Source organism: Perognathus longimembris, chromosome 11 (genome assembly GCF_023159225.1).
Source record: "Perognathus longimembris pacificus isolate PPM17 chromosome 11, ASM2315922v1, whole genome shotgun sequence".
NCBI lineage: Eukaryota > Metazoa > Chordata > Mammalia > Rodentia > Heteromyidae > Perognathus > Perognathus longimembris.
This window is the reverse complement of record NC_063171.1, coordinates 36,710,682-36,839,646: the sequence shown is the minus strand read 5'-3', so window position 1 is coordinate 36,839,646 and position 128,965 is coordinate 36,710,682. Positions and strand designations below refer to the sequence as shown.

The 128,965-nt window shown below is 43.9% G+C and overlaps 4 protein-coding genes across 7 annotated transcripts; 3 read left to right on the top strand and 1 right to left on the bottom strand.

Annotated features, from left to right (window-relative positions):
- The first annotated feature begins 9,057 nt into the window (after positions 1-9,057).
- On the top strand, positions 9,058-46,877 carry Atp1a4 (ATPase Na+/K+ transporting subunit alpha 4). The gene is made up of 22 exons (XM_048358193.1): positions 9,058-9,177; positions 9,345-9,404; positions 12,196-12,399; positions 12,922-13,035; positions 14,666-14,800; positions 15,104-15,221; positions 21,051-21,319; positions 25,913-26,111; positions 26,340-26,449; positions 26,633-26,767; positions 29,908-30,097; positions 30,493-30,665; positions 34,836-34,972; positions 35,325-35,475; positions 36,067-36,235; positions 37,473-37,627; positions 37,772-37,895; positions 39,255-39,400; positions 42,653-42,783; positions 42,953-43,054; positions 46,234-46,325; positions 46,603-46,877. Exons 1-22 carry the CDS (start codon positions 9,058-9,060, stop codon positions 46,629-46,631), a joined length of 3,063 nt encoding a protein of 1,020 aa, XP_048214150.1. The 3' UTR covers positions 46,632-46,877.
- A 3,522-nt stretch (positions 46,878-50,399) lies between these two features.
- Casq1 (calsequestrin 1) lies at positions 50,400-60,363 on the top strand. Its single transcript, XM_048356623.1, has 11 exons — positions 50,400-50,866; positions 52,655-52,739; positions 53,509-53,609; positions 54,446-54,557; positions 54,927-55,000; positions 55,371-55,501; positions 56,721-56,766; positions 57,451-57,505; positions 57,725-57,825; positions 58,500-58,574; positions 59,724-60,363. Exons 1-11 carry the CDS (start codon positions 50,588-50,590, stop codon positions 59,880-59,882), a joined length of 1,218 nt encoding a protein of 405 aa, XP_048212580.1. The 5' UTR covers positions 50,400-50,587; the 3' UTR covers positions 59,883-60,363.
- A 4,218-nt stretch (positions 60,364-64,581) lies between these two features.
- Pea15 (proliferation and apoptosis adaptor protein 15) lies at positions 64,582-74,681 on the top strand. The gene is made up of 4 exons (XM_048356627.1): positions 64,582-64,716; positions 70,245-70,418; positions 72,253-72,408; positions 72,629-74,681. Exons 2-4 carry the CDS (start codon positions 70,247-70,249, stop codon positions 72,691-72,693), a joined length of 393 nt encoding a protein of 130 aa, XP_048212584.1. The 5' UTR covers positions 64,582-64,716; positions 70,245-70,246; the 3' UTR covers positions 72,694-74,681.
- Positions 74,682-75,275: 594 nt separating this feature from the next.
- Dcaf8 (DDB1 and CUL4 associated factor 8) lies at positions 75,276-127,638 on the bottom strand. Of its 4 annotated transcripts, none has more exons than XM_048356621.1 (14): positions 127,492-127,638; positions 126,318-126,391; positions 106,015-106,094; positions 103,857-104,530; positions 102,577-102,717; positions 100,393-100,487; positions 92,097-92,207; positions 86,900-86,972; positions 86,203-86,260; positions 85,585-85,692; positions 83,430-83,560; positions 78,901-79,020; positions 78,281-78,397; positions 75,276-77,421 (listed from the first exon to the last, which is right to left on the bottom strand). In XM_048356621.1, exons 3-14 carry the CDS (start codon positions 106,061-106,063, stop codon positions 77,305-77,307), a joined length of 1,794 nt encoding a protein of 597 aa, XP_048212578.1. In that variant the 5' UTR covers positions 106,064-106,094; positions 126,318-126,391; positions 127,492-127,638; the 3' UTR covers positions 75,276-77,304. The 4 variants fall into 4 exon arrangements, with proteins under 4 accessions (XP_048212578.1, XP_048212576.1, XP_048212579.1 ...); XM_048356619.1 differs by lacking the exon at positions 127,492-127,638 and adding an exon at positions 127,323-127,485; XM_048356622.1 differs by lacking the exons at positions 126,318-126,391; positions 127,492-127,638 and adding an exon at positions 127,323-127,485.
- Positions 127,639-128,965: the final 1,327 nt, after the last annotated feature.

Genomic DNA, 128,965 nt, shown 5'->3' with positions numbered 1-128,965 from the left:
TGCTTTCAGACTAATCCCAGACAAAGCATAAAAGCCAACCTGAAAAATAACTAAAGTAAGAAAGGGCTGGAAGCCAGGCGCTGATGGCTCACACCTATAATCCTAGCTACTCGGAGGCTGAAATCTGAGGATCTCAGTTCAAAGCCAAGTCAGGCAGGAAAGTCCAATAAACTACTCAGAAAAAGCTGGAAGTGGTGCTGTGGTTCAAGTGGTAGAGCAGTAGCTTTGAGCACCAAGAGGCTCAGAGACAGCACCCAGGCTCTAAATTCAAGCCCTAGGACCAGCCAAAAAAGGAGGGGTGGCTGAAAGTATGGGCTCAAGTAGTTGAGTATCTGCCTAGAAAGTAAAAGGCCCTGAACTCAAGCACTAGTACCAGCTAAAATTTAAAAAATATGTAAATGTAAACACATATGTCTAATGAGGCACACATTAGATTTGTTGGATGACTAAAAGAATCCTCAGAACAATCTGGAATTATAGAGACTATTACTACCTCCAACTAAAAAGTGAGAATATGGAGGGTCAGGAAGTTTAAATTGTGTGTCCAGAGTCTCTAAGGTAGTCAAAGCTAGGCCAGTGTAGCTCCAGGGCCAGCCCTTTGCACCATGGTAACCCACAGGTACAGAAACTGCAGGCTTCACACAACTCATGAGCCCATAGCTTAGCAAAATGTGGGGTCCATGCAAGGAGCCAGGAATTGTGGTCAGTGATCATTCAAGCAGTAGGGTCTGGGAAGACCCATAGAATCAGAACCAGAGAAATATGTCAGTTAAGGAAAAATACACAAAAAGACTCAACTCTTTGCTAGAGAGTCTTCATAAAGAGATGAGATGTGATTGATATTAGAAAGGCGGGCCACCTCTAACCCAAGAAGTGCTCTCCTTGACATTTCCCATGGTTTTATCTACAGAACAGGAAGTGTGATATCTCAGAGACAAACGATAAGCTAATTACTCCAAATGTTAAGAATGCAGTAAAAAATAGGAAGTCATTAGATCAATATCAGAGGAATTCATAACAAGTCTTTCAAAAACATTCTTGGCTCCATATAATTCAATGAGGATGTTTCCCAAATCCCTCAGACAATATAGCTGGGTGTGGTGGCTCATGCCTGTATTCCTGGCTACTTGGGAGGCAGAGATGGCAGCCGGGAGGTGTCATGGTCTGAACCCAGTCCAGGCACAAAAGAGGTTCAGAGACATGGGGAGACTTGCCTTGAGACTTCCTAGTTCCAGGAGAAGAAAAATAGCTAGGCACAGTGGTGCATGCCTGTCATCCCCAGTGACATGGAGGAGGATCTTAGGCTGTGCCAGCCAGGGGAATAAGGTGACCCTTTATCTTGAAAACAGCCAAGGTAACTAGAAAACTTGAGGGGTTGGGGAGGGTTGGGAGAGCTGAGTGTGGGGGCAGGGGAGGAAGAATGATGGATAGGATCAAGAGACATTGCGCTCATGAATTGACATGTGGAATCAAAACCCCTTTGTACAACTATTTAAAGATAATAAAATAAACTTAAAATAAAAATATATAAACATAAAAAGACAGGGAAAAAGGGAAGGAAGGAAGGAAGGAAGGAAGGAAGGAAGGAAGGAAGGAAGGAAGGAAGGAAGGAAGGGCAAAAAAAAAGGCCATAGTGTATATGATTCAAGTAGTGGAACAGCTACCTAGCTCAAGGCCTTGATTTCAATTTTCAATACTATCAAAAAAGAATATCCTTATATTATTTAGACCATACTAAAAATAGAAAATAAATTTTCATTGCCCAGTCTGTTTTATGAGACAGATATCATTTTGATAAAATTTTATAGTGCATATTTAACTTTGACTACTATCCCTGTGGAATCCAATTGTATCACTAGAAAGTGTTACTAATAACTTTTATCAACTAGACAAATGATAAAATAATCATTTCAAATGGTATCAAGAAAGTGATCAGTAATTCTGTATTCCCAATTCTGATATTGGAGGAAAGAATCTACTAGAACACAGACCTATATTTAGAGAAGAGAGAAAAGGATGAAGTTTAGAAAATAGTAGCAGTAATTACAACAGAAAGGATGGAACATGGATATTTATACCTGTACCCCAAACTCTCAGAAGCCTCAGACAGGATTACAAATTCCTCTCAAAAGGAAAAAGAAATTAGGGTAGCCTAACTGCTTGAAAGGTGAAGATCTTTTGATTAAAAAAAAATTGCACTCTGTCAAAATGGTATTCATCTCATAAAATAAATGGGCAAGGAAAACTTCTTTTCTATATTCTAGTATAATTTAAATATTAGAAGGATATGTTTTCTTGTGAGGGAAACTAAATGCTTGAAGTCAGGGTCTTGAGCTTGCTAAGCATCTATTTATCGTTTGAGGCCAGACCCAGCCACAGTATTTAGCAAGGCCTTATCTCAAAGAACACAGCAAATGTGGTGGGGCATGTTGAAATCCCAGTTTTACAGGAAGCATAGGCAAGAGATTGCAGATCTGAGGCCAATTCAGGAAAAACATGTAAGACTCTGTCTGAAAAGTAAGCAAAAAGTACTAGAGGTATGTCTCAAGTAGTAGAGTGCTTGAATTCAAATCATAGTACACCATTCTCTTCCCTCTAAAAAAATTATAATAATAATGAGGCAAAATAAAGAGACAAACAAGAGTAAATAAAAACATTTTTTGTTAGCCATATCTGTAATCCTAGCTACTCATATCTGGCTCATATCTGTAATCCTAGCTACTCAAGAGGCTGAGATCTGAGGATTGTGGTTCGAAGCCAGCTCAGGCAGGAAAGTCTTTGAGATTCTTATCTCCAATAAACTACCAAAAAAAAAAAAAATGAAGCCAGAAGTGGAGCTGTGGCTCAAGTGGAGGAGCATTAGCCATGAGCAAAAGGAAGTTCAAAGAGAGCACCCAGGTCATAAGTTCAAGTCTCAGAATCAGCAATAATAAGCAAATATTGGGTGGGATTTTTTTGTTTTCTTTTATAAGGAATGTAACTAAAAACAAAATCCAAAGGCGACAACCAAAACAAACAACAGTAACCATGACCAAAAAAGCCTAGAGGCAGTAAGTTACAAGTTACTGGGAACAAGTATACAGATATGAAATCATCAGAGGTTCCTCTTAAGAGTTGAAAAAGGGAAAAATGAGGCAGGAGGTAACAAGTTGAACAAGAAATGCCTTACATGTGAAACTGTAACCCCTCTATACTTCACTTTGACAATAAAGGGGTAAAAAAATAAAAATATAAAGAGTAGAAAAAGTAGAGCACTAAGCTTCTGTTTACATCCAAACCAAAACACAAGTCTACGGCCATACCACCCTGAACACGCCCGATCTCGTCCAAAACACAAGATCTAGCATAGGCAGCGACTATATTAAGAAAAAGTAAAAACGAGAATGAGACTAATACAGGCATGAGTGATTGGAGAGCTAAGCCCCACTGCTATCTGGGCAGACCAATCTGATAAAAAATAAAATAAAATAAAATATTACTATAAAAGTTAATCCATTATTAATCAAAATCTTCATCGAATTTTTATAAAACATATTGACCATTGGCCAACCCCCTGGCCAAGCTCACACCTGTAATTTTAGCTACACAAGCCAACCTGGAGAGGAAAGTCTAGGAAGACTCTTATCTCCAGTTAACCACCAAAAAGCCAGAAGTAGAGCTATGGCTCAAGTGATAACACACCAGCCTTGAGAGAGAGCTAAGGGACAATGCCCAGGCCCTGAGTACAAACCTTGGTATTGGGGGCTGGGAATATGGCCTAGTGGGAAAGTGCTCGCCTCGTATACATGAAGCCCTGGGTTCAATTCCTCAGCACCACATACACAGAAAAAGGCGAGAAGTGGCGCTGTGGCTCAAATGGTAGAGTGCTAGCCTTGAGCAAAAAGAAGCCAGGGACAGTGCTCAGGCCCTGAGTCTACTCCCCAGGACTGGCAACAAAAAGAAAACAAATTTTAAAAACCTTGGTATTGGCACTGTGTGTGTGTGTGTGTGTGTGTGTGTGTGTGTGTGTGTGTGTGGTATGTATTTATCACGAGTAATCAGGCAGAAATCTGTTTTTTATAGTAGTAATACTGAAGTAAATAACGGTAATACTAATTAATCTACTTACTCTCAACAGATTTTGAAATCCTATAGACCAAAGTGACTTTGTTATCAAAATCTTATAACATTAAGATGAAATCTAAAACTCATTCACTCAACATTGATTGAGAAGCTATTTGTGGAGCAGCTCTCTGCAGCAGGCACTGTTGCCAGGGCCAGGTCTCTTGCCATGAAGAAGTCAGGAGAGGTTGCGGAGCATGAGACAATCAGCAAGAACACAGACAAATCAGCAGGATCCATTCAGAGGGTTAAAAATGCCCTGAAGTGGGCTGGGGATATAGCCTAGTGGCAAGAGTGCCTGCCTCAAATACACGAGGCCCTAGGTTCGATTCCCCAGCACCACATATACAGAAAACAGCCAGAAGCGGCGCTGTGGCTCAGGTGGCAGAGTGCTAGCCTTGAGCGGGAAGAAGCCAGGGACAGTGCTCAGGCCCTGAGTCCAAGGCCCAGGACTGGTCCAAAAAAAAAAAAAAATGCCCCGAAGTGGTGCACATGGGAGTAGGCAGCTGGCCATACTTGGATTTGGGTATGGAGCAGGTGTTTCTGAGAAGATACACCTTTAAGCTAAGAATCAGAATAGGGCTTCCAAAAATAATTGCAATCGATTGTATCTCCACAAATTTGCTTCTGGGATCCCCCACGTCTCACACAGTGTCTAAGAGGTGATGCATAGATGAATTTAATCATTTTTGTTGTTGATGGTCCTAGGGTTGTTACTCAGGGCCTGGGTGTTGTCCCTGAGCTCCTTTGTTCAAGGCTAGCCCTCTATTACTTTGAGCCATAGCACTACTTCCAGTTTTCTAGTGGTTAATTGGACATAAGAATTGCATGGATTTTCCTGCCCAGGCTGGCTTCAAACTATGATCCTCAGATCTCAGCTTCCTGAGTAGCTAGGATTACACCACCAGCACCCAGCCAGTAATTTTGACTCTAACCTTCTCATTGCTCTTATGACTTTTCAGTGGACAAAGAGGAAAAGGTTGGTATAGGACACAGTGTTCCTACAAATCAATTAAAAAAGGAAATCAGTGGAAAATTGGGCAAAGGACAAGAATGACAACTCACAAAAAAAGGAAACAAATCTTGAAAGTCAATAAGTAGAAGAGAAAATGCTCACATAGACAATCAAAGAAATGCACACTAAAACTACAAAATACCAAACATTGCAGTTAGAAAGGTCATTCAGTGTAGAGAATGGATGTCCTTGCTTATTGTTGCTCAGACCTGGGCAGGTAAAACCCTTTTAGGCAGTAATTGGTAACATATTTTGAGCCTTTAAATGAGTATAACCCATGAGTCAGCAACCAAAATCAATGCTACAGAAATAGAAGCTAGAGCTACCTGTAACAAGGTTGTCACTGTGATGATGCTTGTTTTTCCTTTTTTTGTGCTGCTAGTAGGGTTTGAACTCAGGACCTGAATGCTGTCCCCAAGCTTTTTAGCTCAAGGGTACCACTTGAGCCACAGCTCTCTTTCTGGCATTTTTTTGCTGGCTAACTGGAGTTAAGAATCTCAAGGACTTTCCTGCCCAGGCTGTCTTCAAATCACAATCCTCAGTTCAGCCTCCTCAGTAGCTAGGATTACAGGCATGAGCCACCAGCAACTAACAGTAGTGGTGCTTTTTGTGGTTAAATTTAAAAAATGGAAAAATACTTTATAAATCCATCAATACTGCAAATGATAAACAAGTGCATGGTCAATATGGAATATGAAATAACTTGCAGCTGCTGAAAAGATAAGCTTTTATTTGCCTGACATGTTGATAAATTAAAGAATAATTGAACAGTTATGTAAAAATTAAAATGTATCACATTTTAGGTCTCTGTACAAGCATAGAGAGAAGACTGCAAGGACAGGTCAAGCATTAACAGCAGTCCCTTCAAAGTTAGAGTTGCTCTGAGGAGGGAGGGGAGTTTTCTTTGATCCCTTTCTTTTGGAGACAGTGTCTTGCCCTGTAGCCAAGGCTGATCCTCTTGCCTTGACCTCCCAAGAGCTGAGACTGCTTTATTTTACAAATTTTTTTTTTTTGGCCAGTCCTGGGGCTTGGACTCAGGGCCTGAGCACTGTCCCTGGCTTCTTCTTGCTCAAGGCTAGCACTCTGCCACTTGAGCCACAGCGCCACTTCTGGCCATTTTCTGTATATGTGGTGCTGGGGAATCGAACCCAAGGCCTCATGTATACGAGGCAAGCACTCTTGCCACTAGGCCATATCCCCAGCCCCTTTACAAATTTTTAATAAAGAAGACAAACTCCATCTAATAAAAAAAAACACAAATCGACTAACCTTTATGCCTGCCAGGAAAGGGCCATTTTCACTGGTAGGTTTGGAAGGAGGACTATATCAATACCAAGATGGATGTGTTTGGGATCTAGGTTGATGAAGCTTGGTGGTAAAGCATTTTCCCAGCAAGCACAACATTCTGGGTTTAATCCCCAGTACAAAGAAGGAGATGAGGAAGAGGAAGAAGAGGAGGAGGAGGAGGAGGAACAGGTGGTAGAGGAGGAGAATGTTTCCAGATATAGCTACATTTTTAAAAAGCATACCCAACCAAAATGCAATTAAGTAATTATCAAACAACAGAAAGGGGAAATCATGGGGCACCTATGGCTCAGGTCTGTAACCCTAGCTATACAGGAAGCTGAGACCTGGAGAATCTCCATTCAATGTGGCCAGTCCAGGCAGAAAATCCTTGAAATTCCATCTCCAAATTAACCAGCAAAAGAAGCAAGGCTGAATATTTTGAATTCTGCCAACAACAAATGTTGGCAGGGATGTGGGGAAAAAGGAACCCTACTGCATTGCTGGTGGGAATGTAAACTAGTACCACCACTCTGGAAAGCAGTCTGGAGGTTCATAAAAAACTAAACATAGACCTTCCTTACACCCCAGACATACCACTTCTGGCATCTACCTTGAGCATCATGAATCAGGATGCGACAAGGACACCTACACCTCCATCTTCACTGCCACACTTTTCACAACAACCAAGATAGGGAAACAACCCAGATGTCCCACAATAGATGAGTGGATCCCAGAAATGCGGTACCTATATACAATGGAATTTTACACAGCCATTAGACAGATAAGGTAATGTCATTCACAGGGAAATGGATAGAACTAGAACATGTCATATTTAGTGAGGTAAGCCAAGATCAGACAAACAGCACCTATTCTTCCTGATATGCAGAAGTTAGATTTAAAATGCAAGGGGACATGGCACATTACACAGGATTCTAGACACCCATACACAGCAAGACCAAAGAGGATAGTATTAGGAGAAAATCACCAAGTTGTCATATCCAAGCACCTCTTCATATGTATATAAAATAATGTGCATGCTGAAACAAACTCCAAAGATAAGGAACCCAAGGACCTTTTATTAATTTGTCTTTTTGTTTTCTGACTCTGTCTTCTTTACCCCATATGCGGTGTGTACACAAGCACATCTGAGGGAAGGTGGGAGGAGGGTGCAGAATCAGTGGAAAGTGGGTGAAAATGTGCAGCAGCAGCGTCCACAAGCTGCACTGGACATTGAGGAAAGTGAACCAACCACGCAACTCATGGGTAGAGATGGCACGGAGGGACTGGGAGAGGATGAATGAGCAGATGATACTATGCAACAGGAAGAAAATATACTTATCATCTGACATGTGTAAAGGTAGTCCCACTGTACATCACCTCTAAAATGACAATAATTTTTTTAAAAAAAAGCAGGCAAGAGGCATGGCTGAAAGGATTAGAATACCAGATGAGCCAGCAAGCCAGAGTGTGAGACACTGAATACAAACATCAGAATGGAGGGAGTTTATGTAATATACATTACTGAACTAGGTAGGTAGGTAGGTAGATAGATAGATACATAGATGACTGATATTATATAAATATATAGCCATATTAGGAAGCAGGAAGGAGGTAAAAAGAATTTGCATATACTGTAAAGCATTTAAAGTCAAAGCACTTACTGAGATGTCTGCAAAGGTGAACAGAAAAGATATTCCACCATTTATTTACATATGGTGGAATGGTATTGTTTTACTCTCACTGAGAAGAGCTGCACATTAAACACTGGATCTGAGGATTTGGATTTGTAGCCAGCCCGGGAAGGGGGTGGGGGGGGGGGGAGTCTGAGAGACTCTTATCTCCATTTACCCAGTGAAATGTAGGAAGTGGCTGAGGTGGTAGAGCTCTAGCCCTGAGTGAAAACGCTGGGCATGCGCACATGTGTGCCAGCGCTCATCTGCTACGGTTTTTGAGTCTGCCGTTTGAGATAGCTGTAAGCCTCCAAAAGTCACAGCAGGACACAAGCCCTTTGTTCTAGTTTGGCCCTCACATCCAAATTCTCCCTGTGGCGGGATCCGCTCCAATCCTCCTTAAACCCAGTGGACATTCCAAGCAAGAACATATGGGTTCCTGGTTGGAACTTCCATGGGCCTTTGTGATGACTCACCTGGGCTGTTGCCACAGCACCCACAGGGCCTAGGGCTGGGGTGGTGGCTCCCAGCCTGCCCTGAAGCTCACTCTCGCCTCCGAGCTCTCGCTGCACTTCCTACCTGTTGAGCAGCTGTGCATCTTCATCTCTTCAGGTACCTGGTTTTCCTCCACCTCACTCGTTTTTATTCCCACCACCATTCTGCACACTTTACCTCCTACCTCTCTCCAAGCTCAGTGGGCTCCTCTCAGCCTGACCCTCGCCCTCCATCTTGTTGGCTCAGACCTGTTCCTCACTTCCCTTTCCCTTTCTGACCTCACTCCTCTACACCACCCCTGTTCTTCTTCTGGTTTCTAACTCTTCCTACCACACTGCCCTCCCCTTCTCCTCCCTCACCCCTCAGCCACTCCTTTCCCTCCATTGTCTCTCATTCCTTACCCCCTCATTCTCTGCTTTCTTTCCACCCGTGGGGTTGGGTCAGTTCAATCCAGGGATCATTACAGGGCTTGGAGGAAACAAATGAACAATGGCTCCTCAAAGATGGAATTCAAGCTCAAGATCTTCATGGGGGCCGCAAGGTAGTAAGAACTCGATAAACAAAAAGAGAGAAAGAGACATGGAGGAACTAAAGAAGGAAGTGGCCCTGGTGAGAACACCTAAAGCAAATGGCCCCTGAAAATGCTCCCCTCAACCTCCAGAGCCTTTTAGCAACTTAACCTTGAGAACAGTCTTCTTCCCTCTTGTATTCCCCACTCTCCCTGCAAATGACCTGTGGTCACCATTTCCTCATCAATGACTCTACTGTCCCCTCAGGATGACCACAAATTAACCTTGGAAGAGCTGAGCGCCAAGTATTCTGTGGACCTGACCCAGGTGAGTGGGGAAAGAAGGTAGAAGGTCTCCAGCTCTGACTTGGGCTGCCATGACAAGGAGAGTTAGAAATCAAGTCCTCTAACTTCAAATCCAGTGTTCATTGGATTGGAACCTTGGCCTATCCAAGGTCCACAGGACATGATAATGGTAACTATGCTGAGGAGAGTTTAGTACTAGATAACGCAGTAAGAAAGTTTTAGAGCTGTTTCTCTCCAATGTTTTATCCCCCAAACCCCTTATACTCATCATTTATCCAAAGACCCTGACAGTTTTTTCCTTCTGTGTTATAGTTTATCTACAGTTACCATGTTAAAAATTACAATTCAGAAATTTAAAGTGTTTCCTAACCCATTTAAAAATAGCAAGAGGGCTGGGGCATGGTTCAAGAGATATAATGCTTGTGTAGCATGAGCAAAGCCCTGGGTTTAATTCTCAGCACCATAGTAAACAAACAATTAACAATCGTACACACTTGTCATACATGCTCAGATCTGACTCGGGCCTTAATCATATTCTACCACTGAGCTTCATCCCCAGTGCCTACTCTTAAAAACATCTGCAAGGCCCTCTGTCGAACCCCTGGGGTTGCAAAATGAATAAGTGAATTTAAAAACAAGTAGTAAGTTCCTTACAAATTAGTTATCACAGGGGCTGGGGATATGGCCTAGTGGCAAGAGAGCTTGCCTCGTATACATGAGGCCCTGGGTTCGATTCCCCAGCACCACATATACAGAAAACGGCCAGAAGTGGCGCTGTGGCTCAAGTGGCAGAGTGCTAGCCTTGAGCAAAAGGAAGCCAGGGACAGTGCTCAGGCCCTGAGTCCAAGGCCCAGGACTGGCCAAAAAAAAAAAAAAACAAATTAGTTATCACTAGTATTTGGGACAGGAGGCTGGGAGTGGTAATGCATGCCTGTAATCCTAGTTTCTCAGAAGGTAGAAATAGGAGGATCTTCATTCTAACACTGCCTAGGCAACATATGAGACTCTATCTGAAACACAAATTAAAAGTTAAAGAACTAAGGACATGGCTCAAGCAGTAAAGTACACGTGAGACCCAGAATTCAATCCCCAGCACTGATAATAAACAGTCTAAATGAATAATCATTTTTGTAAAATAACAAAAAGTGTCATCTTACTTTTTGCAAAGCTCTTTAATGTCTAGTTTTTTTTAAATAGAAGACATTTAGAGTCTCATATTTTTTCTCTATTATATATTGATATAGTGTGTATCATGAGACCTTTAGAAAATTTTACGTGTTAGCGTTAGGTCACTGTAACAAAATACCTGTGGTAATAGTATCAAAAGAGGAAGGATTTCTTTGGGTTCACAGTATCAGAGATTTCGGTCCATGGTCACTTGGCTCTTTTTTCTGGGCCTGTGGCTAGGCAGAGCATCATGACAGGGAACATGTGGTAGAACAGAGCAGGTCACTTCCTGGCAGACAAGAGGCAGAAAGAGAGAACAAGGAACCAAGATCCCAATATATGTTGCAAGACCGCCCCTTCCCAGTGACCTACTCCTTAACAAGGCCCTAATGCTGCCCCCTGCTGCCTCCCAACAGGGCCATCAGCTGGGGACCAAGCCTTTTAGTACATGGCCTTTGGGGGACATTTAAGAGGCAAATCATAGTATCTCCCATACACTCGGGCTTTTCTGTTTGGTTGCATTGATTTTGTTGTTGTTTTATGTAGCCGCAGCTGAGGCTCTACAGCCCAGATTCTTCTGGAATTTGAGATCCTCTTGTTTCAGCCTTCTGAATATGGGGATTATATGTCGGTATATACCACCACACCCAATGAACTGTATACTCTTGAGAATGAGAGGGGGGAAAAAACAATGATTTGTGAATATGAATAGCTCTTGACCTATGGGCATCCCCCCACCCAGAGTCTTTTGCATCCCTTGGGAATTCTCCATCCCCACCCCACCGAGGGGTAGGTTGGGAAGTGGCTGATGGAAATTGGTCAATTCTATGATCATGCCCACTTAGAAGGGGAAAACATATAAACTTATACACAAGACTAGGATGCATATTTATGCATTCCTGCCTTTAGGCATTTGTTTACTTGGTTTTTCCTTTTTCAAGTTGGAGATACAAAGTGTAGATGACACTTTAATAGGTAATATTACATATTACAGCTCATCACTACATTGATCTTGCACATTTTAATCATCTCTATATTTGTCTCACTCCCCACACTCCCCCCACCCCCACATTAAACTCCTTAAGGATAGATAGTACTCTTCCTTCATGTTGGTATTCTCAGCAGCTAGCACCATCTTGGGCACTTCAAGTTCATATAGTTATCCATAAACAGCAACAATATATGGATCCAATAAATGGATCATATATTGATCCATAAACTCTTCTTCCTTTTTATGATTTTTTTTGACAAGCTGGGGCTTGAACTCAGGGCCTAAGCACTGTCCCTGGCTTCTTCTTGCTCAAGGCTAGCTACTCTGCCACTTGAGCCACAGCACCACTTCCAGCTTTTTCTATATATGTGGTGCTGAGGAATCGAACCCAGGGTTTCATGTATACAAGGCGAGCACTTTACCACTAGGCCATATCCCCAGCCCCAATAAGCTCTTCTTAACAGACTGCTAAGTGAGATCCCTTCTATAATGAAAATATTGAAGACCTATCTTATCTAGGAAGAACTTCCGGGTTAATGTTCAAAGGGCTACTTTAATGGGCACTATCCTGAGGCTCTAAATGGCAGGTGGCTCTTTGCTATGATTACCTTTTTCCCCTCACAGCTCTCCATCCATCCCTATTTCTTCTCTACAGGGCCATAGCCCAGAAAGGGCAAGAGAAATCCTCCTGCAAGAAGGGCCCAATACACTGACCCCGCCCCCCAGCACTCCAGAGTGGATCAAATTCTTAAGACTACTGTTTGGTGGCTTCTCCCTCCTGCTGTGGACTGGTGCCATTCTCTGCTTCTTGGCCTATGGAGTCCAGCACCATATTAAGGAAGAACCAACCAGAGATAATGTGAGTCTATTTAGCGAATATTGGCCAGTCTCTGCTCAGACCCTGAAACTCTTCCCTTAGTTTAGCACTTGCTAAAAAAGCCCTTAGTCCATCTTGGTACCTTTAGTCTTCTATCTAGAAATCTCTGAGAGGGCACGATTATCTTCAGAGATGACCTCTCCCTTGATCATCTTCCAAGTGATCAGCAAAGCCCATTCGCTTCTCCAGAACTCCCCTCTTCATCGCCCCTCCTCTTGCCTCTCTACCTATCTGCTTCCAATTCATGAATAAGCTATTCTAAAGAGGGGGGTGGGAGTCAGGCCTTTATGGACAAGGAATTTTTCTGCACTTATAGTTCAGAGTTCATTCACAAGGTAGCCAAGTGTGCCAGCCCTACTTCAGATTTTTCTCTGTCCTCCAACTTGGTCCCATGGTTTCTTCTACCTTACTTACTGTTGCCTTTGCAAGGTGATTTTTCTAAGAGTGGGGGCGGGGGCGGGGGGGGAAATGCCTTCTTGATGACCCTCCTTTTCCCATCCTTAGCTATACCTGGGCATCGTACTAACTGCTGTGGTCATCATCACCGGTTGCTTCTCCTATTATCAGGAAGCCAAAAGCTCCAAGATTATGGAGTCATTTAAGGATATGTTGCCACAGGTAGGACTGAGACGGGAGGATCTCGTGAGTGGAAGCATAGAATATGACCAGTGACGTAGGTATTAGGGGTCTTGAAGGGGTCTGCAATGAGTGAGCTGTGTGAGGCTGTTGATGAGAGGAAGAGGCACTATGTTTGACCTTAGAAGTACCAGGAAAAGCTTTAAAATCCTGAGAAAGACATGTGACCAGAAAGTAGCTAGTCTAGAAGGCACAATCAGAATTTAATGAGGAAATACCACATGCAACCCAAATGACAATATTCCAATCCAAGGCTGGGTTCTTCCAATGGCATTAAATGAAGAGCACCTGTGAGAAAATTTTATTTTTAAAGAATGCTAAAGAAATCGTGCTTAGCCCGAGACATGATTCTGTGCTGAAGGAGAAGATATGCATCCAAAGCTATTTTGGGGTCAATTTACAAAACTAGAATATAGAAGGTAAATTTAAGTATTGTATCCATAGGAAACTTACTAAAATTGATCTGTGTGTTGTGGTTACAGAAAAGAATGTCCTAGTTCTCAGGAGATGCATGTCAAAACACTTAAGGTCAATGATTGTAATGTATGTAACTTGCCTTTAAATAGATCAGGAAAAATAAAAATATAAACATATCTCCTCCTATATACACACAAAGTGAATGACAAAACAAACAGGTAAAATTTTTATAAGAGATTAGAGACAAAGGTTATGTAGGTGTTTCTGATACTATGTCCATTATTACAACTTTTCTGAAATTTGACATTATTTTCAAGTAAGAAAACCTTAAAGGTACATAGAAAAAATGTGCTAGTAGATAGAGCTCTGTACATCACCTTGAAAATAAAATTTAAATTTAAAAATGTTTTCCTTGGGTTAGAGTTTTGGGAAGGTAGTGTCTTGGTAATTTTGAACTAGAAGCTTGGAGATTTCTAGCAGCATTTGGTTAACAGGCAATTCCAAATTTATTTATTTGCTTATTTCTTTGTATTTTTGCACCTCAATGTCCATATATGCATACAATGGGCCTTGATCAGACTCACCCCCTTCATCACTCTACTAATCCCCACTCCCCTTTCCCAAACCATCTCAACATTTAGTGACTTGGAACAACATGTTCTTTGTCACAACTCTGTGACTGAGCTATTGCTCTGGTCAGCTTGGACCAGAGCATGCTTGATGAGCTAAGGTGACCTCATGCTCTTGTCTAGGGTCTTAGTGGAGACGACTGAGACAGTGGGGTCCTTTCTCCTCATGGTCTCTCTTCTTCCAGGAGATTAGCTCAGCCTCGCACATAGGAGTGCCAAGGGGTTCTTAGCAACCACAGGACAAGCCCTGACATGAAAGTGTGTTTTAAGTCTACATTACATTCACTAATGTCCTAGGAGTCAAAGCAAGTCACAGGGCCAAGTCTAGGCTTCGGGGTAGGTACTGACCCCACTCCTTGCTTGGGAGACCACCAGTCACATTGCAAAGCACATGGAAGATGATAGAAGTAGGAATGCATAGTCCACCAGAGACCCCTTCAAGAATATTCAAGTGGGCAACATAGACTAGAAAGGAGTCTCAAGGAAGAAGTCACAAATAGGAAGTTGTCAGACAAGAGCAGAATGGGAGAAAGCTTTAGAAACAACTCTGCACCATTTTCCTACAGCAAGCTCTGGTAATTCGAGGAGGAGAACCGATCCAAATCAATGTAAAAGATGTGGTATTGGGAGACCTAGTGGAAGTGAAGGGTGGAGACCGAATCCCTGCTGACCTCCGGCTTATCTTTGCACAAGGGTGTAAGGTAAGGAGCTGAGAAAAACCCATCGATGGGCCCAAGTATGGTCTTAAGGTATGGTATTAGAAATGGACCTACCTAGAGAAAATAGGACCTTATTATTCAAACCCTTAAGAAGTGATGAGTATGAATTTGAAGTTAGAGTGAAGATGCTTGTGTGTACATTGTTTCTGTATCTAGATGATGATGATGATATGATATGATAGGATATGATATGATATGATGATAGTAACTTATATGTTTTCTTTATAAATGAACCTGCCTTTTTCTGCATGGACTCCTTACAATGCATCCTCCTTCCTATCCCAGGTGGACAATTCATCCTTGACTGGGGAGTCTGAGCCCCAAAGTCGCTCTGCTGACCTCACTCATGAGAACCCTCTGGAGACCCGAAATATCTGCTTCTTCTCCACCAACTGTGTAGAAGGTGAATATTCTATCATAAGTAGCATAGATTCAAAAGCAAATGTGGAAGCAACAGATGTTTCACGACCCTCTGTCATCTAAAGTTACTGGGGTAGGAAGAACTGGAACTCTAGCTTGCAGTCACTCATGAGCACTATGCCCTTTGGTGAAAGATACAGGCCACATCTATATTTGTACAAAGATGACATTATTACCCATAGATTTTGGTGTGGATTAAGCAAGATGAGTGTGTAAGATACTTAGCGCAAGACCTAATACATTGCAAGTACTCTATAACTGTCAGCTATTATTTCAGCTAGTAGATGGACTATGAGTTAGCTATATGCGGAAAAGTGACACACAAAAGAAGAAAATAATTTATCCCTGATAGGTCATTTTTCTCTATGGTAAGTCTTAACTTCTGTTTCTCTAAGAGAGGATATTGGCTTTAGAAATCTGAGTTATCAAGAGTCCACCCAGACTTTGACTATCCAACTTTGGCTTTGCTTTTCAAATATACAGTACTCTTGAACCAGGAGGCAGCTTTGACCCGAGGTAAGAAAGGACTCAAAAATCATCATAGCATTCTCTCCTTTGCCCTTTCCCTTTGAGGAGACACCAAGACTTAAGGAATATACTTAAAAACCATTATTTGTGTTTAATAATAAATGTTTTCATATCTACAAATAGCTGCTTTATGTAGAATACATAAAGACATCTTCCTGGATGCACTCTGTCAAATGCTAGAAATGTTTTCTGATATTCACAATGCTGCACAGCAGGTAACTATTATCTTTATTTTTACACATGAAAGACTAAAGTTCAAGGAAATTGCATGCTCCCTATATCCAAGAACACAACTCAAAGAAAGGAGGCGGAAAAGAGATTCTCATGCATGCCTGTCTCCAAGGTCCACAGTCTTCCCAAGACCCTAGAAATTTGCTAAGTGCTGGGAATGTGGCTTAGCAGTAGAGGGAGGGCTGGCCTAGCATCCATGAAACCCTGGGTTCCATTCCTCAGCATCACATACACAGTAAAAGCCAGAAGAGGCGTTGTGGCTAAGTGGTAGAGTGCTAGCCTTGAGAAAAAGAAGCCCAGGCCCTGAGTTTAAGCCCCAAACTGGCAAAAAAAATTGATAATAATCTCCCTTGTAACTAAGTTATTCAGTTTGAAAATACCTTCAAGGATGGGCTGGGGATATGGCCTAGTGGCAAGGATGTTTGCCTCGTATACATGAAGCCCTGGGTTTGATTCCCCAGCACCACATATACAGAAAATGGCCAGAAGTGGCGCTGTGGCTCAAGTGGCAGAGTGCTAGCCTTGAGCAAAAAGAAGCCAGGGACAGTGCTCAGGCCCTGAGTCCAAGCCCCAGGACTGCCAAAAAAAAAAAAAAAAAGAAAATACCTTCAAGGGCTTGGAAAATGGCTTAGTGGTAGAATGCTTGCCTCACATACATGAAGCCCTGGGTTCAATTCCTCAGTACCACATAAATAGAAAAAGCCAGAAGTGGCACTGTGACTCAAAGGATAGCATGCTAGCGTTGAGCACAGAGAAGGCTCAGTGACAGAGCCCAGGCCCAGAGTTCAAGCCCCAGGACTGGTGAAGAAGGAGGAAGAGGAGGAGGGGGAGGAGGAAGAGGAGGAGGGGGAGGAGGAGGAAGAGGAGAAGGAGGAGAAAATTGTTCAGATGTGTTGTGTTCTTCTTTTTTTTTTTTTTTTTTGCTAGTCCTGGGCCTTGAACTCAGGGCCTGGGCACTGTCCCTGGCTTCTTTTTGCTCAAGGCTAGCACTCTGCCACTTGAGCCACAACGCCACTTCTGGCCATTTTCTATATATGTGGTGCTTAGGACTTGAACCTAGGGCTTCATGTATATGAGGCAAGCACTCTTGCCACTAGGCCATATTCCCAGCCTTTCAGAATGTGTTCTTCTGAAGCAGGCTTTTTATTAGCTAAACTAACATGCTGTGGATAAAAGGGCTGGGATGAGTAGGTAGTGGGAATCAAAAGTCTGTCTGGGATTCAAAAATTCTGGGTAGAGTAGGATTTAATAGAAGGCTAGAGGAACTCAAAATGAAGTCAAGAAGATGGAACTAGATCGAGGAGCTCTTGACTGCTTTTAGTTGTTGATTTTTGTAGCCTTGGGGATTGAACTCAAGATGTCATGCTTGCAAGGCAGGTGGTCTGCCACTTTCAGCTGTGCCTCCAGCCTCTTACTTATGCTAGTAAATTTGCCTCAGACTAGTTTACAAACAAGTAGACAACTTTCACCTTTGGGTCCCTTCTCTTCTAGGGAACCTAAGTTATTTCTCTGAAAATATATAAACAGTATGTGGAAAAACCAGTCTGGCTTGAGATACAGGATGCTTGGTCTTCCCAATCTCCCCCATCTCTATGCATACTGCCATTCATTATTGAATCTCCTTTGTCCAAACATGGGGAAAACATAACAGAAGGAATAAAAAGGAAAAACTAAGCTAAATGTGATACAAAATGCACACAGGTGACACAATAGCTAATACATCCACTCCATTAAAAAAAAAAAAGTGAAGCAGTTCTCAATTACTTGAGTATCTTCCTGAGATGCAAAAACCAAATGTTTCTATCAACAGTCTGAAGGTCATCTGCAGAGTTAGGAAGCTTTCCAGAACATGCCCTCCACATAAACAAATACAAAATAAATAGAACTTCATTTTCAAATGCAGAGTGCTAAAGGTGACCTTGGAACTAGAGATCCATCCCCCACCCCCCACACCCCGCCAATGCTCTGTTCTGTGTTGTTTCTGGGAGCTGCTAGACTTGTGTTTGCCCCACTAAGTCACATGTATGAGTTTTCATTTGTCCTGGAGACCCCTCAGTTCATCTGAATGAAGGAACGAATGGACCTTTAGTGCCTCCTATGTAGCTAACCCAGTTACCTCTTCTAAAATGAGAACATTCACCCTTGTTGTTAAGAGCATTGTTGGTGCTCTCATTCCACTTTAAATATGAGGAAGCCATATTTAAAATCAATGTAATTAATCTGCCCCAGGAAAGAAGAGCTAGCCATCTGGAAAGTTGAATTTCCAGCCCTGAGTCATTCTGCTTCTCAGTACATATTACTTCCATATGTTCCTTTCCTGAATGACTCTTATCAACAGCTGTAATGGTAGGGATTTCCACCATTACGATAAGGCAGAAGAAGAATTTTAGACAAAAGGCCTTGTCCACTCATTTCAAGCATCAGAGCAGTGGCCTGCACCATGCTTGGGTCAAGGCAAAATCATGTCCAAGTAAGTTGTCCTTCTGACTCTAGGAGAGAGGGGCTCTGGAAAGGGCAGGAGCCTAGCTGTCATGGCCTTCGCTACCCAGCAGAGGTCAGACTGGCTCTAGCCAGCAAAGCAGGGAGGGGGCTCAGACTAGGCAGCATTTCTCAACTCCTGACTGACCTTTGGGTCTAGAAAAATTTCTGCTGTAGGAGGAGAAGAGGAGGGCTGACCTGTGTTGTGAAGGATGTTTAGCAGCATTTCTGTTTCTTCCTGTTAGATGCCAGTAGCAGACCCCTCCTACCCTGATTGGGGCAACCACAATGTCCCCAGATAGGGTGGACTTGCTCCCAGTTGAGAACCACTGCATTGGAAGATAACAAGGTGTAGAATCGAAGGGCTTCCCTATAAGAAGCACTACTGTTCCTATGGCTCTGGAAACTATTCTGATCCTAAAAACCATCCCTATTCTGTTTAACAAAATAAGAAATACACAGGTGGCTAAACATATTCTGGTTAAGGGTCTTTTTGACAGTGAAGGAAACTAGGCAATAAAATTGAGTATTTCTGAAGAACTATGAGATGTCTTCAGAGATTTTCCAACTTGGAGACCCTTATTTATTAACTAAATATGAGAATGGAATGGAATGCCTTCTCAGAGTGCCTTGTAGTAAGTTCTACTTTGTTTTGTTTTTTGACCATGGACAGCTCTCTCTCTTTCTCTCCCTCCTTCTCTCTCTCTCTCTCTCTCTCTCTCTCTCTCTCTCTCTCTCTCTCTCTCTCTCTCTCTCTCAGAATCAAGTAGGCCTTCCTAGTTCCGACTTGCAAAATCTTGGTTCACTATCTCTTACAGAAAAAGAAAAGAATAATTCTATCTACCTTTCATACTGAACACATAACCCATTTGTGTGCAATGTGTGAGGATTTCTTCTACTAACAACCAATTCTCCAGCAGCCATCACACGGGGTCCTGTAATTCGATTACCTATCCTGATCGGGTCTACTGGAAGATGCCACCCATCAGCTAAGGGAGCAGCCCCAGAGGCCTGCACCCACCTCAGACTCCAACCCAAGTAGCAGGCCATCATCTATACTTCTCACATACCATCTAGGAATCTGGGCCTGTGGGTCCTAGAACCTCTCCCTTAGGCTCAGATCATTTGCTAGAACAGCTCACAGCACTCATGGAAACATCTGATCTGCATTTCCCCACTTATCATAGAGGATATTGCAAAGGGCACTTAAATGACCAGATGGAAGACATGAATAGGGTATGTGGTAGTGAGCAGGGGTTTGGAGCTCCCATGGCCCTTCCAGTCCCTTCTGCAAGATCACTAACTTGGAAGCCCTCCAAATCTAGTCTTTGGGGCTTTTTTTATTTAACAGAGACTCAATGGATTACATCATTGGCCCCTGGGCCTTGTGTCAGTCACTTTTCTGTCCCTGAGAAAAGATACTGGAGATAAATAATTTATCATGAGGATTTATTTTGGTTAGCAATTGCAAAGGTTTCAATCTATGGTCACCTTGTCCCATTGCTTTGAGCCTGTGACGAGGCACAGCGTCATGGTGAAGAGTGTCATGATAGAGCAAAGCTGCTCCCTTCATAGTGGCTAGAGGAGAGGGGAGAGGAAGGGGCAGGAGAGAAAAGGGAAGGAGAGGGGAGGAGGGAGTCCTTCTAGGGCACACTCCGAATGACCTACTTTCTCTACTTCTTAAAGTTTTTTACCATCTTCCAATAGCACTAACAGCTGGGGACCAAGACTTCAAAACATCCATCTTTGGGAGACCTTCCAGCTAGATTATAATAGCGTCTCTCCCTTTCTCAGAGGTCAGGCCGTGGAGCTGAAAGCTCAAACCTCTAATCACATGGGTGGTTTCCCCTGGCAACAGCTCTCATGTGTGTCTATCCAAGAGCACACCAAGAATTGCTTCATCAAAACAAAAGATTCCAACAAATTGTACAAGAAATGTACCCACTGCCTTACATATGAAACTGTAACCCCTCTGTACATCACTTTGACAAGAAATAAGTAATTATTCAGAAAAACAAAGCAAAACAAAAGATTCCACTAGTAACTGGTGGCTTAGGTAGAGATGTATGTCTATAACCCTGGCTTCTGGGTGGGAAGGGAGGTTATAGGCATACATCTACATCTGAGGATCGTAGTTCAAAGCCAGCCTAGGCAAAAAAGTCTGTGAGAGTTTTATCAACAATTAACATCAAGAGGCATAACTGTTCAAGTGGTAGAGCCTCAACCTTAAGAAAAAAAAGCCATGTGAGAATGAGGTTCTGAGTTCCAGCCACCCCAGTATTGACACCAAATGTGTGTGTGTGTGTGTGTGTGTGTGTGTGTGTGTGTGTGTATAGTGTATGTCTTCTCACCCATGGGATTCTAAGGGATTTAGGAGCTCTGTGTCAGATACTCTTACCACTCAGGAAATTACAAAGGTTTTAGGAATGAGGGTTAAAGACCTACCATTAGAACAAAAGGTTCCCCTAGCAACCCTATCTATATGGGTTTCAGTAGTTTTGTGAGGAACAGGAGACAAAGATGGTATTTCCATGTGTTTCCCTCTTCCAGTATCACAGTATACTTTCATCCCCAGGAACAGCCCGGGGCATTGTGATTGCTACGGGAGATGCCACTGTGATGGGCCGAATCGCTTCCCTGACGTCAAGTCTGAAGAGTGGAAAGACTCCCATTGCTCTGGAGATTGAACACTTCATCCAGCTGATCACAGGATTCGCCACCTTCCTTGGAGTCACTTTTTTCATCCTCTCACTTTGTTTGGGCTATAACTGGCTGGAATCAGTCGTTTTTCTGATTGGCATCATCGTGGCTAATGTGCCCGAGGGGCTTCTGGCCACTGTCACTGTAAGTACACAAGGGTGGCCTTGGGGCAAGAAAGAAGCAAGCCAGGGAAATGAAATCCCTAGAATCTTCTTTGTGTTGTTGAGCCTTGCAGTTCAGAGTATGCCTGACACTTCGGTGTCAGAAATGATTTAGCTCTCAGTATTCCACAGACAAAGTCCTCACTTGTTTTTGGGTGTCTGCTCTTTTTCTCCAGTGAGAGAGGAAGTAAGCACCAATGGAAATAGAAAAAGAGTTCTACTCCTGCCTATACTGGCTATGAGTTTGGCCAAATCTCTTAATATCTCTGGGCCGCTATTATTTATCTACTTGTAAAGTGATATTGGAATTATAGAGTCCTACTGGAAAGAATGTCAAAGGCTACATAAATTCAATATTTGAGCCAGGACTGAATATCCTCTATGAAAATCCATGGGAGATGATTTCTTTTCTGGTAATGGGAAGCACATTCAGGGCCATTTCCTTGTTGTGTTTACTCCAGGTGACTTTAATTGTATCAAACAGCAAAGTTTCTCTATTTCATCTAGTTTTACCAACTGAAGAACCAATTTAAGTTGGTTCTCTCTTTCCTACAGTCTAGTCCTTTCAATTTATTTTAAATTAGCATACATTAATTGTACTAGAGTTTCCTTATAGTATTTCCAGAGATGTGTACAAGGTGCTTTGATGAAATCTAGCCCCTCCATTATACTCTTTTTTTTTTTTTTTTTTTTTTTTTTGCTAGTCCTAGGGCTTGGACTCAGGGCCTGAGCACTGTACCTGAGCTTCTTTTTGCTCAAGGCTAGCACTCTACCACTTGAGCCACAGAGCCACTTCTGGCATTTTCTGTTTATTTTGTACTGAAGAATTGAACCCAGGGCTTCATGAATGCTAGGCAAGCACTCTACCGCTAAGCCACATTCCCAGCCCTGTACTCTTAACTCTCACCTTTCCACCCTTTTCCAAACAACATTTAGTAGGTTTCATTATAGTATCTTCATATGTGTCTATATAATGTACATTAATCATGTTCACTGTTCCCACACACACACTGTTCTGTCCTCTTCCCCACTCTCACAGATTCTCACCCCTAGACAGTCTCTCTTTTATTTCCATGATCCATTATTATTGTCATTGTTATCACTCTAGGTCTAATAAATTCTGCACATGGGTCACATCACAGCATGCTATAATTGGCTTTTCGAGCTTTGCTTATCTCAACATGATGATCTCCAGTTTTATCCATTTTCCTGCAAACAACATCATTCATTCTTTTTTTGGATGAATAAATACTCCATTCATTGGTTGTTGGCCACCAACATTGCTTCTACAGAGTGGATCTTATGAGTAGTGTTGCAGTAAGCATGGGTGTTATAAATATCTCTCTTGTACATTGACTAACACTCTGCCGGGTATATGCCCAAGGGTGGTACAGCAGGGCTATATTATAGGTTTACTTTTAGCTTTTGGATAAATGACCATACTGATTGTCATAGTGGTTGCACTCGTTTACATTGCCACCAACCAGCATAAAGGTTCCTATTTCCCTTCACCCTCACCAGCATTTGTTGTTTGTTTTCTTAATGTTTATTCTCACTGGGGTGAAATGAAATCTCAGCACTATTTTGATTTGAATTTCCTTGATGTCTAAGGTTGCTGAACATTCCTTCATGCATTTGTTAGCCATTTGTACTTCTTTGTTCTGAGAACTGTCTGTTCAGTTCATTTGCCTATTTATTGATTGGGTTGTTCTTTGAATGTTCAGGATTTTTTGAGTTCTTGTGTATTCTGGATATGTATTCTTTTTTTCTTTTTTCTTTTTTTGCTAGTCCTAGGGCTTGAATTCAGGGCCCAGGCACTGTCCCTGAGCTTCTTTTCACTCATGGCTAGCACTCTACCACTTGAGCCACAGCTGTGTTTTGGTGGTTAGTTAGGTAAGTATCACAGACTTTCCTGTCTGGCCTGGTTTCAAACCATAATTCTCAGATCTCAGCCTCCTGAGTATTTTGGGATTATTGGAATGAGCGACCAGCACCTAGCTCCAGGATTACACTTTTAGGATTGATTACTGTGTTTCTGTGAAGAATAGCCTTGGAATCTTGATGAAAATTGCACTGAGTCTGTAGAGTGATTTCAGTAGTAGCCATTTTCACACTATTAATTCTGCCAACCATGGGAGAGCTTGGCATCTTCCAGTGTCTTTTTTCAATTTTTTTAGGGCTTTATTGTTTTCGTGTGGAGATCTTTTGCCTCCTTAGTTAAGTTTACTCTTAGGTATTAAAATTTTAAATTATGAATTGAGAAATTCATTGTGAATAGGACTGTTTTCCTGATTTCTTTCTCAGCCTGTTATTGATGCATATGAAAGCTACTGACTTATTTTATTATTATACATTAGTTGTACGAGACAGGGTTGAGTAGTTCCTTGTGACATTTCCATACAAGCAAACTCACCCCCTCTAACACTCTCTCTTACCTTTCTTCCCACTGCTAAAACAATTTCAGAAGGCTTCATTGTTCTGTTTTAATAGATGCAAATATACTAGTCCAACCACATTCATCCAATTTCACCCACCCCCTTCACTCTCTCCATTCTCCCTCCCTCTTCCAGCTAGTGTCTATATCCACCTCCAACAGAGCCAACATTACTTTCCTGTTTTTTTGGGTTTTTTGGTGTCTATTAATTGTACCAAAGGGTTTCACTGTGTTATTCAGATGTGCATATATTATATTTTAATAAGGATATTCCTGGGGCTGGGAATGTGGCTTAGCAGTAGAGTACTTGCCTAGCACGCATGAAGCCCTGGGTTCAATTCCTCAGCACCATATAAACAGAAAAAGGCAGAAGTGGTGCTGTAGCTCAAGTGGTAGAGTGCTAGCCATGAGCAAAAGGAATCTAGGGACAGTGTTCAGGCCCTGAGTTCAAGCCCCAGGACTGGCCAAAAAAAAAAAAGAATAGTGCTACTGTTTTACCTTTCCTCACCCCAAGTCCCCTATGATCAAGAGCCTTTGTTGAGATTCCTTTATGCCATCTTTATACATAAGATAGTGACTTCTATATGTTGACTTTGTGTTTTGCTCCTTTGCTGAAATAGTTGATCAGATCTAGATCTGATTTTTGGTGGACTATTTGGGGTCTTTTAAGTATAGGGTCATCTTGGTTCAAATTATTCTGCTTTGAACTGAGCGTCTCACGCTTGATAGGCAGATGCTCTATCACTTGAGCTATACTCCCAGCTTCCTTTTTTTTTTTGCTTTTTTCCCCCATATCCACATTTACTTATCCACCCATCTAATGGCATTATTATTTCCCATAGTTTCCTGATATTTGTTTTCCTTTTATGGGTGTTTCTTTAAATATTTTCTTCAATGCTGATTTCAGTGGTCATAATTTCTTTGGTTCTTGTTTATTATTAATGGTTTTTATTTCTCCTTCAGTTATGGAGAATAGCTTTGCTAGATACAGTAATCTAGATCAACAGTTATTTTCATTCAGAGTTTCTTTTAGAGTTTATGTTGACAAATCTGTTGTTTTGATGGGCTTTATATGTGACTTGCCACTTTTCTCTTGTGGCTTTCATATTATTTCTTTTGTATATTTGTTGTTTTAATATAATGAGTTTTATAAAGTTTCTTTTCTTTATGTCTGCTTGGTGTTTTGATTGCTTTTTGTGTATAGATAGCCCTTTCTTCCTCAAGCCTAGGGAAATTTTCTGCTATATTTTATTGACTAGGTTATCTATGCATTTTAGATTATACCTCTTCTCCTTCTTCTGTACTCATGATTCATAGATTTGGTTTATTCTTTGATATACTTTCTTAGTATTTTTCATTGTCTTTATCTGAACATTTTAATTCTTCTACTTTATCTCAATCTCTAATATTCGATTTCCATTCTATGAGCTAAGATTTCAACTGTGTTTTGTATTTGGATTATTGAGCTTTGGATTTCCAGAATTTCGATTTGAATTTTCTCAAGCTTTCCATTGTTATTTACTTCCTGACATAATTTCTCCTAGTTCATTCCGCTGTTTACTTATATTCACTTTGAATTCACTCAGAGACTTCTATATTTATATAACCCACATCCTACTTGTTAGTTTTTAAAATAACCTTGCTACATATCTAACTTATGTTGAATTTATGATTTTTTTAAAAAAAATCTTGTTTAAATTATTTCTCAAGTGCTATGATACTCTTTGCCAATGTCAACCTTGTTCTTGTCCATTCATTATTTAAACTCTTGGTACAATGCTCCGCCACACATAGCATCTTATACCACAGTTAAAGACTAGCCATATATGTGATCCCTGGAAAGATAGAACCTAGAAAGAAAGAGGGGTAAAATGTGAAAAGAGGATGTTAAGTAGAAAAGCAGGAAGGATCCAAGGGGAAGAGACTCACTCCTTAAGATACGCTGATGAAGGAACAAACTGAAACTCTTGTCATAAAGCCCACACTAAAATTACTTCCCCAATATTCTGGAGCATGGTCATAGGTGGAATTTCTAAAGAATAAATGGCAACAAAAATGGAAACAAAAGCGATTAATCCAAAACACAAAGTGATGGGAACAATCTCCCTCTCTGTTCATTTTCTCCCTTCTTGCTGGCTTTAGGTATCCTTGACCCTGACAGCCAAGCGTATGGCACGGAAGAACTGTCTGGTAAAGAATCTGGAGGCTGTAGAAACCCTGGGCTCCACATCTACCATCTGCTCAGACAAGACAGGCACCCTCACCCAGAACCGCATGACGGTGGCCCACCTGTGGTTTGATAAGAAAGTGTATGAAGCTGACACCAGCGAAGATCAGATTGGTGACTAGTGGTATTGGTAGTGGAAGGACTGGGGGGAATGTGATGACTGAGCTAAGAGAATGGCAAGTCCCAACAAAGAGAAGAGAGCTAGAGAGATGAGAGTAAAGAAGAAAGATGTAGAGGAAAATGAACATATCCTCAGTGTAATATTTGGGTACAAACAGGATGTGACTAATGCTCTGCTTTAAACTCTCCTGTTCTCACAGTTATTTCCTTCTTTCTCCCTAGGAAAAGATTTTGCCAGAGGCTCTGATTCCTGGTTTATCTTGGCCCAAATCGCTGGCCTCTGCAACCGGGCTGACTTTAAACCTCGTCAGGAGAGCCTGCCCATAGCTAAGGTGTCAGTCCTAAGGGGAAAGAGTGACCTGCCTTTTCTCAAAATATCTCTTTCCTAGCACTCAGTGACTTTCCCCCATGCATCCTCTTTCCTCCCTATCCCTCCCCTCTCCTTGAGGTCACAGGTAAGCCCTGTGCCCAGGTGAGATACCCCTGGGACTTACCATACAAACTCATCTTGGCAGAAAGCAACAACAGGGGATGCTTCCGAGTCAGCCCTCCTCAAGTTCATCGAACAGTCTTATGGCTCTGTGAAGGATATGAGAGAGAAAAACCCCAAGGTGGCAGAGATTCCTTTTAATTCTGCCAACAAGTACCAGGTACAGAACTGGCAAAGGTAGTGGAATAGTGGGGGATGGGCAAGAGCTCATCAGTGGGGAACAGGACTTTTGCTTGTGCCTTCAACTGCACCGCTGAGAACAGCAAGAGAGCCAGTCACCCAAATTAAAAAGAAGTCTCACCTCAGTGAAAACTAGCAGGTGAAGAGAGGAAAAACAGATGAATAACAGAAGGAAGCATTTAGTCCCAAGCAGAACTTTGATCTGTGCCACCTATGGAGAAAGAAAATTATAAAATGCTCTCTGAACAGTCCATAGGTAGCAGAGGCTGACTGGGGAGTCCCGTTAGAGCTACTTGCAGCTGTTAGGTGCACCAGAATAAGATGCCATTACTGAATAAGGTTGTGTCTGCAAGGTACTCTCTTCATTTGCCATCAAGCATTTCCTTTCCCTCTATGCCGAAATCCTGGTGGCTCCCATCGGGTAGGTGATACATTTTCCATTTCCCAGGAACATTTGGGTCCATTACCTGGGATAGAATGGACAAGAGCAAAGGAAATACTGAGTGAAGTAGCAGACAAGCAATACAATACATAGAAGCCAGGCATAGCAGCACATGCTTATCAGTGTGGCACTTGGGAAAGGGGAATGGAGGGGATCGCCAGTGGGAAGCCACTTGGGGTTACATAGTTAGTTTGCGGTTAGGCTGGTCTCAAAGTCCATAGAGGAATAGGAGAGACAATATTTCTTTCCCGAGGTAGAATCCTGACCAACTTTGAGAAGAGGTTTCCAGTAGAAAGCAGAGAACAATGGCCTTACGGTACCTGAAGGCCAGCCAGGTCACCTGGGGGAAGTGGCTGCAACTCCCTTCACTACCACACAGACCAGGCGTGCAAAACAGGAGACAGACTTAAGTGGGACTTGCCTTTCTGTCCTACAAGACACATAATAGAATAATGCTGTCTACATAGACCTTTTAAAAACATGTTTCCCTGTATTTTCACCTTGAACACTGAACAAGTAATAGTTAAATAGATCACTGCCCGTCTTAATTAGTTTTGCTCTGTGTAATAAAATAGGTTACCTAAGCCCAAACTGCGAACTTCAATTTCATCTCCCCCCCCCACAACATTTGTTTGGCTTCCATAACCAGACAGGGATTTTTGTGGTTTGGCGAGGCCTGAGTTAAAGCCTTTGGAAGGAATTAGGTACTTCTCCTTCTATGTGATTTGAAATGAAATCAAAACATATTCACAACTTTGTTGGGGGCATCCAACAAATAATGACTCTTCCCCAAATGACTGTTGGTGGTTCTGAGCTATGAAATGTCACTGAAATGGCAGGGCTGGCTTCTGCGGTGTACCATGTATCATAAGCCAGCCCACGGGCCACCCAGCTCCGGCAGCAGCTAGTTCCAGGGAGCTCTGAGCAAGCTGCAATCATTAGATTCTTCTAAGGGCAGAGACTTGTCTTTGCAAGGGATATCTTAGCCTGCTGAATGTTTGCAAAACTTAGACTCTTTCCCTCTTGAGATGGAAGTGAAATAAAAGATGATTCTCTATCTAGGCATTTCCTTTTATCCCCCCCCCCATCTTTTTTATCTGTAATCTGTCAAGATGTGGTTTTCCCATGACCAAGACACTAGCTTAAGTACCTCTTGCTGTCACCTCCGAATGAGCTTTATACTCATTCCACAAATATTTACTGAGCACTCAGAAAAATGGAGCTTTGTTAACATTTTACAGCTTTTTGCTTAAACAAGTTAAAGTTCTTCCTGGTAACTGCTTAGGCCTATTTTAAGCATGACTGAGCAGTCTCTAACACAGCAGTTATGTCCACATTCTGTGCAATGGTTTCTGGCCCAGCTTGTCCTTTGGGCAGCACAGTCTGGCTTCCTCTGAGCTCCCAGAGTTCCTTTCAATGAACTGATTTTGTTCCCAACAGGTGACTTAACAGGCATTTTCTACCAGCCACAAGCTGAACGCCATAAAGTTCCTTTTCCTAGGTCAGAAATAAGAGAACATGCAAAACCCCAAGCGATCTGACTTCTGTCTCCTGTTTGTTGTAGTCTCCTCAGGTTCACTTCATGAACTTGTCTCCTCTTTCCATACCACACCCACCCTCAGTGGATACCAACCACTTGTGAGCCCCTGTCAGGGACCACTCTTGCCTTTAGGAGCGAGATGAAGGTGATACTTCACCATCTTCAAAACTGTTGCTCATAAAAACCCACTGAAGGCAGGAGCTGGTGGCTCACACCTGTAATCCTAGCTACTCAGGAGACTGAGATTACAGTTTGAAGCCAGTCCAGGCAGGAAAGTCCATAAGACTTACCTTCAATAAACTACTCAAAAAATTGGAAGTGGGGCTGTGGTTTGAGTGGTAGAGTGCTAGCCTTGAGCACAAAGAGGTTCAGGGACGGTGCCTGTCCCTGAGATCAAGCCTGAGGATGGGGGGGGGGGCAAGGAAACCCACTGAAAAAAGCAAGGCTGAACCTTTTTGTGAAAGGCTTTCAGGGGTAAGGAGGTTAACCTGAAGCCATAAGGCAAATGAAGCATTCGTGCTGGCAGGCCTTTGGTCCCTAAGTTTTCTTTCCTGCCTACTGCCTAGTGAAAAAGACACTTTCTTCACTAACCCCCATTATTTCTGCTCTGGAACCATCACATCAATAGGAAGCTGAGAAGATGAGAGTGTCACTTCTTCTTTTTTTTTTTTTGAGGTTTATTTATGGGCTGGGGCTATGAGTGGCAAGAGTGCTTGCCTTGAGGTTTATTTATTTATTTTTTCAAATTTTTATTATCAAACTGATGTACAGAGAGGTTACAGTTTCATACATTAGGCATTGGATACATTTCTTGTACTGTTTGTTACCTCGTCCCTCATGCCCCCTCCCCCCACCCCAAGAGTGCCACTTCTGCCATCAGGGAGCGTCCAGTCTGGCTGGGAAGACAAGAGAGTTTTGCATGCAAATAATACCAGGCTGGAATTGCCTGGAAGTGGAGGGGCTGGGTACAGCTCGGAGTCTCATTTGATCCAGAAAGTGGGGAAGGAGTAGGGAGGAAGGGGGGGGGGGTAGGAAACAGGTTGCCAGTCTTTTTTATTTTTTAAAATTGGCCCTTGGTTTTGATCGCTGTTCCTGCTCTGCTCTTCCTTTCCATCCCCTTGCTGCTCCCTCTCTGTAGCTGTCCATCCACCTCCAAAAGGGCCAACCAGAGCCCTACGTGCTGATGATGAAGGGCGCTCCTGAGAGGATCTTTGATTTCTGCTCTACTTTCCTGCTGAACGGCCATGAGTACCCAATTGACGATGAAACGAAGAGCGCCTTCGAAAACGCCTACTTAGAACTGGGAGGTCTGGGGGAGCGTGTGCTAGGTGAGGAGCTATGGGGGACACCTTTGTAATTTTTTTGTCGGTTATAGGGCTTGAACTCAAGGCCTGGGTACTGTCCCTGAGCCTCTCTGTACTCAAGGCTAGCACTTTACCACTGGAGCCACAGCAGTACTTTCAGGAATTGAGTGGGTAACTGGAGATGAGTCTCACAGACTTTCCTGTCTGGGCTGGCTTTGAACCTTGGTCCTCAGATCTCAGCCTCCTGGGTAGCTAGGAATACAGGCATGAACCATCAGTGCCTGGCTGAGGGAAAGGGCATCTTTTGAAAGAACGGCACCAAGATGCTCACATGAGGGGTGAACAGTCTTGTATGCTGGGGTGACATGGGTAGGGGACATGGAGAAATGAATGGTTGCTGCTCTCTTCTCTTTTCTCAGGGTTCTGCTTCTTAAATCTGCCTAGCAGCTTCTCGGAGGGATTCCAATTTGATACCGTTGAAATTAACTTTCCCATGAAAAACCTGTGTTTTGTGGGCCTCATATCCATGATTGATCCTCCTCGCACTGCGGTGCCTGAGGCTGTGGACAAGTGTCGCTGTGCAGGGATTAAGGTAACTACCTGTCCACCCAGAAGTCCCTCACTTGTCAGAGGTTGGAGGAGAGCAGTAGAAAGCCTGGCACAGGGTAGGTGCTTAAGTGTCTTGGCTTAGTTGATTTCTGCCACATTGAACTGATGGCTTTCAGTGTTCAGAGCTATCTGGCAGCAAGTCTCTTCTGTAGCTTGCACTGAATGTTAAAAATAACAAGAAAGATGGAAAGAAATTAAGGTCTGCACAGGGAAAGAGACATGGGCTCTGTTGTTGAAGTGGGTACATGCAGGAGGGGAATGTTGGGCTAACATGAAGGGTGACTGAAAATGAATATAGTCAAAGGAGATGGTTTGCATGTATGAACAAAGAACAATGAAACCTGCTGGAACTTCTAGGAAGGGGAAAAGGGAGAGGGATAGGGAGGGTGAGACTGATGAATACATTGTGTATACAAGTGGAAATGTCACAATGAAATCCTCCTCCTATAGAGAAGTTTAAGAAAATTGAAGTCCAAGACATACCCCAGACCCATGATTTTAAAACTCCCAGAATACATTCCAAACTGTATTGCCAAAACATCCCCCAAAACTCTAGTGAGAGTTCATGCTAGTATCTAGCATGAAGCACCTCAAACTTTTGTGAATGTGAATCCTTCGAAGATTCTTTTTTTGTTTGGTTTTGTTGTTTTTGTGGGGGTTTTTTTGCCAGTCCTGGGGCTTGAACTCAGGGCCTGAGCACTGTCCCTGGCTTCTTTTTGCTCAGAGCTAGCACTCTACCACTTGAGCCACAGTGCCACTTCCATCTTTTTCTGTATATGTGGTGCTGAGGAATCGAACCCAGGACTTCATGTATACGAGACGAGCACTTTACCACTAGGCCATAGTCCTAGCCCTCGGAGATTCTTTTTTCAAGACACATTCTGATTTCATAGTTCTGGAGGCCCTGGAGGTTGCACATTTTAAACAAACTCTTAGGTGATGATGATGATACTGGTCCACAGACCACATGAGGAATAACTGCTGGAATAACTGGAAATAGGGATAAGTCTAAGGAGCCTGGGGGTACAGAAAAGGATAATATACTGAAAGCTGGGGATCCCTCAATGGAATTGATGTGGAACGAGCAGCTACTCTAACTGCTACAAACCCTGATCCTGTAGCCAAAGATAGAAAATAGAGGGAATTTGTCCAAGAGAAGAGAACAAACCCAGAGGTGGAAAATCCCAAGATCAGAGTGGGCGGCAGTGGAATTCCTCTAAGATGTCGTATGTCCCATGTTTGCAGGCCAAAGATTCACATCCTGACAAATTAGATATTGACACCTTCCCTTTGTTTGTATTTTGGGTTCCCTGAGTATTTTTGCTCCCAGGCTTGGGAGGACACTGAGTAGAGGGTATTGAGGCATTTAAGGAAGAGCAGGCACTCTCTGTTGAAGTTGACTTCATTGTAGATATAACCTATGACTGTTGGAATTTGTCTATGGGTCAGCTTGGACCACCCTTCATTCAAGGACTAGCCACTAGAATTGAGACCCAGGAATGAGCCCGAGAAGGATGAAGGAAATGATTGTGAGTACATTGTCTAATAGCTAGCTACCATACAAAACTTCAGTGATAGCATTATCATGGCACATCTTCATAGAATAGCTAAGTCATCTTGATATCTCCACTGCTCCATAAACTACCGTATCATCATATTGTAGAAGAAGGTATTTGTTGATTTTTTTTGTTTTGAGGCTAATAATTAAGGTAAAATTTGTGATTTTAGTCAGGATGCCTGCCAGATTAGGAGGTTCTCGCAGCCAGACAAGAAGCCAGCTAGCTCAGCTCATCACAGTCTGGGAGGACTCTAAGGACTGGCTGTTAGCTGGCAGCCAATGTGGAAGGCCATGGGGCTTTCTGGGCAGTCCTTGTTCTGGGCCTCAGTTTAGGGCTGTCACTACAATTCCTTACCTTCTTCTGCACTCTAAATTGAGAGTAAGTTGGTAGACTCAGTGGAAAATTGTGGCTCATTCTCTCTCCCCTATGGGGAAATATAAAACATACAAATAGTGCCAAAATGTAGTGGACACATAGAAGCTTGTTGTGTAGACTAGACCCTTCCATGGATCAACTCTGCAACGTTGTTGCTGCAAAGCTGATGAACATTACAGAATGCTGATTAAAAGAGGTGGAAGATGGACTGAAGGCATGGCTTAAGTGGTAGAGTATCAGCCGTGAGCAAGAAAGCCAAGAGGCCCCAAATTTAAGCCCTGTGACCCAGAACTCACACCAAAAGAAGGTTGTATCATGGTCTCATGACAGTAACATTTTTACAAGGAAATGAGGGAAAACTAAAGTTTCCCAGGTAGCCATGTGCTCATAACGTGGGAATAAATGTGATTTTTTAACCTAAAAATATTCCCGTTATACTTCCACTGACTCAGGGTCTTGGTAGTATGAAGAAACTTTGACACTCTCTAAAAGCTGTAGCCAGCGTTTGGATGGTGTACTGAGAGCCTGCTGCTTATCAGTGCTAAAGTATCTCTCAAAGGACTCTGATGTCAAAGAAGGGGAAATAGCAAAAGGGAAGACTGCATTGGGAACTTTAGAGGTAGAATCAACACCAAGAAATTGGAAATACTCCAGTTCTTTGAGAAACTGTGAGACATCCTTTACCTCAGAGGAGCCATTCTTTGTAGAACTACGTATCTGTTGTACAAATAGAGCTATCTCAGTGCTTCATAGAATTGGATTTCAGGTCCTAGGAACTCACTCTTAGAGTGGTTATCTTTGTATGTTTATTTGTCTGGTATGGTATAGAGAGGTTCCATTTGATGGTCAAGTTGGGCAAAGTACTAGGAAAGTATGAATGACAACAGGCCTTGTCTAACAGGCTGCAGGTCACTCTGGGAAGCTTTCAGGCCACGTTGTAAGCATGAATGGCATCACTAAGGGCTTAATCTCAGTCACATCTGGAAGATGGTCTTCTTATAGTTCCCTCTCTGATCAGATCCTTGCCTGTTATTAGCTGCCCCACAGGCCAAGCTCATGAGGATCCAGTGCCTCATAGCTCAGACAAGATACTCAACACCAGATGTTGTAAGGAACAGCTCAGTGCAATTTTACTGAGTCTGTGATGATCACAGCCTAGTTAGCACTTTGCTGTCTCCTTCTAATCAGACAGGGGAGCCAGTGTGAAAAGATGAGAGCTCATGAAACCCCAGAGTAGGTGCTTCTGGGGAAACTTCAGTGCTTATTTCCATACTTAGAAAGCAAACCGACTAGCCTCTGAAAGATCACCATTCTGAGAAGCAGTGGACTGTTTTGTCACTGTCAAATGGTTTCCTCCTCCCTCCCATCAGAACTTAAAAAGTTGTTTGCCTACAGGGCACTTCAAAACCTTGAGTAGAACTTCCCAGGTAGCCACTATTCCTTCCTTCCCTCATCTGATGGTTATTTGTTGATAGATTCCTCTATGCTGAGCATTGTGTAGGCCAAGCTAGTTAACAAGCACCTCACATCACACCTTGCAGAGCTCTCAGTCCAGTGGAGGGAGAGAAAACTAAGTGATCATCACACAGAGAAATGAGAAGTGTTGACATAAAGAAAGAACAGAATTTCATGAGAGCACAGAGCATGAAAACCCTATCTTTGGGGAGGAACGTGATGGGACTAGGCACCAGGAAGCCAAAAATAAGTTGAGATAGAGGGCCATGGTAAGGCAATGGGATAAAGAGAGCTAGAGTAAGGATCTGAATTCACTGGGCTCTGATGAAATGTTTCTGGGCAGATGGAGTATTCTAGTCATCCTTCATTGCCACTTGTTCTATGTGTAGGAGTTTCTGTGTTAGTGCTCAAGGTTGCAGCATAGCTACTGAAATAATTAAGTAAAGTTCTAAATATTTTAACAGATGTAAGTCTCGGAATTGTTCCTGGGCAATCTAGAATCTAATCATCTCGCATTGTAGGTCTGAGAGACCATCCCCCCACCCCACCCCCAACACACACCCTCTACCCCCACCCCTGCCCCAAGTGTTGAAGCCACAACAGCAAAGCTTTTGATCTTTTGGTCTGTATCACCAGTTCTTGTAAATGAGCTATTAAAACCCTTGTTGAGTGAAAGTAGTGAGTTATTCATAGGGGAAAAAGACAAAGGATTCAGAACTGATCTGGAGAAATTCTAATCCTCTTCCTTCTCTTCCCCAACCCAGGTGATCATGGTAACAGGAGATCATCCCATTACAGCCAAAGCCATTGCCAAGAATGTGGGTATCATCTCAGAAGACAACGAAACAGCAGAGGACATTGCTGCCCGGCTTTACATTCCTGTCAACCAGGTAGATACTAGGTGAGCTCTTTAAAACCCTGATCTACCATTTTCTTCTCCATCCTCAGATGCCCCCACCCAGACATCACTTACCAAAAGTCTTGGAGTCCCCTTCAATCGGTAGGATTGTGGGGGATTGTACATTACAGAGTAAAACATAACAGGGAAATAGTCAAGTAAATACGTCAATGGATTTTTAGAAAACAAAAGTAGAGGAAGAGAAGAGTGATTGGCAAAAGGGACGAGGGGATGTAATGGGTCAATTTGAGGACTATATGCAGAGGAGACAGGGTTGAAAAGAAAGAACTATATAGTAGGCTAATGTGAGTTCTCCACATTCAGATGTCATCTTTCAATGTTCTTTTTCCCTCAGGGATATTAAAGCCATCGTGGTGCATGGCTCAGATCTGAAGAATATGAACTCAGAGCAGCTGGACTACATCCTCAAAAATTATAAAGAGATTGTGTTTGCTCGGACTTCCCCTCAGCAGAAGCTTATCATTGTGGAGGGGTGTCAGAGGCAGGTAAGGGAGAGCAAGGAGCCCCAGGAACCCTGGCAGAAATCTTGGTGGCAGAGCCCAGTATCTAACCAAGCAAGGGGGTATGTGTACTGGGAAGAGAGATTTTAGAGAGCATCACATCTCAAACTCCGTGGGGGCTTCCGTGTGGGGGCTTCCTGAAGGCTTAGATATTTTGTGGGGAGCAGGAAAAGGAAGAGTTGGGAGTTCTGAATCAAACGTCATTGCATCAAGAAGCAAGATGAAACAAAGTGGGTGCAGGTGGCTACAAAAGAACGAGGAAGTACAAAAGGACAAAAGGCTGAATAAATAAAGGCTGGGATCATTCAACCTTATGGAAAAAAGACCTACAAGCCAGTGTGCCTTCCAGTTCTCAATATTTAACCCAAGGCCAAGTTCTGTAACATAGGAAGGTGGCCAAGATGGCAAACCTGGGGTAAACTCTTGTGTTCCACATGGCATATCTATGCTACATGCTCCCTTTCTCTATCTATTCCTCTGCTAATAAACTTTTCTAGTGCCTTATAATGAGATGTTGCAATCAAACTGACCCTGATTCTAACACAGTAGTTGCTCACTCCTGTCTGACTTTACCAGGGAGCCATCGTGGCGGTGACAGGCGATGGGGTGAACGACTCCCCTGCGCTGAAGAAGGCCGACATTGGCATCGCCATGGGCATTGCTGGCTCTGATGTCTCTAAGCAGGCGGCTGACATGATTCTATTGGATGACAACTTTGCCTCCATTGTCACAGGCGTGGAAGAGGGTGAGGAAGCTAGATGCCAGGGCTGGGACTTGACCCTTAGACTAAAGCAGGACTTGGGATACATTAGCTTCACCTTTTTCTATCATCCAACCACCACAACCTGTGTGGACTGCAAAAAAATAATCATTATAAGACAAAACTTTGCAAGTGAGATCCAGCTACCGATGAGATTGGAGGGAAGAACAGATTTTCCAGGGAGACTAGGACTCTGCCATGTCATAGTATTTGCTTTGGACTCTCATTGGTATTCAAGGATGTATACAGCAAGCTCCTAGATGGAGCCGTAGTCCTGGGAAAAGTCTGTGTTGCACAGTCTTCAGCAAGACCCCCTAGGAGCCTGTACCCTGAATGACAGGGACCATTCGAGATCGGTTGAAGAGCATGAATTAATTACATAAGCCCCATTAAGCACTCTTTTTCTCCAAAAAGAATCTGAAGAGAATGTCCATTGATGAACAGAAGGAACTCAAAATGCTGAGTTCCAAACTCCCTCATTCTGCCTGGAGCTATTTTTTATGCAAACATGACAATCTACGTGTGAATCAGGTTCCCAGAATGATTCCGACACTTTGCTTGATTATTTTATATCCATTTAGTATCATTATTATTGAGTGCTGACAATGTGTAATGCTCTGTTTTAAATATATGGGACAAACCCAGACCATACCCCCCATGTAACTTAATCTCTAGGTGGAAAGAAAGACAATAAAAGCAGCAAATGTTGCAGTAGATTAAGAAGAATGGGAAAAATAAAGGCAGGAATGCAGAGAGAGATCACAGTCTTTGAAAGAGTAACCAGGGAAGGACTCAGCAGTCTTGCGGGGCAGGAGGAATGATGTTGGAAGAGCTAAGAGGTACCCAAGGTCACAAGTTGGTTAGGTCAGAAAATGAGATTCAAACCCAAGCTTGTCCCAGGCCCAGGCTGTTTTCACTTGAGCCTTAATTTTATAAAGGGTTTAATACTGACATTCTCAGACATCTCAGGATTAACTAGTCCCAACGCTGCTTAATTTTCAGAGATCAGATAACATTAGCTGTGTTGAATCTGGAACAAAGAGTACACAGTCAGAACACAGTAATAAATTAGGGCTCTAATGAATAGATACGTGATTTAGAAAGAAAACTAGACCCAACATGTTCACGGATGCTTCTTTGTAATGGCCTCTCTGTTCAGGAGGCAATCTGTGGGAGGTGGGTCCTCTCGATGCTTCTCTCAGAAGGTTGACCATCCTCCCAGGTCGTCTCATCTTTGACAACCTGAAGAAGTCCATCGCATACACCCTGACCAGCAACATCCCTGAGATCACCCCCTTCCTGCTGTTCATCATCTTCAGCATCCCCCTGCCTCTGGGGACCATTACCATCCTCTGCATTGACCTGGGCACTGACATGGTGAGTGCCAGACTAGGTCCTGCACTGGTACTGCTGTGCCAAAGATGATGAGCAAGGAAACTGAAAGAAGGAGCAGAACTAGTGCTACTTCTGAGTTCTCTTCTTCATGTTGGGTCCTTGCCATTGCCACCTTCCATGTCCCAGGTCCCTGCCATCTCCCTGGCTTATGAGTCAGCCGAAAGTGACATCATGAAGAGGCGTCCACGAAACCCGAAGGTTGATAATCTGGTAAACAACCGTCTCATTGGCATGGCATATGGACAGATTGGTGAGCCCGGAAGAGAGAAGGGTGAGGGGCAATGGGAGTAGGCACCCTGGCCGTTTGAAGCATCTCCATTTTGAAGTCACGAAGATCCTTTCTCAATGACAAACTATGCTAGACCCCAGGAATATAGGACCTAGAACTCGTGAGCTCTCATCTGCCCTTGGCATAAAGTCCAGTAGAAAAGGAACAAATGTATACAAAATGATAGCATCTTTCCAGATGCCAAGGAAGAAGTAGTGACCCTCACACAGGACAGGAAGCACAGCACACACAAGCACACCAATTATGAGGATTTTCAGACAGGTGTAACGGAGGAAAAGGAACTTCAATTTGGTGTTGAGAGGATAGAGGTTCAGCTACTCAGTTGACAATCAGCTTTTCCCTGACCAATAGATAAGGGAATGTTCACATGGCATGGTTAAAGGACAGTGAACAAACCAGCTTGTTGGTGCTCTTAGTCTTAATAAGGAAGTGGGGGAAAACAGGTCTGTAGACATAATAGCATTAATATTGAGGCCAGACTTAAAAGGTGTTTGGGAACCATGATAGGTCTTTGTTACTGAGCTGCCAGGTACATTAGAGTAAGGTACATCAGAGAAAGTAATGAGAGTAAGGTACATCAGAGAAAGTAATGAGAGATGGACAAGGGAGAAACTCGAAATCAGAGAAATCATTGGGGACTCCTCTTGGGCCCCTCCCCAAACGGAGTCTTGCTACTTTTCTTCCATGTCCTACCTTTCACTGTCAAATAAACTTACTCTGTTTACCTTAAAAAATAAAAACAGAGATCATTCAGGTAATCTAGGAGATGAACCATGCATGAATAAAAAACACAGGCTAATCCTAGCCACTCAGGAGGCTGAGATCTGAGGATTTTAGTTCAAAGCCAGCCTTGACAAGAAAGTCCATGAGACTCTTACCTTCAATTAATCACCAGAAAGAGTCAGAAGTAAAGCTGTAGCTCAAATGGTAGAGCAATAGCCTTGAGCACAAAAGCTCAGGGGCAGCACCCAGGCCCTGAGTTCAAGCCCCAGGATTTACACACATGTGTGAGCATGCACACACACACACACACACACAGAAAATATTGCATGATTTGGTGGTCCTGGGCTGGAGTTTAGAAACAAATGTCAGGACTTGGAAACAAATCTCATAGAGATGATCAAGTCAGATGCGGACGGCAAAAATCTTTAACACTGTATATGTGCGCGCGCGTACACACACACACACACACACACACACACACACACACACACACCTAGCTAGAAGCAAGTCCTAGCCCCATTCCTCCTGTCATCTGCCTTGGAGGGCCCGCCCTTTCTCTGAATCAGTTTCTCCATCCTATGATTCTGTCCTTCACAGGAATGATCCAAGCTCTGGCTGGTTTCTTCACCTACTTTGTAATCTTGGCTGAGAATGGCTTCATGCCTTTTGATCTGCCAGGCATCCGCCTGGACTGGGACAATAGATTCTTAAATGACCTGGAGGACAGCTATGGACAACAATGGGTGAGTAGAAAGAGTATAACAGTAGAGAATGACTAAGAAGAGTGAAAATGAGGATAGGCAAGCATGTTGAGCTAAATTTTTTGAAGCATAGGAAAAGGGAGATAGCTGACAGAATTGATATCTCATCTCCGCTCTTCTCTGAGTGCATTTGACCACAGCCTCCAATTACACTTGAGAACTTCTCTTTACTTACAGTGACCTCATTTCTATTCATCCCTGCTGTTTACAGGCTTACCTTCCTAGATCCTTTGGTTTCTTGAAGCAGGAGGGTCTTCTTTATCCTACTGACATTTCCAGGCTGATTTCTGTTTTTCCAGGTTTTAACCATGATTCCCCGCAAAGTCGTCGTCATCCACCCTCAACTCAAACCTTTGTAGTGACAAATATTTATTTCTTAAAAAGTGAAAAAAAGATAATTAAAAGTGATTTAGCAGGGCTGGGAATATGGCCTAGTGGCAAGAGTGCTTGCCTCGTATACATGAGGCCCTGGGTTCAATTCCCCAGCACCACATATATAGAAAAAGGCCAGAAGTGGCGCTGTGGCTCAAGTGGCAGAGTGCTAGCCTTGAGCAAAGAGAAGCCAGGGTCAGTGCTCATGCCCTGAATCCAAGGCCCAGGACTAGCCGCAAAAAAATTTTTTTAAAAAGTGATTTAGCATGACAAATTTCCTCCTGTATGCTGTTGACATCATAAAGTGCTATGCAAATGGGTTGATAAACTCCATATATTCAGAGTTCCTGGCTGTTCCACCACTGCAGTTTTCATATCATCTAGTATAGAGCTGCATGCCCAGGAAGCACACTACTTCCTGGAGCAAAGATAGCTCCTCTTTTTCTAAATGTCTTTCCCTATTTTTTTCATTAATCACCACCTATCCCATGTACTGTTCTACCCCCTGAGGATATGATAATAAACAAAAATGACCATGCTATTGTTCTTATGGAGCTTATTTCTATTTAGGGGTATAACCATACATGTATATATGTGTGTATATATATGTATATACATTAAAACAAATTTAACCATATATGCACACACATATGCATAAATACATATATTACATAAGTACACACATATATATACAGATATAGATATAGATATAGATATATATAAAGCATTGTAGAGTGCTTGCCTAGCACGCTCAAGGCTCTGGGTTCAATCCCTACTACCTCAAAACAAAGAAGCAAATACTATCAGGTCAGCAGATTGTAAGTCCAAGGGAGTCTAAGAAGTGCTAGAATGGATAATTGAGATACCAGAGTGAGTGGGATAGAAAGATATAGTCAGAAAATTGAAATTGCAGAGAAATTTAATTATAAAGTAATTGTATGCATTTGAAAGGATAGTATGTAAAGTTTAAACATAGGCACAAGCAGCCCCGTTGGGGAGTAGAGGATAATAGGGCTAGAGAAGATGGAGAGAATAAACTATAAGGGGCTGGGAATATGGCCTAGTGGCAAGAGTGTTTGCCTCGTATACATGAAGCTCTGGGTTCGATTCCTCAGCACCACGTATATAGAAAAGGCCAGAAGTGGTGCTGTGTCAAGTGGCAGAGTACTAGCCTTGAGCAAAAAGAAGCCAGGGACAGTGCTCAAGCCCTGAGTCCAAGCCCTAGAACTGGCAAAAACAAACAAAACAAGAAACTTTAAGGCAGTATTTGAAGGCTTGTCAACCTAGATATCTAAATCTAGATTAGTGACAGTCAGAAGAAATCACAAGAGGTGGCTCAGGTAGTGGTAGCTAACCATAGTGAAGGATAGCATGATCTGATGGTTGGAAAATGGTGGATGGACATAATCTACATTCCATACTTAGCTCAACAATTATCAGCTTTGTTTTTTGATCATTTAAGGCCTTATACTTCTCTCTCCAAGTATGACTTGATGTATAGTATCTCAATATTGTACAGTCATATCTTTTTGAATTTCTTATTTGTTCTGAATTACTTATAAACAAAGTGTTTGATTTTTTTTTAACATAGAGGGTTTTTTTACCTCCAGTCTTTTTCTCACTTGGCTTTTCCAGGTGAGAGCTGGTGTTCTACCACCTGAGCCATTCCGCCGCTTCTGGCTTTTTGGTGGTTAATTGCAGATATGAGTCTCATGGACTTTCCTGCGAGTCTGGCTTTGAATTGCAATCCTCAGATCTCAGCCTCCTGAATTGCTAGGATTGCAGGTGGGATCCACCAACACCCAGCTAAAAAGTAATTTTTTTTCAGAACACATTGGCAAAGTAGTTTAATAATTGTTTTCAGAACAAATCAACAATATTTATTTTTTAGGTAAATTTTTCAGCCTAATTTTGATGTACTTCTGTTTCTGCAGTCCTCTTTCATAACTTATCCTAGCATACTGGCATGGTTAGCATATTTATCTCTCCCACTAGAGTCTAAATTCCTTATGTGCAAAATGCAAATGACAAAGCCCATGGAATAAATAAGTGCTTCTCTCTCTTTCTCTCTCTCCCCCCCTCTCTCCCCCTCCCTTCACCCCAACCCTACCCCATCTCATACTGGGGTTTGAACTCCAGTCCTTTCCTCCAGTCCTTGCACTTCCTCTCTGCCACTTAGGCCACATCCCCAGCAGTTCTGATTTTAGTTCTTTTTACAGCAAGGTCTCATATTTTTCCCAGGCTCACCTGGACCTCCATCCTCCCACTTCTGCCTTCCACACGGGAGGGACCATAAACTTAGACCACCATGCCTGGCTTACTGGTTGACATGGAGGGGGCAGGTGTTACTGGCTTTTTGCCTGGACTAATCTTAGTCTGGGTTCCTCCTGATACCTCTGTGGCTGGGATTACAAGCATGAGCCTGGGTGCCTGGCCCAATCTACCACTGTTTGGGGGCCTTCCTTTTTACCTGTGGTCATCCTGCCCTCAGGCCCCACCTTCCTCTCTGACCTAAGACCTCTGATTCTGCTTCTTCTATACCACACTTCTTACTAATTTAGTGAGTATCTTTTGAGCCATGCTACATGCCACTCACTGAACTAAGCACAGTGAGAGGACACAATGATAAATAAGATCAGCTCGAGGGGGGTGGGGGCTCTTGAGGAACTCTCAGGGAAGGAAAACACACAAATCAATCATAGTACAACCCAGCAAAGGCTGAGGCACAGAGATGTGGTGTGAAATATAGAGAAAGAGGAAGGACCACACTCAGCCTCTGGTCCTGGAAAGCAGAACAGACCAGACGGCTTTGGGTGTTTCCAACCTTGACCACTGTGTCGCCTCTCTGCCCACCCTCCCCAGACCTACGAGCAGCGGAAGGTAGTGGAGTTCACGTGCCACACGGCCTTCTTTGTCAGCATTGTGGTGGTGCAATGGGCTGACCTCATCATCTGCAAGACTCGCCGCAACTCCGTCTTCCAGCAGGGCATGAAGTAAGGACCTATCCCATGGCTCCCAACAATTTCCCATTCTCCCCGACACACACACACACACACACACACACACACACACACACACACACACACACACATAGAGTCCACTCCCCCCCCCCCCTACTTTTTCCTCCTCACCTCCATCACACTGAGAAATGCTTCTTTCCAGAAACAAGATTCTGATTTTTGGGATCCTGGAGGAGACATTCCTAGCAGCTTTCCTGTCCTATACCCCAGGCATGAGTGTGGCTCTGCGCATGTACCCACTCAAGTGAGTAAGGGAAAGGACTTAGAGACCAAGCTCTCTGGGCACAGGCATGAGGAGAGCTTGTGAGAGGAAGTGGGAGGAAGCCTGAATAAATGGGGCTATACTCAATGACATTGGGGATAGAGTCATCTGTGCCCCAAGAAGTAGACCTGATTTACGGAAGTAGCAGAGATTGTGCCAAATGATCACAAGCCACTAAGCATGCAAATTTAGCAGGCTTACCAGTGCTCAATCGAGTGGAATCTTTTTTTATGATGACATGTGGTATTGCTTGAAGCGGAAATAAGCATAAAAATAGTTTAATCTATGCTTAGCTAGTTCTGTTATATCTATATGAATATGTTCTAGGGCTGGGGATATGATCTAGTGGCAAGAGCGCTTGCCTCGTATGCATGAAGCCCTCGGTTCAATTCCCCAGCACCACATATACAGAAAATGGCCAGAAGTGGCGCTGCGGCTCAAGTGGCAGAGTGCTAGCCTTGAGCAAAAAGAAGCCAGGGACAGTGCTCAGGCCCTGAGTCCAAGGCCCAGGACTGGCAAAAAAAAAAAAAAAAAAGAATCATGAATATGTTCTAATGGATATATATGTGAATGAACATGCTGAAATTCCTGCTTTCTGCTTCAATTTCCAGGATTAGGTGTGGGGTGGTGTGTGTGTACGCACATGTGCATGCATGCCAATACCAGGGCTTGGACAGAGTTATCTCTCTTGCTTAGCTTTTTTGCCCAAAACTAGTGCTCTACCACTTGAGCCATAACTCCACTTCTGGTATTTTTTGGTGGCTAGTTGGAGATAACAATCTCATGGACTTTCCTACCCAGGCTGACTTCAAATCTCCAACCCCAAATCTCAGCCTACAGAGTAGCTAGGATTACAAGCATGAGCCACAGGTGCCCAGCTATGTTGTCTCCTTTTAACATTAGTATATTTTTAAATATTTTTATTTTAAAATTGACAGAAAATAAAGCAGAAGTGTCTTTCTACACTCATGATTAAATCATTATTTGCATATCAAGGTTTATATTTGTGGTGTGCATAAAGAAAGAACCCTGGCCTAGGCCTGTACTGTCCAGTATGGTAGCACAACCCACATGTGGCCACTGACCTCTTGAAATATGGCTAGTGAGCGTAAGAAACTGAATTTATCATTTCAATTCATTTGAACTTAAAAGCTGAAGCCGTGTTAAAATTTAGTCTATTAAGTACAACTTCAGCCAGGCACAGTGGAACATGCCAGTAATCCCAGCTACTTGGGAGGCTGAAGCAGAGAATGGGGAATCCAAAGCCGGCCTAGGCAATCAAGACATACCTCTGATAGATAGAGGACAGACAGACAGACAGACAGATAGATTTTTTTTTTGGTTGGTTGTGTGGCTTGAACTCAGGGCCTGGACTCTGTACCTAAGCTTTTCTGCTCAAGGCTAGTCCTCTACCACTTTTGAGCCACAGCACCACTTCCGGTTTTCTGGTGGTTAATTGGAGATAAGCATCTCACAGACTTTCCTGCTCAGGCTGGCTTTGAACTGGGATCCTCAGATCTCAGCCTCCTGAGTAGCTAGGATTACAGGAATGAGCCACTGGCACCCAGTTTTAGATAGAACTTTATTGTCTTGTTTGGAGTGCATTTCCCTTTAACTATGGAAAATTTAGTGTCTGGGTTGAGAGGTTTCATCAGTGTAAGACACTTCATGGATTTATCAGGCATAGAATGAAAATACAAACACAAATTGTCTCCATTTTTTTGTCAGTACTGAGTTGTTGTTGTTGTTTTTGTGGGTTTTTTTGTGTTTTTTTTGCCAGTCCTGGGCCTTGGATTCAGGGCCTGAGCACTGTCCCTGGCTTCTTTTTGCTCAAGGCTAGCACTCTGCCACTTGAGCCACAGCGCCACTTCTGGCCGAACCTGTGTATGTGGTGCTGGAGAATTGAACCCAGGGCCTCAAGTATACGAGGCAAGAACTCTTACCACTAGGCCATATCCCCAGCCCCAGTACTGAGATTTTGAACTCAGAGCCTTGTACTTGCTAATCAAGTGTTTTACTTCTTGAGCCACACCTCCAGAAAAACAAAAACTACTTTATGAATAATTTTTACATTGTATCCTTGTAATGGTACTGGAAGTTGAGGCAGAAAGTACAGATTTCAAGCTAGCCTGGGCCACATAGCTAGACACCATCTCCTTAAATTAATGAATTAAGTTTATATTGATTACATACATGTTGAAATGATGTTTTAGCTGCATTGTGTTAAAATTCTTGAAATTACGGGCTGGGAATATGGCCTAGTGGCAAGAGTGCTTGCCTCATATACATGAGGCCCTGGGTTCGATTCCTCAGCACCACATATACAGAAAATGGCCAGAAGTGGCGCTGTGGCTCAAGTGGCAGAGTGCTAGCCTTGAGCAAAAAAGAAGCCAGGGACAGTGCTCAGGCCCTGAGTTCACGGCCCAGGACTGGCAAAAAAAAAAAAAAAAAATTCTTGAAATTAATTTCACCTCTTTTCAATGATTTTAATGTGGTCTTGAGAAACTTTTCGATTTTACATGTGTGGCTTGCATTGTATTTCTATATAGTAGTGCTCTTGTATTTGACCATCTCTTCTCTCTGTCACCCGAGAGAACTGAGGAACTGAGGTCCTGATTCAACCCCTCCCCAAGTCTGTCTCTAGGTCTCTAATTATAGAAGAGGCTCGGGAAAGAAAAAAGTGTTCTATTTATGTAATATGGAGGAGTGCATGTATACACATACATTGTCATACTCTATGTGTGGGGTGTGTGGGGTGTGTGTGTATGTGTGTGTGTTTGTATCCCCTCCTCATAACAGAATATCTCACACTGGATGTCTAGGGACTGAGAGAGCCTCATCCTGCTCTGTTAATCCTATTCACAGATGCAAGGCCTGGAGTATGCAGAAAGCATGGGGCCCTTGCACTCTCCAACTCTACAAAAATCAGCAATCTTTATGAACACTGCACATAACTCCAAACATTACATCACATGATCATGATTCTTTATATCTGCCTTCTGCTTCATCTCTCAGATGCTGAACCCCTTTAAAAGTAGAATCAACTGTATCTTACCTTCCTGTCTCCAATACCCAGCAGGTCTGAGGAGCGCAAAAGAAAGATTTAATTGCTAGGCACTGTTTGCTGTGCAGCCACACTGACCACCTCTTGTTCTCTACAGGATAAACTGGTGGTTCTGTGCTGTGCCCTACAGCATTCTGATCTTCCTCTATGATGAAACCAGAAGACTGATCATCCGCCTACAGCCTGGTGGTAAGGCTGCCCTAGGCTTCCTCTGATGGAATGGCCACCAGCCCCCTAAAGACCCATCCCACCCGGTTCCTCCGGACTCACTGGAACTCCCTACATCACACCTTTGCTTTACTGTGCCTCTACCTAGACCTCTCCTTGACTGAGCCACCCTGTTCCTTCCAATACTCAGGGCCATGTTCCACACAGCCTCCTTCCTTCTCCTTACCTGCCCTTTGCGAAGTTCTCCTTGAAGGCTCTCTTGCAGCCTTCCCAGTTCACACTGGTCTCTTCTCCGCAGGCTGGCTGGAGAGGGAGACATACTACTAAACTCAGCAGAGGACACGCTCCACATGACACTAGGGGTCATGAAAGCCAGAACCATGACAGCAACATCTGAGCTGGGGCAGAGACACTAGACCACCTTGGATGGGAGAGACAGGCAATCCTAGAGCTGGGCTGAGGGCATCATGGGTAGGAGATGGGAGGGGTTGAGGGGAAGATCAGCCTGCATCAGGCTGGAGCCCATCATGGAAGGGCATGGTCCTGAAGAATCCAGCAGCCAGCCTAGATGGTAAATGTTTGGAACAGCCTCACCTAGCTGGATGTGTCACGTCTGATCTGTGGGGAATGGTTACTGCAAAGTTCCTTCTCTGCATCTTCACAATAGCCAGGCAAATAAAATCCTTTTGAGACCTGAGAAAAGAAGAAGCTGGGAGGAGATTAGAAGCAACCATCCTTGCCCCTTACGAGTATCTCAAATCGCACCTGGAAGTCCTGGAGAGCAAATGACAAAGACTGCCCCCCCCCAAAGTCCAGCTGAGATCAATATAGTGGGGGCCGTAGCACCTACACACAGGAATGGAGGGGCTGACCCATCTAGACCACACTTTACTAACTCATTTCTGCCTGGTGAGCCCTCCACGTTGTCTGGCTGCTTAGTCCATTGAGATTATGGGCTGCAAGTTGTGTCATCGATGAAGAACCTGAGTGTCAAAGAGGTCCAATAACTTGGTAACAGTTAGTTACATGGTAGAGCCATGTCCCAATTCAGAGGCAGACTGGTGTCCCCCTGCTCTCTTCAAGGTTTCTCAGCCTCATCCCATCCCTCAGCCTGTTTTCTGGGGTTTAGCCTTGAAATGGAGTCTGCACATATGCTAGACACACACTCTAGCACTGTAAGTGTTACACCCTCAACCTTGGGCCCTGGGTCCACTGATGGTCTGGTCTTGGATGAGTGAGAAGGCCCTCTCTTGCCCACTCTCTTCTCTGAGGTCTCTCCCCCAACCCCCTCCCCAACTCACTTCCGCTTGGTGAGTCCCTCCACTCCGCATTGTGGTTCAGTTCATTCTCAGGCATCTTTAAGAGCAGAGAGTTGAGTCTGTCTAAAAGACTACTGACTGAGAGAGAAACACTAAGGAATACTACTAGGAAAGTGTTAGCTGTTACCAGAAACAAAACACTTGTATTAAGTTGACTGTACACCATGCCTGGCACTGTCTGGGCCAGGAGCTATACTCATCGCACCAATTAAGTCTCATCAATGTATGTATTCCTACCTCTCAGCCAATTTTGTAGAAGAGGAAATCAATGTCTATCTGACTGCTGAACCGGTGCCCTTAGCCACTTTACATATCAGTCTTACAGTGAGGGCTAGGCCAAGACATGTATAAAGAATCAACAGTAAAATAAAATAGGACATTAGTGGAGAACGGGCCTTGGATGGGTCTAGAGAATGAGAGGCTTGGGCTGGCAGACAAGGCCATTCCACTGTAAGGTATAGCCAGCTCTCTCCACCCCCCACCCCAGGCTCCTCAGAGGTCTTCCTCCCTCCCATTCTCCTCCCTCTTCCAACACAAGGTCTCCTAGGGACAGGACTCTCTCAGTCTGGGGTCCTCCCTGGATGCTGACATGGCTGAACCAGACCCTGGAAGATGGAGGAAGGGACCAAGAAGGTATGTGAGTGAAGTGAGGAGGGGGAGGGGGAGGGGCCAGCTGCTCAGGTTTCAGTAGAGGGAGCTATGGGTGTCTGGTGGGTTAAAAATACAGATGCCCCAACTCAGGGTCATTTGATACCAGTGGCTGAGGGAGTGTTAAGTCCAAGGGCCTGAAGGCAGGGGCCTAGAGAGAAGAGGACTGAGGAGAAAGAAGAGAGCAGAGCATCAGAGTGGGAAGGATGGGGTGGGGGGAGGGGTGGGGAGCTGGAAAGGATAAGCATGGAAGTGGAGCCAGAAAAGGCGGCCACCCCCAGAGAGACCGTGGTCACCGTAGGAGAGGATGAAGAGATGGAGGTGGCCATGGTGATCGTGGAGTCCCATCTCACACTCCCAGGGGAACAAAAGGTCTGGTTTGTGGTGGAACAAGTCTAATGCTCCAATATCTGCCCCAATGGTTCCCTTTCCCCCAGAATGGGATGAAAATAACAAATCAGAGCAAATGATGGTCTGGCCATCGGCTTCTGAGCAGGCCCTCCCATCCCTCCCAGCTGCCTTGGCTCTGGCTGTGGGCTCTGTCAGGGCAGTCACTCTGCTGGGAGAGCAAGAGGCAGGATTCTGAGGTCTCTTGGGCAACACTGTGCCATGCTTGGGCTTGCTCTGGCCTCTCCTGATACTATGACAGCTGTCCCTCTTGGACCCATTCCTACCCTGCTCTTGAGATTTTCTGTGGCTTTTCTTACTTAACTGTATGAGGTCTGCCCCCATGGGAGTATGGAAAAGTTATTCTAGCATAATTCCATGTTCCTGACTGGATGTAAAACAAACATTATCTTCCCAGACTGAGAGAGACCCTGGGGCGTTGTTAAGGTCATCTGACTTTGATCTAGTCTCTCTCTGGTCTCCCTGTACAGTTTACCTAGGAATAGTAAGGCCTTGGTGAGCAGTGGAAAAGGTCCTTTCTAGGTACCCAGACCTCATCTTATTCACTGGAATCCAGAAGTCACAGGCCTTAACCCTCACTCCCCAGCTCCAAGTAAAGTCTGTGTACAGAATTAATCCACATCCTCAGGCAGAGCACAGGGCCAGTCACACCAAATTTCCCTCTGTTATTGTCCCCTTCCCCCAGTGCTTACACCTGATCCTCTTTGTCTTGTCAAAGGCAGAGGAGTAAATAGTAGCTATTAGTCGTCTTGGGAATCATGCAGCCTGGGGGAATCCTCCCTTCCCACGGTGCCCTAGAAAAGCAAGTCCCATAGGATCAGAGTAGAGAATGGGGTATACGCAGGAGTTTGTAGGCACGTGGCATTTCCCTCCTCTTGGTGGGCCTGATGGGCGGGAGAAACCCCCACATCCACACCCCTGCAGGATGGGATCTGAGCCAGCGCTGTCCTGCGCCCGCATTCCTCAGTCAGGACTGTGGAGTGAAGTAAAGGAAACTGGCTGGAGCAGAGCCAGGTCTTGGACTCAGCTCCATCTTTTATTCAGGAATGATCTCATCCTTGGTTCTGGTTCTTTAAAGGGAACTGCAGGGGGATTCTTTCCTGTAGCCAAGACTGTACTTTTCCCCCCACCCCACCCCCACCTCTCTCTCCACAGAATCAAAGAAATAGGCTCCAACTGCGGAAGAGTCTCAGATTTTTATGGTATAGAGGCAATTCCACATTTGTCTCCCTTCTGTCTATATTATTAACTTAGCTAGGACCAGAATCCTGCCCCCACTGCACCTGCACCTCCTTCTCTCTAGTTACCCTCACTCTACCCCTAGTGATCCTTTTTAACCCCCACCTCCCCTCCCCCAGCCCAGCTTCACTTACCTCGGACTCATCTTGTCTTATTTTTAGATCCAACCTCTCTCCCTCTCTCTTTTCCTTTCTTAATATGGTGATGAGCTCTTAGGCCTGTGTGGGGGACAGGGGCTGGGGAACCTTGGATCTTGGGGGAAGGGGAGGGAAGGAGTATCTAGGAGCCTGGGGGGAGAGGGGTAAGAGGTAGGAGGCTCCCAGTGCTCGTGGAGCTGTCCTGGCCTCAGAAGGTTATCTGTCTCCCCTGCCAACCACAGAGACATATTTAGACAGGACCAGGTGGAGACTGAGGGGTGCCAATTTCAGGGGGCAGCTCCGGTTCCCTCCCCGCCCCCTGCTCCTATTCCTCCTCCTGACCCTTTTCTCTTGGCCCTGTCGGGCAGTTTCCTCAGGACCCAGCAGTGTCTTCTGTCCACTTCTCTGGGCCACTCCCCACCCCACCCCCCCACCTAGCGCCCCTAACTCAGGATTTGGTGCCTAGGGGGCCCTCCCTACCCCAGCTAGCCTCCTCTGGACCAGGAGAGCAGACCCAGATCCTCCTACCTCCATGAGCACTACAGACAGGATGGGGGCCAGAGCAATGCCCAGGCTGCGGCTGGCACTGCTGTTCCTGCTGGTGCTAGGGGCCCCCAAGTCAGGGGTCCAGGGGGAGGAAGGTCTGGACTTCCCCGAGTACGACGGCGTGGACCGAGTGATCAATGTCAATGCAAAGAACTACAAGAACGTGTTCAAGAAGTATGAGGTGCTGGCCCTCCTCTACCATGACCCCCCTGAGGATGACAAAGCCTCACAAAGACAATTTGAGATGGAAGAGCTGATCCTGGAGGTGAGTAGGTTGGGGGGGGGGAGGGCAGGCCTAGAGAGCTCACCTAAATCATACAGCCCCCTATGAATCTCTCAGAGTGAGATCTGGGGGTGAGAGCAACATGGCAGGACCTCTGTGATTTTAGCCAGATGAGAAACACAGACACAGGGACCCAAAGTCCTATCACAGGGAACTTTAGAGGGGGTGCTGTGAGGGGCAGGGAGGTCCGCACCATGTTGTAGGTGGCAATGGTATTGGGGTTTGGCAAGGAAGAGGAGGAAAGAGGGCAAGGGAGGTGCTGGGGGGGGGGGGCAAAGGGAAAACTCAGTGCGGTCTTGTGCATCACTCTCCCTCGCCCCACTGGATACTCCCCTCGCCAGACATGCCCCTTTCCACACCCCTAGGCTGCACCCCAAAGAGATCCAGGCTGAGTGTAAGTCCCGTGACTTCTTGGTGGCCATATGCTTCCAAGTCTCCTAGAAACCACCATACCTCCCACCCACCTCTCTCTCTTTTCCTTTCCCTGCCCCGGGTCCCCCTACCTGTCCCCAGTGGACCAAGCCAATGCCCTCACTGGAAAATTTTTATAAAGGAGATCTCAGAATATTCCCCATCTTCTCGTTATAGGAAGAGACTCCTCACCCTTCATCTGCCCTAAGCAGAGTTCATTATAAAAAGAGAAAAAAGGAAAGAAAAAAGCCTAGGGTTGGAAGATGCGGTCACACATCCTGTAGAAGCTGGAACGTGCTTGAGTTTCCTTGTCTGAATTTCTCCCACCCCTTCTCTGGCTTGGTGGTACAGAGGCCCCAGCCTGGTGCATCTGGGGATGAGCTATCGAGACCAAAGGCGCTCAGTTCCATGTATCCCCCCTGGATGCTGGAACATGCCATCTGATTAATGAGCCATGTATTTTTAGCCTGACTGCTCGGTAGCCTCAACCATCCACCTGCCACCCGCCTCCCTTTCCATCCCCCGAAGAATCACGGCGCCTGAGTGTTGGGTGGGGTAATGCTGCAAGCCGTGCCCACAGCACAGGGAATGGGTTGAGTGCTGCCCTGGGAGGTTTGTGGGGGCAGGGACCGCCCATGTGACAGAGCAGCCTCCGCACTTGCTGAAGTATGTGTAGAAGGGCTATGGGAAATGGACAGAGCACTGGAGAGCCAGAGCCATCTAGGTTCAGCCTCTCTCTCTCTCTCTCTCACCAAAGGTGATAATGGTGAGCTCTACTTCCCACTCTGACCTCTCCCATTTCTCAGTAGTATAACCAAACTCTTCTCTTAGCACTACCCTCCAAAACTCTTGTGTTGGGAGTCACTGGAAGGTTCCAGAGATTTTTAACATCACCCCTACCACTCATTTGAGCTTGTGATCAGGATGGAGGCAAGGCCCACCCCTCCAGGAGGGAAGGGGCCCTCAGCCCCTCTGAAGCCAGCCTCCTTAGTATCCCTCAGAAACTAGTAAGTGTTCAGCCCGGTGCCCTGAAACTGAACAGAAGCACAGTTGCAAATGAACAATGCTCATCAGCTTCAAACAAAAGCCGAGCCAAGGACTAGAGGTATGGTTCAAGGGGGGAGAGTAACCTGCCGAGTTCAAACCCCTTGTATCTAAAACAAACCAGTAAAAAGTTGAGCTAAACACAGAAAGCATAGAGTTGTGGGGAGTCGGAGGATATTCTGGATCTTAGTATGGGATCATGATCAACCCTGGGCCTTCCTGCACCTCAGCTGACCCAACATGAAAGCATGAGATGGGGAAGGGAGGTTAAGAAGAACTGCAAAGGCTCGTGTTAATCCTTAACCCTACCTCCAGTTAGCAGCCCAAGTCCTAGAAGACAAGGGTGTTGGCTTCGGCCTGGTGGACTCTGAGAAGGATGCAGCTGTGGCCAAGAAACTAGGTAAGGGAGGGGAGAAGGTTTCTGTGGGGGAAAGGAATGCAGTCTGAAGAGGCTTCTGTGGAGGCCTTGGGCTTGGGAGCTCTTCTACTGCATCTATTCTCAAAGGAAGAAATGAAAATACTGAGGTTGAGAAGGTGATGGCTGCAGATCCTAAAAAGACTCATGCACTAATCCTATTATGAGGTGAGGCTGGCCATTTAGGAGAATACAGGCAGTGAGTGCCCAAGAGCAGGTTTCCAACTTCCTCTCCCAACCCCTCCCCCTCCGCAGCCCTGGCTGGTTGGTTCCGCATCCGGCCACCAGGAGGCAGCACTGGCTCAAGGCCGGACTCCGGATGTGGGCGGGGGAGGGGATGGTTAGTAATTATGAAGTCATCTGGTCAGCAATCTCCAGTTAAAGGGCAGGACAGAGAATTCCAGCTACTGGAATCTTCAGGGAAGATAGCAGAAATATTTATCTCTAGTTACAGCTGGCAGGGAAAGAAAGCAATATTGCTAGAACTTGTGTATTCCTAGGTCCTCTCTACACCCTACCCCATCCTCCCACTGCCTCACTTCTCCCTAGGAATCTCTCCAAAGTCAGGTTAGCCTCCTGGGCTAATTGAATGCACATCCAGGGTGTAGTGGTTCAGGGGTGGTGGTGGTGGATGGGCTCGGGAAAGGGAAAGGTAGATGGGTCCAGTGGGATTACTGGGTGGGCTGGAACCCAGGATTTGGACTTCTGACTCTGGAAGTTTGGGGTTGTAGCTCACCTTCCACTCCCTGCCCAGGTCTAACCGAAGAGGACAGCGTTTATGTGTTCAAGGGAGATGAAGTCATTGAGTATGATGGCGAGTTTTCTGCGGACACCTTGGTGGAGTTTCTGCTTGATGTGAGGATTCCACTGGACCTGACAGCCCTGCCTTTCCACTCTGCTTCCCCTTTTTACTCCTCCTGACCCCAACCCTATCCTTACCTTCTCCATACACACGCATGCATATACATTACACATACCTAACATACAACACATGCATCATACATACTGGACACACACTATGCTTGCACTACACACCACACATAGCATGTAGCACATATCACACCGTGTAATACACATTTCATATAACCACACACCAGACACAACATATACAGTGCACATTCAGCAGATATAATAACCACATTTACATACAACATGGCTATAACATACAAAATGCACTTTACATGTATAGAGCCCACACATACATGACAACACCATGTTTATACCACACATATCACATATGCATGCAATACTCGAAGTATATAACACACCACATGGCACGTGCATGCATATCACATGACAGGTGGCCGCACATGCATGTTGTATATACAATATACGTATTTTATATGTACACCAAATACACCCAATATGCCTTGAACATATACATGCCACACATCACATGCCATATGCATACAACACATGAAACCACACACCTTCTACAACCCATAGCACACTTGATGTACATATCACATACATCATAATCACCATACAACATACATCATGTACATATGCTCAGCATACCGGATACAAAACACAATGCACATGTCACACAGAGAACATATAAACTACACACACACACACACACACACACACACACGTCATTATGTAGCCCCTCTTGTACTTTCCTGACTTCTCCCTAGATCCCACTCCAAGTTCCAGACTTGACCATTCTTCCTCAATGTCCCTTCTTCCAGGTCCTTGAGGACCCTGTGGAACTGATTGAGGGTGAACGAGAGCTGCAGGCATTTGAGAATATTGAGGATGAGATCAAACTTATTGGCTACTTCAAGAGCAAAGATTCAGAGCGTGGGTAACTTTTAACCTCTGCTCTTCCCTCCCCTAAAGCCCCATCTCACCTGCCTTGCCTCCTCCCTCCTCCACTGTCTCAGCACCCGTGTCCTCCCTCCTTGCCCCCTTCCTCTTGAATACTCAGCTCCAACCTGTGTTCTCACCCCCCTGCACTCTGGGAAAGGGGGTTTCCACATACAAGCACCTCCACCACTCCACCTCCCCCCAGTATAGCCCTACTGTATTTTACTTCTCTCAAAGGACTAGATGGGGTGTGGGGATCTCCCGGAAGCAACTTCACTGGCCAGAGAACTGGGGAGAAGCAAAGGAATGGACAGGCTGGCAGACCTTGATTCCGCAGAGACTGACTGTACTTTCCTCCCTCAGATTACAAAGCCTATGAGGATGCAGCTGAAGAATTTCATCCCTACATCCCCTTCTTTGCTACCTTTGACAGCAAGGTGCTCCTCCACGTGTGCCTATTGGGTCTTCCTACACCCCTAAATTGCCTCCAGCTTCCTCAGCCAGAATTGACGGGGCGGGGGGGTAGAGGGGGGGGAGGAGAGGGTTGCTCCTATCCCATATCCTGGCACTCTCCACCCCAAACCTAGCCTCTCCTGCCCCTGTAGATTCACAACATTTAATCCACTCCTCTACTTCTAAATGAAATGAAGAAAAGTCAAGATACCTATCCATTGTCACAGTGGCAGTGACAAAGACCCAGCTTCTCTGATTCCCTTTCTAACATGTGCTCCTTCACAGTACTGCTTCTCTGGGTGACAGGTGACACTGTACCTCCCACTTCCCTTCTTCTTATCCCCTCCCTCAAAGGTGGCCAAGAAATTGACCTTGAAGCTGAATGAGATTGATTTCTATGAGGCCTTCATGGATGAGCCTGTGACTATCCCAGACAAACCCAACAGCGAAGAGGAGATTGTCAACTTTGTGGAAGAGCACAGGAGGTGGGGATGGGGTTAAGTCTGTGAGATGGACTGGGAAACCTCAGCTCAGCAGGGAGCTGGTCTCCACTGGAGGTGAATGCACACCAGGCATAGTAGTTTTGCATGCATGTGCACACATGCACTCATGCACACACACATATACACTTAGCCCTATGACCCACACAGAGAAAGTCCTCTGCAATTGTAGATAATTCCTCAGATGCTGATTGTGACCTCAATAATCTCTGTCAACAAATGAACATTGAGTGTGTGTGGTCTGACCAGGAGCTGTAAGGTACCTTCTGTCTCTATTGTTGTATTTAATCCTGTTTTAACAATCGCAGTGAAAGAGCTTCCACAGAGAGTGAGCGGCCCAGAGTGAGCGGACGGAGTTTTTAACCCTGAACTGTCCCGTGCTCATTGTCATACATTACATTGGTATCTTTCCACCGAGGTGGAGGAAATGGCAGGCAGAGGAAGGGTTCTGTCCCCTCAGGGGGGATTTGGCAATGTCTTCAGACATCCTTGGTAGCTAGAGGCCAGGGATACAGCTAAATACCATATAGTGCACAGGCAGCTCTCCACAACAGAGAATTATCCAGCCCCAAATGTGAACAGTGCTGAGGTAGGAAAACCCTGCCCTACACACACACAATTCTCTTCCTTCACGTCCTCCAGAACTGGAAATTCCCACTCATCAGTATAAATACTACTTACTCTCTCCCAGGAGATTATGGTCCCCTTCATAGAGAAGAAACATGCTTTCCTTCTGCAATGTCTACTCAGCACCTAACTCATGGCTTAGCACCTACGAAGCCCTTCATTTATTTATTTCATTATTGTTATTTTTTATAGTGCTGGGGATTGAACTCAGTGTCTTGTATATGTGGGATAAGCGCTCTTATCAATGAGCTACATCCGCAGCCCAAATCCTCAATTTTATTGAACAAATGAATGGCTAAAGAAGCGAATGAGAGAATAATCTGATTACTACCAGTTCTTACCTTTCTCTAGAGGTCTCTCTCCAGCCCCCTTGCTGGCCCCTCCCTCCTGCTTTCAAACCATGTAATGATCTGGGCCTGGTGCCCAGAGCTTAGGCTTTGCCAGATGGCTTTGTTCGGGGCTACAAGCTGTCCTATGGCCTGGGCCTGACCCAGAGTCAGCCTTTGCTACAGGGACCCTCTGCTGTAGGGAGGTATCTTTCTTATTCACTGAGTTAGGGGCCCTCTGTCTCTTCTAGGTCAACCCTGAGGAAACTGAAGCCTGAGAGTATGTATGAGACCTGGGTGAGTGTTTCTGGCCAGGATCAGGCTCTTGGAGAACAGGGTGGCTAAAAACCTAAGCCCTAGGGGCTGGGAATGTGGCTTAGTGGTAGAGTGCTTGCCTAGAAATGTATGAAGCCCTGGGTTCAATTCCTCAGTGCCACATAAGCAGAAAAGGCTGGAAGTGGTACTGTGGCTCAAGTGGTAGACTGCTCAAGTAGTAGAGCACAGAGAAGCTCAGGGATAGAGCCCAGCCCTGAGTTCAAGCACCAGGACTGCCCACCCCCTCCAAAAAAAAAATCCTAAGCGCTAGACACAGTCTTTCCCACTGCCCTTCATACCTGCCTGTAAAAAGATCAGTGCAAAGTGGAGGAAAGAGCAGTGAAGAGGAAAGATTTGTTGTTGTTTTGTTCTGAAAACTGTCAGGAATCAAGAGACAGAAATAGGTAGGTAAAGAGGACAAAGACCAAGCCCCAAGCTCCGGGTAAAGGAATGAGAGAAGAGTCACAGGCTCTGAAGTTCAAAGGGAGTGTCACTTGGGAAAGGGTCACCATCAGAGGAATATACCTGGTCCCGAAGCTGGCTTTCCACACAGTTCAGGGTCAAGGAACATCTAGAGCTTGTCTGGGCTCTCCAGCCTCAGGGAGTACAGAAGTCATCACCCTGCTCTTCCTCTCACTCACCCCCACCCCATTCCCACCCCAACAGGAGGATGATCTGGACGGAATCCACATTGTGGCCTTTGCAGAGGAAGCCGATCCTGGTAAGGGAGTAATACTGGATTGGCCTGCAGGAAGGCAGGGGGTGGGGTGGGTGTTGATGGGAGCATAGGCCTCATGTGGGAAGCATTCTCCAGGCCTTCGCAAGCTGCCTGGAGCTAGACATGTGGAGCTGTAGGAGGCAGAGAACTATACCTGGACTCCTGGTTTTCCTGTGTCCCTTGCCTCTCCAACTCACACTTCTCGTTTCTCTTCCTTCCAAGATGGTTATGAGTTCTTAGAGACTCTCAAGTCTGTGGCCCAAGATAACACTGAAAACCCCGATCTGAGCATTATCTGGATTGACCCTGATGACTTCCCCCTGGTAAGAGGCCTGCGCAGGCACCATTCACCCTAACTCAGAGACTTAGACCACGGCACCTTTTGAGCAAGGGCTTTGTTTTCGTCATTCTCTCCATCTCTGAGCAGGGTCATATGCCTGTTCCATACACAAGGGCCCTATGAGCGTTGAGGGGAGAGGGAGTGCGAAGCAATTCATGTGGGACCTCACACGTTTCTCAGAGTAGAGGCTGGGCAAGTAGTCCCAGTGCCAGGTCTGGCTCCGAGAGAGAAGCAGCACTCTGCTGAGCAGGTGGGCACAATAACCCTGCACACAAATATACACACTCACTCAGATTCAAAGTAGATTCCATGTCTGTGGGATGATTTCTTTCTCGGTTGAATAAGCCAAGAAAAATGTGAGGAACATTGGTGATTACCTCATGTGAGAGATGTAGACTATGAGGTCCAAAGAGAAGTGATTGGCCCAAAGTCACAAGGTTCTACCTACTTTCCCTTAGAAAGGAGGAGCTTTTTATACATTTCCTCTGGGATTTCCATTCTTTCACCGACTAATGCTATCCAGAACTTTCTGGTCCTACTGTTCATTCATCCATTGCCAGTTCATGCTGTCTGCTCTATGAACAGGCTTACCCTCACCCTAGTAGGCTTGTGTATTCCTAAACTCCATTAAGCTGCCATCTTTGGATCTCTCTACAGTTGGTGCCATACTGGGAGAAGACATTTGACATTGACTTGTCAGCCCCACAAATAGGAGTCGTCAATGTTACTGATGTAAGTTTCCTTCCCTCATCCTAGGCTGACCATTACTCTACTTCTCTTTCTCCATCTCTCCTCCCCTCTACTAAAGAGGAATTGAATGCTGTCCAGAAAACAAAAACAAAACCAAGCAGACATGTTCCGTCTAGTGGCTAGACTAATTAGTCTGGGGGAGGAGCAATGCATAATGTGAACAAGCCTCCATCCTCATTCATTATAATCAGCTCATCTTTCAAAACTCCTCTTCCTCCATGAAGTCTTTCACTAAAATTGTCCCTTCTATGGTATTCTTGGAGTTCACCTGGCCTTGGGAATATGACTATATTCTTTATTATTCTATCTCCTCCAGTAGACTTTGAACTTTTTTTTTTTTTTGGTACTGATATTGGAATTCAGGGCCTCATGCTTGCTATGGGTGGATTATTCTTAACTCCCTCCTGACTCTGACCAATTCAAGGATGGAAGTCTTCTCATGCACATAATCGGTGTTTCAAAACTGTTGTTGAGTTGATGAACTGAGTAGTTCACAGTCTCAGGCGAGTGGGACAGGTAAGTATTCCATTCATCACAAGGCTGGATTTGATAAAACAGCATAATAAGATACAAATAAAATTCTGAAAGACACAGAAAGCAGTGCTTTCTGCTTGAGAGAATCAGAAGCATTTAAGAGAAAGTGGCATTAAAATGGAGTTTGATTTTAATGAGTGAGGCTAAGGGAAGTAATTTCCAAATTGAGGAAAAAGCAGGATGGAAAGATCAAAAGCCCCAAAATGAATATCTTGTTTGGCAACAGGCAAGTAGCTTTTTCTGTCATTTCAGAGTCTAGAAATATCTGAAGCTACTACTGGAAAACCAGTAACATTATTCTATTGGCCATGAAGAGCCACCAGTGGTTTTGCACTAAGGACATAATGGAGACCTCAGTTTTTGGAAGCTAAGTGTGGAAAGAGTATGAGAAAAAGATGGAAAGAATGCCTTTGGCCAATCCAACTTTCCACTTTCATATATTACTGTTCTAACCTACACTATCACCTAAGCACTTTCTCTGTCCACTGAAAGATGAAAGAAGGGAGACAGGATGTAAGGAAGCGTACAGTGAGTGGGAGACAGTCTGAAGACCTGCATTGAGTTTAGCTTCCATCCCTTGCCTGTGCCACCTCCTAGGCGGATAGCATATGGATGGAGATGGATGACGAAGAGGACCTGCCTTCTGCTGAGGAGCTGGAGGACTGGCTGGAGGATGTGCTGGAGGGCGAGATCAACACAGAGGATGACGACGATGATGACGACGACGATGACGACGATGACGATGACGATGACTAGTTGCTATGACAACTATTTCCCAGCCCCACCTGCTCTCTTGCTATATCCTCCTGCCTTCGCTGTGCTCCTCCAGGGACACTAGGTCATTCTCTACCATAAGGCCAACTGGGTCTGTATGTTGGGTGCTGATACTCTGGTTCCCCTCAACTGATGAGGAAAGGAGCTATTTCTCTAGATACCAGTTCAACTCTCTCACCTTACTTCTGTTTCTTATCCCCTAACTTACTTGTGTTTATTTTTTTTCTCTCATAGCTCCTCACTTTTGTTTTTCCTCTTGCCATTCATTATCTAGGGGCCCCCATCTCTCTTGTTCCTTCCATCTAGGCACACAGTCTTTCTTCATTCTCTCAAATCCTGCATCCTTCTGTCTTGTCTCTGGTCAGGAGGAAGGGAGGTACTGTGGGGCTGTATCTCAGCCATCTCTTGTTAATGTATTTGGGTCAAATGCAAGGCCTCAATAAAGAGATCTGGGACAGAATGAGCAAGTGTCTGTTGATGAATTCTCACCCTTGTGGCAGGGGGAGGTGGTCACAGGATGGGAGATTTAAGTGTGGACGCCTTGTTAGGAATGAGCTAGGGGACTGTGTGTGTGTGTGATAGGAGGGGGTGGGGGCTCCCTGCAGGCAGTTATCCCAGAAAAGCCTGGATTATTTATCAGCTTCAAGTCAACAAGCCTTTTCTGAACACATGGTGTTTGTCCAGTGCTGCTGTTGGGCTCAGGGAGAACAGAGAGTACCAGGCCTGTCCCTACTCTTGAGCTGATTAGTTAAGATAAGGACAACTAAACAATGGAAGAAAAATACAAAGCAACATGTAATTAAGTGATTATGGGCTACTGGATTGTATCCTCCCTACAGCTCTTCTTCGAACATCCAGAAGAATCTCAGTGATTCTTTCATAGTGATGCATTCCAAGACCTTGCCCCTCCTGTAGTCCTAGCCTCTAGGTAGACCTCCATGCTTGTACTCAACACATTCTGTGATAGTTCTTCACTTGTAGGTGTGCATTCCCCACTAAAAAGACCCTGGAGGGCAGGAACCCAAGTGTTCTCTTCATTTCCAAAAGGCTGGGCACACAAAAAGTTGTCATTAATGTTTGCTAAAAGAAAGAACAGATGAAAACATGGCCTGGGGGCTGGGAATATGGCCTAGCGGCAAGAGTGCTTGCCTCCTACACATGAAGCTCTCGGTTCGATTCCCCAGCACCACATATATGGAAAACGGCCAGAAGGGGCGTTGTGGCTCAGGTGGCAGAGTGCTATCCTTGAGCGGGAAGAAGCCAGGGACAGTGCTCAGGACCTGAGTCCAAGACCCAGGACTGGCAAAAAAAACAAAAACAAAAACAAAAAACAACAAGAAAACATGGCCTGGACTCAGAAGAGAAAGGTCAGAGTGGGCATGATGAGTTTGTAATGGAAGTAGGCCTTTATTAGGCCTTCAGTTAAATAAATGGGCTTGATTACAGGCAGAAGACTTGGGGAAGAGCTAGTACAGAAAAGTCTCCTGAAATGGTGGAATGTGTTTGTCCTAGTAGGGATACAGAGAGCGGAGTGATGAGGAGAAACCCAACTTGTGGTTGTGAGGTTGTAGATAAGCCTAATGGGAATGTACTGTAGAGGTGGTGGTTGTTATTATGTGTTTTTTTTCCAGTCCTGGGGCTTGAACTCAGGGCCTGAGCACTGTCCCTGGCTTCTTTTTGCTCAAGGCTAGCACTCTACCACTTGAGCAATAGCTCCACTTCCAGCCTTTTCTGTATATGTGGTACTGAGAATTGAACCCAGGGCTTCATGCATGCTAGGCAAGCACTCTACCACTAGGCCACATTCCCAGCCCCTGTAGAGGTGTTTGAAGTTAATCTGAGCTTGTAAAGAAGAAATAAAACTTCATATTGTATTGTAGAACATGATGGTTTTGAGGGAGGAAGGTGATGGTGAGGATAGAGGCGAGGAGCACAACTCAAAATCAGAGATGGTTATAATAAGTAGAGTGAACTAGAGAGAATGTGGGTCCATGGGGTAGCCATGAGAATGGAGAGAGATCAACTACACATGGGCTCATTGCAATTATTTGCAGGAAGGACCTACACACACTCCATTTCGAGACCCAAGCTTGGGTATGTGCAAATGAGTAAGGCAGGGAAGGAAACACTCTTAAACAGGCTAAAAAATATCAGCTATTATAGTGGGGTTGTTTTCTTTGGGTTTTTCTGTTTTGCCAGTCTTGGGACTTGACTTCTGGGCTTGGGTGCTATATCTGAGCTGCCTTTTGCTTAAGGTGAGCACTCTACCACTTGAGCCACAGTATCACTTCTGTTGGTTTTTTTTTCTGAGTAGTTTATTGGTGATAAGAGTCTCACAGAGTTTTCTCCCTGGGAAGGCTTTGAACCTCCATCTTCTGATCTCAGCCTCCTAAATAGCTAGGATTACAGGTGTGAATCACTGGTGCCTGGCTAGTTTCTTATTTGTTTGGAGACAGGCTCTCATCATAGCTAGCCTCTCAATATGTAGACAGCCTTCCTCCAATTTGTGATGCTCTTGAGTGCTACCATGTCTGGCCCAACATAATAGTTTTCATGATGACAGTGTAAAGGCAGTCATTGCCTGGAGACTTCAAGGATTTCTAAGTATGGATAAATGAGACCAGAGGTTAAAGAATATTTTATTCTCCACAGACAAATCCAGGAACTACTCCCAGAGAAGATGGACCAAATAGATGGAAACAAAGTATTCATCTAACATGCTCCCATTTAATTAATAGCTAATAGGTAGTATGGATACTAGGTTACTATTATGAAAATATATGAAGAGGCAGGGAAAGTGGCTTAGTGGTAGAGTGCTTGCCTGGCATGCATAAAGCCAGCCCTGGGTTCAATTCCTCAGCACCACATAAACAGAGCAGGAAGTGGAGCTGGGGCTCATGTGTTAGAGCACTAGCCTTGAGCAAAAGAAGCTAAGGGACAGTGCCCAGGCCTTGAGTTCAAGCCCCAGGACTATCCAAAAATTATGTGTGTGTGTGTGTGTGTGTGTGTGTGTGTGTGTGTAGCTTAGCAAGGCACTGGTAACTTACTCCTGTAATCCTAGCTACTCATGAGGCTGAGATCTGAGGATCATGATTCAAAGCCAGCCTTGGCAAGCAAGTCCAAGAGACTCTTATCTCCAATTAACCACCAAAACTTGAGAAGTGGAGCTGTGGCCCAAGTGGTAGAGCACTAATCTTGAACAAAAAAGCTCAGGGACAGCACCCATGACCTGATTCAAGCCCTAGGACCAATACAAAAGGAAAAAAATATGGAGCTTATTATCTAGCATAGGTTAGTGGAAGATGCTGGGCTAAAAGTTCCTATTTGAAAAAACAAAATTTGTGCCTATCCCTAGACTCCTATTTCTAATTCTCAGAAGAATCCTATAAAATAGGTGTTGCCACCCCCATCTTACTGGTGAAGACTGAGTCTTAGGGGAATACTGTGTCTAAGGGAAGGATGGAGCCAGTATGAAGCCACCTGTGGATAAACCATCCAGTTTCACTGGGCCTCAAAGATGAATCAACAAAATAGGTTTAGTTCTTACAACACGAGGCAAATGTAATACGCACGGGAAGGTGAATTATGAAGGGGTGTGAGTCTCAAGGGTGGGTCCTGCTTAAGGGAGAGAAGCAGCAGAGAAGGGCTGTGAAACCCAAAGTAGCAGAAACAGGGCTGCTTCTAGGGGCACTGTAAGCTCCCCCAAGGGAGGAGCTCTTCTAAGTCTTTTGGAGGGGTGCCCCCTAGGCTGGACCAGAGGCAAAATGGAGTGTTACTGAAGGTGTATAAACACTGAGAGTGCTCATGCCTCTTCCCAGGGCCAAGCCTTGCCAGAATTGCAGCAAGACCCCTTATTCTGGAGATGAGGCACAAACACAGATGCTTCCCCATTTCTCCCTTCCCTCTTTCAGTCTGGCTGAAAATCTGGAGGAGGAAAGTCCCCGAAGTAGAGGGGAAGTGAGAGCTATCACACTGGGCCTAGGCAGAGGGGCAGAGCGAGAGAAGACAGCTAAGTGGGACTGTGTTCCTTGTCTATATTTGCATGCTGAGCTCAGGGCTGCTTTTTCTACCCTGATAAACAAAACTGCATCCTGGTGAGGAGGGAAGTAGAAGGAGGGCCATTTAGGAAAGGTGAGAGAAAAACAAGGGAGCTGCTGGCATCACTCTGGCCAGAAGAGCAAGGCTCTGCTTGCCCCAGGACCCGCTACCTCTGCTTCCTGCGTGGACAAGGGGATCATTTGCCTACTAGGCCTCAAAAGAGTTTTGTTTTTGTTTTCCCCAGAGGCCAAAACCCTTCTAATCCCTAAACCCTAATTTCCTCTCCTTACCAGGGGTCTGGGCCACGGGGCCATCCAAAGGTCAGAAAGGGGAAGAAAGTGTCCCATTGAGAAAGAATTAAACGGGAGAAGCACTTCGCAGTTTAGGGGGAGTGGGGGGCCGGGAAGAAGCAGCGTCCCCACTCTGGCCCTCTGCCCAGTGCGGTCCCCAGCCTGAGAGCCTTCCAGAATCCCAGCCACCCCCCACCCCCTACACCGCCCCTCGGCCCCTCCTTCCGCCCCTCCCCCCTCCCGCCGCTGCCCGCCCCCCCGCCCCTCCCCGGCTCTGACATCACCGGCCAGCCGGGTGGGGTGAGGCGGCGCTGGGATCGGGCTCGGGCTCGGCGGGCGGAAGAGGCGGCGGCGGCGGCGGCGGCTGTAGCGGCAGCAGCGGCGGCGGCGGCGGCGGCGGGAGCCGAGGAGGAGGAGGCTCCAGACGCTGCTTTAGGCAACCGGGGACCCGGGAGTGCCCGCGCCCTGAGCTCTCCGCTCCGGAGGCGGTGAGAGGGGCGGAGGGGAGGCGCGTGGCGGGGAGGAGGGGGCCGGTTTGGGGGTCTGGGTTTTGGAGGGGGGGGACACGATCCCGGGAAGGGGGACACAGCCGGCGGGGAGGGGGCGCGAGGATCCGGACAGGTGGCTGCGCCAGCCCCCCCGGGCTCGCACGCTGGAAGTGCGCCCCGGGCGCGCGAGCGTGCGGGAGCCGGCGGGGCTTCCGCCGGGCTCTCCCTCCGGCGCCGAGCCGGACCCGGGCCTGGGGATTCGGACGCAGCCCGCTTCCCGCCCAGCCGGCCAGGCCGGCCGCTCCCGCCCCTCCCTCTCCGCCCTGGCCTCGGCCTCGCCTCCGCCGAGCCCTGACTCAGTTCCGCCGGGACCCTCCCCTCCAGCCCGCTGCACCTGGGGAGAGGTGGGATGCGCGAAAGCTTGCCCTGAGGTTAGTGGGGAGCCAGGGGTGAAAGGCATGGTGTGGCTAACGCAACGCCCACCCCCAAAAAAATTACATAAAATTCATGTCAAAACTGACGGAAGACACAAGCATACCTATGAGACAGCCAGCACACACAGTGACACACACCCATGTGACTTACACATTGTCTCACACACCCCAAATCACACTGCTTCCCACCGCCCACCAGCCTCTCTAGTGGAGTATCCTGGACCATGGACTCCAAGACATCAGTCTTACTGGGAGTGCTGAGCAGAGGACAGGAGGGGCCGCTGCCCCCCCCCAAGTCCGCTTTGAATTTGGGGGCAGCTCTAGGACCGGACCTTGAGGACTAAAGAGCCTGTTCTCTTTGCTAGTTGGGTGATGTCCTCTTGGTAGTTCCAGTGAGAGCTTAGGCTGCTGGGAGTGGCTAGTTTATGTGCTTGAGTGGCCAGGGGATGGAGGAGGGTTTGGAAGGGAGAGGGAGAAAAAAAGAATGAGTATGAGTCAGCCAAGGATGGAGCCAAAGTCAGGAGACAGAATGAGAGGAATGTGTGTGAGGAAACAGACATGGAGAAAGGGACAGAGGGGACAGTAAGGGAACAGAGAAGGAGAAAGTGTAAGAAATTGAGGAGGAGGAGGATCGTGAAGTGTGTTGGAGAGTGGACTAATGAGGCTCAGGAATTAGAGAGGATGAAAGTTTGGAGTTAGGAGGAACACGTTGAATGCATGTCTTGTTTCTCTAAGGTTGTGTGTCTGGCCCCCAGGCTGTCAGAGTGATTAGTGTTAATTACTCTTCCCTTTGTGGTTAAACACTCTGTTGGGGATATTGCCAAGCATGCCATAGACTGCCAGCTTCCCTAGGTGCCTACTTCACTTCGATGACACCTGTGCCCATCATGTGTGCAGATAGTCTTGCATGAAGGTCACCATCTCTCAGAGCCTCACCCACGCGGATACAAATGTTCAGTCAAGGACATCTCTACGAGCCAATAGACAGCCAGCCACTGCATCTTCAGGCCCCTCCCATCAAATTTATTCTGTCTTTTGCAGTAGGGAAGCACACCCCTTCTCTAAGTATTGCGATGGGGACACTGAGTCACAGAATCCTGGAATCCTAAAGTATCCCTGGCTACCACCAAATGGGGTGGGTGACTAGGAAGGGATGTATGCCCATTGAAAAGAACAAAAGAGACAGGAAGTCTAAGGAGAAAAGAAATGGATGAAGAGATGGGAGAGGAAGAAATATAGAAGCAGGCAGCACCATCATCAGATAAGTAGGAAGAGATGGGCTGGTATGAATCACAGCCCTCCCTGCCCTGCTTTACCCAGTGACAGCTGTCTTTGGCTGCTCCCATAGGTGCAGACCTTCCTCACATAAGGGTTTAGCCTCAGTCTTGTTTTGATTCTTGGACTGCTTTAAACATTTGAGCACCCAGATGTTTTGCCCCTCCCCTTACTACCACACTGATCCTGAAACCTCAGGTGATGGAGAGATACTCAACACTGGATAGAAGCACGGGGAAGAAGTCAGTTGATACAAAGGAAATAAATTTATACGGGACTGTTTGATTTGGGGGCGCAGATGTAATTTTTAAAATAGGGCAACCAGACCTTGCTCTTTCCCTTCACACCCCTCTCTCTCCTTGATTACTTCCTGCAACAACTTCGGACATGACTGCTAGGTTTGAATGCATGTGTTCCCTTCTGTCCATAATGCAGGGATCTCCAGGTCCTGGCAGCTGTGTAGAGTCAGCCCTCCCCTCAGCTTTAGGCAGCTGTAGCACATGTGAAGGAAGGGGTAGCAGCTCCTAATCCCCAGGTGTCCTTGTTTTCTGAGGCTGTGGAACTGAATGCCAGGGGGTGGGGAGTGAGGAATGAGATAATCTACCATCTACTACACATTTCTGTTAAAATGCACAGAAATCCTGGTACTGCCACCTCCCCCACAAGTGGATCTGATTTTGCCAGGCTTCTCTAAGTGCCCATAGGGCTTACCTTCTTCCTCCTCTACTATCTACAGAGCACCTATCTCCCAACTATCCTAAAAGGTAATGATCCTTACCTCCTCCTCCTCTCCCCTAGTATCCTCAGTTGAATGGACCTTTGTCAAGGCTCCACCTGGGACCAGCTTAGGAGTGGGAGGAAGGAAGGAAGGTGTGAGGAAGTGGTGAGTAGAGCACAAAATGAGCTGGGAGGGAAGGGGACCAACTTCCTGGCAGCCTGGGCTCCGGTTCCCAGTTCCTGCACTGGTATCCTGTCCCAAGAATGGCCTCCACCCAGGCTGCCTAGTGTTCCTGGGGCAGCCCTCTATACTGCTCCAGAAATATTCATGAGAATATTTCAGAGCCAGAGGGCAGACTTCTCCGTAGGCCTTAAGGAATTCTAAATCTCTAGTGAGGAAAATGACTCAGAATGGAGCCAATTCCTGCCAAGCCCCACCATTGCCAGACCAGCTAGGGACAATAGTTGGTCAGTGTGACTGAGAGCCATGAACAGGAGATTTTACCTCCCCACACCTCACCCCCCCCCCCAACTCCTCTGTCCTTTTCTCTGCTGCCAGTCCAAGGCATGCATAGATGAGATGGCCTCTAGAGAAGTAACCATTGTCTTTTCTTGCTCCCTCAAAGGCCATTTTTCTCTGTTCCTTCTTACCACTCCACACATCCCTTTAATCAAATGTCCTGATAACTGGTAGGGGGCACCCAGAACTGAGTTGCTATAGTAATGGCTGTACCTCTGTGTGGACTCAGTTCATCAGCCTTATCCCCTTCAAGGATTTCTCACTGGCAGCCTTACCCAACCCTGAGCTCCTCCATTCTGTGTCCCCCTTCACTCTGTTGGACAAGAGCCTGTGGTTATATACTTTCTTACACACACACTTGGCTGGTTCAAAACATACATACATCCCACGTGTTCACAAGCCAGTGCACCCACAACCACACATCCAGTGTTGGCACACAGCTCTATTACCAGAACATCCAGTTACATCCACTAACTCCTCCACTCACCTGTATCCACCCTGACAAGAATCAGCATCCATACACAGAATACTGGTACACCTGTCTTCTCCCATCCCCTTTTAAAGGCCGCCTAATACGTTTCACTATTAGAAATCTCCCACTCATGGCCCTCAGCCTTCGTGGGTGGGTGGGTGTGTTACACATATTAATCCCTTCCCGCCTACTTCCCCTGGGATCTGTTTTGTATTCAGAGCCCTAAATCTGAAAAGATTCACACCTATACCCACACATACTTTCCTCCTACAGGACCTCTCATATTTACAAACTCTCCTTCCCTGTGAAAGTAAGGCAGCATGACTAAATCTTGCCCCCTTGTCCAGTTGAGGGCTTGGCCATTGTCTCAATTGGAGCAGTAGTTCGTGCTAGCTTTTCCTGTCCTGCCCCCCACCCTCTTCATCTCTGGACCCTCTTTCCACCACCCCCTCCCACTTGCCCCCTTTTCTGCCCTTGGATTATCAGTGGAGACTGGGTTGGGCTTCAGAGCCTGCTGCTGTGACCTAGATTTCATGGCAGAGATGGTTCCTGGTGCTGACAGTCAGAGAGCATTGTTCCTGGCCCAGCCTGGAAGGACCACCGCTGGGCCCTTCTGTCTGGCTGCACCTGCATTGGGAGTGAGTGTGCCCATGAGTGACTGTTTCTTAGGAGGGTCGTGCTAGACCTGCTGTCCAGCTCATTATCTGTGTCACAGTGCCTGCCACCAAAGGCAGGCTTGTTTATTCTGGTCTTTAGTGAAGGGCTAGCAATAAGGAGGACCTCTGGTTCCACACCTTTTACTGTGCTATTGCCACACCTGTTTCACTTCTGATTACAGCACGTAAGTGAGGACAATAGGATATCAACCTGCTCCCTTTGGTTTGCCATGTTTCAGTCCAGTCTTGGGGGTGATTCATGGGCAGTCTAAGTCAGGTTCATGGCCATCTAGTTCCTTGCCCACTCTGGTCTAATTACAGTGTTGATGGTGTGTTTTACTTTTAAAGCTTTACTTTTCTGACCATGAAAGAAATACATGCTCATTCTCATTCCATGAAAACCAGAAACTTCAAAGGTGCAACCTTCTTTCTTCCTGTCTTAGCCACAGTTCCTGTTTTAGTGGATGGAGGCCTTGAATGTTCTCACCTATGGAGGGAAAATGAAATCTGGACTTGCTCAGCCCCTGATGGGCTGGATAGTGCTAGGATGCTGGTGCTGGAAGGGGTAGCAGCCCCCTTCCTGCTGGACTTTCCCAAAGCTGTATCTAAAACTCCCCTCCCCCTACCACCCCGCCAGCCTGGGAACTGGGCAGGGGGCCAGGGCCAGCCGCTTGGTATTCTTGGGCGCGGGGGCTGCAGGCACAGCACAAAGGCTAGGAGAGAAGGCTGAGAGGGGCCCAGTAACCATCAAGTGAGAAAATGGGCTCCACAAAGGTAGGGGTGGTCCATTGCTTCCCCCTATACCCTAAGCCCTAATGAACCAAGTCATTAGCATGGAGTTTAAGCATGGAGAGGCCAGAGATCCACCAGACCAAGCAACTAGGCATCCAACCAAAATGAGTCATTAGTAGGGTGGTGGGAAGATGAAGTGAGAGGGACCCCTTTGCTTCTGGGGAAGAATGGAAGCTAGACAACATAGGTTCAACCAACCCCTGAAGCTCCTTTGTAGCTTCTCACTGCTGTAGCCTCTCCCTGGTCCTTCTTTTTTGAGTGTTTTGTTTATTTTTTTCTGACAGGGGGAGGGGTTGCAAGTGGGTGGGGCGATGGGGGGGATACTTGGAGACAGCGGGTGAGAAAGTCAGGAGCAGGTTGTCATGGTAACCGCCTCCTCAGTCAGGGGAGCTGTTACCAGGGTTACTGTTGGGGGGGGATGGGGGGAAGGCATGACTTGTCACTCTAGGCTCCAGCCTGGCTCGTAGCTTCCGTGTTTCTTCCTACCTAACCCCATTGCTTCTCCTACATCTTCCTTTTATCCCTCCAGCCCTGCCTATCACTACCCCCATCATCCATGTGCACATGCTCAAGGACATAGTGGGAGATGAGTAGTGTTTATAAAGTGAACCAAACGCTGTCTGGTAAACTCAGTCTCCTCGTTTGTCACCTCTCACCCTCAGTCATGGCCGAGTATGGGACTCTCCTCCAGGACCTGACTAACAACATCACCCTTGAAGATCTGGAACAGCTCAAGTCAGCCTGCAAGGAGGATATCCCCAGTGAGAAGAGCGAAGAGATCACTACAGGCAGTGCCTGGTTTAGCTTCCTGGAGAGCCACAACAAGCTGGACAAAGGTGGGGGAGGGGGCTCTGTTCATTCAGTAAACAGAGATAAGCACAAAGCTCTCCACACATGACAAGGCAGAGTATGAGATGCTGAGAGTATAAGGAGCTCTAGGGCAGTAATCTCTGGACATTTTTCATCATGCTCCTTGTTAGTAAAAAATGTTTTCAGATGCTCCTGTATGTGTAATGAAATATAACATACATGCATGTTATATTTCTCACATGCATATATATTTGCAATACATACATATATACATACAACAGAACATTAAAAAACAATTTAAAGCGGTAAAATTTTAAATAAAAGTTCTAGCATTTTCTTATCTACTTTTAGAGACTGCTGCTTTTGAGGAGAGGAGGGAACTGGATTAGAGCAATCCAATGCAGCTGAGGGCTTTAGGGAAGAACTGGCATTTAAGATGAGCCTACAAGGCAAGTGCTGTTCCTAAGGTAGAAACCAAAGGAGGGCCTGCTAGGTAGAGCAACATACTTGCTTGCAGGGTTTCTGGTATGTTTGAAAAAGCAGATGTTTAGAAGTACTGGCAAGGTAAGTCACAAATGGTAGAGGAAGGGAGAGGATAGATGAAGGAGGAGGTGGGGAGGAAGAGGGAAGAGTGTAGTCATAATAGTCATTGCATAACCTATGGAATTAAGAAAAGTGAGGGGAGGGGTTGGGAGGAATGAGAATAATAGAAGGGAAGACATCCATCAAGAAAAATCGTACTCACGGGGCTGTGAATGTGGCTTAGTGGCAGAGTGCTTGCCTAACATACATGAAGCCCTGGGTTTGATTCCTCAGTTCCACATCAACAGGAAAAGCTGGAAGTGGTGCTATGGCTCAAGTGATAGAGTGCTAGCCTTGAGCAAAGGCTTGGAGGCAGTACACAGGCCCTGAGTTCACACAAACAGTAAATGAATTGTACTCATAAGCTGATATGTTGAATGGTAACACCTTTGTTCAATTAAATAGAAATATAATTTAGAAAAAGAAATACAGGTCTTTGAATGACAGGTATCTGAGGTAGATGACCTAAGAGTCCTGCAGATGTGTTACTCTGACTGTAATGTCAACAGCAGGGATGGAGACCCAAGAAGGGCATATTAAAGTTACAGTATTGCAACTCCCAGGGAACCATGTATAACCTCTTGGAACTGGCCACATCATGGACATCATCCTTCTGGTTGTGTCCATACCTTTTCTCATTTAAAATTTCAAAGCCAAGTGCTGGTGGCTCATGCTAACTACTCAAGAAACTGAGATCTGAGGATCACAGGTCAAAAGCTAGCCTAAACAGGAGAGTCCATGAGAGTCTTACCTCCAATTAACCACCAAAAAGCTACAAGTGAAGCTGTGGCTCAAGAGGTAGAGCACTAAACTTGAGCAAAAAAGGCTCAGAGACAGCAACCAGGCCGTGTTCAAGCCCCAGGACCAACACATGCATGCTTTTTCATTACACCCACAACCTCTTCTGAATTGTCCACAAAAAACCCCCCTTTTACACTACATATGCTGCTGGGAAATTCATCTTGATGCACAAAAAGAAAAGGGTCAGAGGCGCTGGGAATATGGCCTAGTGGCAAGAGCGCTTGCCTCGTATACATGAAGCCCTGGATTCGATTTCCCCAGCACCACATATATAGAAAATGGCCAGAAGTGGCGCTGTGGCTCAAGTGGCAGAGTGCTAGCCTTGAGCAAAAGGAAGCCAGGGACAGTGCTCAGGCCCTGAGTCCAAAGCCCAGGACTGGCCACAAAAAAAAAAAAAAAAGGGTCAGGGTGGATTTGGTGTGTTTGAAAAGCAGATGTTCAGCCCTAGTTCTGACCTGGTCTCCCATCTTCCTCTAGACAACCTCTCCTATATTGAGCACATCTTTGAGATCTCCCGCCGTCCTGATCTACTCACTATGGTGGTTGACTACAGAACCCGAGTGCTAAAGATCTCTGAAGAGGATGAGCTAGACACTAAGCTAACCCGTATACCCAGTGCCAAGAAGTACAAAGGTAAGAGGATTGTTCCATCTATCTGGCCTTTTTTGAGACCAGGTCTCACAACCCAAGCTGGTCTCAAAGTGGAAACCATTCTTTCTTCACCTCAGAGTGCTGGGATTACAGACTGTGTCATGTAATTCTATGAATTCTGGGAATGGAGGTCAATGCCCACTGGATATGCTTGGCATCTCATACAACTTCCATCCTTGGACTCCTCCTTTTCTGCCCCCAGATATTATCCGGCAGCCCTCTGAGGAAGAGATCATCAAACTGGCTCCCCCACCGAAGAAGGCCTGAGCAAGGGGGAGGAGGAAGAAGAGGAAGGTTGGACCTTCATCGGACCATTCCCTTCCCCACCCTCCAGGGAGGGGGCAAGGGCAACCCCCACCCTATATCCACTTACTAACCTGGTCCTAACCCTTACTGTGCGCGTGTGTGTGCGTGTGCGCACGCTCTGGCTGTCTGTCTATGTCTAGCTCATCTAGTTCCTCCTCTACATGAGGGGATGGGAGTCAGGGGATAAGGTAGGGGCATAGTTTCCCCAGTCTAGGGAAGTAGAGGCTACTTCTATGCAAATAGAAACTGGCACATTCTTCCTCCTCTTGCACCCACCCCACCCCCATCTCTAAAGTATGGAAGCAGAAAGGATCTGCATTTTCCTACATTGAGGAACTAAGGTAGTGGTGAGGTATGGGAGAGGTAGGGTAGGTCTAGGAAAGGCAGTAGGGTGGGAAGATTGGGACACTTGATTCCCACCTGGAAGAGGTGAAGGAAAGCCAGAGTAGCCTGTGTTGGACCGGCTAGAGCCCAGTTTCCTGCTGTTCTTCAGGCTGGAGGTCCTTGGTGCCAGCAAGTCCCTTTTTGTCCCCCATCGTGAGTCTAGGATGGGTATGAGCCAGGGATCTAAAGAGAAGACCACTGGATCCCTTCCTGGTTTCAGTGATCGAACCCCATTGGGCAGTCAGCAATGACCCATTCACCTCTGTTCTGGAGAAACTGCTGTAAACATGTACAACTGAGCCTGAAATGGGGATACAGGAAGAGACAAGGTCCTTTTCCACTCCTTTATTCCTTTTCAGACTGTTGGCACATACTGACCCTGAACCTAGAAGGCTAGGGAATGAGATCCTTAGTTTTTAATCTCAACCTGCTCCCATCTACAAAGTCACAATGTGGATATTGCAGACAACTTTCCCTCTCTTTTACGTCTAGAACACCCCAAGCCAAAGAGAAGAGAAGTTGTCAAGTAGTGTTTTCCTTTGCACTGATCCCCACTCCCAATTCAATCTAGGAAGGAACTTGGTAACCTTTCTCACTTGATACCTTGGGCCCCTTGGGCTTGTGGAAGCCTTCTAGCCAAATCACTAGAGTACAATGAGTGACCCCAGCCTCCTGCCTGACCCAAGATGCCTTTCCCTACCCTGACCGTGCTAACTGTGTGTACATATATATTCTACATATATGTATATTAAACCCGCACTGCCATGTCTGCCCTTTTTGTGGTATCTAGCATTAACTTATTGTTGAGGCCAGAGTGGGGGTGGGAGAGAAATGCCACAGTTAAGGGAGTTGCAGTCAAATTGCTACATAGTCCTAATAGGAAACTTTTTTTGTCTTAAATGAACAAATGCCCCCCCCCCCAAATCTAAACCAACAAACATTAAATTCACATGCAAACTCAGAGACTACCTAGAAAAAGTTGAACTTAAGAGCTTTTAGTATGTGGGAACAAAATTTTAGTGGGAAGGAAGGGCTGGCTGTTAGAAGGAGAAAGAAGCCAGACTGTTTAGAAAAAGCACCCTCAACTCCTAACCCAGCCTACAGTACCCGTTCCCTCTGGCCACTGCTGTGGACACCTGCCTTAACACATACACCTCGAGGACTCCACGGTTTTGCCTTAAAGGATCTTCCCAAGTCTCCTCAGCCCTGTCTGGATTCTCCCTTAAGAAAGATACTTTTGGAATTGGAAGGGTGAAAGTGAGCCACGGATTGTCCTATTTGGGATGCTATGTGTATGTGAGAATGAGAGCAAGAGGGGGAATGAAATAGGGGGAAAAGGGAGAAAGATAGGGAGCCTTCTTTATGGGAAAAAAAAAATGGGGAGAAGAGAGACAGGGTTATTTTCATCAGAGTTGAGTAGTTTCTCTGTGGGGGAAAAAAAAAATCTAAGAAGACTAACCTCCCACCCCTTGTATTTGCTGTGAGGTTGCCCCTTCATGTGCTCCTCTGTCTGCAGTGTGCACGGCCTTGTTCTAACCCGGAATAAAGGTGAATGATTGTACTCTGATTCTAGAATTTCTATGATTGACAGAGATGTTGGAGCCTCTGAATGACTGCAGACTGAGAGTTTTATTTATCCTATTCCTTCACTACAACACCAACAGGCGCTTGGAAAACATCTCAAATAATATCCCCAGCCCTAATTCCTAAGTGACATATACAGGGCCTATTCTACTTACAACAACAGTCACCAAGCTATTGTAAGCCAAAACACTGGAACAGGAACCTCTGAGACGACTTCATTTTAAAAAATGTGTGTGTGTATGCCAGTCCTGGGTCTTGAACTCAGGGCCTGGGCACTACTTGTGAGCTCATTTTGCTGAAGGCTAGTGCTCTACCACTTGAGCCACAGCTCAATTTCTGGCTATTTTGGTGGATAATTGGAGATAAAAAGTCTCATGAACTTTTTTGCCCTGGCTGGCCTTGAACTACAATCTCAGATCTCAGCCTCCTGAGTAGCTAGGATTACAGGCATGAGCCACTGGCACCTGGCTGGACTTCATAACATTTTAACATGGGCAGGGGGAAAGGGCAGGGCCAAGTACCTACTTTGGAGGGAATAGAAATAGCATATCATGAATGAATACACCATATACCACACAGAAGACAAAAGTGAGGGGTAATTTTACTGAGAGAATATACAATGAATTTCAGAGTACATAGCTTTCAGCTCACCTAATCACCCCACTAGCAACAAGGACACAAGACTACTCAGTCATCCCACATTCCCTACTTCAGAAAGGAAGTATAGGAGCTAACATGTGGTCCGGAGAGTGCTAGGAAAAGGAGCAGGACAAGAGGAAGAAGTGTCTGAAAATACAGTTTTCTTACTCCTTCCCCTCCTGCTTCTCCTGGGGTTCACAACTGGACCTTGTGGAAGCTATAGATAAAGCAATTGCAGCAAAACCATTTACAGGCATTCAACAGAGACTTTCATACTCAGTGACTGGTGGTTAGGACAGTTGTCTAATAACCAGCCACCAGAATAAATCCTTGGATTTCTGACTTGTTCCTCAGTCCCAAGAAACCAGTACAAGGTATCAAGTCAAACCCAGAAAGTGGTTCCCTTCACTGTTTCATTAAGAAGGGAGTTGGTTGGAGTTAAACAGCTTCAAGAATCCAGCAGCCAGTTACAAGAGGGAGAGAGTGTATGCCTTCTGTCATACACAAGACCAGGAAAGAAGAGCAAGCAATGTGTGCCCTTTCTGAAGTGAAAGTTCAATCATGTTTCAAAGGCTAGCATTTGATTAGAAGAGCAATCTGGTTGAGTGCTAGTGGCTCAGGAGGCTGAGAGTATAATCCTAGTGACTCAGGAGGCTGAGATTTGAGGATCATTGTTCGAAGCCAGTCCAGGCAAGGAAGTCCATGAGACTCATATCTAACCATCAAAAAGTCAGAAGTGGTAGAGCACTAGCTTTGAACAAGTGCCCAGGCCCTGAGTTCAAGCCCTCACCCCCACCCCTCTGCACCAAATAAAAAGCAATCCCAGGAGCTCCCACAAAACTTGAGAAGTAGGAGATCTAAGGTAAAGAGCTGGGAGGAATTTCTTGCTTTTCCCAACCACACCAACACAGGGATGGGAAAAACTAAGGATCCTTCATTCTTGAGCCTCCTAAAACCTAGGAGGTAAGCCCCAAGCTCTAATAGCCATAAATAAAGGGCAAACTACCAACAGCTGTTATTTCTACATCATCACTCTTGATCATTCTTCCTTTAAGTCCCTTTATTGCATTCATAAAGAATATATAGGTATTTAAACTTTGACAATAATTTTAACTTGATACATCCAAGTTTGACTTGCTTTTTAATATATTTATAGATATAAAATTAGGCCTCTTAACAGTGACAGGGACAGAGAGATTGCTGCCACCAAAAAAAAAAAAAAAATAACAGAAGAGGTAACATCCTTCTTATTTTTTGTCCACCTCTGCTTCTCCTCCCACCTCTCCCAAACCTCCCTCACCAAACCCACTTAAGGGATAATGGGATGAAGAGAGGAGAGTGAAGGATACATAATCAAGTGCAAAACACTGTGATAAGTTCAGAGAATGAATGAGGTGGAAAGTGAAGTGTGGGAGGGTTAGGGGCTCTAAGGACTTCCCAGAAAAACAGAATCTTGGGATAGGGTTGCTTGGGGAAAAAACATTGAAACTGTCATAGACTTCTTAAAAACAAAGAAAAAAGGTCAAAAAACCTAAGCCAAAGAGAGAGTGGCATTCCTATCCTCCACTCTGGCCCCTTGGTACTGAACAGCCAGTTGTTCCCACCCACCCACCCCCACCAAAGAAACAAGGGAAGATTAAAGAAAAAGAAGCCCCATTCCTATCCTAAACCAGTTAACAAAACAGATTCTCCCTCACCCTGGGAAAAAGGCTTCAGAGGGAGGCCATTTCTGATGAGTCCTTTGTACCTCTCCATGGAATCCCATTCCAGGGCTCAACTCCCACTTCTAGGGGCTCTCTGTTGATTTGTTCCCCACTGGTCTGTCCTCCTTCTGAGATAGCTTCCTTTCATCTAAACAAAAAGTCCAAAGTGCATGTCTGCTGAATGTAAGGGCCTGGGGCAGGAAGAGTTGCCCAGGCAGGATTGGGTTGGCAGCCCGAGCCTGCCCCTCCTAAGTATGGGGCCTCAGGATGGCATGCACTGCACCCGGTCAGGGCCCTCCTCCTCGTCCGATGTGTCTGAGGAGCTGGGAGACTCATCAGAGTCCGCATCCGTAGCCCCAACCCCAGGTTCTCGCCAGCGCTGTGGGATGGGAAAGCCTTGTTAGTAATTACCCTGGAACAACAAGAAAGTTGTTAAGATACTTACTTACATTTATTTACTTATGAGACCACCTTACTATGGAAGGCTTCAAACTTGGATCCTCTTGCCTCAAGACTCAAGTAGCTGGGATCATAGGCTTAGAATTTTTCTTAAAGGGATAGAATAAATATTTCACACGTGTGAGCATGTGGTCTCTATTACAAATGCTCCACTCTGGCCCTGTACTATGAAAGTAGCCACAGACGTTATAGAGAATAGGTGTAGCTATATTTCCAATAAAATTTATAAGAATGGGCAGCAGGCTGAGAATATGGCTTAGTGGTAGAGTGTTTTACCTAGCATGCATAGAGCCCTAGGTTCAATTCCTCAGTACCACATAAACAGAAAAAGCCAGAAGTGGTGCTGTGGCTCAAGTGGTAGAGTGCTAGCCTTGAGCAAAAGGAAGCCAGGGACAGTGCTCAAGCCCAGAGTTCAAGTCCCAAGACTGGCAAAATAAATAAATAAAAGGGCAGCAGACCAAACTGCCAGTTTGCTGACTCCTACCCTAGACTGTCATAGCATGAGAGTAAACACAGTAGAGACCTCGTTTCTTCTCCATTCCTTCCCTATATTGATCATTGCCTTTATGAAGATAGAGCTCCATAAATATGGCAACAGAAGACAGAGCAGACAACTTTCTACAGTTGGCTCACATAGGAATAGAGAACAACAGATGAGAAACTAAACCAAGGCTATTTGATTCCTTCCTCTTTAAAGTACTGAGGAAGTATGCACTGGAACTTTTTAGCACTCTTAAGAGGGTCATTGCTTTAGGGAGCTCATTCCAACCCCAGCTTACCCGGTGATGGCGTCTCTGTCTCAGATGATGCATAAGGAACCAAAGCATGTGGCTATCAAATAAGTCAGTGTGATGCAAGCTATCTTCATCCCGCTCTCGCTTGTTCTTCTTAATAACCTGAAATGCAAAGATTTGGGGCAGAGAAAGCAATGAATAGATCTTGGACCCAATCACAAAGACTGGTGATGGTGCCTCGATGTGGTAGTGCTGAAATCTTAACACTTAGGAAGCTGAGGCAGGAGGATCAAGTATGAGAGCCTATTGTAAAAAGCAGAGGAATGAGGTTGAAGGTCAATGGTAGTAGTTAGATTCCTAGCACTGGGAAGAAAAAATAAAAATGCTTTCCTTGAGTATTATTAGCCGAAGTAAGAAAGAATGCCTCAGGTTCAGCCAAAGAAGGTTGAAGATTTCAATATAGGATAACTCTCCAAAGATGTTCCCTGTCCCAATCCTACTACCAACTAGAAGCACTTCAAAATTGCCCTTTGGAACAAGTCTAGCCCTACAGAGGCAGATGTAGAGGAAGATGTTAAGAGCTATAATTTAAAGAACTGGAAAAGAAGTTGTTCCTTCCTGTGACAGTGAGGAATGTTAATGGCATATGCCTAAATACCACTTACATCTTTTAACCCTGTCAATTCAGTGGAGGCTTCAGCTGTAGGTGCCCAGATCTTCACGTCATGGTCTAGGCCACTGGTTGCCAGCACAGGTAAGTGAGGGTGGGGCTCAAGACAGTTTACCTGGTGAGGGGAGAAAGAAACCGTTCAGGGGATGTGGGAGTAGTCTTAAAAACCACTCCTCACCTTAAGCTAAATAACTGCTTTTGATCAGGACTAAGGCAGCTGCTAGAAAGGCAGACAGGCCCACCCACTATTAGTCTAGACCGGAGAGCCCCAGAGAAGGCACAGGGGGAAGGGCATAATAAATACCAGAAAGACTGAGTATAAGACTAGGCCCATCTATTGTTTCCTGTGTACCGATCTGGGGTAGTTTCATCCCTACACATAATCCCTTGGACTGGGTTATGCTTACTTCTTGCTTCACAAATCAGTGAGGTTCAGAAGACTTTATTCACTCCAGACTCTAAGACTCTTAATTTCCCTGAGGTTGGAATAAAAACATTCCAGTAACTTTCAACAAGTGTCAAATTTTAAAAATTTTGAAAAGAAGGTCTGGGGGTATGGCCCAAGGGATCAAGCATGTGTCTAGTAACTATGAGGCTCTAAGTTCAAACTCCAGTACCACCCAAAAGAAAAAAAAATTTTTTTTGAAAAGAGCACTACCACTAAGTTTCCAAAGAAGAATCGTAACAATTATATTCATTTAGCACTGTTTACTAATTTGAAGAAGGCCAAGTCTGGGAAAAGTAGGCTGAGCTAGAGACTGCTAGGGAATAACAGAAGCTAAAGCTTGAACAACCTGTACATCCCAGGGACCTGCTCTAAGAATACAATAAACTCAGCTATAGATAAGGCAGCATAAAGTAGGTAATTTCTTGTTGTCGCCACTCCCCAATTTCTGACACTCTTATTCACTGACGAGAAAAAATTATGATGGCAGTCCTTTGGTTTCAATTGGGCAGGGCAGGGCAGGGAAGTTCCCATCTTCACCAGAAGAGCTAGTCCCAAATATAGCTATTAAAGCATTTTGGGAGGCTTTTTAGTCAGATGAAGAGAAGATAAGAAAGGGACCTTGCCTTGCAGCTGCCCTATAGTTTGACAAAAACAACCCTTGGCAAAAGCCTATTAGTTCTCTCTGGACCAACTTCCAGATTTAATTCAGAGAGAGTTAAATGTAAGTGTCATCCTGAGAGCAAAGTAAAAACCACATTTTTTTTCCTCCTCTTATTTCACACTTCATTTAATCACAGTTTATATTTGGGCTCTTTCAAGCAATGCAGGAAGAACATTATGAAACATCAGTAAGATATTCTAAAGCTTGAAAATATTACCAATAGATATGTGACAACTTATACATACAAACCTGAACTTACTCACCCATCTCCTAATAAGGCCTATACTCTGAGCTATCTCTATTCAAACAAGCTGGCAAAATTAAAAGCACAGGGGAACAATTCTTTGGGATTCAGACTAAGGAGAAAGCCAGTAACAAGAGAAACAAGTGAACAAACTGCACATACTACCTGAGTTGGAGCCTGAACAGGGAGCCAAGAGTTTCTTTTTCTTTTTTTGGCCAGTCCTGGGCCTTGGACTCAGGGCCTGAGCACTGTCCCTGGCTTCCTTTTGCTCAAGGCTAGCACTCTGCCACTTGAGCCACAGCGCCCCTTCTGGCCGTTTTCTGTATATGTGATGCTGGGGAATTGAACCCAGGGCCTCATGTATAAGAGGCAAGCTCTCTTGCCACTAGGCCATATCCCCAGCCCAAATGATAACCATTCTTTTTTTTTTGGCCAGTCCTGGGCCTTGGACTCAGGGCCTGAGCACTGTCCCTGGCTTCCTTTTGCTCAAGGCTAGCACTCTGCCACTTGAGCCACAGCGCCCCTTCTGGCCGTTTTCTGTATATGTGATGCTGGGGAATTGAACCCAGGGCCTCATGTATAAGAGGCAAGCTCTCTTGCCACTAGGCCATATCCCCAGCCCAAATGATAACCATTCTTTTTTTTTTGGCCAGTCCTGGGCCTTGGACTCAGGGCCTGAGCACTGTCCCTGGCTTCCTTTTGCTCAAGGCTAGCACTCTGCCACTTGAGCCACAGCGCCACTTCTGGCCATTTTCTGTATATGTGGTGCTGGGGAATCGAACCCAGGGCCTCATGTATACGAGGCAAGCTCTCTTGCCACTAGGCCATATCCCCAGCCCGAGCCAAAAGTTTCTTAGCCAGAGTACCTAATCACTTCACCAAATCTGTCTGAATGCTAGGATTTATCCTGACAATAATATTTAGCAGAGAAAATAGCTCTGGCTTAAGATACTTCATCTATAAGAATGTAAGGAATGAGATAAAGCATCCAAGTGCTCTTAGGGAACTAAGTTGCCTTTTGATATCATCTCCTATTCTTGTCCCTATGAAGTTGAATAGAAACAAAGATAGGACCCCAACACAAGAGTTAAAGAGACCTGGGCAAGGTGGATGATAAACTAAGATCCTTTTGGCTCTAATATTCTATTTTATGCTGTTGAACTGCTTCATAGTGTACCCCAAGGCTGGACCTTCATGATCTCCATTGCTGAATGATTAGAGTAAAATAAAATAGAGGAAACCGAGAACCACATTCATCATCTGGCCTATATGAAGGCAAGAAAAGGAAACACACTTTCAGGAGTAGTCACTCTATTTCTCTTGGTCTAGTCTTTCACAATTTGAACCACTAAAAGCCAGGCTTGGGGTCCACTCATCCCAAGTAGATACTCTTCCCACTTGAGCACCAGGATTAATCACGAAACCCTGGTATTCACTAAGCTGAAAGCAAACTAGCCTTCATACTGCTTTTGGAGAATGGACAAGTGCTGGCCTGGGAAAAGACCTCATCTCTGCATCCCTCTAAAACAGAATGCCTAACTATTACAGAATTATCACTAAGACTCCAATGTTTTGGATTTGCCAACTGCAAATGATTGTAGGGGAAGTATAGGAAGAGTAGGAAATGAAGCAGAGAATGAAACTAGATTTCCAAATTCCTCTCCTCTTGCATTCAATCCATGAAAATCCTAGTCTATATATAAGTCTCAGGTCCCAAAAACTTGAGAAAACCAGAAGAAATTCTGAAAACACTCATATCAAGACAAGAAAAATACAAGAGGGAATGGGATCCAATTTCAAGGAATCATTTTAAATTCTAAAACCATTCTTTGGTAAGCCGCATCAAGTCATGGCTGTACTCTCTGAAGTTCCTCACACATTCGAGGAATGAAAAGGAAGAGAACCCAAGTAGTCTTCCTTAAAAGGCCTCGGGTAACCAAACTACGTTGGCTGACCAGCACAATCTAATCTTCCAAATGTTCTCCTTTCTTCTGTGGTATAAAAACTTTACAGTAGAAAGCTACTGAGCTCTTTTCTAATTCTGGGTGTCAAAGAAAAAAAAAAGATTATATATAGTTAACTAGATACATTTTTCCTTTCCTTTTTTGTTGTTTAGAAGACAAGATTTCACTATGTAATGGAGCCTCAAACTCACAATTTTCTTGCTTTAGCCTTCAAGTGCTAGGATTACAAATATGCACCACTGCATCCAGCTAGATACATCTTAAGAGCTGATGACTCTTCCCTCCTTAACTGGATTCCCTTGTCTTCCTTTTTGCTCTATCCTCACAAAGAATGCCTTTAGAACTCAAAGTATAGCCAGACTGTGATACAATCATGGATTATATAGCAGGCTGCTCAGCTACTCTTAAGGGGAGGGAGGGTTTTAAATAAATAAATGTGTATATATACACATTTATCACAAAATATCCAACATTTGCTTCTTAAGCATAAAATGTATTTATTTCCCTAAATGTTAATATTAGTATTGAATACTATGTTATAAGCAAACCATACTCTGATTCTCTGACTACAAAAAGGTTCCTTTTAACTTTTATATGCTGATCTAGGAATCATCCAAGATCATGCTTACTTACTAAAGGGATAAGAAACAGAAGACATGTCATATCCCTTTAATGAAGGTCTTCTCCATTTAATAAGTAAGCATGGAAGACATTGTATAATGTGGTATGCTATATGTTCTAATGTTTTCTCTTTTGGAAATAAGCCACCCTTAGAAGTAAATTATCTCGGGCTGGGAATGTGGCTTAGTGGCAGAATACTTGCCTAGCATGCATGAAGCCCTGGGTTCAATTCCTCAGTACCATATAAACAGAAAAGGCTGGAAGTGATGCCACGGCTCAAGTGGTAGAGTGCTAGCCTTGAGCAAAAGAAGCTCAGGGACAGTGCCCAGGCTGAGGATTCAAGCACCAGGACTAGCAAAAACAAAAAGGCAGTAAATTAAATCACTCAGGCCAGGAGTTCCATTAAAAAATACCTCCCTCTTTTCAGTAAAACATATTTAATGGGAGCAGAAGAAAATATTCCATCAAATCTCAGCACCTTCAAGGAAGTATCATAGTCACTGAAAATTCTGTCATCCTACTAGAACCTACCTGAATTACCTGAGAAACTAAGGAGCCAGCCAGCTCAGCAGCACACCATACTCACCACACCTCCCTTGTCTCCCTCCATGAACTGAATGATCTGGCAGGATGATTTCTCCCAGAGGAAGATGTGCCCACAGTCACTACCGCTCACCACAAACTCACTCTTGGGGCCATAGAAATTGACACCTTTTACTGAAAGATAAATGAGGAATAAACCACATGGTAGTTGGCATTAAGCCTACAAATATTTACCTCACAGAGAATTTAGCTATTCACCAACTCTGACTCAGCCAAGAGCCAAACAATTCATTTCATTTTTACAAAACGAGACTATGCATGTGTGTGCAATAGACAGTTATAAGATCATACTCGTATCAGAGATTATTTGTGTACATTCTCCGAAAGAGCTCCATAGGCACAGGCACAGGAGTCTGGAGTTCCTGGGCAACAGCCTGCCTCACTTATATTCTACCAGATGACCACAGACCTCACAAATGCCTTCCTTACCTGTCCCAATCTTAATTACTCTAGTTCTGTATACTCCTAGGCAGCAATGCCCTCAGTCAATTATCCCTGATATGTACTTTATTGGTATTTTATCACTGTCTCTTGGGTCATCAACTGCTCTGATTCTGGTGTACGTATATAACACAATTACTTATAAGATCAGGACTCAATAACAACAGGATTATTACCAGGACTCATAACCCAGTTTCACACTCTCGAATTAGTAGAAGCTGTAAAAGCTGGGTGCCAGTAGCTCACGCCTATATTCCTAACTACTCAGGAGGCTGAGATTTGAGGATTGCAATTCAAAGCCAGCCTGAGCAGAAGGTCCATGAAACTTGTATCTTCAATTAACCATGAAATTAGAAGCTGGAAGTGGAGCTGTAGCTCAAGTAGCAGGGTGCTGGCTAGCCTTGAGCAAAAGAGCTCAGGGATAGGCATCCTGGCCACATTATTGGCACACACGCGCACACACAAAAGCCATAAAAGCCAAGAATCCTAACTACTTCCTTTTGTGTGCTTGTAGACTGTATCCAAGTACACATTTCTTCTCTAGTTTTTCATTAGTTCTAGAAGGAAGGTGAAAGTAGCTACTACAATCTACAAGTCAAATAATGAAAGATGCTTGTTAACAATGGTAGGAAAAAAAATAATTACCTGGCTAAATACATTAGAAAAGCTTTCAAAAAAAATGCTCAAGAGCTGGGAATATGGCCTAGTGGCAAGAGTGTTGACTCGTATACATGAAGCCCTAGGTCGATTCCCCAGCACCACATATATAGAAAACAGCCAGAAGTGGAGCTGTGGCTCAAGTGGCAGAGTGCTTGCCTTGAGCAAAAAGCAGCCAGGGACAGTGTTCAGGCCCTGAGTCCAAGGCCCAATTTTGTCCAAGGTAAAAAAAAAATTTTTTTAAATGCTCAAGCTGTACCCAACACCAATTAAATCAGGATATATAAGGATGAGAGACAGATATTTTAAAAAAGATGACTCCAAGTGTACCCCAATTCTTTAACGTTGAGAAGTGACACAAAACAAAGGAAAGCCAATCTTTACTGGAAGATATCTTGAATTCAAAAGAATTATTTCCCCTCTGTACATCACCTTTATAATAACAATTTTTTTTAATTTAAAAAGAACTATTTCATCTTCCCTCCTTTAGCAGTACAAGCTTACTCTCCATTTTAGGTAATTCAGCACCACTGACTAAAAAAGGCTTTCCCTGGGGCTGGGACTATGGCCTAGTGGCAAGAGTGCTTGCCTTGTATACATGAAGCCCAGGGTTCGATTCCCCAGCACTACATATAAGTGGTGCTGTGGCTCAAGTGGTAGAGTGCTAGCCTTGAGCAAAAAGAAGCCAGGGACAGTGCTCAGGCCCTGAGTCCAAGGCCCAGGACTGGCAAAAAGAAAAAAAAAGGCTTTCCCTAACTCTCTGACAAAGTCTTTTGCCTAAAGAAATCATAGATAAAAGAAAAAAAGTCAGTTTAGATTCATGCCCAAACCAGTTATAGACACTATCAGTACTCTGAAGATGCTTCTAGTATAGTAGAAAACATGAAGACTGGGAATAAACCGTCACTGCCAAAGTGACACAGACAGTTGACTCCTTAAGTAGTTCCCATTTGTACAATGTGAGTATTGTGGCTTTCCTAACAAACACACTTGGGCCACAAAAAAAAAAAAAAAAAACAACCCTAGAAAAATAGTCTCACCTGTGGCATTATTTCTGTGACCCTTATACCTTTTAACATACTGAGCCCCATCACTGTGAGAGGAGTTGAAGAGGTAAATGTCTTCATCATTGTAACTGGCCAGGAGCTCTGCCAAGAACAAGAACATAGCAGTGAAGGCAAAGGCTGAAAAATAGACCAGGATTTGGGGGCTGGGTTGGGGTAAGAAGCAAGTAGTGCTCTCTTAATACTCAAGTATGGCACCAATCTTACTTAGGTGGAGCAGCAGGCAAAAGAAGTTATTTAAAGGTACTCTAGGAACATAGTGCCAACCCAGGGGTAGTAGAATACTAAGGAAGATCATACTCATTAACTCAGCAATGAATCAAAGACACAAGCAGCTGCTCAGACAAGAGCCTGGGCTTCTGGACAGGCCTGCCAAATATTAACTGTAGCATTTCATAAATTGTGCCTGGTTATCTCAAAGGGTCCTCTGCTGTGTCCTCCCACTTCATGCTCACCATCAGCAACTACTCCCCAACTTCTCCACTTGGAGCTATAGCACAGTGGTGAGCACTGGAGGGCACATGCCTCATTGGCTCAGCAGCTCCCTAGACAGAGGGGGCACGCCAGCCTAGGAGCTGGGCCCTGCTCACGTACCTGTGCCGTCGTGGCTGTACACAAGACAGGTGATGTTTGCTTTGGACTCACTGTTCACCTGCAATAAGGAGCAGATACTGACTGATGCCCCTCCCCCCCATTTGTTATACACTTTTAGGAATAGGTTTTCCTGAAAACTCCCCTGTATCTTCTCCCAGAAACAGACAGATGGTGGGGGTGGGATGAGGCAGTAGTATGACTGATAAAAGATAACCATCTCAATCAGGGGGAAGAATCTTAGGGCTCTCTCTTGATAACCTTATTTATTTAGTGCACAGGTAGGTGTGTGTGTGAATGTGTGTGCGTGTGCACCCATGTGTGCATGCATGCGTATGTGTGCTGGTACTAGGGCTTCAATTCAGGCCTCACACTCTCGCCTGGCTTTTTCACTCAAGGCTGGCACACTACCAGTAGGGCCACACTTCTACTTCCTTGGTTGCCTTCTCCATGCTACTAATTTCATACACACTGTCTCACTAGGCCTCACCATGATGGTGCAAGGCAATTATTGTCATCTATTCTGTCAATGAGAAAACGGAAGCTAACAAAATGGAGTTAAGTGGGAAAGCCAGAATTCAAATCTAGGTGTCTGACTTGAAAGTCCAAGCTCTTCCCCATATAACAGTAGGTACAGGGACAGCCTTGGAATCAAGCCATGAAAGTCAGGAACCATTCACTGACCCTTCATGAACCTTACCAGGTGATGAGGACAGAATTTCTTCAGTACTCCATTGTTCTCATTTTCATCAATCTTCCTCTGGTCATAAATCCTGTAATGGAAGAAGCAATAAAACTGTCAAAACTTTTTGGGGGGGTCAGTTATGGGGTTTGAACTCTGGGCCTGGGTGCTATCCCTGAGCTCTTCAGGCTCTTCAGCTCAAGGCTAGCTCTCTACCACTTGAGCCATAGCACCACTTCCGGTTTTCTGGTGGTTAACTGGAAATGAGAGTCTCACAGACTTTGCCGCCCCAGCTGGATCTGAACCTCAATCTTCAGATCTCAGCCTCCTGAGTAGCTAGGATTACAGGCGTGAGCCACTAGCCCCCCACAAAACTGTCAAAACGGTATTGGGAATATGGCCTAGTGGTGAAGTGCTCGTCTCATATACATGAAGCCCTGGATTCGATTCCTCAGCACCACATATATAAAAAAAAGCCGGAAGTGGCACTGTGGCTCAAGAGGCAGAGTGCTAGCCTTAAGCAAAAAGAAGCCCGGGACAGTGCTCAGGCTCTGAGTTCAAGCCCCAGGACTGGCAAAAAACCAAAACCAAACAAACAAAACTGTCAAAACTTCTGAACTGATACCTTGAAGAGTTTTAATTTGATGTAGTAGCAGCAAACATTTAGCTGATGCTGATAAAGAGTATTTTCACAAGCAAGTTCCTGGCACATGCTCTTCTTCTGTAAAGATCCTCCCTTCCCCAGCCATTTCCAAACTCTAACACTTTCATCCAGGTTATTTCCCATATCAAGTAGCAATCTCCTATTATATCTGTTGGGGGTTAGGGGGTAGCTGAAGAGCCTAGTTCTCTTGCTTAGCTTTTCTACTTAAGGCTGACCCTCTACCACTTGAACCACATCTCCACTTCTGACTTTTTGCTAGTTAAAGTCTCTCTGAATTGTCTGCGTGGGCTAGTTTCAAACTTCAATCCTTATGTCTCAGCCTCCTAAGAAGCTAGGTGGCATGAACCATTAGAGCCCAACATTATGTTAGGGTACATTTTGGCAGCACTGAGTTTTGAACTCTGGACTTCACACTTCCAAGTGCTCTTACCACTCAGCAACACCTCTCCTGTTTATATCCATTTTAAGTGGCTTCTCAACTTTTGTATTACCTGTTATTTTCATTGAATATAAAACTGTCCTTTACATGTATGTTATACCCTACACAAATTATTACTCATGGGCAAAGGCTATGCTATTCTATATAAGCCAGTGGTTTGTGGTTTCAGTCCTTCTTTCCCTCATACTACAAAAGCACCTATCTCCAACACTTTCACTCTTTTTTCCTTTCCATCAAGTAATGGCTTTCACTTTCCTTCTCTCTAACCTAAGCTTTATAAATATTTATAGTGTATTATGCCAGGTATTGAGGAGTAAGGTACATCCAGTCCTGGTGCTCACCCAGTGGTCTCCTCCAATCTCTCCCTGTTTCTCCAAAGGTGTTCTTTTTTGTGTGTATGTTCCAGCCCTGGGGCTTGAACTCAGGGCCTGGACCCTATCCCGGAGGTGTTTTGCTCAAAGCTAGTGTTCTTTCTACTGCTTGAGCCCTGACTCTACTTCTGGCTCTTTTGATGGTTTAACTGAAGAGTATCACAGGTTTTCCAGCCGAGGCTGGCTTCAAACTGTGATCCTCAGATCTCTGCTTCCTGAGCAGCTAGTATTACAGGAGTGAGCACCAGCACCTGGCTCCAAAGCTATTCTTAATCTCCTATTTCTAGGGACCTTGTTCAATTAATCAGCCCATTTCTCAATCTCTTCCTCATGGTCCGAGCACTGTTGCAAAATCCTTCTGCCGACTATCCTTTCCTACTACTGCTTTCTCTCTCCTTCCTCTGCAGTCAAATTATCCAAATGAATAATCTACATTCAATGTTTACACTTCCTTACTTCCTATCCTATAAGGCTTTGAGTCTCAACTCACCATTTTAATTTCAACAAGATACTTGCAAGCTTTGCTCTCTTGTTCTGAAATATTTTATTATTCTTTCTCTGAAGCACCTTTCCGTGATGCCCAACCACTCTTCAGTGATGTTGATATGCTTGCCTTTTTTCCCCCAATCCTTAAATGAGGTCCAGGATTGGGACTTGAACTTGGTGCTTTACATTTTCACTCACTGGCTAGCACTCTACCAACTGAGCCACACCTCCATCCCTTCATATTATATGTATTTAAAAAACTATTGCTTTTATATTCTCAAATATGATGGAGACTCAAAAGCAAGAAATACACTGCTCATATAGCAGTCCCCCTCTAATCTATAACTTCACATTTCATAATATCGGTTACCTGTAGTCATCCATCGTCAGAAAGTATTAAATGGAAAATCCCAGAATAAATAATTCAGATATTTTTGTAACTTTCATTATAATGCATTTCTGTGATCATCTTATTCTTGCTGCTGTTGATCTCTCATTAGGCATAATAAATTCCATTACTGACGCTTTAACAGCCACCTCTATGTCTTAAATCTGTTTCCAGGCTACATTTAGTATGAGCTGTAGACTTCTACTTAACAATTCGATACTGTTAGGGTACCCAAAAGTAAACTCATTCTTCTTCCAAAACTAAACTAATTTTAAACCTATTTCTTCCCCAGAATGTTTGTTAGTGGCACTTCTTTTTTTCAAATGAAAGTGGCCAAACCAGAAATCAAGTCCTTTTTCCCTATACAGCTAACGTATTTCTTCTCAATTGTATGTCTTGGGTGTTTATGTACATGAATGTATACATGTAGTATGTGTATGTGTATGTGTGTGTAGATTACTGTATCTTCCTTCTGACTTCCCTGCTCATGCTAGACTGGAATTATATCTAAAATGCAAAATTTGGGGTGGAAGTATGGCCTAGTGGCAGAGTGCTTGCCTCATATGCATGAAGCCCTGGGTTCAATTCCTCAGCACCACATATATAGAAAAAGCTGGAAGTGGCGCTGTGGCTCCAGAGGCGGAGTGCTAGCCTTGAGCAAAAAGAAGCCAGGGACATTGCTCAGGCCCTGAGTTCAAGCCCCAGAATTGGCAAAGAACAAACAAAATAAAATGCAAATTTTTATGTAAATTCTCTGCTTAAATCTTTTCAATGTATAATCTACTATATAAAAGTTTGAACTCCTTAGTATGGCTATCAACCATTTCCAAATTCTATCATTTTACTAGATATATTATTATTGCCTCGACATACATTATTCCCTTCCCCTGATATAATAATTTTCCCATTGTCTTTTAATACTTTGTGAGAAAAAAAACACCCTAAGTCTGCTATTTACTAGGTGAATAATATTACTTAATATTATTTAATATCTTGTTGTGAAGGGTTGAAGGTGTGGCTCAGTTGGCAGACTGCTAGCCAGTGAGTGAAAGTATAACGCACCAAGTTCAACTCCCAATCCTAGTTACTTAATATCTTTAATCTGGGCTGGGAATATGGCCTAGTGGCAAGAGTGCTTGCCTCATATACATGAAGCCCTGGGTTCTATTCCCCAGCACCACATATATACAAAACGGCCAGAAGTGATGCTGTGGCTCAAGGGGCAGAGTGCTAGACTTGAGCAAAGAGAAGCCAGGGACAGTGCTCAGGCCCTGAGTCCAAGGCCCAGGACTGGCAAAACACACACACACACACACACACACACACACACACACACACACACACAAACTTTAATCCATATACATGTCTCTTTAAAGCAGAGAATATGTCTTCCTGAGGGTATAATTAGCAAACAGTAGATGCCAGATAAATGAGTTAATCAATATATCTTTGTATCCTGCACAATCCCTTAACATCCTGCATAGATAGTACCTAGTAAAAATCTTGAGAAAATATGCTAAATGTTTATTTATTAGGCATGGCCCCAACCACCACCAAAAAGAGTGACGGTTATACTACCCTTTAGTAAATTTATCAGCTGTTAATCTATTTTTCCTTTTAAGTTTATTTAAATGGATGACTCTTAAATGTTATGAATCTATTATAAAATTTAAAAGTATGCATTTAAATATTCAGGCGCTACAGGAAATTTTTTGGCTTCTGGACCATTCTATGCTGCTTACTATCTAATGCTCTTGGTCCTTTATTTTTATAAAATGTATGTATATATATTTGTTTTGTTTTGTTTTTTGCCAGTCCTAGGGCTTGAACTCAGGGCCTGAGTACTGTCGCTGGCTTCTTTTTGCTTAAGGCTAGCACTCTTACCACTTGAGCCACAGTGCCACTTCCAGCTTTTTCTATATATGTGGTGCTGAGGAATTGAACCCAGGGCTTCATGTATACGAGGGGAGCACTTTACCACTAGGCCACATTCCCAGCCCCAAAATATATGTATATATATATTTAAACTTGAACTTGGGTCTTGACACTCTCGACTTTTTTTTTGGGGGGGGGGAGGGATACAGCTGGCATGCTACTGAGTCACACCTCCACTTCTGGCTTTTTAAGCTGGTTAACTGGAGGTAAGTCTCACAGATTTAGGGACTGAATCCACGGTGTCTACTTTCTCTAGGATGTGCCTCTTTGAGGCCTATTGTTACAATAGATGTTTAAGTAACAAAGGTGACTACTACAAATAAAAAGTTTAAGGGTTGGGAATGTGGCTTAGTGATAGAGTGCTTATCTTGCATGCATGAAGCCCTGGGTTTGATTCCTCAGTACCACACCACAGAAAAAGCTAGAAGTGGCACTGTGGATCAAGTGATAACCTTGAGCAAAAGAAGCTCAGGGACAGGGCCCAGGCCCTGAGGTCAAGCCCCAGGACTGGCAAAAAAACAAAACAGAAGAAGAAGAAAAAGTTTAAGACAGTGAGAGAAAAAAAAAAATCTCAGTTCACATTGAGTTCTCCCAAGTCAAATGAGGTCTGAATCCAAAACTAGTATTTAAAATTGCTAGTAAAATTTTATATATGAAAATGGTAGAAGATATGGGCTTATGTCTTTATTGCTAAGTGGAGAACTTCCGCAATTTATCAGACTTTTACAAACCATAACCTCTTAACAAGCAAAGCTATCTGTCACAATGTTACATTAGGGAACAGAATGTCTGAGGTCATTGTTTTGGAAAAAGTAAAAAATATTCAAGATGGTGGTTAGTAGACTCATATTTCACCATAAAGGAGTATATGGCAATATATAATTCATTAGTCTCAACTCTCAAAGACACACACATATAAACAGTAGACTCACCTCACAAACTGATCTCGTCCACCCACTGCAAACTGGTGGGTATTGGCAGGATTCACATAGATTGTATATAGTCCTACTTTCTTCTCTTTCTCTTTTGTCACTACCAGTTTCCTTTAAGAGGAGAAAAGCATAGTTACATTCTACAGAAGACCCAAGTGGAAGATAGGCAATCAGGGGGGTGAGGCAGAAGGATCAAAAGGATCAAAAGGTTAAAGCCAGTTTGGAGCTACATAATGAGTGCAAGGCTAGCCTGAGCTTGAGCAACAGCACAAGAGTTGGACCCCACACCCTGAAAAAAAATGTTGATGTGCATAATTATGGTTTATACTTATAAGTTGGGAAGTAGAGACCTGGAGGACAGTAGTTTGAGGCAGTTTGGGAATAAGTTATCAATGCACCAGGTCAATCAATAAAGACTTGGACATCATGGCATACTCCTGTCATCTCAGCTATGTGGGAAATACAAATAGGTGGAACTTCAATCCAAGCTAGCCCTGGTTAAACTTAAGATCCTATCCAAAAATTAACTAAGCAAAGAGGGTAAGGTCATGGGCAAGTGATGAAGCCTGCCTGACCAGCAAGTGCAAAACTCTGAGGTCAAATCCCAGAACTGCTTAAAACAAAAACAAAATCTAAAAAAAAAAGAAAAAAAAATCTCCGCAAGAAAAAAAAGAAAAAAAAAATCCCCGCAAAAGATACATAGTAATGACAAGTGAAAGCCAAGATAAAAATTTTGTTTCTTGACTTCTACTCAAGAAGAAACTTCTTAGTCAAGAAGAAAAACATTTTAATCTGTAAACAAAAGAAGTATTTTTGCTTTATTTTGGATGCTAAAACAAGAAAAGCACATGCATTTACTAATATACTATTTCATGATTGGGGGAAAAATGTAGTGAAGCCTTTTTCTAGTTTCAGCTGGGTACCAGTGGCTCACACCTATAACCCTAGCTATTCAGGAGTCTAAGATCTAAGGATCATGGTTTGAAGCTAGTGTGGGTCCATGAGGTTCATATCTACCATTATCTACCTAAAAGGCAGCTGTACCTCAAGTGGTAGAGCACCAGCTTTGAGCAGAGAAAGCTAAAGGACAGCATCCGGGACTCTTGAGATCAAGCCTAGTACCAGCTCACATACACACAAAAAAGAAGCATATGCTATGTTAAGAAAAATAAGACAGACTAAAAAACAAGTATTACATGTTTCCTCTAATATGTGAAATTTACAAGTAGGAGGATTGTCTTTAAAAGGGTGCCATGGGGAAAAGAGAAAGAAATTTAGAACAATTATGATCAAATACATTACAAAAATGTCACAAAATACATTTTGTTCATTAATAAATACTGACAAAAAAAGCATAAGCTGAAGTTATATGAATGTACTGCTCTTCAGAAATTTCAATTTAACTAGAATCCCATCTGGCAACCATCAGTCATTAAAGAGACAATATTAGCCAGGCACTGTTGGCTCACACCTGTAACCTTAGCTAGTCAGAAGGCTAAGATCCAGGAGTGCAGTTCGAGATCACCCTAGGAAGAAAAGTCTATGAGACTCTATTTCTAATGACTACCAAAAAGCAGGACCAGAGACATGGTTCAGCCTAGCAAATATGAGGCCTTGATTTCTACATCTAGTGCCACTACCAAATAACAATAATAGTAATAATAATGACGACGATGATATTGCCCTATGAAAAAATACTCTTGTGTCCAACCAAATTTGATATCATGAAGATTAATAAACTTACAAGCAAAAACATCAAGAAATTATAGGAAGATATTTGGCTTTAGCTTTTATTTTTTAATCTTAAAGGTTTTACTCATTTCTGGTACTATGGAAACAGAAACATAACCATGACAACGAGTTTCTTTGTAAAGAAACATTTTTAGCATCTTCTCTGCATGATCAAACAGTCTAGAACAGCTCTAAGCAAAGTGAAAAAATTTTTATTTAAAAATCTTGCAACTTGGGAAATGCATGGATCTAGAACAAATCATGCTAAGTAAGGTAAGCCAATCTCAAAGAGACAAATGGCATATGTTTTCTCTTATATGCAGAAGCTAGATCTAAAATACACAGGGACATGATAAATTACACAGGACTCCAGGCATTCACACACAGTGAGACCAAAGGAGGATACTCTTAGGAGGGGAAGATAAAGGCATAATACCTACGTGTATCTAATCATATAAAATTTGCTGAAATGAACTCCAGGAAATGGAAACAAGTAGTTTGTTTTCTTTGTTGCTGTTTTTATTTTCCTTTATGTCTTGTTTGTTCATTTATCTGTCTTTAGGAGGGTAAGTGTGGAGGGGAGCACAAAAATGGAGGGACAAAGGGTAAAGAAATGCAACAGTGATACTCACTAGGGGCACTGTTGAAAATGAACTTATACAACTTGTGGGTGGTGATAGGAGGGAAAACCTGGGAGAGAACAAGGGAAGGGGTGACCTTGCCCAAAAAGAAAAATACACTACCTGACTTACGCAACTGTAACCTCTCTATGTATCACCTTTCTAATAACAGTAAAAGAAGCCAGGGACAGTGCTCAGGCATTGAGTTCAAGGCCCAGGATTGGCCAAAAAATTAATTAATTAATTAATTAATTATAAATACAATGTAGAAAAACATGTCAAAAGTTTAACAGGCCAGGCGTAAGTGGCTCACGCCTATAATCCTAGCTACTCAGAAGGCTGAGATCTGAGGATTGCAATTCAAAGCAAGCCAGGAAAGTCCATGACATTCTTATTTCTACCAGAAAACCGGAAGTGGCACTGTAGCTCAAGTGGTAGAGTTGTTAGCCTGAGCTGAAGAGCTCAGGGACAGCGCCCAGGCCCAGAGTTTAAGCCTCACAACCAACAACAACAAGTGTTTTGCAAACAAAGGTAGCTAACAATAAACAGCTGTTCTGTAGATTTAGGATAGGGAACAGAAATAGATGCTAAGGTTGGGACTGGGAGTATGGCCTAGTGGCAAGAGTGCTTGCCTCGTATACATGAGGCCCTGGGTTCGATTCCTCAGCACCACATATACAGAAAATGACCAGAGGTGGCGCTGTGGCTCAAGTGGCAGAGTGCTAGCCTTGAGCAAAAAAGAAGCCAGGGACAGTGCTCAGGCCCTGAGTTCACGGCCTAGGACTGGCCACCCCCCCAAAAGAAAAAAAAAAAAAGATGCTAATGTTGCTCTTCCCCTAGTAATTTAAATTTTCAGAGGTACAGGGTCAGACAAATACAAAAGTTAACATGTAGGAGCAAAAGCTTTCTATGCCTAAATTTCCTGTTGGTAAATACCAAAAAAAAAATGCCTTGAGCTCTCTGGGGAACATGCAGAGGTACTATAAAAATTACTGATTAGGACTGGGAATGTGGCTTAATGGTAGAGTGCTTGCCTTGCTTGCATGAAGCCCTGGGTTTGATTTCTCAGCACCACATAAACAGAAAAAGCCAGAAGTGGTGCTGTGGCTCAAGTGGCAGAGTGTTAGCCTTGAGCAAAAAGAAGTCAGAGACAGTGCTCAGGCCCTGAGTCCAAGCCCCAGGACTGGCCAAAAATAAAAAAGATTGATTATAGTCAGGCGCCAGTGGCTCATGCCTGCAATCCTAGCTACTCAGGAGGCTGAGATTTGAGGATTGTGGTTCAAGGCCATCCCAGGCAGGAAAGTCCTGGAGACTCTTATCTCCAATTAACCACCAGGAAACTGGAAGTGGTGTTGTGGCTCAGTATGAGCTGAAGAGCTCAGGGACAGTGCCCAGGCCCAGAGTTCAAGCCCCACGACCGACAAAAAAATAAGTAAATAAAAAATTTTAAAACTGGGCTGGGAATATGGCCTAGTAATAAAGTGCTCATCTCATATACATGAAGCCCTGGGTTCAATTTCTCAGCACCACATATATAGAAAAAGCCGGAAGTGGCCCTGTGGCTCAAGTGGTAGAGTGTTAGCCTTGAGCAAAAAGAAGCCAGGGACAGTGCTCAGGCTCTGAGTTCAAGCCCCAGGACTGGCAAAAAAACAAAACAAAACAAAGTAAAAATTTAAACTGTGTGTACATATACATATATATATGATATGTATGTATGCACATATATATATGTGTGTATATATATATATCACCCATACTTATATATTAAATTTCTGAAAATATCAATTTCATGTACTCTTAGAGACTCTATGCCAACTTCACACAAAAATGACTTATACAGCTGGGTATTTTGATACCTGACTGCAGTCCCAAAACCTAGGAGGCTGAGGTAAGGGAATCTTTATGTTCAAGCACAGGCTACAAAGTAAGACTCTGTCTTGAAAAGGAAAAAAGCTTGATATAAGCAAACTTCAGGCACAAGATGAACACATGAAAACAGCTTCAGCTACCCCACCTGTCCTAAACATAAAAGTACTTCAAAACCAAACCTTTTTTGAAGGCTCTTATTTCCAGAATTTAGGCTTCCTTCTTCTTAAGATTCTGTGCCACCCATCAGTTTGTTTCTAGATCCTTGGTCAACCCTTAGCCAGATTTTTTCCCACATCATTTGATTTCACACTCAAAGATCTGCCAAAGTCACCTGCTCTACCCATTTCTTGAACTACATTAATAGTCATCTAACAAGAGTGTCCTTTTGAACCTGATCCACAGGATAAAATTCTGTATTACAACCCACTAATATGGTAGATAAAAAAAATTCATGATCATTTCTTACATCTTTGCACTTCCCTTCTCCTATGAAAAATGTACTAATTTTCCATTATTGTTACAGAACCACAGATATAGATCTAGAAAAGAAAAACAATCTGTTTGAAAGAGTTAAGCCAGGAGCCAGTGTCTCGTGCCTGTAATCCTAGCAACTCAGGAGGCTGAGATCCGAGGACCTCAGAAAAGTCCCCATGAGACTCTTATAGCCAATTCATCACCAGAAAACCAGAAGTGGTACTGTGGCTCAAGTGGTAGAGTGCTAGCCTTGAGCAAAAAAGCACAGGGACAGTGCCCAGGCCCAGAGTTCAGGCCCCATGACTAATAAATGAAAGCAAAATTTTAAAAAGGAGTTGAAATAATTGTCTCAAAGCTATAGAAACCTATAGAACTACTACAGATACTCCTTGACTTATGGTGGGAGTATGTCCCAGTAAAGCCATCATAAATTGAAAATATTTTAAGCTAAAAATGCATTTAGTACACCTACTGAACCTCAGAGCTTGGAACACAACGTACAGTATTAGTTGTTTATTCTGGTGATAGTGTGGCTGACTGAGAACTGGGTATGTTGCTGCTGCCCAGCATCACAATGTAACTCCACACTGCTAGCCCAAAAACTCAAAAAAATTTTTTTCAAAATTTTAAATAATAGTTTTTACTGAATGTGGATCACTTCCACTTTCACACTATGATGAAGTTAAAACATCAAGTCAACCCATCATTAAGTCAGAGAACATCTGTACCAAGCTTGTTTCCTCTCTACTACAAACCCATCATCTCCCCAGCTTGCTTCCTCTTGAAAATTATATTTCCAATCTTTCCCTTCTCCAGACCTAAAATATCGCCATCACTTAAAAAGTTATGATTCTTTCTAGACAACTTTTTCTACATTTGTTGATAAATAAGTCTAATTAAAATCACCTTTCAAATTACATTTCCTAAATTAATTTACATTTACTTGTATCCCAGCTAAGTAATTGACATTCCTTTCTCAATATTGCTACTGACTTACAAAATGTGTTTTCAAAATTTTTAGGATTGGGGGCTGGGGATATAGCCTAGTGGCAAGAGTGCCTGCCTCGGATACACGAGGCCCTAGGTTCGATTCCCCAGCACCACATATACAGAAAACGGCCAGAAGCTGCGCTGTGGCTCAAGTGGCAGAGTGCTAGCCTTGAGCGGGAAGAAACCAGGGACAGTGCTCAGGCCCTGAGTCCAAGGCCCAGGACTGGCCAAAAAAAAAAAAAAAAAAAAAAAAAAATTTTAGGATTGGGGCTGGGAATACGGCCTAGTGGCAAGAGCGCTTGTCTCGTATACATGAAGCCCCGGGTTCGATTCCCCAGCACCACATATATAGAAAATGACCAGAAGTGGCACTGTGGCTCAAGTGGCAGAGTGCTAGCCTTGAGCAAAAAGAAGGCAGGGACAGTGCTCAGGCTCTGAGTTCAGGGCCCAGGACTGGCAAAAAAAAAAGGAAATGGAAAGACTTAGAAAAAAATCTTATTAAGTAAAGTGAGCCAGACCCAAATATTTGGACAAATAAATAAATAAATAAATAAGGATTAAAAGACAATAAATACAGTGGGAGGAAGGAGGACTAATGAAGAGGAGGAATGAGAATGAATATGGTCCGTGTTTATCTACATGGATGAAACTAGAACAATAAAACCTGTTGGAAGGGGCTGGGAATATGGCCTGGTGGTAAAGTGCTTGCCTCGTATACATGAAGCCCTGGGTTCGATTCCTCAGCACCACATATATAGAAAAGGCTGGAAGTGGTGCTGTGGCTCAAGTGGTAGAATGCTAGCCTTGAACAAAAAGAAGCCAGGGACATTGCTCAGCCCCTGAGTACAAAAGCCTCAGGACTGGCAAAAAAAAACAAAACAAAAGCTATTGGAAGCTGGACACCAGTGGCTCACATCTATAATCCTAGCTACCCAGAATGCTGAGATCTGAGGATGGTGGTTCAAAGCCAACCGGGGCAGGAAAGTCTATGGAACTATTATCATCCAGGGAAAAAAAAGAAATAGAAAAAAACTGGAAATGGCTGGGTGCCAATCGCACATGCCTATAATCCTAGCTACTCAGGAAGCTGAGATCTGAGGATAGCAGTTCAAAGCCAGCCGGGGCAGAACAGTCCATGAGACTCTTATCTCCAATTAACCACCAGAAAACTGGGAGTAGTGCAGTGTCTCAAGTGGGAGAGTGCTAGCCTTGAGCTGAAGAGCTCAGGGATAGTGCCACAGGCCCAGAGTTCAAGCCCCACAACTGACAAAAAGAAAAAAAGAAGAAGAAAACTGGAAATGGAGCTATGGTGCAAGAGGTAAAGAACCAACCTTGAGTGAAAAAAGCTCAAGAACAAAGCTCAGGCCCTGAGTTCAAGCATCAAGACAAGCACAAAAAAAAGAAAGAAAGAAAGAAAATGGATGGTGGGAGAAGAACAGTAAGAGAGGTAAGACTGATTGGGATACATTGTACACTTGTGTGGAAAAAAGTACAGAAAAAGTTCTACCTATACACACAAAACAGACCGGAAAGGTATTCAAAATTAGGAACAATAGATATCAATAGCAAGAAAAATGGGAGCAGTTCATGAGAGAGCATAGATTTTAGTCTATATATATTATTACTTAAGTTTCCTTGGATGTACTTTTCTTTTTTTTTGCCAGTCCGGGGGCTTGAACTCAGGGCCTGAGCACTGTCCCTGGCTTCTTTTTTCTTAAGGCAAGCCTTTTCTATATATGTGATGATGAGGAATCAAACCTAGGGCTTCATGTATATGAGGCAAGCAAGCATTCTTGCCACTAGGCCATATTCACAGCCCCGTACTTTTCTTTATAATTAAAAGAAAACTAGATTATAATAGTAACTGTAAATTTTTTTGGGGGGGGTCAGTCATGGGCTGCCCATGAACTTTTTTGTTCAAGCCTAGTGCTCTACCATTTTGAGCCACAGTGCCACTTCTAGTTTTCTAGGAGTTAAATGGAGATAAGTCTCACGGATTTTCCTGCCCTGGCTGGCTTTGAACCATGATCCTCAGCTATCAGCCTCCTGGGTAGCTGTGAGCCACCAGCACCCAGCATTAACTCTAACTTAATTCCAACCATAGAGCAGACACTATTTTGGGACATCATATATATGTATGTATATATATTAAAATACCATAAATATAATTAAGATAATCCTCACAGAAACTCCTAGAGAAGGAAAGAGGTAATATGCCTACAGTCAGGTCAAAGGAGCTTTGATTCTGAAGATTACATATATCATAACTAGTAATGCTAGAGTTGAGAGTCTGACCTAATTCTGTGTGGATACAAACAAGATGTTGTATGTTCTATGATAATATGCAGCTTTAAAGGGGAATATAATTTACCCATTAGTCTCAACTTTATATACAAATGGATGAAAAAAATGACTATAATTTTCTTGAGAAATCAAGTAACCTGGGTAGTATTTCACTGCTAAGAAACATATACAGGAAGATTCTCCTAAATCTAAGCTACTTCTTATCATAGGCACAAAAATACTATTCCAGTGGACCCAGGGCCTGAACATTACTAAGACACAGGGAGTATTTTCAAAACCAAAGGACAGAGTTCTATGGCTATACTTACGAAGCTGGCCGGTCTTGTCTCAGGTCAATGGTGAAAACAACTGCATCTTCACCTGCAGACAGGAACGTACAGGGAGAGTCTGGTTCCAGAGCTAACTGAAAGAGCAAAGGGGTAAGGATAAGGTTTCTAAAGATTAGAGTTAGAAGTAATCTAGTTCATTCCTTTAGAAAGAATGTATTTAAAATGTCTTAGCAAAAGAAATATCTACATTTGCCAGGTGCTGGTGGCTCACGCCTGTAATCCTAGCAACTTAGAAGGCTTACGTCTGAGGATTGCAGTTCAAAGCCAGCCCAGGCAAAAAAAAAAAAAAAAAAAAAAAAAAGGTTGTGGACTCCGGAAGTGGTGCTGTGCTTCAAATGGTAGAGCACTTGTCTTGAGCACAAAGAACCTCAGGGACAGTGCCCAGTCCCTGAGCTCAAGCCCCAGGACTGGCAAAAACAAACATACAAACAAAAACTACATTTATTGTTGCTACTGTAAAATCTTAAGAAAGGAGATAATTTAAGCTTCACTCTCAGAGTGAATTACTCATAGCCTCTTTGAGTGAGGATAGAAGAACTTCAACTAGTTGATTTGTTATTAAGTCCAGAAGGGACCTGAACAGAGATAACAAAGGAGAACAACCATTAAGAGTTTATTCTCACTCTGTACGTCAGTTTGATAATAAAAATTTGAGAAAAAAAAAAAAAGAGTTTATTCTCAGGGGCTAGGGATATGGTATAGTGGCAAGAGTGCCTGCCTCATATACATGAGGCCCTGGGTTCGATTCCCCAGCACCACATATACAGAAAATGGCCAGAAGTGGCGCTGTGGCTCAAGTGGCAGAGTGCTAGCCTTGAGCAAAAAGAAGCCAGGGACAGTGCTCAGGCCCTGAGTCCAAGCCCCAGGACTGGCCAAAAAAAAAAAAAAAAGAGTTTATTCTCAGGCTGGGATGTGGCTTAGTGGTACAGTGCTTGCCTAGCATCCATGAAGCCCTAACATGAATGAAGCCTACAAACAGAAAAGGCCAGAAGTGACACTGTGGCTCAATTGGTAGAGTGGCAGCCTTGAGCAAAAGAAGCTCAGGAACAGTGCTCAGGCCCTGCGTTCAAGTCCCAGGACTGGCAAAAAAAAAAATTCTGAAACAAACTCAATTCCACACCTTCAAATGTAGAGAAGAAAGTATTCAAGGTTTAGTCCCCAGCCCCCTCAGTTTCATTCCTTTATATCTTTTTTTTTTGGGGGGGGGGCCAGTCCTGGGGCTTGGACTCAGGGCCTGAGCACTGTCCCTGGCTTCTTCCCGCTCAAGGCTAGCACTCTGCCACTTGAGCCACAGCACCACTTCTGGCCATTTTCTGTATATGTGGTGCTGGGGAATCGAACCCAGGGCCTCATGTATACGAGGCAAGCACTCTTGCCACTAGGCCATATCCCCCAGCCCTCATTCCTTTATTTCTTAGTTCTGAAAGTTATCTATCTAGTGGGTTGGAAATTAGGCTTAAAAATATCAAAGAAACCTATAGGTGATCTGATTTTCCCCAACTATATGGACTAGAGAGGAATACTCAAATCCACTTACATATTTTCTTAAGTTGTATAAGAAGAGAGTCCCATTTTTGGCATGGAAAAACACAATGTCTACCCTGAAACTGGGCAGGGTCTTCTTACTGGCTACAACCAACACTTCCAAGGTTTCCAAAAACAGTGTTATTCATGTGCTGAGAGTTGTGAGCAATAAGGTTAGGAGCTCTCACACATAAAGAACCAGCCACTAGCACCTCCAAACTGTTAAAACATCCTGAAAACAGGGCAAGTGGAGTAGCTTAAGTGGGAGAGCATCTGCTTAGCAAATACAAGACTCTGAGATCAAATCCTAGTACCTCAAAACAAATAAATAAATCAGTAAATATCAGACATCTGGAAGGCTTAGAAACTCAAGGATCTCCGAACCAACCATGGCTCAAACTAGGAGTTAGGCACAAGCTACTGAATGCTTCAACTATATGATCTGGGGCTCTCTCAAATATTTATCTACCCTGAAACTTAAGGTGGTTGTTTTTGCTTCCTTCTTAAGTAGAAATTTTAGGAATTAAAGAGACAAATGATATTAACAAAAGAGATACATTGTAGAGAGCTAAAAGAGAACACTGGAAAAGACCCATAAAGGTTCTAGATTCACCAACTTTGGGGCAAAGGCATATTTACCTTATGGGAAGCTCCTTTGTGCTGGGCCACACGTTTTGTAGTCTTGCAGCACTGTGTAGCAGATAGTTCTGCTACCCGAACCTGCCCATCACGGGCACACATGGCCAGGGTGGAATCCCCACTGTTAGGAAGGAACTTTGCCTGGGGTGTTAAGAATAAAAAAAGGAATGCACAAAAGAAATGGGAGAGATAAATTTAAGCAAAAAGGTGATGATGACCCCAGTTTACCCTCCTTTTCTTGCATGACAGCTGAGTATTATTCTTCTACTTTTGTACAACTGACTATGCCCACTTTCTTCTCGAAGTTAAAGAAAAAGCGTCTTCTGATCTAAAGGAGCATTCTACTTGGTTTTGAAAGGCTGAATGGTACATGATCAACTGGTAAGGTAAACTAGGATTATATCTTAAGAGGAAAATATAAAGAAGGAAAATTTCGATTCATAAAGCAAACATAAATTTGCCATAAAGGAAAAATACAAACTGAAAAGGAATGGGGAATGAAAGAATATGCTAGTAACAATATGGAGGATGAGGTGACAAAAATAATATTAGCTAAACTTACTAAATGTAATTATGTACCAGTCATGGTTTTAAACTGGTTTTGTTGCTCTTTTTTGTCAGTGCTGGACACAAAACCTACAGCCTCACACATGCTTAGCACACATTCTACCACTGAGCTACACCTCCAATTCATTCAGATATCTGCATAATAGGGCTGGGAATGTGGCCTAGTGGTAGAGTGCTTGCCTAGCATGCATGAAGCCCTGGGTTTGATTCCTCAGCACCACATATACAGAAAAAGCTGGAGGTGGTGCTGTGGCTAAGTGGTAGAGTTCTAGCCTTGAGCAAAAAGAAGCCAGGGACAGTACTCGGGCCCTGAGTTCAAGCCTCAGGACTGTCAAAAACAAAAACAAACAAAAAAACAGTTATCTGCATAACTCTGTAAGACCCATCTTGTATAAACTGAAATAAGTGAAAATCAAGTTTTCACTTGTGGATTAAAAACTAGGCAGTTTGGTTCAAGAGTCTGTGCACCTATACTACACTTTCATACCACCACACTACTATAAACACAAGTACCCCAAGTATAACCAGACTTTCAGAGGATCCTTACATACAAGGAAAGAAAAGGCTGCAAGTGATATTTGAGTATGTCATTAAGGAACCAAAATAGGGTCAAGTCCTGATATTTAATTCCTACCAACTCACTACTAGCTTCCACACAGAAGGCTCAGATTCGTTTAACTTGATTCAGTTGCTATTATGCTTCCTTGCCTCACCTGGAAGACATTACTTTTGTGGCCACTCTCAAAGTCAAGTACTGGCTGTCGCCGAACCCAATCCCACACCACCACCTTCAGGTCATCGCTGCCACTGGCCAGCCAGGTGCCGCGCTGGTTAAAGTGCAGGGTATTGACACAACCGGTATGGCCCTCAAGCCCATGTTGCAGGCGGAAACGCTGTACAAATACTCTTGCCCCACAGGCCTCATACACAAACCGGGCACTTGAACCCAGTTCTCGCTCCCGAAGGGCAGGAAGGGCTTGCCAGCGAGGACGAGGTAGGGCTGTTGTCTCTGAAGACACCCAGTCCTCAAGGGCCCGTTCATCATCTGATGAGTCCTGGTCACGGCTGGCCCGCTTGCGCTGTACACGACGCCGAGGCTGCTCTTCTTCCTCCTCCTCCTCCTCTTCTTCCTCTTCCTCTGAATGGTCATGAACTCGGTTTTCATCATTGATGGAGTAATGGCCAGTGTCCTCCATGCTATCAGAGTCTTTTTCTTCACCTGAGCTCTCTGTGTCTGTGCCTCGACTTTCTGTGCTGGTCCGAGTAGGACCACCATCATCCACAGTCAAACTCAAACTCAGATCTGAGGCCTCCACTTCAATGCCTGAGGATGTCTCCCTTCCTTCTTCAGCTCCAGACATCTCTTCTGGACTGCTAGACAGGCTTCCTGCACATTAATGAAGAAATAAGTAGATGAAATAAACAATAAAGAAATAAGATGAGGTAGTGATCAAAACTATCCACCTTAGTCTAAGAAACGATTACATCACAAAACAATATGTATGTATTTGTATGTGTGTATGTATATATATATTTTTTTTTATTTAGTCAAGGTGGTTACAAATGCTTATAAAAAGTAACTTCTAAGAGAACATCTTATAAAGGATAAGATTAAGATGATAGCTGCAAAGTCCAGTGCTAGTGTCTCAAACCTGTAATCCTAGCCACATAGGAGGCTGAGATCTGAGGATCACAATTTGAAGCCAGCCCAAGCAAGAATGTCCATGAAACTCTTATCTCAAAAAAAAAAAAAAAAAAAAAGCCAGAAGTGGAACTGTGGCTCAAATGGTAGAGTGCTAGCCTTAAGCAAAAAAGCTCAAGGACAGTGTCCGGGCCCTGAGTTTAAGCTCCAGGACTGGCATAAAAACAAACCAACAGAAAAAGATTACAGCAGCAAGCTGGATGCCAGTGGCTCACACATGTGATCCTAGCTACTCAGGAAGCTTGAGATCTGAGGATCATGATCCAAACCCAGGAAAGTCCATTAAGATTTTTACCTCACCAAAAAGACAGAAGTAGAACAGTGGCTCAAGCAGTAGAGTGCTAGCCTTGAGCTAAAACCTCAAGGACAGTGCCTAGGCCCCGAGTTCAAGCCCCAAGACAGCATATAAAAAAAGAGAGATGGGGGGCTGGGGATATAGCCTAGTGGCAAGAGTGCCTGCCTCGGATACACGAGGCCCTAGGTTCAATTCCCCAGCACCACATATACAGAAAACGGCCAGAAGCGGCGCTGTGGCTCAAGTGGCAGAGTGCTAGCCTTGAGCGGGAAGAAGCCAGGGACAGTGCTCAGGCCCTGAGTCCAAGGCCCAGGACTGGCCAAAAAAAAAAAAAAAAGAGAGATGGGCTGGAAATGTGGCTTAGTGGTAGAGTGTTTGCCTGGCATGCATGAAGCCCTAGGTATTCATTTCCTCAGCACCACATAAACCAAAAAAGCTGGAAATGACGCTGTGGCTCGTGGTAGAGCACTAGCCTTGAGCACAAGAGAGGCTCAGGGACAGAGCCCAGGCTCTGAGTTCAAGCCCCAGGATGAGAGAGAGAGAGAGAGAGAGAGAGAGGGAGAGAGAGAGAGAGGGAAAGAGAGGGAGAGAGAGGGAGAGAGAGGGAAAGAGGGAAAGAGGGAGAGAGAGAGAGACAGAGAAAGAGAGAGAGACAAAGAGAGATCCAAACTACTGGACTTCTTAGAGGCATATCTGTTATTAGTCTTTTGAAAACAATCAGATAAAATTTGAAGGATAAAGAGTACTAGATAATCCAAAAAAAAGTGTCTCCATACTTCCCTATATCCAAAACAAAACAGGAAGGATTCCTTTACCCCATAGGAGGACCTCAGTTGATAGTAAAATTAGCTTCACCTTCACTTTGGTCTCTTACCATTAGCTAAGTCTGTTTTGCCCTCTGTGCTGCTCCCTTTGCTGGACATCTTAAATGTTGTTTGCTGTAGCCAGCCTCAACTTTAGGAGAAGAAGAAAATGAAATAGTTAGAAGACAACCTGGGAAAGACATTAAGAAACAAGGAAATTTAACCATGAACATAGGTCTGTGTCATTTTTATAAAAATGATTTTTTTGTTTGTTTTTTGTCAGTCCTGGTGCTTGGGATTCAGGGCCTGAGTACTGTCCCTGGCTTCTTTTTGCTCAAGGCTAGCACTCTACCTCTTGAGCCATAGGGCCACTTCGGCTTTTTCTGTTTATGTGGTACTAAGGCATCAAACCCAGGGCTTCATGCATGCTAGGCAAGCACTCTACCACATTCCCAGCCCCCCAAAATGATTTTTTTTTTTGGCCATTCCTGGCCCTTGGACTCAGGGCCCTGAGCACCTTCCCTAGCTTCTTCCTGCTCAAGGCCAGCACTCTGCCACCTGAGCCACAGCACCCCCTCTGGCCGTTTTCCATATATGTGGTGCTGGGGAATCGAACTATCGAACTGAGAGCTTCATGTGTAGGAGGCAAGCACTCTTGCCACTAGGCCATATTCCCAGCCCAGTCCTTTTTTTTTTTTTTTGCCAGTCCTGGGCATGAACTCAAGGCCTGAGCACTGTCCCTGGCTTCTTTTTGCTCAAGGCTAGCACTCTGCCACTTGCGCCACAGCACCACTTCTGGCTGTTTTCTATATATGTGGTGCCAAGGAATCGAACCCAGGGCTTCATGTATATGAGGCAAGCACTCTTGCCACTAGGCTATATTCCCAGCCCCCCAAAATGATTTTTTATGTATGCTTAACAGGGCTTCTCAGTTGCTGAAAGCCTATCAATTTTTTCCCCCCTACTTCTAGTTAGATACAAAGGGACATTTAGGAAGGATCAACTGCCATTTCTCTAATCACTGAGTTTGGGCTGGGAATATGGCCTAGTAGCAAGAGTGCTTGCCTCTAATCACTGAGTTTTTTTCAAGATGGAAAAGAGTAAACTGAAATACAACCTGGGACAGCAGACATACATGAAATTATGAGCTTCAATTCAATGCAAATAGCTATCTATACCTTTAGCACTGCCCTCTAGATAAGAATTTTCCATTTTCCACATATATCCACGGAATGCTTTGTAAAACACTCGTTTATACAACTTGAAGAGTTCAGTCAGATTCTGAGTATCATTTTACATGCAAAGCAACAGATAAAATAAATTAAGCTCTTGGTAAAAGCTGAGCTTTAATTTCACTCAGATGCCTAGCTTCAAACTTAATATAAGCACAGATATTAAAGATTATAAAAGCAAGCTGGAATTGAACTTGGAGCACTTACCCCTAAGAAAGAACTGTAAGGCCAAGCATTTCAACTGTTCTTCTCCCATCTAAAGACTGACAAGCAGTATCAAATGTAAATGTGGTACTTGATGAAAAGGACATTTCCACTAAACCATCTTGATCCATTTTAGATAATGGGAAACATTATTTCAGTTAATTCTACCAACTTTCCCCAAACTTTTATCTTTCTAGCAGAGCTCTAATGACAACTAGGATTCATACCTAGCTTATTTCTTATGTGCCACTATAACAAACACATTGCCTATCCTCACCCCCAAGGCCTTACTGCAACCTCCAGCAAATTCCAAACAGCAAAGAATAATATTATTCAGACTAGAATTTTGTTAAGCCCTTTCAGTGCCTTGGACAAAAGGCACTGGTAAAAGACAAAGTATGATTATGACCCTAGGCTGTGTACCCAGGCACACTGGCCTCCTATTTCTCAACAGCCTTTTCATTCCGTAACAATTATTCCAGAAGCAGCCACATCCTTATCTCTGACTCTGTACAGAAATCTATGCTGCTTTATAAAAAGTGTCCTCTTCCAAGAGACAGTTGCCTAAAGATTGGTTGCAATGGGACAATAGGAAAGAAGAGAGCCAAAGAATTTCAGGAAAGGACACCTAAAAGGGAAAAGATGAAAGGCAACAGAAAACAGATGTGTGAAGCCACATAAAAATAGTAAAGAGCTATTTGCAGACCAGCCTGTTTTCTTTCTCTTACTCTGATGTATATATTTTGTACAGCATTTCTCATACAGCACTTGATTTCTTCTCCTAACAGTGTCTGTTTATGTTCTTTAGCATATTAGCCATATCTTCTCCATCCAAGATTTAAAATTACACTACTTACTAGAGTCCTAAGAAGTGGGAAGATGATTACATAACTGTGTCTGCAAGGCAACAAAGGTCAGAAGCAGACCACAGTATCATGATCAATTAGAAACAGGTTTTATATTTTTGTTTCTCCACAACTGAAACTGTCAGCTACACAGTGATCCCACACCTGTAGTGGGAGTTGCTTTCAGAGACCCCTGCAATAGGTGAAAATCCTTCAAAGTAGCAGCATTAGTTGTCTCTCTCAGTATCGTGGTTCACTTATTGCTACTTTGCGGATTCTCTGGAACATAACTCGCGATAGTTGAGGGATCACTATTTACGTCTTGTTTTTTTTAACCCTTGATACAGTGAAGCCACAATAAGTGAACCACAATATAGTGAGGGACGACTGTACCATACTTCTCACCACACTATTATCTACTCCCAAGAAGAATTAAAAATCAGCTCCTGCCAAGGCCTTAGTGGCTCTCACCTGTAATCCTAGCTACTCAGGAGGCTGAGATCTGAGGACTGTGGTCTGAAACCAGCCAGGAAAGGAAAGTCCGTGAGACTCTTCTCCCCAATTAACCACCAAAAAGCTTAAATGGAGCTGGGGACTCCTGTGGAAGATGGCTAGCAATGGACAAAAAAGGCTCAAGGACAGTGCCCAGGCCCTGAACAAGTCCTAGGACAGGCACGAAGCAACAACAAAAGCATTCGTTTTCCCAGCCTCCATGACCAAGAACCAAGGCATAAACTCCTAACCTATTTTCCAGAAGTGAGAAAAAGGGCACCATGAGGTTCAATTCATAACCAGGGTTTCAGAGACATCCCCTGGGAGAAACTGGTCTAAGACTCTTTCAAGGAAGGGATTTTATCTTTGAGGAAAACAGTTGATAGGATGTACTAAAAAACTCAGAAACAGAAAACTGGGGATTCTATATCAACTGTCAACCCTAGGCAGATCACTTCTAACAGTCACATTTTATTTAGAAGCCAGATTTTAACAAAAATCAGTCCTAAATGAATATCACAAGTCTAGGATTCTAGCATATAAGCCAGCTATTAGTAAACTTTGTGCTCTTGGATGAGAGACATGTGTGATCTCTGGACTTTTCTTATCTCTTAAATAACAGTTCAATATCCTTAGTTTAAACCTCCTAAATTCTCCAAACTATAAACTTTTGAACACAAAAAGTTAGAGATTTCAGATTTTCATAAATAGGAGGGATGCTCAGCCAACAGCCTGTACAAATACTCTTAAAAAGGAAAAAAAACAAACCTCTAATATGGCTCTAGGCATTTCCAATAAGGGACACTGAATCTGTAGTAATTTCAGAGATAATAGAATTTCATGTTAAAACTTCTACAGAAGGGTACTCTAGAACAGTGATCTTTATTATACAGATCCTCAATATGTTTATACATTCAGGCAGTCCATATTTAATAGTAACATTAATTTTTCTAAAATAGATACCCAATGGCTATTGCAAGATTCTTTTTCTGCACATTACTGAGTCATCTTGTATAGACCTCAAGTGCATTAAATGCCATTTTGGAGACTTCTCAAAAAGGCAAGATATAGCCAGGCACCAGGGCCTCATGCCTGTAATCCAATTACAGGGCTGAAATCTGAGGACTGTGGTTTGAAGTTAGCTCAGGCATGCCCATGAGACAGTTATCTCTAATTAACCAGTTTAAAGAACAAACAAACAAAACCAAAAAACAGCTAGGCACTGATAGCTCACACCTATAATCCTTGCTACTCAGAAGGTCGAGATTTGAGGGCTATGGTTCAAAGCCGGGCAGGAAGGTCTGTGAAACAAGAGTCTCATAGTTTAGTGGAGATAGCAAAAAAGCCAGAAATGGAGCTATGACTCAAGTGGTATAACGCTAGCCTTGAGTAAAAAGCTCAGGGACAGTGCTCAGACCCTGAGCTAAAGCCCTGGGACTGGCACAAAAACAAAAACAAAAACAAAAAAAAGAGGCTGGGAATGTGGCTTAGTATTAGAGTGCTTGCCTAGCATTCATGAACCCCTGGGGTTGATTCCTCAGTACCACACAAACCAAAAAATTTGGGCTGGGAATGTGGCTTAGTAATAAGAGTGCTTGCCTAGCATGCATAAAGCCCTGGGTTTGATTCCTCAGTAACACATGAACAGAAAAGGGCAGAAGTGGCGCTGTGGCTCAAGTGGTAGAGTGGAGTAGCCTTGAGCAAAACAGGCTCAGAAACAGTGCCCAGGCCCGGAGTTCAAGCCCCAGCAGTGGAAAAATAATAACAATAATCCAGAAGTGGCACTGTGGCTCAAGTGGCAGAGGGCTAGTCTTGAGCAAGAGTCTTAGGGACAGTAACCAGACCCTGAGTTCAAGCCCCAGGACTGGCCAAAACCAACAAAAACACAAAAGTAGAGGTATAGGTCACTTTTGACTAAAAAAGCCAAGCAAAAACATGAGGCCCTAAATTCAATCAAGCCCTAATACCGGCACCAAAAAAAAAAAAAGTCAAGGGTGCCAAGGGTCTGAGGTTCGAGCCCAGGTGCACCTGGAAAGCCTTCCCAGTGGTATGCACAGCGGGGTCAACAGATTCCTCAAGGAACTCGGCAATAAAATGAAGTTCCTCCACAAGAAATAATCCTCACCTCAGCTTCAAGGGACAAACCACTTTGAGAACATTCTGGAAGGTTGGACCCTGGGCTGTTCCTGATACTGGGATAGAGACCAGGACAGGTGCCAACCACCAGACAGGGCCTGCAAACTGTCTGGAACAGCTGCTGTTCCTCAGGGTGCCCTGGAAGGGAACCTCAAATGCAAGCCATTGTTACTGTGCGCTATTCAAATTTTATTTGATCTTAGGTATTAAAAAGAAAAAAAAATGTTTGGGGGCTGGGGATATGGCCTAGTGGCAAGAGTGCTTGCCTCGTGTACATGAGGCCCTGGGTTCGATTCCCCAGCACCACATATACAGAAAATGGCCAGAAGTGGCGCTGTGGCTCAAGTGGCAGAGTGCTAGCCTTGAGCAAGAAGCAGCCAGGGACAGTGCTCAGGCCCTGAGACCAAGCCCCAGGACTGGCCAAAAAAAAAAAAAAAAAGTTTGGATTTTTTTTTTTAATATTAGGTGATAAAAAGAAGTGAAAAAAAAAAGATACTAACTGGGGCTGGGAATATGGCCCAGTGGCAAGAGTACTTGCCTTGTATACATGAAGCCCTGGGTTCAATTCCCCAGCACCACATATATAGAAAATGGCCAGAAGTGGCGCTGTGGCTCAAGAGGTAAAGTGCTAGCCTTGAGCAAAAAGAAGCCAGGGACGGTGCTCAGGCCCTGAGTTCAAGGCCCTGGACTGGCAAAAAAAAAGATACTAACTTTTGTATTACAATATACTAGGAGAAGAGGAGAAAAGAAAGTAAAAAAAAAAAAACAGGAAGGAACAAGGTAAGCAGGGAGGGAGTCAAAACCAATTCAACTCTAGTGGCTAGTGCAGAAATTAGTGGGATAACCTGCTATAGACTAAATTGTATTTTGCTCCCTCCTAAATTCATATAGTGAAGGTTCAGTATGACAAGAGATCAAGGAAATAATCCAGTATACAAGAAGTAATAAGAGTAAAAGCTTTCACTACAGTGCCCTAAGAGAGACACCAGAATTTTCCCCTTTTTCTACTCTGCCACATAAGGTCAGTGACAACATAGGCATTTACAAGCTAAGAAGAAAGCCTTCACCAAAATTCAATCATATTGGCACTTTGACCTTGTATGAGTGAGTACTCTCCAGGACTATAGGAAAAATGAACTCTTGTTATGACAGCCTGAGCTATATCCAAATTAAAACAGGTGAAGATACTATCTGCCTTTGGACTCTAATATTGGAATCACCTTAGAATTTCTTACATTCACCAACAAAATACAATCTTATTTTATAATCTGAAGTTAGGGACTATATTTGAGTAAAACACAAACCATAAACCATTCATTCCATTTATTATGTTTTTGTTTTGTTTTTTGTTGCCAGTCCTGGGGCGTGGACTCAGGGCCTGAGCACTGTCCCTGGCTTCTTTTTTCTCAAGGCTAGCACTCTACCTCTTGAGCCACAGCGCCACTTCCAGCTTTTTTCTATATATGTGGTGCTGAGGAATCGAACCCAGGGCTTCATGTATACGAGGCAAGCACTTTACCACTAGGCCATATTCCCAGCCTCATTCCGTTTATTATATTACCAACAAATTTATTGTTTTTTCTTTGGTCAATTTCCTAGAAAAATCTAGTACAGAGCAAACCATGCTGAGCTACAAGAACAGATGAGCTCACTGCCCCAGGTAGCTGGAGCAGTTTAATTAGATTAGCTATATAGCCTATATTCTAAAAATAACTATAACTCCTGCTAAACTGAAGGTTTAAGAGTAAACTACTAGAGCATGAGGGAAAAGACCCAGGTATCGTTTTAATTTCATTAACAAATTCTACTGACCTCCATGTTTTTCTCTTAGTAAATGACAAAATCAAAGAACAACCAAGCAAGTATCTCTTGTTTAGAATCATCAGCACTTTTCCCTTCAAATACCGATGAAAGACTTGTACAAGAGACAATAGATATTCCAACGCAAGAAAAACTCAACCTCTATGTTGAACAATATATAAAAACTAAAAATGGATTAGCTAGGGTGCGTGCAGCTCAACAGTAGGGCAAGTGTTTCACATGCAAAAAAACTCTGAGTTCACATGTGAAAAGCTCTGGGTTCAATTCACAGCATTCAAAAAGTAAACATGTAGGGCTGGGAAAGTGGCTTAGCGGTAGAATGCTTGCCTAGCATGGGTTTGATTTCTCAGTTCCATATAAGCAGAAAATGCTGGAAGTGGCACTGTTGTTCAAGTGGTAGAGTGCTAGCCTTGAGCAAAAGAAGCTCAAGGGCAGTGCCCAGGCCCTGAGTTCAAGCTCGAGGACAAAAAAAAAAAGAAAAGAAAAAAGTAAACATGTAAATAAGCAAACCATATATCTAAATGCTTAAGTTAAAGTAACACAGCTGCTTGAAGAAAATAAAGGACATAATCTTTCTGACTTTGCATCTATTTCTAGGGACAGGGCACAAGAGTAAAAGAAAAATTAATATAAATGGACTTATCAAAATTAAAATCTCTTAAACAGATTCTGTTAAGACAATGAAAATCTATAAACTGTAAGAAAGTATCTGTAGACCATGTGATAAAGGATAACCATAATAAATTTTAAAATTCTTACACTAGTCACCTGAAAAGATTCTCTACATTATTAACAATTAGAAAATATGAATTAAAACTGCAGTAAGAATCCACTAAGCACCTTTTAGAATGGCTAAAATTTTTTAAGATTCTGCTGGGCACTTGTGGCTCATGCCTGTAATTCTAGCATGCAGGAGGCTGAGATCTGAGGATCTTGGTTTGAAGCCAGCCTGAGCAAGAAGATACATGAGACTTGTATCTTCAATTAACCACCAAAAAGCTGGTGGAGCTGTGGCTCAAGTGGTAGTGCTAAGCTTTGAGAACAAAAGCTCAGGGCAGTGTCCAGGCCGAGTTCAACCCCAGAACAGGCACACACATGCCTGCACGTGCATACATGCGCACACACACACAGAATCTGGGCTCAAGTGGTTCACATCTATAATCCTAGCCATTCACAAGGCTGTTTGTAGACCAATGTTCCAAGCCAGACTGGGCAGACAATCCTCAAGATTCTTAGTTCCAGTTAATGAGCACAAAGCTGGAATTGAAGCTGGAGCCAGTGGCTCAAGCCTGTAATCCTATCTACTCAGGAGGCTGAAAATTGAAGATCATGGTTTGAAGCCAGCCAGGAGATTCTTATTGCCAATAAATTACCCAGAAAAAGCTGGATGTGGCACTGGAGCTCAAATGATAAAGTGCTAGCTAGGCTCAGGAACAGCACCTAGCCCCTATGTTCAAAAGCCCCAGGACTGGCAAAAAAAAAAAGAATGCAAGAGAAGGGGTGACACTGTCCATAAAAAGAGTACTCTTCATCTGACTTCTCTCGGTATATCATGTACATTTATTTATTTATTTGTTTGTTTGTTTTTGTACCAGTCCTAGGCCTTCGACTCAGGGCCTGAGTACTGTCCCTGGCTTCCTTTTGCTCAAGGCTAACACTCTGCCACTCGAGCCACAGAGCCACTTCTGGCCGTTTTGTATATATGTGGTGCTGGGGAATCGAATCCAGGGCTTCATGTATATGAGGCAAGCACTCTTGCCACTAGGCCATATTCCCAGCCCCACTAAATCACTTTTATAATAACAATTTAAAGTATTTTTAAAAGAATTTGAATAAGGAACATATGCTTTGTATTACTTATTCTCACACATAAAATGATACAGTCAACATGAAAATTATTTGGCAGATTATTATTAGGTAAAACTTAAAACATACAGGAATCCCACTCTAAGATTTCATGATACTCCCCCGACCCACCAAAGATCTGAGGATTATAGTTTTGAAAGCCAGCCTGGACAAGAAGTTCTTCCATACTCTTATCTCCAATTAACTACCAATAAAGCCAGAATTGGAGCTGTGGCTCAAATAGTAGCCTTGAGCAAAAATATTCAGGGCAGTACCCAGGCCCTGAGTTTAAGCCCCAGGACTAGAACTGACAAACACACACACACACACACACACACACACACACACACACACACACACACATGCATGCACGCAAATGAAAATGGATGTCCACACACATGCACACAAATGAAAATGGATGTCCACAAAACTTTAAAACTCACCGGTAAACATTTAATTTTACTTTGATTTATTTTTAAAACTGGAAATAATCAAATATTCTTCACCTGGGTCAGAGATAAACATAATGTGGCATGTCCAATGTAACAATACCAAACAACAATGAAAGAATGAACTATTGATACAAGAAGCAATATGGACAGATCTCAAATATGTTATACTAAGCACAACACCAGAGTCAAATAACTATATTTGACATTGGTATATACCATATGATTCCTATAGTACTTTATGTAAAAGGTAAATCTGAAGATAGAAAATAGATCTCTTCAAGCCCCACGATCATCAAAAAAAAAAAAAAAAAAAAGAAAGAATTGAACTCAACTCCCATGATTTATGTGGCTCTAGTATTTTTTCAGGCCAATACATGCCTCATTCTGTTTCTTAGCTGTCAACTTTCCAACATATCCATATTAAAATGAGGCAAGGGGGCTGGGGATATGGCCTAGTGGCAAGAGTGCTTGGCTTGTATACATGAGGCCGTGGGTTCAATTCCCCAGCACCACATATACAGAAAAAGGCCAGAAGTGGTGCTGTGGCTCGAGTGGCAGAGTGCTAGCCTTGAGCAAAAAGAAGCCAGGGTCAGTGCTCAGGCCCTAAGTCCAAGCCCCAGGACTGGCCAAAAAAAAAAAAAAAAATGAGGCAAGGTTTTAGACTTCTTCTGAAATTCAACGATGAGGTTACCAAAATACTTCACAGTTCCTTATTCCTCTTGAGAGGGCAGATGTCACATACCACTTATAAATTAATAGCTGTCAGGACTGATCTCGAGTCAAAGGTTACAAATTTGTTTTTCTTGGTCCCACAATCATCTGTTACCAACCAGTTCCACCCTATTCAGTAGAAATTTTTCTTTCAAGATGAAATGGCTCATCTAAAACAAATTTTCCTTGGATTTGGGATATGGCAAGAGGTACAGTTTACCTAAGCAAGTAAAAAGCCTTGGGTTCAACTTGCCTTGAAAATCAATTCCTTACCTTAAAATGTATTTTTGCAGCTGGGAATATGGCCTAGTGGCAAGAATGCTTGCCTCGTATACACGAAGCCCTGGGTTCGATTCCCTAGCACCACATATATAGAAAACGGCAAGTGGCAGAGTGCTAGCCTTGAGCAAAAAGCAGCCAGGGACAGTGCTCAGGCCCTGAGTTCAAGGCCCAGGACTGGCAAAAAAAAAAAAATGTAGTTTTGCTTCATAGTAAACTCTTTTTCTTTTTTTTTTTCCATTGTGGGGCATGGACTCTTGGGCCTGAGCCGCTGTCCATGAGCTCTGCAGCTCAATGCTAACACTCTACCACTTTGAGCCATAATGCCTCTTCCAGTTTTCTGATGGTTAATTGGAGATAAGTCTCACAGACTTTCCTGTCAGGGCTGGCTTTAAATTGTGATCCTCATATCTCAGCCTCCTAAGTAGCTAGGATTATAGGCAAGAGCCACCAGTGCCCGGCTACATAGGAAACACTTTTTCAGACAAATTTTCTACTACTGCTGCCAGCTACAGTCAAATAGTATAAATGCTTATTAATCTGGGAACTTCAGGGCACTAAAATTCTAAGGATTATCTCAAAGAGCATGAAACTCGTATTATATAAACAAGTATTGGCAAACAGGACATTAGGCACTTTCTACTAATTATTAGGAATGACTGAATATCCAACATTGACTCCTCAGGCTTCATGGTGGAGAAAAACACTTGGGATGTTTCTCAACCAGGGAAGTTATTTTCTATACCTTCTATGCAAAAAAACTGACAACACAAGGCAACCCAATTGTACACAGGCACAAGGTAACCCATTTTTGTTCAGATTATAGGACTTTGGCACCACCCTGTGGCCCATCTGTACACAAGCTAATATGTGACAATGTACCAGGCAATATAGAAGCTATAATCATCCACCAATCCCTTTTGTAGCCAATTAATTAGGAAATATAATTAATTAGGAAATATGGCTATAATTTAAGAAATACAATTATCGGTATTATTTTTAAAAAAGAAAAATATAGAAGGATGAGGCAGGAGGCTCTCAAGTTCAAAGCCAACTGAGGCCACATAGCCTGCCTCAAAAAGGAAAAAAAAATAGAGAGATGTTGTAGTTTAATAGAAGAAATGATTATGTTTAGTTTCAGGGAGGAAAAAAAGGAAAAGTGTCCATGGAAAATTGGCTTTTCATATGGAGTTTGAAGGAAGGAAAGAACTATAACAGGTAGAGTTGAAGGGAAAAAAAGAAATTATGAAGGTCCTTAAAAAATGATGTGGAAGTTAGAAACCTGCTAGTTCAAGAAAATATATGCGTAGTCTTCTTTGGTTATATGGTAGGTATTTTGATAAATTTAAAAGTAAAGTAGAAGACTGGGAGGCCCCAGTACATGTGGCAGAGTTTGTCTAGTATACTAAAGGCTAGGTATGGTGTTTTAAGACTGTAATCTTAGCACTTAAGAGGCTAAGGCAGGAAGATCAGAGTTCAAAGTCAGGTTGGGCTATACAGAGAGACCCACATCCCAAAATAATAATAAAACTATAGTAAAAAGCTAGAGGTGAAATAGCTCAGTGTTAACAATGGTAAAAGCTAGCAAACAGAAGATTTGGGTAAAGTGCTCCACATAGGAAGAAAAACAAAAACCATTACAGAAGAAGACTGAGATGTGTGTTTTATATCACAGAAATTATTTTATAGAGATAGCAAGAGGGGTTGAAATCGACAGAAAAGAAGAAACAAGTTTAAAAATTATAATTGCCAAAATAATGTATAGCAGTAAATAGTATTTAGCTTCAGAATCAGTTAATGAAGCTAAAAAAGTCAAAAGACAAGTCATGAGTCTGGAAATTAAATGCCACAAATGAGAAACTGACATGTGAAGAAAAGCTTAATTTTATTTTTAATGTGTTTATATCTTAGAAAGGTAGTGAGAAATCAATGCAGACAGCCTCTTAAACAAATGGTGCTCGCAAAACTAGATACTCACATGCAATAAACTAAAACTAGATCCTTACCTATTACCTTGCACCAGCATCAATTCAAAATTGATCAAAAATCTCAATGTAAGACCTGGAACTATGTAAGCAAGGAGCAAGAGAAACATTAGGATTCCTTGGCACAGGAAGAACTTTCTGAGTAAAGATCCAAAGCACAGCAAACCAAAGAAAGACTTGATAAATGGACTGCATCAAACTAAACTTTCTGCACAGCAAAGGACATAGCAAGCAAACTAAAAAGACAGCCTACAGGATGGGAGATTTTTGCCAGCTACTCATCAGACAATGGTCTAATATCTAGAATATGCAGAGAAAATTAAACTCTCAAAAACCCAACAACGTGATTAATAAATGGACTATGGAGCTAAAGAATCTTCTCAGAACAAATAAAAATGGCCAACAGACACACAAGGAAATGCTCAAAACCTATAGCAATAAAGAAAATGCAAATAAGCTTGGCGCCAGTGGCTCATTCCTATAATCCTAGCTACTCAGGAAGCTGAGATCTGAGGATAGCAGTTCAGCCAGCCTGGGCAAGAAAGTCCATGAGACCCTTATCTCCAATAAACCAGTCAGAAAACCAGAAGTAGCACGGTGGCTCAATTGGTAGAAAGCTAGCTTTGAGCTGAAGAGCTCAGGGACAGTGCCCAGGCCCAGAGTTCAAGCCCCAAACCCACAACCCCCCCAAAATAAGGGGAAAATAAAGGCCCTGAGTTCCTACACATAGATATACTGTAGGTGGTCAAACACTGTCCTGTACATGTCAAATTTCCTAATACTACAGACATGGAGTTGAGGGCCAGAATCTTGGTCAAAGTCACACAGCTAATCAGCATGAGATCCAGACTTTATAATTTTCGGGCTGAGGCTCCTCTATACAAAGATAGTTCCAAGCTAATTTGTATTATTTTTTTCTACTTCATCTTAGGTACCACACGTTTCCTAGAGAAGTCTTGTTTTCTTTGCCACTCAGCAATGATTCTCCAAAAACTGTACAAAAGGGCTGGGAACATGGCTTAGTGGTAGAGTGCTTGCGTAGCACGTATGAAGCCTAGGGTTCAATTCCTCAGTACGACATCAACAGAAAAAGCCAGAAGTGGCACTGTGGCTCAAGAGTGTTAGCCTTGCACAAAAGCAGCTCAGGGATTCACATTCACACACACACACACACACACACACACACACACACAAAGGAATTTAGAGACTACAACAAGTTTGAGATCAGCCTGGACTATATAGTGAGCCTGTGTCTTTAAAAAAAATTTTCAGAAAACTGTTAATGACTTCCTTAGCACATTTATTTCTCTGAACTGAGGCAAAGGAAACCTTGGAACCAATCATATAGCCTCCTTCTCTTTAAGTTCTCCCTCTTCAAACTTCCAATTATACCCAAGAAGGAAAAGCAATCACCATAGATACTGGTAAAGAAGATGAGGAAATCCTCCATCAACCAAAGGATGAATATGAAACTCTACTACTTCTTTGAACTAATACCTTCTCTTTCTGATGGTAATGCACAAATGCCTACTGTTGTGGTTTATAGGCTTGCTTTCTTGCTTGCTTTTCCTTTTTTTCTTGTCAGTCCTGGGGCTTGAACTCAAGACATGGTAACTGTCCTCAAGCTTCTCTTCTCAAGACTAGTACTCTCCACTTTGAGCCATAGTGCCATTTCTAGTTTTCTGGTGATTAGTTGGAGATAAGAGTCTCATAACCTTTCCTGCTCAGGCTGGCTTTGAACCCCCATTCTCAGATCTCTGCTTCCTGAGTAGCTAGGATTACAAGTGTAAGCCACCAGTGCCTGGCTTATGCTTTAATTCTAACAACAGTATTTCCAAATGTTAGGAATGTCCTATAGCCCTTAAGAGATGCTCTCCAGCAGCAAAGCTAAAAACTTTGATAACATTCAAGGCTACTTATCTCAATTTAAGTAATTCTAAGTGAGACATATTTTCCATTGTGTTTCCACCATGATTTACGCACCAGAACTTAGTTCCCATTACCAGTTTTTGCCATTTATACTTTAAACTTTTCTTAAATCACTGGAAAAAATACTATAACAGAGATGAAAGGTTAATGCTCCAAAAGTAGTACCTACAAATTAAAAAAAGAAAAAAAGACAGAGGCTTAAAACAACAGTGCCCTCCTACCTCTCTTAGGTTAGAAGGTCCTGTCTAAGGCTGGTCCTGAAAGTTCCCCAAAACATGTCTGGTACTGTGGCAATGACTAAAGTACCAGAGAAAGTCTCTTGGATACCACTAGAGGTAAACTTTACATTAGCTCTTCAAATGGCTAAGAAAAACCAGAAAGAACCACATAAAGACATGTAATGGAGTACAGTGATCCCTATAATAGTGGGAGTTACTTCCAGAGACCCCCACGATAGGTGAAAATTCCCAAAGTGCAGCATTGTATAGTCATCCCTGGCTATATCACAGTTCACTTATTGCTACTTCACCAATTTTCACCTATAGCAGGGGTCTATGGAATGGCTAGTCTGCGATAGATGAGGAATCACTATTTATGTAATTACATAAAGCCACAATATGTAAACAATGATACAGCAAGGAACAACTGTATAAATGTTCTACCAAGAACTTGGGCAAACCACTTTAAACAGCATTCTTAAGTGTAAAAGCAAATATCTAACCTTTCATATAATAATGAAAATTTTGCAATGACCCAAGTCATCAGACAGATTACTTTTTAGTAATGTCAATTATCTCTAACACATTAACCAATCCCAACTCCCTTGGCAAACTCAGGTTATCTCTTTTTTTTTTTTTGGCCAGTCCTGGGGCTTGGACTCTGGGCCTGAGCACTGTCCCTGGCTTCTTTTTGCTCAAGGCTAGCACTCTGCCACTTGAGACACAGCGCCACTTCTGGCCATTTTCTGTATATGTGGTGCTGGGGAATCGAGCCCAGGGCCTCATGTATATGAGGCAGGCACTCTTGCACTAGGCCATATCCCCAGCCCCTCAGGTGATCTCAGTTCATTAATTTATCTGTATTTCTGAGGTATGCTAGTAAAAACTGAGTGAAAAATTGAGCTTTTTACAACAGAAACTATATCCTGTTGAGATAAAAAAAAAAATTTGGTTCAAAGAGGTGAGCAAAGCCAGGTACTAGTAACTCAGGCACCTAATTCTAGTTACTCAGGAGGCTGAGATCTGAGGATTACAATTTGAAGCCAGCCTAGGCAGACAAACCCAAGACTCCTATCTCCAATTAACCATTGACTAATTAACCAGCAAAAAGGTGGAAGTGGAGGTGTGACTCAAGTGGTAAACTGCCAGCTTTGGGCAAGAAAGCTAAGAGCACAAAGCCCTGAGTTCAAGCTCCAGTATCACCACACACACAAAAAAGTGAGCAATTAAAAATTCATCACAGGGCTGGGGATATGGCCTAGTGGCAAGAGTGCTTGCCTCATATACTTGAAGCCCTGGGTTCGATTCCCCAGCACCACATATACAAAAAATGGCCAGAAGTGGCGCTGTGACTCAAGTGGCAGAGTGCTAGCCTTGAGCAAAAAGAAGCCAGGGACAGTGCTCAGGCCTTGAGTCCAAGGCCTAGGACTGGCAAAAAAAAAAAAAAAAAAAAATTCATCACAGAGTTTTGAGGTAGAAGCAGGGCCTTATGTGTGTTAAGCAGTGACTGTAGCACTGAGCTACATCTTCAGCTCAACGCATACTAATTTCTGAAAGGTTTTCAATGGCTTTCTTCTCAGTCTAAGAGAATGGCGGAATTAATAAATAGGGCAGGTAGCCCCTTGGTCAGAATTTTTATTTTGGCAGGATCGGAATTTAAACTCAGAAATGTGATCTTACTAGGCTTATACGCTACCACTTGAGCCATATCTCCAATCTAATTTGTATAGGTTATCTTCAAAATAGGACCTTTCAAACTTTTCTGCCTGGACTGGCCTCAAATTGCAAGCTTTCTGCTCTTAGCCTCCCAAGCAGCTAGGATTACAGGCATGAGCCATGGCACCTGGCTGTAAACTGACTTCAACAGCTATTAAGTTTCTTAAGCTGTTTATAAAAATTAAAGACAAAGTGTTCATTATTACTGTAAAGCTAATCTAAAACTCACCAAATTGTAGCACAGAACCACTCTTATCTAAGGAGGATATGTTCCAAGACCCTAGTGGATATGAGAAACTGCAGGTATCAAGTTCTACATATACTATATGTTTTTCCTAGAAATACATGCCTGTGTAAGTTTAATTATAAATTATACTCAGTAGAGATTAATTACTCCATCAATATGTTACAATAAAAGTTATCACAATACCATGTCTCTCAAAACATTTTATTGTACTATAGATCTCATCACAGTGTAAGATTTTTGTTCTTGGCTAGGAATGTGGCTTAGTGGTAGAGGGGTTGCCTAGCATGCATGAAGCTCTAGGTTTGGCTCCTCAGTACCACATGTACAGAAAAAACAAGAAGTGGCACTGTGGCTCAAGTGGTAGAGTGCTAGTCTTGAGCAAAAGAAGCTCGAGGACAGTGCCAAGGCCCAGAGTTCAAATCCCAGGGCTAGCAAAAAAATATATTTTTGTTCTTTTTTTATTTTAAGATGGACTCACGATGTTGCCCAAGTTGGCCTCAAACTGAAGATTCACCTTCCTCAGCCTCCCAAATAGGTAGAATTACAAACATGTCCACGAAACTTGGCTTTCCTTTATTAAAAACTTTTTACCTCACAGGAGGATTCTATTGTTGTCATTACGTTTAATGTTCTAGGTGAATTTCCTTTGGCATACCCCACATGGTTACTGTATATTATTTTGGTACACTGGATATTGTATATATGCTTACCTGAACTAGGGAAAGGAAAGAAAAATGAGGGAGGGTGTAACAAATATGACAAGAATTGTACTCACTACCTTATTACGTAACTGCACCCACTGCACATCACTTTGTCAATACAATTTAATTAAAAAAAATAAACTTTTACCTTTTCACTTAAAGGAGACACTTCATTTAAAGGAGGCACACTTCTATGGTACACCTAAAGCACCAAAGTACTTAGGGCTATTAGTAAGGGTTATTTGAACACAAGCATTACAAGTCATCTGATAAGCCAGATTACTACTAAGTGACTAATGGAGTAGTATATACAGCTTAGATACACTACACAAAGAGATGATTCATGTCCTAGACATGTCTACTCAGAAAAGCACACAACTTGAAAACTAATGAGTTCTTTCTAGACTTTTCTATCTAATACTTCTGCACTGAAGCTGGACATACAAATCTAAACTATAAGCTGTGTGCCAATGGCTCATGTCTGTTATCCTGGCTACTCAGGAGGCTAAGATCTGAGGATCATGGCCAGCCCACGCAACAAAGTCTATGGCACTCTTATCTCTGACTAACCACCAAAAAGCCAGAAGTGGAGCTGTAGTTCAAGTGGTAGAGTGCTAGCCTTGAGGAAAAAAGCTCAGGGACAGCAACGCAGGACTAGAACCACCTCAAAAATAAACACAAAAGGGGCTGGGAATATGGCGTAGTGGCAAGAGTGCTTGCCTCGTATACATGAGGCCCTGGGTTTGATTCCTCAGCACCACATTTACAGAAAATGGCCAGAAGTGGTGCTGTGGCTCAAGTGGCAGAGTGCTAGCCTTGAGCAAAAAAGAAGCCAGAGACAGTGCTCAGGCCCTGAGTTCAAGGCCCAGGACTGGCCAAAAACTAAATAAATAAATAAATAAAAACAGTAAGGAGTCCTACTCTGTACTCTACTCAGTTACTACTTCCATGCCAGATGCTGATTTAATTCACTCGGATGCTTGGGTTTCAAAAGGGTGAGGATGAAGAGCAGCTTGGCATGCTAATCCACTTTAAAAAACAAAAGCAAAAACCGGGTCCTGGTGGGTCACGCCTATAATGCTAGCTACTCAAGGAGGCTGAGATCTGAAGATCATAGTTCAAAGCCAGATGGAAAGGAAAGTCAGTGAGAATCTTATCTCTAATACCAGAAAACTAGAAGTGGCACTGTGGCTCAAAGTGGCAGAGTACTAGCCTTGAGCTGAAGAACTCAGGGGCAGTGCCCAGGCTCAGAGCTCAAGTCCCACGACCAACTAAAAGAGATAAAGAGAGAGAGAGAGAGAGAGCTCTCTCTGGAGCTCAGGAAGTGCCCCAGGCCATGAGTTCAAACTGAGGAAGTGCCCCAGGCCCTGAGCTCAAGTCCCAGGATGGACTGACAGACCAACCAACAAATAAATAAAACTAATTCAATCTCAGAGACTAAAATTTCAAAAAAAAAAAAAATGTAGAATTTGGTCACTTCGTGTCTTTAAAAGTCTATCTATATTCTTAGATAGTACCTGAAAAATATCTTCAGGAAGCTTAAGGATTTTATAGCTGTCATTCATAGACTAACATTAACTGTCTGTATACAACTTTTTTCTGCAGGTTTTTTTTTTTTTGGGGGGGGGTGCGGGACCTGAAAAAGAAGCATCTAAGCCAATAGTCCTTTTTATTATTTTTGTCATCGTAAGACTTGAACTCAGGGCTGGGCTCTGTCCCTAAGTTCTTTTGCTCAAGGCTAGTGCTCTACCACTTTCAGTCACAACACAACTTCAGGTTTTCTGATGGTTAATTGGAGATAGGAGTCTCACAGAGTTTCCTGCCTGGGCTGGCTTTGAACTGTGATCCTCAGATCTCAGCTTCTTGAGTAGCCAGGATTATAGGCACCCAGCAACAGTCAATATTCTTTCATGCCTAGCATGTTGAGTGCTTGCATGAAGTCCTAGGTTCGATTGTCAAAACCACATAAACAAAAAAAGACGGAAATGGTGCTGTGGCTCAAGTGGTAGAGTGCTACCCTTAAGCAGAAAAAGGCTCAGGACAGAGCCCAGGTCCTGAGTTCAAGCCCCAGAACCAGCAGGGGCGGGGGGAAAGGGCTGGGAATATGGCCTAGTGGTAGAGTGCTCGCCTCATATACATGAAGCCCTGGGTTCGATTCCTGAGTACCACATATATAGATAAAAGCCATAAGTGGTGCTGTGGCTAAAGTGGTAGAGTGCTAGCTTTGAGCAAAGAGAAGCCAGGGACAATGCTCAGGCCCTGAGTCCAAGGCCCAGGACTGGCAAAAAAGAAAAGAAAAAAGGAATGCATTCAGAAATATACATACACCAACAAATAATATTCCTTCTGTCCTGTGTTCATAAACCCCTACCAGACTTTCCCATATCAAGTTTAGAAGACAATAATACATGGGCACTTACAAAGCACACATCAAAGCTGAGCCATTAATTAGAGGGGATAGGGATGTTATTTATTGGTGGACCATTTACTGAATGAGAGTCCCTAGGTTCAGTCTCCAGTATTATAAAGGGAGAAAATATGAGAATAAGTAATTTGTCTAAAATTACATGTCTAATAAATACTATTTCTTAAACCCGAGTCTGTCCAACTCTAAAGATTATTTTCCCTTATGTCTTACACATACATATCATTAAAATTCTTATTCCTGTCCATAATGAACATTTTAATCTGGGGACCACATATAAAATTCACCAGTGTCACTCTCAAACTTTTTCTTATTGCAAATCAGAAAGATAATAAGAACTGGCTAAGTCTACCTTCCAGAGCTACTCAGCTCTTCTATCATATCCTATAAGGCTCCAACCACCATAATACCCTCTGCTACCAGAAACCTAAAAGCCTTATAAAAACTACATTCATAAGTATGTTCTCCCTCTCTTCTTGGCACTGGTCCATGTGGCTGAATGCACAATATGAGTCTTCTAACCAAGAGTACTTCAGACCAACTACAAATGAGCAGCTACCATTTCATCTTTTTCACCAAACACTTCCAAGTATGTTCTGAAAGGCTGACATGGATTGGACTAGGACACCAATTAAATGCATCATTCATCACTTGCAGTTTATAGTCACAGTGGCTAAATATTCTCTACATGGCAAGGATGACAACACAAAGCCCTGAAAGGGGAAGATACTTCACCGGACAAAAGACTGAGCAGAACTCAGACAAACTAATTCTCAATTCTTTTTAGACATTAGAAAACATGATCCACACAAAGGCAAAACACAAGGCAAATGGGTAAAGAAAAAAAAAGCAGACCTGGAGGTACACATACGTACATGTATGTACCTACATTGTACGTATGTACACACACACTTCTAGACTTAACTCCAATCATTTGAAAATATACACGAATAGTTTAGGAAGGTCAGAATGCTCACAGCCAGTAACATTTGTAAGAAGTAATTAAACCATGCTGGAATCCAGCCAAGAACAATACACAGTCTTCTGAAAATTGTGGCTTTAGTGGTCAACACTTGGGCATCAGGGCAGGGTCTGTCTTGAACGCAGAAAATTAAATGCCTTCAACTCCCACTCACCTTTCCTCCTTTTATCACTGAAGTAAGGCCAGGCTGAGCTCCTGAGAAAATAGGTCTGGAGGTTCACTGAAGGACTAAGAAAAGTTAAAAATTTATATGGCAAAGATGTCTCTTCTGCTAAACATCACAAAAGTATTTATGAATACATTTAGTATCTTTTTAGACCTCCTCAGAACTATTTAAAACCAGAAAAACTTACCTAAGTCTGACTCACAACAAAACCTACACACACACATACACACACTCACACACGTAAAACAAACAAGATATTTAAAAGCTAGACAAGTAATTTTCCAGCTCCACAAAAAAACAGAGGTCATCTAAAAGGTAAACCCTGATTTTTTTTTTTCAACGATAAGTCAAAACGAACCAACCTCTCAACCAGAAGCTAGAGTAGGGGGAGGGGGGGAATCCGGAGAGAATGTGATAGCGCCAGTGCTGGTTTGTTTACAGAGACTCCAGCAACAATCCCACGAGTCAGAAATTCTAGCCACCAGATGCTTTCCAACTAACCGGGACCAAATGGGACCGTCCTAAGGTGTCCTAAAAGGCTTGGGGGAGGGCGAGCTGGGCCACGGGGGTTAACAACACAGAGGACAAGACCCGACGACCACCGCGGGCAGCCGCGGGCTTTCCCCGGGCTCAGCCTTCCGTACACGGTGCGGGCCGGAGACACGGGGTGGGGGAGGGGGGCGCGCCGAGCGGCAGCCCCGAGGTGACGCGGAGACGCGGGGGCGAGCCGGGTCCCCCCAGATTAAGGGAGGGCTGGGGGCACACAAACGGGTCACCCGGCGGAGCAAAACGTCCCTGTGAGTTTGGGGGCTGCCTCTCAGAGGCACTCAGGGGGCTGACCTGAGGAAAGGACAAGCCGTCCTCCCGGGACTGACCCGCGGCGTGGGGGGAGAAGCCCTACGCCATAGGAGCTGAAGGAGAGGACCAGGCCCGTCCTGAGGGGAACCGGTCGGAGGGAAAGGGGGACAGGCCGGGCCGCAACAAGACACGGACCGGGTAGGTCAAGGGGGGGTGTCCAGCCGGGGCAGTTACAAGCACGGGAGCCGGCGAGGCTCGGCGGCCCGCTTCCCGTCTTGGGTCATCCTTTTGCCAGCGGCTGCTCCAACTGTTCCAGGCCCAGCCGCCCCGTCCACTGCCGCCACCAACGCCGCCGCCATCTTACACTGGCCAGTGGCCGCCACCACCACCACCACCGCCTCCGCTCTCTGCGCCTGCGCCTGCGCCGCCGCGCTTTCCGGCCCCGTTTGCGACGCTCCGCTCGCGAAGGCGGGGGGGACGAGTGGTCGCGCGAGCTCGCGGCTCCCAACCCTTCTTGGAGGACGCGGAGGGGGCGGGGCTTAGGGCCAACAGAAAACCACGAGGGGCGCGTGCGCACTGCGCGGCAGGCCGAGTTGTTTTTGTCCCGGCGTTCCGAGTTGGCGTCTCCTGAGGGGCTTCCTAGTGTCGTCGCGGAAATCGACGTAATTTCCAGGGGACCATCGGCAGATTACGGAGTGACTTCCAGTCTCGCCGGGTCCTGCCACCTTTTTCTTCTGAAACTCCTTTCTCCTCCCACAACTTGGTTTCCTTAGAGTGGCTTCCAGGCTATGGAAGTCCGCTTCCCCCATTTACCCTTTGTGGCCAGCCCCACCGTGGATTTTCACCCATGTTTATACTTTTTCCTCTTCTGTTTTTAAGGAGACTCAGAAGCTATTCTGAAGAGAAGGACCGTGCTCATTGCTTGGTGCTCATACCCAAAGGAAACCTGCAGTGGATTTCTCCCAGCTGCCAGGCTGGGGAACGTGTGTGTGTTGTTTATTTTTCTTTAGTCACAAGGCCAAAGTGCGAGAATTAGACTCCTTACCTCCTGTCTTCCGTTACCATCCTGTTCCAAGTCGTATATTACTTAACTGCTTGCTGCAATAAACACGCAGCTGGTTTGTCTACTTCCGTTAGGAGCCTGCCACAGTTAATTAAACAGAGGACAGCCAGAGTGACATTTTAAAATGTTAGATCATGGTCCCTCGCTCGAAACATCCAATAGTTTCCCATCACAGAAGGAAAAAAATCTAGCCTCCGTGGCTAGAGCTGAGTTAGGTAGGTACTGTAGGAAGAGATAAAAGGATTTGTTTTATTTTCTTGGAATGTCCATCTGCTAAATCTCTCCATTTAAATCAGGTCTGTATTCAAACAGCTCCTAAGAGAGGTGGTTCTTTACTGTCCAGAACTGCACGCCCATCATTCACTTCTGTCTCCTTATTCTTAATTTCTTTTTATTTTTTTTTAAGCCTGGTCTCACACAGGCTGGCCTCTCACTTCTGATCTCAAGCGATTCTCCTTTCTCAGCCTCTTCCATAGCTGGGATTACAGTATGCTCAACCACACTCAGATTGCTTTTTTCTTTTTTTGTAAAATGTTTTACCTATTACATTTAAACTATAAGACTATACTTAGGGCTGGGAATGTGGCTTCGTGGTAGAGTGCTTGCCTAGCATGCATGAAGCTCTGGGTTTGATTCCTCAGCACCACATAAATAGAAAAGCCTGAAGTGGCGCTGTGGCTCTAGTGGTAAAGTACTAGCCTTGAGCAAAAGAAGCTCAGGAACAATGTCCAGGCCCTGAGTTCAAACCCCAGGACTGGCAAGAAAAAAATATTTA

Bases quoted from the DNA above. Each gene is read 5' to 3' on its own strand.
- Atp1a4 (XM_048358193.1), top strand. From the start codon at position 9,058: ATGGCTCCTCAAAGATGGAATTCAAGCTCAAGATCTTCATGGGGGCCG. The intron at 21,320-25,912 runs GTAAGTACACAA...TGCTGGCTTTAG, and splicing joins GGCTTCTGGCCACTGTCACT to GTATCCTTGACCCTGACAGC. The intron at 30,098-30,492 runs GTGAGGAGCTAT...CTCTTTTCTCAG, and splicing joins TCTGGGGGAGCGTGTGCTAG to GGTTCTGCTTCTTAAATCTG.
- Casq1 (XM_048356623.1), top strand. From the start codon at position 50,588: ATGAGCACTACAGACAGGATGGGGGCCAGAGCAATGCCCAGGCTGCGG. The intron at 57,506-57,724 runs GTAAGGGAGTAA...CTTCCTTCCAAG, and splicing joins TGCAGAGGAAGCCGATCCTG to ATGGTTATGAGTTCTTAGAG. The intron at 58,575-59,723 runs GTAAGTTTCCTT...GCCACCTCCTAG, and splicing joins GAGTCGTCAATGTTACTGAT to GCGGATAGCATATGGATGGA.
- Pea15 (XM_048356627.1), top strand. From the start codon at position 70,247: ATGGCCGAGTATGGGACTCTCCTCCAGGACCTGACTAACAACATCACC. The intron at 70,419-72,252 runs GTGGGGGAGGGG...ATCTTCCTCTAG, and splicing joins CCACAACAAGCTGGACAAAG to ACAACCTCTCCTATATTGAG. The intron at 72,409-72,628 runs GTAAGAGGATTG...TTCTGCCCCCAG, and splicing joins CAGTGCCAAGAAGTACAAAG to ATATTATCCGGCAGCCCTCT.
- Dcaf8 (XM_048356621.1), bottom strand. From the start codon at position 106,063: ATGTCCAGCAAAGGGAGCAGCACAGAGGGCAAAACAGACTTAGCTAAT. The intron at 100,488-102,576 runs GTAAATATGCCT...TTGCTCTTTCAG, and splicing joins ACAAAGGAGCTTCCCATAAG to TTAGCTCTGGAACCAGACTC. The intron at 83,561-85,584 runs GTGAGACTATTT...TTTATCTTTCAG, and splicing joins TCACAGAAATAATGCCACAG to TAAAAGGTGTCAATTTCTAT.